At 41.7% G+C, this 144,179-nt stretch overlaps 4 protein-coding genes across 11 annotated transcripts; 1 reads left to right on the forward strand and 3 right to left on the reverse strand.

Moving 5' to 3' along the window:
• Positions 1-3,881: 3,881 nt before the first annotated feature.
• Positions 3,882-8,105, forward strand: Ef1a-f2 (elongation factor 1-alpha F2). Of its 2 annotated transcripts, none has more exons than XM_076894274.1 (5): positions 3,882-4,006; positions 5,543-5,719; positions 5,934-6,542; positions 6,737-7,012; positions 7,255-8,105. In XM_076894274.1, the coding sequence occupies exons 2-5, from the start codon at positions 5,576-5,578 to the stop codon at positions 7,612-7,614; spliced, it is 1,389 nt and encodes a 462-aa protein (XP_076750389.1). In that variant the 5' UTR covers positions 3,882-4,006; positions 5,543-5,575; the 3' UTR covers positions 7,615-8,105. The 2 variants fall into 2 exon arrangements, with proteins under 2 accessions (XP_076750389.1, XP_076750388.1); XM_076894273.1 differs by having other exon boundaries at positions 3,940-4,084.
• Positions 8,106-11,964: 3,859 nt separating this feature from the next.
• Positions 11,965-21,785, reverse strand: LOC143423026 (dnaJ homolog subfamily C member 5). 3 transcript variants are annotated; one of them, XM_076894069.1, is made up of 7 exons: positions 21,563-21,585; positions 20,545-20,683; positions 20,240-20,392; positions 19,929-20,060; positions 17,637-17,693; positions 16,051-16,216; positions 11,965-12,153 (listed from the first exon to the last, which is right to left on the reverse strand). In XM_076894069.1, exons 1-7 carry the CDS (start codon positions 21,580-21,582, stop codon positions 12,086-12,088), a joined length of 735 nt encoding a protein of 244 aa, XP_076750184.1. In that variant the 5' UTR covers positions 21,583-21,585; the 3' UTR covers positions 11,965-12,085. The 3 variants fall into 3 exon arrangements, with proteins under 3 accessions (XP_076750184.1, XP_076750183.1, XP_076750182.1); XM_076894067.1 differs by having other exon boundaries at positions 11,986-12,153; positions 16,010-16,216; positions 21,563-21,785; XM_076894068.1 differs by lacking the exon at positions 17,637-17,693 and having other exon boundaries at positions 11,973-12,153; positions 21,563-21,785.
• A 9,970-nt stretch (positions 21,786-31,755) lies between these two features.
• Positions 31,756-76,126, reverse strand: Alpha-catr (alpha-catenin related). Of its 3 annotated transcripts, none has more exons than XM_076894263.1 (12): positions 75,879-76,126; positions 55,322-55,511; positions 41,772-42,049; positions 41,190-41,432; positions 39,059-39,322; positions 38,259-38,510; positions 37,905-38,064; positions 37,707-37,825; positions 37,268-37,597; positions 34,128-34,334; positions 33,040-33,550; positions 31,991-32,079 (listed from the first exon to the last, which is right to left on the reverse strand). In XM_076894263.1, exons 1-11 carry the CDS (start codon positions 75,963-75,965, stop codon positions 33,137-33,139), a joined length of 2,544 nt encoding a protein of 847 aa, XP_076750378.1. In that variant the 5' UTR covers positions 75,966-76,126; the 3' UTR covers positions 31,991-32,079; positions 33,040-33,136. The 3 variants fall into 3 exon arrangements, with proteins under 3 accessions (XP_076750380.1, XP_076750378.1, XP_076750379.1); XM_076894264.1 differs by lacking the exon at positions 75,879-76,126 and adding an exon at positions 63,096-63,240; XM_076894265.1 differs by lacking the exon at positions 33,040-33,550 and having other exon boundaries at positions 31,756-32,079; positions 75,879-76,125.
• A 1,227-nt stretch (positions 76,127-77,353) lies between these two features.
• Positions 77,354-85,319, reverse strand: LOC143423251 (myosin-IIIb). Of its 3 annotated transcripts, XM_076894439.1 has the most exons (17): positions 85,176-85,319; positions 84,478-84,812; positions 84,017-84,298; positions 83,338-83,922; positions 82,882-83,273; positions 82,476-82,804; positions 81,853-82,359; positions 81,444-81,730; positions 81,101-81,375; positions 80,636-81,003; positions 80,455-80,556; positions 80,133-80,389; positions 79,857-80,065; positions 79,665-79,745; positions 79,162-79,329; positions 78,964-78,985; positions 77,354-78,670 (listed from the first exon to the last, which is right to left on the reverse strand). In XM_076894439.1, exons 1-17 carry the CDS (start codon positions 85,189-85,191, stop codon positions 77,690-77,692), a joined length of 5,196 nt encoding a protein of 1,731 aa, XP_076750554.1. In that variant the 5' UTR covers positions 85,192-85,319; the 3' UTR covers positions 77,354-77,689. The 3 variants fall into 3 exon arrangements, with proteins under 3 accessions (XP_076750554.1, XP_076750556.1, XP_076750555.1); XM_076894441.1 differs by lacking the exon at positions 79,665-79,745; XM_076894440.1 differs by lacking the exon at positions 78,964-78,985 and having other exon boundaries at positions 77,354-78,656.
• Between the last annotated feature and the right edge of the window lie 58,860 nt (positions 85,320-144,179).

Genomic DNA, 144,179 nt, shown 5'->3' on the forward strand with positions numbered 1-144,179 from the left:
ATGTTAGGAATTAACATAAAACAGGCTACTGGTAGTTAATCACACGACTGACCGACCACATTGAACAGTTAAGAAGAAAATCAAAATATGTACATATCCTGTTGTGGATATGTACTTTGTTTGACGTTAAGTGGCGCAAATACATATGAATTTTTTATAGAAATGTAAAACAGTGATGACAAAAAGTTGCACCACTTGGTGAAACTTGTAATGTACACGGACATAAGGAAAAAGTTGGGAAGCACTAATATAACTTATTTGCCACTAAAAAATGTTTAATACTGATACTGTTTGTCACTTGAAGATTCAAGAATAATTATTTGACTAAAAGTATGGAGCGTCTTTCTCGTAAGCCTGATTTTAAATCGATCTTTTTCTTCGTCACCATTCGATCGATACAGCTGTGTATAGAAGAGTTATTTTCTCACGTTCTAATTCGAAACGCTATTCATATCGAAATACGTTATTCATCTATTATTTCATTAATATTTTATGTAACAAACTGATCGGTGGCGGGTTAAGTAATGTAGTTATCATTAGAAGTTCATAAATAGTTTCGTAAAAATTTTGTAAGTTACGCTGTGCGCCACATTCCTTGAATGAAGTAATAGAATTATAACTAATAAAAACTGAACTCAGCGATATGTTTCAATGCGTCACTGATGTGATTTTAACCCTCAAGATATTTGATAAGTGAGATATATCACTGTTTCAGTACGTTAAATGTTATGCATTTATTCCACTTGTCTACATGTATAGGAGCTCTGACGTTTGCAGCGCTTTTTAATTTTTTTTTATATTTTCTACACTTTGACATTCTGCATATAATAATATACGGAACATTCGGCATAACAATCGTTAAGCACTTATACAAGTATTTTCGTTCGCTTTTACGCATATAATCCGGAATTACTAACGTTGCATACTGTTTGGTATTCGAATACCAAAACGATTGGTGCATTATGATTCGCCCGTTATTTTCAGTGAGTCATTCACTAGTTTCTATAATAGACAACGTGATTACATAACATCTCGCAATAAACCATAATTTATTTTTCTCTACTATATTTTTTACACTTATTACTAAAAATAAGCATACCTGATTAAGTTAAATATCTTAAATCGTAATGCACGATTGCTGTATAAATATTGATAATTCTCAAGTACACAGTGAATGATTAAAATGTTTGTATTATCTACACATATGTACATAGAATGTCAGACGTAATATCTGTATAATGTTGAATCGTGACAAATATTGTAAATGGTACAATGATTAACATTTAACTCCTAATTGAACTTGAAGGGTACGCGGAGGGTCTTTCATTGATCAAAAAAAAAAGTATGTTATTACATATGTATTACATACATATTTCATTATCGCTCTTGATAAATTATATCATGTTTACTCACATTATTGCAACGACAGTTGCAATAATAAAGTTTTCAGTATCATGAACCGAAAACAAAGATATATTTTATAATTTCATTAGTGTTGTCTCATTGACACACAGACTTTTTTCTCCTTTTCTCACGAGCCGCAAAAACGACTCGCAGAGAGGCTTACAATTAGTTCAAAACTAATGGGGTACAAATATCAGTTTCTTCAATGATCTCGGAACTTATTAAGGCATTCTAGGCGTTCAAATCTTCTAACATTTCCAAGAGATTTAAAGTATCAAGTCACATTCGAAGTGACTGAAATTGCTACAGCATTAGGAAACTTCGAATACCCTCATTGTTACTCGTGATCCAGTATTTAAATAAAAATATTCATTGGATTGGATATACAAATTTTCATACTGTGATCTCTAGTCAATTTAAATCGCGATCAAACTTAGCTAACTCTGCTCGACTGATCATCCTGCTAAGTGGTTCGAAGGAATTTCTCTGCAATTCAACGAATTCAAGGCCATAACATTGAACGTATCAGTGCAACCCTAAATGCAACGACTTAGCATTCCCTAGTTTAAGTATCCCCATCATTTGCCGATTCCGTACACACATGCACGTATCCTAGGACTATCTATACATATACAGTGCTGGACAAAAGTATTGGCACAGCATGATTGTTATGATAAAAATGCTTATAACTATGAAACAAATTGTTAAAAAGGAAAAATTTGTTTACACGTTTATTTATTTATTATTCTAGATTATTATTTAACAGAAACAGTAATATAAATAAAGTGATATGCGAAATAATAACAAAAACATATTTATTGAGCGTTTTAAGCATGGACAAAAGTATTGGCACATTATACAAAATTTAGTGTAGTTGTATCTCTCCGAAAAAAATCCGATTGTCACTTGATGGTATAGGTAGGGGATTCCCTGATAGTCATTTTTTCTAACAGTCATCCTTAAGTTCAGTCGATTAGCAACATAGGAAATATAACAAGCAACAATGTCAAGAAGAGGGAAAGAAACTACAAGTGAAGAGAGAAAAATAATATTAAATTTGCACAAAATGCGAAAATCTTATAGTGAAATAGCAAAAAGTGTTAATAGAAGTCGATTCACTATTAGAAGTGTCGTAAAACGATTTGAGAATCAATCAGATTTCAAAAGTAGGAATCGAAGTGGACGTCCCTCAAAGTTAACAGTTAGAGAAAAACGGAAAATTGTAAAGGAAGTGAAAATAAATTGTAAATTAAACTCATCACAACTTAGAGCAAAGTTAAATGAAGAAAATAAAAAAGAAGTAAGTTCGAAAACTATACGGAGAGTGTTAAAAGATGCGGGATATTCTGCGTGTGTCGCAAGAAGGAAACCATACATATCCAAGAAGAATCGGAAGATGAGAAAAGAATTTGCAAAAGAATTTATAAAAAAGGATCCCACATTCTGGAATAACGTATTATTTTCAGATGAAACTAAATTTAATATATTTAAATCAGATGGCAGAGTATTAGTTTGGAGAAAGCCAAATACGGAAATGGATCCACAACATTTACAAGCCACTGTGAAACATGGAGGAGGTGGAGTCATGGTATGGGGTTCCATTGCAGCGTCTGGGGTTGGCGAATTAGTATTCATAGATGAGATTATGGACAAATATGTATATTTAAATATATTAAAGGAAAATTTATTTAAAAGTGCTAATAAATTAAATCTCCCGCGTGATTTTTATTTTCAACAAGACCATGATCCAAAACATACTGCCTATATTGTACGACAATGGATCGTTTACAATACCGCACATACATTAAATACCCCACCCCAGAGTCCAGACATGAATCCCATCGAACATGTTTGGAATGAATTAGAAAAAAAAATTAGAAAATATAATATAACAAACAAAAACCAATTAAAAGCTATTATTTTACAAGAATGGAACAATATAGAGCCGGATTTTACAAAAAAATTGGTAACTTCAATGCCAAAACGATTGAAGGAAGTTATCATGAGGAATGGAGGGCCAACCAAATATTAATTTTTAATTTCTAAGTACTTTCAATCATTTGTGCCAATACTTTTGTCCATGCTTAAAACGCTCAATAAATATGTTTTTGTTATTATTTCGCATATCACTTTATTTATATTACTGTTTCTGTTAAATAATAATCTAGAATAATAAATAAATAAACGTGTAAACAAATTTTTCCTTTTTAACAATTTGTTTCATAGTTATAAGCATTTTTATCATAACAATCATGCTGTGCCAATACTTTTGTCCAGCACTGTATATGAGCCTCGGCACGCCTGGTGTTGCTGCGTAACCGTAGCCTCAAACCCAGCGCTTCATCCTCTAAAGACAATCAGTTCACCGGTCGTTCTAGCTAACAACCGATCACGATTTTATAAGGAAATCATCGATCGTTCTGTTCCACGTTCGACGATATTAATAACAACCAAATGGAAGTGATAAATAATGCACAAAAATTGGTTCATTGTTATACACATGATCGATATGGTGGAGGTGCTGGATTCGAGGCTATGGTCGGAAAGCCGTATGCGCATGTCACTTCATTTGGACGATCTCTTTCTGTCGTGGCATCTGGAGGTGAGTGGTTGTTCGTGGTTTGCGCACAGGAGTATAATCCGTCGATTTTCTTACCGGAAAGGTAGCATCGGACGTCAGGTACGGAATAGAATTACGAACGAAATACGGGCGAAATGTGTAGTGATAACAGTTTTGCTGAAATATTGTTATTTTTCGGTGAATTACGACGATGAAAAAACAGACGCGTGATTGATCGTTATATTTGCCGGCTGTTCCGATAGCGGACCACATGCTGATCTTTGTACATATCGTTCGTCATATTTTTGGAAAAACCCCGTTAATTCTCCCGATTAATTGTTCATCGTACTGTAAAAGCTACGTGGTAAAATGAATAATTAATTAACGTGATTTTTAAACTTACAAAATGAGAAAAACGCTAATAACCGGATGCAGTATGGCGGTCGGTTGTCAGCTATACAGTTTCTCTGGTCACGAGTTCATGCATCGCCGCAAGTAATTGTGGTGTTCAATTCTGCATTGTGCGGTTCAATTAGTAAAGAATAATAAAGAGAATAGTTTTAGAAAAATCATTGGAAAGAGGCTGTAATTGTTTGAAGCTTTGTTGTTCAAGTATCCGGATGCATGTTAAAACTATGCTGGAAATCTTGTGCAATGACGACATTGTGGAACGACTCTTCTCCAACAATGGAGCTTGCTCGCAGATTTCCAGTGTAACAAACGATCGCTCTGTTTCTTTTTTTCTTATTCGAACAGCCTTCGTCGTGCGAAAATGATAACCGGCGAATAATATATTGCATAAAGAGATAAGCGTAATACCTCGTAATTGAACGATAAACATGATTTAATTTTTCGAATAATTGTAACATATATGCAACCTTTTATGATGCTTATTGCGCATCATTTTTCAATTTGATGAATCTCTAATTATCTTCAAGCAACTTCGATTAATCCATATCTCGAGTTGCATTTAATTTGTTACTTTAAAAGCATATTAGAAGAAAAATTGTTAAATGCGTTGGTACATCATTAAGCGGAATATTATTATGTTTATTGTAGATATTAATTAGCTGTTATAGTTTGCGCGTATGCAATATATTACACCTCTTTTATTACACCTCTTAGCAATTATTATAAATGATTCGAAACGTGGCATTGTGCAATGCGAAGCATCAAGAAGTAAATCGTGGCAACGTTGCAATACATTCTCGGCATGTACAAAATGGCTGCCAGTTCCGTTCTGGAATATTCAGATACCGCCACGTGGACGATAAATCAAAGACACCTGCTGCTTTCGCGGTGGAAATTAGTGTTCTTCAAATTTGCATAATGCTGATAAAAGCTATTATTTTCAAGCAGAATTTAGTGAAATTCAGAGCAATTTCTAAGAAATATTTGACCATAAAATTTAGGTTCAAAACATGCATGTATGAGTATAGTCTGTAATTTAAGCTTGTTTTTTTGGGTTTCGTGAACATAAAATTAATTTGAAAAAAAAAAAAAAAGATGAACTTCGAAGTACTAGCATAATATGCATTCCCTATCTATGTAATTGAATATATAATATGTTTATTACAGAGTTAACCAGTAAAGTCTTGTCAACACTTCGTCATGGGTAAAGAGAAGATTCATATTAACATTGTCGTCATTGGACACGTCGACTCTGGCAAGTCCACCACCACTGGTCACTTGATCTACAAATGTGGTGGTATTGACAAACGTACCATTGAAAAATTCGAGAAGGAGGCCCAAGAAGTAAGTTTATACGTCTAATGTTTAAAATTGACCATAAAATACTTTTGATTCAAATAGGTTCTTAAATATTATGGCAATGTTGTCACTATGTCACTGTTAAGTTTTCTTTGGCACAGTGATAAATTGTTTGTTCAATCTTCATGTAGTGTACGATTGATAAAATTTTAGTTTAATAGACAGAGAAATATGAAAATAAAACGCAATTAATTTTTAGATGGGCAAAGGATCCTTCAAATATGCTTGGGTATTGGACAAGCTGAAGGCTGAACGTGAACGTGGTATCACCATTGATATTGCTCTGTGGAAATTTGAAACCGCTAAATACTACGTTACCATCATCGATGCTCCTGGACACAGAGATTTCATCAAGAACATGATTACTGGTACCTCCCAGGCTGACTGCGCTGTATTGATCGTTGCTGCTGGTACCGGAGAGTTTGAAGCTGGTATTTCAAAGAATGGACAAACCCGTGAGCATGCTCTGCTCGCGTTTACCCTTGGTGTAAAGCAGTTGATTGTTGGCGTTAATAAGATGGACTCTACTGAGCCACCTTACTCCGAAACTCGTTTCGAAGAAATCAAGAAGGAAGTGTCTTCTTACATCAAGAAGATTGGATACAACCCGACTGCAGTTGCGTTCGTGCCAATTTCTGGTTGGCATGGAGATAACATGTTGGAAGTTTCAGCAAAAATGCCCTGGTTCAAGGGATGGACTGTTGAGCGCAAAGAAGGCAAAGTCGAGGGAAAATGCCTTATCGAAGCGCTTGACGCTATCCTGCCGCCTACCAGACCTACAGACAAGGCTCTCCGTCTTCCCCTTCAGGTACACTTATAATGAAAATTATTGATTAATTTTTATTTACTCTTTATGATGATAACGATATTCGCTCATTCGCGGTTTCCACCGGAGAATTTTTATAATTTGGTGATGGTCAGAGACGTCTGATTAGCACGAATATTTTCACAAGTTTACCTGATTCAATGAACACACATGCAATAATAGTTTTGTAATTGTAGGACGTCTACAAGATTGGTGGTATTGGAACAGTACCAGTTGGTCGTGTCGAAACTGGTGTCTTGAAGCCAGGTATGGTTGTCACATTCGCACCTGCGGGTCTGACCACTGAAGTCAAGTCCGTTGAAATGCATCACGAAGCTCTGCAAGAGGCTGTGCCCGGTGACAATGTTGGTTTCAACGTCAAGAGCGTTTCCGTCAAGGAATTGCGTCGTGGTTATGTAGCTGGAGACTCGAAGAACAATCCACCCAAAGGTGCTGCTGATTTTACTGCACAGGTATGCGTTCAAAATGTTATTTTTATATAAATTACTATGAATTATTAATTAGCACAATGATGAGAACTTAAAACTTCATTCGCGGTTTCCACCAGAAGGTCCATAGGACCTGTTGATGGCCGAAGGCGTCTGAATGTTAATTATTTTTTTAGATTTTTTTTCTAGTTGCATGTGTACGTATAACGTGTACTTATTTAATTAAAAAAAATTTTAACATTTTGTATTTTTTAATCTGGCAATAGGTTATCGTGCTGAATCACCCTGGTCAAATCACCAATGGCTACACACCAGTTTTGGATTGCCACACTGCACATATCGCGTGTAAGTTCGCTGAAATCAAGGAGAAGTGCGATCGCCGTAACGGAAAGACCACTGAAGAAAATCCCAAAGCCATCAAATCCGGAGATGCTGCCATTGTCATACTTGTACCAAGCAAGCCTATGTGTGTTGAGGCTTTCCAAGAATTCCCGCCTCTGGGACGTTTTGCTGTTCGTGACATGCGTCAAACGGTAGCTGTCGGTGTCATCAAAGCTGTCACTTTCAAGGATGCTACGGGCAAGGTCACCAAGGCTGCTGAGAAGGCCCAGAAAAAGAGAAACTAGTTTCCGTACATGTGTATCGCCAGATGGATTTCGGCGTATGGTAGCTGAAGTAGTTTACCTTCTTCCTCCACATTCCTCGCACGAGAACAACGTTATGTTGTTACCATTGGAGACTGCAATATTTTCTATGAAATCGCGATCGACAATTAAGAATACTAAAATCGGTAAACAATCGCGAAGACTGGCATTTTACGTGCACAAAATTGCACAATCGCCATATTTTTTTGATATTCGTATATTCCATTTCTCAAAATGGTTACTCCGTCACTTCTCTCACCGCAAAGAATTTCGTAGGAAAGGTGTACGTAGCCAACAATGGTGGTACAAGCTCAGATGTGATTCTCATTTGCGAGTTACGTGAAAAAAGAAAGTAAATTATGAGAGCTACTGGTAACATCTGTTTCACAAGAACATCAACAAACATCATAATTTAGCTCGGCTTAATTATATTTTCTAATTATTATACGGAAATAAATCCTATATCTGCGATATTCGAGAAACATCTCATTATTATTTTTTTTTTTTGCCGTCATTATTATTAATTAATCATCGCCATCCTTATCGTAAACTATTTCATATCTTCGACGTCGTTTGTAAAGATTTAATTGGAAAAACTTGGCATATTTTTGAATTTTTTATTACGAATTGGAAAACACCAATGATGTGTAAGAAAAAGTGAACAGCGAAAGAAGGAAAGATGGTAGTTCCAGGACAAGTTTAGTTGGGCGATGGGACCTGTTTTTTTATTACTTTCTAATACCTGAGTAGGTAAGGAATTGAACTGCTAAAAATATATATACACAAAACATTTTTCTATGATATATTTCTTTACAAAGATTTTATCTTGTCTTTTTACACGTTCTATATTGAAAGAAAATACGTGCGGAAGTATCATTGCTTTGCAATGGTTCAGCACTTTTAGCCGCGATTTTCCGATTGAAATTGGTTAACAACGGTTTTCTGTACATACATATAAATAACAATAATAAGAAATAAAAGGAAATAAAGGAGCTACGGAAACATTGTCTTATTTCAATATATGTCCTAAACAAAGATTTAGATACGAAGTAAGTTCAACGAAGAGACATTAAGAGAATTCACTGTAAGCATTTCAACTTCCATTTCTTGCAATTCTCTATTTTTATAAACATAAGAATTCATTGATTAATTCTTATAAAACAGTTTAATATCTTTTATTTTAATATAAAATAATTATATATTATATAATTATAATTATAATATATAATAATTTTACTTTAAAAGATATGTTTAATAAAATACAAGGTGATTCACTACTCGTGTGACAAATTTTTACAGCTGATACTACACTTCAAAAGCAACAAAAAAGTTCATTTAAACTTAGGTCCGATTTTTGTAAATTAGTACTGCTGATTAAATGAAAAAATTCCTTAATTTTCACTGAATAGAAAGAGTAAGATAAATTATATCTCCCGCTTTAGAGGTGTGTGAGAGAGAAAGATATATAAGATCGCTATAAGAAAGAGTGAGACAGATGTTACTACCCTACTGAAGAACCCCTGGCGCCATCTCTGTAAAAAGTGCTCAAACTGGTCGCTCAGCATTATCGACAGCGAAGTGAACATCTCAAAGCTGTCGATAATTGTGTGCGACCAGTTTGAGCACTTTTTACAGAGATGGCGCCAGGGGTTCCAGAGTAGGGTCGATATTATCTGTCTCACTCTTTCTTATAGCCTTCTTATATATCTTTCTCTCTCTTACCTCTAAAGCGGGGAATATAAAATAAATTACGACGAAACTACTGAAGTATACAACAAATTGCAATAAAACTATTGAAACATACATCCCGACAACGCAACTTTGTCACAATAAGAGCACTGTGATGTCACTTGCGCCGCGTGACATTATATATTTATATTGTTTATAAATAATATACACATATTATACAACAATCGACGAGTGTGGACGTAGGTGGGTATGGATGCGATGCCACGCGGCGCAAGTAATATCACAGTGTTCTTACTGTGACAAAGTTGCGTTGTCGGGGTGCATATATGTACGTAACAGATTATATTCGCATGAAATTTATTCTACAATTCTCTCAACAACAAATTATTTTTATAATACGTATGCATGCATGTATTTATGCACGGGGTGCAGAATTTCATATTATATTTTTAACACATGTATATCAATTATTGTTACTGATATACCAAAGTGGTTTAGTAAAATGTATACAATTCATTTATATCGCAGACTTTTATCCGATCTGAGATAAATCGCTCGCTTTGTATACATATACATATGTATGTGCATACGTACAAATATTACAGATGATATATTTTATACTACACATACATAATACATACAGATACAGACATTTAGAACAAATCAACCAAACAAGACTAGGAAAGTGTTCCGCGCACAGATAGAAGTTTTTTATATGTAAATACTACACAAGTACTATACATAGTACTGCAAGTAATATATAGTAACGATATAAAAATATGACATTTCATTACAATAATAGGATGGAATTATTTGCAATATTAATAATTGATAATTATTAATTACAAATAATAAAACAATATAAATATATTGAACAACTTAGCAATCAATTGTAGGTCCCTTCTTTCAAAATTGAATTATTTTGGTGATCTGTTTTAAGTGTCTTATTTTCGTATGTATGATACAAGTTTCATATACATGTATAGTTTCCTACTTCTTAGTATATTGCATAAATATTTACAGATATAGTGTTGTCTATTAAATAGCAGAGTTAAATAATTTTTAATACCTCCATTTTTAATTACAAACAAAGTAACGCTATTGTCGTGATTCTTTGTCAATCGACATTAGGGTGTTGTAAAATTAATGCAAATTAATTTTACAGTCGTACGTTAATGGAATATAATCTTCTACCTGTTAGAGGAGCGATATCTTTCAGAAGAACAAGTACAACAATTTTTACACTTAATACGTAATAAATATTAACAATTCTTACGAAGAAAACTGATTAAAATTACAAACAACAAAAACATTTATACTACGTTCGCAAAATAAGTTAGTAAAGTAAATATATTAAATGCATAATGATTTACTCTATAAAAGCTGAGATCAGCTTTACAGGTGGTAATATTATTACTTTTATCTTGTATGGAAAATTTTATACATGACAACAAGATAGTAAAAATTACTAAAATATATACCTCCTACTTGAAATATTATTCTTTTCGTGTAATATATGTTATAACAATAACAGCACATAAAATGCATATATTTAATATACCTTAAAACGTTAATATATACCACTGTATCAATTTCAATGTACATACTGTTAAATGTTTGCATCTTTAATTTTTTTTAGTAACATGTCGATGAAGAGAAAGAAAAGAAAATTCTGTCAAATGTTATAAAAATCATTAAATAATTCTAATAAAGTGTATACATCGCTTAATAATATTGTCAATCAATTTCTTATTTCTTTTGCTATATAAAATAATTAAAATGAATTTTAAATATCACGCATTAATTCCACATCATCCTAATAAAATAAAAACTGGGAATTTCGTTTCGAAGCAAATCCATTCTTCATATATATACATGTATCGTGTTGCGCACAGTGTTGATTTATTATCATTACAAATAAACCGGAATAAAAGAAGCAAGCTGAATGATTTTATAACTATATAAATTAGTAACTTGTTTTCTCCTTCTTTACCACTGTCATATTAATTATCGTGTATAATAATACAAGTAACATGTGAAAGTTTTCTAGCAATCTTAAGCCATTCTTATTTACGAGCACACATGTAGTTTCTTATGTATTTCATGCATTAACAAAATGTAATTTTTATCATTACATATAAGTTTTGCTGTTTTAGAATAATCGAAAATTTGTGAATGAGATATTTATGTACCGAGTTCCCTTATATATTTCTTCACTCTTCGTTTTACCTAGTTGCAAACCACGGGGTGGATTTACACCTGAATGCTAATACCAGATCTGATCTTCCTTACGCGTACTGTTTAATTGCACATTATACCCGTCCAGAAGTTTCAAAAATAACAAACAATTGCTTCTAATATTTAATCTATAATATTGTATTTATTTCAATTACATCTATCTGGTGGTAATGCCTCAAAATGTTAAGAAGTATTATTGTATTAAAACATACCGCGGAACAACGCTACGAAAGATCACCGCTTTTAACTATCTTAACGTGTACAGTCTGAACCGAGGTAATACAAATATTTAAATGGTAATATAAGTATCCATTGTGCAAAAAACTGAACAATTTACATCGATTACTCTCGACTACAACGAAAAAACAAGAAAGCCGACAGAAAACATTTTCAAGAGCTTTCTGATAGCTAGCATACTACCCGACCGGCGTTAGCGTACTAGCCGAGACCAAAATCCACCCCGTGAAGAATTATGTTATAAATGTTCTAACGTTCATTTGTGTACCGTAATTGTATCCTTCGGTGACTACCACTTTGTTGGACTCGCACCGGTTGCACCAACATTTGCTCCAATGAAGGGATTTGTAGAGGCGGCTGTATCAAACAAATAAATTGTATCATTAAATGAATACAACACTTAGAAAATACGCATCACAATAATCATTGTCGCAATTATGTAAAAGCTAAGCAGAGAGTAGAGAAGTATTTTTAATGTCGTTGCGTTCTTCGTACATCGACTTTTTATATGATTAAAATATAGGAATCCTTGGAATAAGATGACGATATTAAGAGGAAAAATCTGTAACACCGGAAATATACCTTAAAAGAATATTATTCAATTCTGCATGGAAGAAGAAATGTTCTATCTTTCGATCTCGATGAATACTCCCATTTGATCATATTGTAGCATGTAGCAATCCTACGATGTAGATTTTACTGAAAAATTACTAGAAGATAATGACGATTCATTCGTGATGATAAATCATGTGATTAAAGTCGTTAATATATTATAACAATAGGAATGACGGTAAAACTATTAGAAACAACACTGGGAGACATTGTTATGCGCACCTACCTTTTCTTACGGCGACTTTGCACAAACTAACATTATCGCAGTTGAAGAATACGTAGTACTACCTTAGTTTATTAGTTTGATCAACAACCCAATAAAAATAAATTCGTCATCTTACCACAAGTTATCCTATACACTCGTTAGGGAGATTCTTAATTAGTAACCATCGAACAATCTTTGCGTCTTCTAGAATCGCTATTTCTGAAACTACTAAAATAAAGGAACGAAAAGGAATTACGTTAAATAAAACAATTCAAAAGGAAAACATTTGAATTAAAATCTAATAATAATAATGAATATTCTTAAGATAATTACATGTCATTTAAAATATGATTGCGTACCTACTGTGCAGCGTGTATAAATTATTGAAGCACTGTCTTTAATAATACAATTTAAATAAGGATTGTACCATAAGAGAAGCATAATACATCAAACTTACTTATTATTAACAGTCTTATCTGTACACAAAAAGTATCGGATTTCACTAATATATCTTTGCATTAAGATATTTTAGGATTCCAATTTAATTTTAAAGATACTCTTATTTGCACTTTCTAATTTCTCTTGTATGATTCTGAAATTTTTATTGATCTGCTTAAACGCACGCAAAGATTTACTCATGAAATCCCATCCAAATAATTCTTAACATTTTATATTAGCAATACATAAAAGGATTATCCATTACATACGTAAAATTCAACACAGAAACAAGAGACTTATTGGTCACTTAATTGAGACAGCTTAAAATTAAATAGAGAGTAAGCAGGCAAAGGCAAAAAAACAAACAAATTCAACAAAAGAAAGAACAGATGCCTTGAATACAGGGAGTACCTTAAATTGTAACACCCTCTGACATTAACATAAAAGCAAATTTACGCGAAAACGCTAAAAAGTGATTCTATTTAATGGTATCATTCTTTCATTGATCAATTACGTTTGCATTGATGCCACGTAAGGTGCCATAATACGTGAGATAGACCGTACATATGTATACGCAATTATCGTATAATAATACGAGATACATATGAGTCTGTTGCTATTTGGAACCTAAAGTATTAAATTCAAGCATTAAAAATAAAATTACCTCATAAAAATCATGGGGTAATAGGCGAAAAATAGTTGATATTGATTACGCAGGTAATTACTTTTATCACGCTACTTACGTAGTTCGTTTAGTAAAAACGGAATGTAATGCAGAAATCATTTACATTAGATTATTTTTGAAAATGCAACTATTTTCCGACACACGCAAGCATATACATATATTTAAAGTTATGCTGTGTATTTTAGCATAGGCATGTATTGTTAATTTTAATTATTCTTTGCATCGATGTGATTAGTTATAATACTATAAATAAAATAACATCATGAAATGAAAAATATTTATTAGAATAAAGAGTCACATAGTTGTACTATTTATCACTAAATAAAAGTGTATGATACATCTATGCAATACCATATGACCATTATAGCAACTGACAAATCAACTTCTCAAGAACCACGAAACTGGCACTAATAACATATTAATGAATCGTTTAAGGGAGGAAATTTATGTTCTAATACACTTCAACGTAATTTAAAAAACATGTAAAATTTAAAACAATATTTTATTCGTACTTCAGTAGAAATACCATTAATATCATTAATTGAAGCTACCAATAGATATACCAACGTTAAAGATATATAATATAATATAGAATTATATTTGTCTGCAAATAACTTCTTTTAGCTACAGTAAACGAATGGCAACGATTTTCGATCTTACAATCAATTTTATTTAAAAATAAATAGATAAAGATAGAAGAAAATGACAAGAAAAGATAAAAAATATTTATAACTTAAGGTAACAAATATATCATAAAATACCAATATACCCCATGATTTTTAGTAAAAACCTTATAAAGAATGATTGATAGATTCAAGGTCATTTAAGGACGTGTACCTAATGACAGCCTTCCTAAGTAGCAAAACCCACCACGTCAAAAATGGAACACAAAGTAGCCTGGATCGTAAATGTTAAAGATACATTCAGCCCCTAAAACACGATGAGTAACTTCTACGCGGAAGACTAGAGAGACATGGAAGAAGCAACAATCAACTGAATCGAAACCATACTATATAACAGATGCGCAGATGGAAGACATCACAAATGTAACATCTTTTAGTGGACCAAAAATTTAGAAACACATTTTACGCAATTACAGCTACGACAGGATAAGCATTCTAAGACTACAGGCTTTCTTAAACAATATCTATACATAATGCTCTACTCGAATCGTATTATATAATTAAAAAAATTAAGTAAAAAATTCATCCCGTACAAAGTAACGTAATTTTTATTCGTTTAGTATTCTTTTAACTTTGAAATACCGGAAACACTATTCTACTATAACGAAGAGAACGACTAGCCAACTATTATAGCTACGAGGTACAAAGGAACTAAACGGTACATAACTATCCGAAGGAGTGTATTCAACTCATTTTAAGAAACAAAGCTATATAAACATACGTACAAAAATTATTGTTTCTTAATATATGTACAATACTGGTTCAAAATCACATGTTTATATAATCTTAACGCGAGAAGAGTACACTCCTAAAGTCCCTTACCAGCTATTTCAGTTACGCTCCATAAAAAAATCTAACTTTTAATACTTAGTTAAAATAAGTTTTGAAACAATTGAACAATTCAAAACTGGACTTCAAATATCGATAGTACAGCCCTTTTAATTCTATTGACGCTTATCGGTTTTAACTGTCGTAAAAAGACTTCATTGTAATCGATTGTAAGATGAAAAGTTTATATTCTGAAGAAAGCTTATGCATTTAGCTTATTTTTGGTCGAGGCGAGTATAATCTGTAGACAAAATAATTCTGCATGTATAAATTATTTTATATATAAAAAGACATCATCATGTAAGCTATGTATTGTTTATCTAATAAAATTCGATCTCGACATAAAATATCAGTTTCGAAGTCTTATTAATGAAAAGTTTGGTTCAATGGTACTTCAGCAGTTGTTATATCATCATTTTGCGAACCTTGGTAATCGACTTTGGTATTTTATTAACAATTCGTGCGAAATACAATCCTACGTTCGTTTAAAATTATACATGAACTGTTTTCTTCGGTTTCAAGCTTTGGCGCGATCAAAGCTAGTAGGTTCCGATTAGTGTGAAAGTTGAAGTTTGTGCAATTTGCACATTAATTAAATTATCAATCGAAGCAATGTCGTATAGTATTAATACGTTGCTCGTGTTGTATATTTCTTTACAACACGCTTAACTGGTAGCATGGGAATAAAAAAAATATAAGGCAAAAATAAGAAATACGTAAATAGAGCTAAAGCTAAATAAGAAAAATAAAAGAAATTGTGACCTGATGGACAACGTGCATTAGTATTTATGTGCTCGAAATACCAGTTGTGTAAATAACTCTTTCACCACCGCTGTTCAAATTCGTATTTTCATCGGCAACAGTGGCTGGTGGAGGAGGCATGGCGAAAATTGGTTGCTGGCTCGATGAATTATTGTGCGGGCCACCCGGTGGTTGTGCTGTAATCGCATCATCGTCGCTTTCTTCTTCCTGTTAAATCGATATTAAATATTTAATTTTTAACACGAACTGGTAACGCTGACAATAAACGCTTAGGCAATATGCAACATGTAAGAATATTTATCATTTCTTTTAGTACAATCAGTTTAACATAACAAATACAGTGAACTCGGGAAATGTGTTAAAATTTCTTTCACACGTAAACTCTTAACAATACCAACGATATGACATTTGGAGAATAATGCGTGTTACAGATGTAACATGTACTCATTGGTAGCAGAGCTTGATTAATTTCGCTTGCATATCTAATAGATAATTAAATATGTTTTAAACAGACACTTCACTCGCTTTGTACCTAAAGCATAAACTACCAATGATCATCACATTCCGTCTATCTGTATCTTCTGATATCTTATTTTTAGTCCTCTCTATGTTTGTCCTATTACCTCCTTACGAAAATTGTAGGATCTCGAAGGGGACCACGCAAATGATCCATCATAAATATTAACTTTCTCTATAATTCAACGAACATAGCATAAGAAGAAAACATAATGGAAGAAGTAAATTACTATAGGACCATATATAAAAATGCTTTATTTTCCGCATTAGAGTTCATACATTTGAAAACGAAATTTTGAAAGCGGTTAAATACTGCATCAGAGACCACTTAATGAAGGACTTGCTGATATTATAGGAACTCTCTACGTTTATTAGCCCCTAACTTAAACTTATTTCGAACCAAAAAGCGCTCATATCAGTCGCGAACTCCGTTTTTTGAATTTTAAGCTTCGTCTTTGTCCTTAACGTATACACACCTGCAATTCTCGTTCTGCATATTCCTGCATGAAGACCAGAAACAAAATATAAAATGAAATGAGAAAAAATAAGGAAAAAACCGGTCTCAAGAAGCTAATGTGAAAATGATCGAGAGGCGGTATGTATCACATGTTTGTTTCAATGGTTCTCGATTCCTCTCCTATTAGCACATTCATATATATCTATATATCTATATATGTAGAAGGTAATTTGATTTCATTACATGGGTTTCTCTCGGTTCTACAAGAATCTACTAGGAATTAAAAGTCACTATAAAATTGTATTCTAATACTGAATAAAATATCGAGCACTGTAATTTTACAATTAAAAATTCATCATTTTATACTTCCATATATCATACACATAAATATCGAACAAAGATACAGTTTTATTGTTAAACAAATACATTCTACACAACTGAAGATACGAAAAAGGGAACAGTTAACAAACAAACTTTGACAATTGTTACAAATATCATCTGTATTACTCTTTTCTATTTATCATGAAAATAAATAGTGCTAACATTTTACAGATACAAACAAATTTTAGGACATTAATCACAGTTAAAACAAAATTTGCTCATATTTTTATAAAATTAGAGGATTAAGAACCACTGATACTAGAAAAGACTTACCTTGGATAGGCCTCTGGGTTGATTCGTCACAACATCTGCCTCTGGATTCAGGTCCCGCTACAATACAACAACAACGTAAACAAAACCGCTAATCTAACGTATTCTAAAAGAAAAAAAAGGCAGACGCGAAAAAATGCATGCTAGGCTAAATCAGAAATTGCAGACTGATGATGTATGGCGCACATGAAATGACTGATCAAGAAAATAATCAGTTATATCGAAAAAGTGCATTGATTTGTTGAGAAAGAAAAAAAAAAATATATATGTATATCTTATTTTCTCGTCTTCACAAATTTATAAAGAACGATACCAACAATAGTAAAGGATAAAGACATGTAATTCTCTGAGATTAAAGCAACCACCTGCGAAACGATGCAGAACACGACTTCTTAATTGCGTGATAAAGTGTAATTATACATCCACGGAATAACTTCCTTCCATAGTGAGATCGTACAAAAATTATTAAAACACGTGAAACAAATTCTGTCACTAAAATACTCAAAAGAATGGGTCGCGACTTTGAAGAGCGTTTTTTGAATATAACTAATTAACATACATAAATTCTGTGGACACTTGAGTATAAATACGTGTATAATCAACAATCTCTATACCATGTGCTGTGTTCTTAGAAGTAGTAACTATAAAAAGTGAACATTGTTTTCAACATTTTTAAATTCTTACCATAATTTACAAAACATTGAAATATCAACACTTTTCAAATTAATGGTGTATACAAATTTACAATTCAAAGCTTCTATCCCTTTTTTGCTTCTTTTTCTATATTTAACTTCTTTCTATGTTAATCACAACTTTTAAATAATAAGAGTAATGTCGTTTTTCTTGTTACAAAAAATAGAATATCAGCACTCTTCTAAACAACAGAGATAAAGAGCTAGATTTAAAGAATTTAAAAGCTTCAATTTTATTCAGACAACGAAAAATTATATTATTAACAGAATTCTACACAGACTCAAAGAACTCGACAAATGTTAAAATAAGGAAAATTAATTCTGTATTGACATTCCACAGAATACTATAATATATGTAATGTATTTCTAAGCTTCAAATTATTAGAAGAAAATGATTAATCTGTAACTAATACATTGCTACACATAAATAATTATTATACAATCATACATAAATATTATACAATAAGCTTGAACATAGGGAATTACAGGTAACTTCAGATCTCATGCAAAATCAAAAGTTCATGCAATAAAGGTTTCTTGTAGATTGAATATAAAGCAAGACTAATACTCTAGTTAATGAAATGAAATCAAATTATTCCAATCAGTTTCTACTGTTAATAATGTAATAGATACATGCAATTTCGCTGATAAACACTTATCAGCAAAGAACTTCTAAGATCCATAAAATTTGTTCACCTGATACCAATATACTACCATGTGTTTTTTGTACTGCAAAGTATTATATCTTATATGGTAAAAACTATACTAACAAAAACTATTTAATGACAGTTATGTAAGTTTCGTGATGCATAAATAAACGTGATTTTAAAAGAAAACTGATATATGTAACTTAAAAAGAAGTACGTTTATATCAAGAAACTTGATATGACCTTAAAAAACGACATTACTGATAGAATTACCATATTTGGGAGAAATAATTCTAGTCTCACTAACATGAACGCATAATGTGGTCACCTAATGAGACTCGAAAGATAGAGGCTCTATTTATAATGAATATTTTTTACTGATTAGCCAGAACACAAATTGAAATATTAAAACAGTGTTGCCACCGATCCACCGATCCGATATCCACCGATCTTACATAATATATATAAACAAATGTTAAATATATAACTTAAATTGCCTTGTTCGGACTAACAAACATTATCTGTAATTAGTTTGCATGCATTGTCCGTCGACAATCAAACAATACCATCGGACGGCACTGTCATATCCAAGATTAATATTTGTGTCTTCAGCCACATTATTTAGTGAGATTGCTGCCGTGATTTATGATATCGCGGATGTATATACTTTTAAATCTTTTTTCGCCAGTTCTATCGAACCACCACATACACACATTTACATAATAAACAATCAAATATTTTAACTAAAATTATATAGATAATTATATCACCGAATTTTCTATCAATTCAACATTGAATAATTATTATTGATTTTCACTCAAATGATTAGTATCGATTATAAATAGTATTTGATAATTAATAGTACGGCTGTCAATGTAAGACATTAAAAATTTTATATGTGCAATTATTTATACTGCAAAATATTTAAAAAATAGGAAAATAGACAGTAGGTTTACCTGTAAATTGTGGTACGCTCCGCTATCTTCTGGCGGTGTTGGCTTAAATTTGCCGCAGCAGAAGTTGCAGCAGCAACAACAACAGCAGCAACAATAACATGCAGTTATCAGACTACAAAATATGAAGAGTGCCTGCGAACAATAATTTGATATTATCCAGTGTTTGTAATTAAGATTAAAGTTATATTGATAAATTTACAACTGACATAGAAAAGATTTTACGATTAATTTTAGTAGATTAATTTTTAATGAAAAATTATGTATACTGTAACTGAATGTTGCTTATACAAAGGAGATTAATGGAAACTTACTTTGCACCAACCAGAAGTAACAACAAAGTACGCATTGACGTTTTCTTCACCAAACTGTTCGGCGACATACAATCCAAGAGATCCATAGTTGTCATATATATTTCTTTTAGTTAAATCTGTTAGTATAGCATGTGCTCTATTTATTTCCTTAAACTAAAACATAATAATGTTTGAATAGATTAGATAAAGCTCTTAATAAAAACATTAGATAAGATTAAGGTCTTAACAAAAATTTTTTTATGTATACGTACAACTGCAATAGACAATTATCGAAATAAAGAAAATATTCGCTTGGCCTGATTTACCTTTTCAGCTGCTTCTGGGTTATTTGGATTTTTGTCAGGATGATACTTTAACGCTAACTTCCTATAAGTCCTCTTAATTTCTTCAGGAGTGGCAGTTTTAGGAATTTCTAAAATTTGATACAGGGAATCCCCTGCTGTCCTAAAACAAAGAAAATGTTACTGAATCAATCAATTATCATCAATTATAACAAATAATTTATATTTAAGTTGATTAAAAATTACACATCCAATTTTTCAATGCATAAACTATTGTTAATTGAACGGTTAACAATATTTTACTTTGAATAATGGATAAAATTGTAACATGTTAATAAAAAAACACAAAATACTAATGTAAGTAATATTACATGTACACATATACATATTTTACATTGTAATATATAAAACATAACTACATTTAAAGATAAATGCATAACTAGAATCAGTAACATTCTGGTAGTTGATTAATTTTTATTAATCTTAAATTCCCCTATTAATGCAAATTTTTATTTTATTATATTGTCACAATAAATTCGACAAACACAGAGAAAGACATGTTTAGCAATTGTGTCAATTACTTTCTTAGTGCTTGGAGTTTATAACGGTAGAATTTACAGAAAATAATCATAAGTAATTCCGAGGAATTAGCAATAAATCGCCCCGGTGTGACAATAATCTTTAAACCTATGTGCTTTAACATTTCATAAGGGATCAACAAAACTAACCTAATATAAAAATATTTTCACTTGCACAGCGAATTATCAAAATTATCATCCGTGTGTCCAGCTTTCGTGCAGAGATAAATAATAAATTGAACTAAAAATTAAATAAACAACATAAACTGAAAAGGGCACGTATGAGTTGTAGAATAACCTAGCAGTTTTTAATTCCCCGAATCATTGCATTATCAAAGGTATATTTACTGAGTTTAGTGGAAAAAAATTGTTCACTAGTATCCAAAATAAAGCAACAAAATTTTACAACCGAACGATTGGTTTAAAGCGTAAAAATGTATGGGCAAGGGCGGTAAAGTACTCACGACATTTTTCTTTTATCCATGTTTAATGTGGGAGTAACGTGAAAATTGACTATACGATAAGAAAAAGTGGAATTAATTTCCTACTGTGATATTTCAAACTGCGTTGTCTGCTATTACAGATACATGATTTTCGGCATTAAATGCACGTATCTTTTCGGATAGATGCTGTGTCAGATGATAGCAGAGAAAAGGATTCAATATTTTAGTACCAAAAGTGGTCACAGTTGCACCAAACTGGCGCTACTGAAAACATAAACTAAAGAAACGCCAGCGAAGTGCGATACCATTGGTTTCTGTTATATTAACTAGTTCGGTACCAACTATACTATATTTCATTATCATCAGAATTATCTGTAATTCTTATTCTTCCAAACAAGATCACTGCGTCTATCTATCGATTATACAGATAAAAAATATACGAGTTTAAATTCAATAGCGAAACAAGAAGATTCCACCATTGTAAAGTGAGATATTGTTATGATAGAAAAATTTCACTCGCCCAATAAAAAGATCATATTATACAGTAATAAAAAAAATCAATACATACTTCGTAATAAATTACATTATTGGCTCAACACATGTATGTACCGCGACAACACATCTTTGTCACAGTAATTATAAATGTATTGTTCACAGTGCTGTTACTGTGACAAAGTTGTGTTGTCAGGATGTATATTTCGATAGTTTTATTGTATTTTCTTGTATATCTCACTGGATTCATACACATTTCCCGCTTTAGAGATAAGAGAGAGAAAGATATATAAGAAAGAGTGAGACAGATCTTACCTACCCTTCTCTGGCATCATCTCTGTAAAAAGTGATCAAACTGGTCGCACACAATTATCAACAGCGAAGTAAACTACTGAAGAACTACTAGCGCCATCTCTGCGGAAAGTAATGAAACTAACGACCGACTAGTTTCAGTTCTTCTCCGAGAGATGGCGTTAGTGCTTCACTAGTTCACTTCGCTGTCGATAACGCTGTGCGACCAGTTTGAGCACTTTTCACAGAGATGGCGCCAGGGGTTCCAGAGTAGGGTAGGTAACATCTGTCTCACTCTTTCTTATAGCTTTTTTATATATCTTTCTCTCTCTCTTACCTCTAAAGCGGGGAATATAAAATAAATTGCGATGAAACTACTAAAGTATAAGTTAAAGTACAATAAAACTTTTATAGAGTTAGATTACAAAAAATGCCGTGATACACTGGTGCATTTTGAAGTGTTATATGATTTGCTGTGTTGTCTGAGCATTCATATGCAATTATTTATAACTCGTGTGGTTTCTAGATCCTTATAAAATGTATTTAAAATACCATCAGGATTATGCTTTTATGCTATTTATTTCAACCGTTCGTTTGTAGTACAAATTAAAGTACGAGACGTTATGCCACTTTTTTTAGAAGAAGCACAAGCATTCATTAAAAAAGAGAAAGGAAAATGTATCAGTGGAATATTACGGCTTCACTCAGACTTAATTCAATTTCTTGGCAATATCGGGGGTGATAGGATGATGATAAGGTTGAGGGGGCATTCGACTTTGATTACAATTATTTATTTTCATTGTCCTCTTCAGTTTCAATACATGTGATACTTGATATATAATGATTCAAGAATGTTCATTAAATACGAAGTACGAAACCTATCTACGCTAAATTCGTCTACAATCGATACTTTTTGTATTATATCATCGATACAAATAAAACGTTCGGTAATAAATCATCGTAGGTAGGTAAGCGTTCATTTTTTTTTTTTTGTTTCTTTTTTAATATGTCCAACGCATACACGCACGCATACACTCTCTCAATCGTCAAATATTTTCACGCACAACTTGCTCGAAGCGTAAAACCGAACCTACCACGGGTAAAACGTACTTTCTTCTCATAAAAAGACTCGCAATAGAAATCTCGTCGTCGTGGCTGTTTCTCTGACCGCTCGTGTCCCTTATTATAAATTAATCTTTCAACGAAGAAACGTTAAGCATCGATGGGAAGACCGTATGAACTACGAAGGCGAATTCGTTTGTCAACGAACGAATTACACGAAGTGTACTCCGAACTTTCGTTATATCGACAAGTAACTGTGCTTTCTCGCCAAGCAGTCACGGCAAAGAACCTATACAAACGGATTCGACGTTTCCAAAATTTATCTCGTCACTACACTACGGCCACTTTAATTTTATTTTTATCTTTTTTTTTTTTTGTGACAATCACAGCCCCACGTTGAACAATCGAAAGCAGAAGGGGAAGAAATAACGACAGAATTGACGTGTTCTCTTAACAACGCTCGATTTCTTCCTTGCGTTGGTCGGACAGCTCAAAGACTTGCTCTATTCGGCTCGACGTCCACACGATTTTTCGAAACTGTGCTCTTCAAGTAAGTCGGATCGAAATCACGACCCTGAGTCTCAATACAGCGAAACAAGAAGGGTCCAAGATGTTTCTCGACAGTTCGTTCTAACTTTGTAGCTCATACTCTCGGAGGGAATAGAATAGAAGAAATCATTTAGCTAATTTCATGTCGCGATGGTAGACTATGGAGAAGCGAACTGGTAACAAGTATAAACGTTTGATCGAGTGTATTCAGAAAAATTGTTAAGCAAGATAGATTCACGATAACTACACTTCACTAAAATAACGATATAATATTTAATTAAATAGGGAGAATCACCATCGGCGACTTTTCGTTCAAGCATCCTAACTTTGCATTTGTTTTGCTATTCTTCGGTTACTTTGATCAATTATTCACGTAGCCAGCTTTCATTACTTGCCAGACATAGCCGAAGATAATTTAAACACGTATGCACGTCCAAATATCGAGGGAACGGTATTCTCGACTGAAAAATGATCTGAACACGAGTTTCTATTTCTTGTCGAACTAAAAGATCGATTCACACGTCCAGATGGAAACTACGTCAACCTCTGTCTTCTCCCACTCTCTATTTCCTTTTCGATATATGTGATTCATGCGAGTTGTTTGATAATGCACTTGTTTCTTTTCTACGTTCGAATGCTGCGATCGAAAGATTAGAGAAATGCCGGGCAAAGAATGAGAAATTTAGAAACACGAAGAAGAGAAAGGAAGAGCTTTCGTCGTTGTACAATTAATATCCGAAGTAACAGTTTATCACAAATTTTGCGACAGTGTGTTCTTTAAATGGGCTCGAAATCAGCGCTTAGTAAAACGATTAGGCGAACGTTGCAAAATTTACGTTATAGATAGAGTAAAGAGTATGCTATACGACTATATATGTATATATACGAGAATTCATTTTATTTTTTTTGTAAATCGCGTCGTGCAATATGTGTTCGACCTAAGAATCGCAAAAATTAGAATCCTTAGTTCTCAATCGTTATTTTTGGCATCGTCTAGTCGTAATAGTAAAATGTAGAAAAATCTATCTTTTATTTTTTCCCGTCAAGTTTGCACATTTGTTTTTTTTTTAACGACTGTGTACAGAGCTTTAGATAAAATCGACGAGAGATAAAGCCTACGATGTGCGTCGATGTACGTGTATTACTTGTCTTCTTTATTCTTCTTTTCTCCTAATTTCACATTATGAATCAAATCCGTCGGTATACAACAAGAAAAAGATAGCTCTATCTACTGAACGAACTTCATCTCACGATTTAATCCGAGTCCTTTTTTTCCCACTATATTAAATTATTATAAGCTCATAATATGCAGAGCGTAGCATTCACGTAAACGTATACACGTACATGCATATAGGGTAAGTTAATTAAATCGATTCCCACGAGTGAGTGTTGTCAGAAATATTTTATAGTATCGTCGATTGATCGTCAGATCTCGACAATATTTCCGGGGAATTGATACATATCACTTATCCTATACATACACCCGAAGAATTGCGACTGATTTTGCCAAACATTATATAAAGAGTTGTAATTAAAAAGAGACGATTGGATAATTTATTTTGCTCGCTTCTTTCCTATCTTATTTTAATGCGCGTGTTATCGTTAGTATATCTTCGTGACTGTAATATGAGATCGAAAGTTGAATGGTATTGTAGCATTTCTGTATGAGTTCAATGAGCGAGAATAAAATTTCAGAAAATCAAAGAAGTTAGTGTTAATGGCGCGATATTGCTGATAAAGTGATGCTATTATCTAGAAAGCAATCGCAACGAGAATATTAATTATATTACACGTATTTAAATCTCTTTTTCTCTCTTTTTCAACTAACACATTACTTCTTTAATATTATGTTAACTGTACGAAAGATGCAATCGCGCAAAGCTTTTCGAATTATTTTTACTACAATTTAAATAATTTTCGAATTCATCGTCTACTTGGTACAAAATAGAGATTTTTGTAAGTCTACGATTTTCACGAGACGAAATAAGTGGCAGAATTACCGTGCCAGTAACACTCGCTTCACTTTCACGTCATTCACGATCAAGCAATCATTCGTTTCGATCGGAAACCCGTCTCGATCTTCCAGAAAAATATGAAAAATTTCGCGAGATCTCTAGATCGATTATATAATCAAAATACCGTTCGGAAATTCAATTGGATCACGTTTGAATAACGTTAAAAAATATACTCGTCCCTGTCGTCGATAGTACGCTACTTTATCAGGATCAAGTGTTCGCCAACAGACGTGAAAGTAATTATCCGAAATTATTGTCATCGATATTTGTCTAGAATCGTTCAACTAACGCAGGACCGAGAGATATATCAAAACGATGGTGTACGAAGCATGGTACCTATTATTTTTCCACTAGACCACTAAAAGATGGAAAGACTACGATTGTAGAATTTATTGTTCACGTCTAGACGCGATTGCCCTGCGAATCAGTACTTTTTCTTAGATACTTGGATATTCAATTAGCTAATTAATCGTTATGCGAATAGACAGTGAAACTATGATTACTCGACTGTACATGTATATTGTAAAAAGAAGAAAAGAAAAAGAATTAGCAATATTAAATAACTCATTCGAGTAAACGTGAATAACGACAGAAAATAGGAAATAGATTTCCAGCGATTTGGAAAATAGACAATTTTAGAATATATACGGGAATAAAAATAATAAACAGAAATACCAATTGATCGTTCGATTTTCTAAACTTCGAGTCACTTTTGGTTTCATATGCCTGTCGCAAGGTTGCCATTGTTTTTCCGTCGTCAATGTTTCCTTTGAAAGTAAAATCTGGAGACAATTAAACGTTGATCACCGGTAATGTAACACCAGAGGCACGAAATAGTCCAACTAACTGCAGTCGTCGCTATTCGATAATTACGTACGTAATAGTATTATGTATATATATATATATTTATATGTATGTATTATACTAACATTGCACTTTGCACTATGTATTTTGTTCGTTATCACTAGCGCCGGGGTTCATTGTTCAGAGCACAAAACAGCCACAAAGCGTAGGCATATTTTGCGTTCACAGGAGTGAGACGCGTTGATTCCGAATGAGAGAACACGTTACATTTAGGAGAAGAGAGGAACGATCGATGGCGACGATGATCATTCGAGTCAATTGGAAACGAGTTACTTAATTACTCTACCCAACTTCCCGTACGAAGTCATTTCTTCTCTCTTTCTCGATTGCTTTGTTTCTAAACCCTAAAAAACGCCTGTTACGGCTTCGAACGTCGATTAAATTTACGTATGCCGACAAACACGATTGATCGATGCTGAAATGTAAAGGACATCTAAACATTGCTTATGGTCGCGAAGACTTGCCTCTTTTTCTGGATGGTGTTTGTTCATGTTTCTAAACTACGAATTGAGGTAGAGTTACACATAATAAATTCGAGAGTTTCTGCTCGAAACTTGTGGCGAACGAAAAGGATCGGCGTTGGTTTTTTTTTTTTTTGGAATCGACTGTCAAGCTCCTGGGGATGCCACGATAGTGGATGCTAGCGTATTCATTTCGAATCGTTATTGTTACTGTTACTGTTAATATACCTAACCGATATAATCGATACACGTTACACTTACCAACTGACTTCTATGCAACGACTAGAACTCTGATGAGCTAATATGTACTATCACCAATGGTATTAATGTTAATATGCAATGAGAACCCCATGTCGGATAGGAAACAACAAAGTCGATCCGACGCAAAACTATGCCACCAGATCTCGAACGGGTGTTTCGTCGAACATCGACGGACTTTTAAATTATCGTACAGGATCGCAGGTAGGATCCTTGAAAAATACCCAGAAGAATACTGTCGTACAGATTACGGTATAACGTTCGATCTGAACGTTTTCAGACGAGAGAATCCGAAGTACTGAGAATGAAATCAAAACATAAACCCAAACAGCGTTCTTCCTGTGGATCGAAATCTTGCTTCTCAGACAGATCTGGCAACCGAGCTTCGCCGATCGTTTCTAGCCGATTATTAACGATAGCTACGTAATGATCCATGAATTCGACGCGATCCTACAATGAGATGAAAAATTCAACGATCACGTTAAAAACTTACTCCCCCGTTGAATCACCTTACAAAATATTTGTGCCGTTTTATACAAAAAACTTAAGCTTATCCCCTTAACAACCGACAAACTCTATGCTATAGAGACTACGGTTTAAATTATGATACAGAGTTTGTACAAACGCGTCGCGTACGTGTGTTACGAATTCTTATAACAACGTCGTTTATTAGATTCCTGCGAGGTAACGCGTACGAAATACGGAATGCGGATCCGCGTAATTACACTCTAGGAACATATCTAGGAGGATCTATTCACATCCTCTTCGACCAGAGACTTGCGGTTTTGCGCCTCGTTTCTCTACGGTTGCAGTAAACATTGCCGATTCTAATGCCAGATCGATGAAGATATACGTAGATCGTTTTCATCCCGTAAAGAGGTATATTCGATATTGTTCGCGGAGTTGTTACGATTAAATGTACGTATGCTTCGAACGAAACATCGACTGAATACGACTCGTTTCTTTTTCCACTAATTTCTGTGATCGTTACGGTATATTTATATTACATTCTTTGTGCCAATTCTGTATATTTCTCTATACAGAATCGATGTGTGCGCGCGTGTACATCTATATGTATGTGCATTTATATATACATATAAGTACCTGTATATATAGACACACGCGCGCACGTACACACGCAAACAGGCATACGAACATACATACTTGTAAGTACGAGAAATGCATGACTGGTCGACGTTTAGCTCGCGTGAACTTTACGGCTCTATGTTACGTTTTCGTCGCCACTCTTCGAATATGTAACATCGATGGCATCAACGATCGCTCATCTTTGCTACTTCCGTGACAGAACGAATTTGCACACGTTCGAGAGCGTGGCTTTTATCTCAAACGTTTCCAATGCACGGAGAAATCGTACCGCGCCGCACTTCCGGCTGACTAATAAGCGATCGAAACTCCTGAAAACTCAGAGGCAACGATATTGTTGCCCCTCTCGACTTGTTACGCGGAAGAGTGACGTCTATGGTGTTCAATTGAACATTGAATTCTGCGGTGTACAAAGAACACTTCGACCGGATTGCTCGATAACGTTTACATACGGCGCGATTAGCGTAGCCACTTGCAATTCTTAAAGACACGTTACTAGATTATGCTGACTATATTATCTACGCCTGACTCGGGGCATAGGTTCGAGGGTCTTTCAATTCGCGAAATAGAAAATGCGAGTCGGTGTTCTTCGTGCACAATCGCGATCGTGATGATCTCCGTCTCGTTCGACCTGAGTCTCTGCGGATAACTCTTTAACTGTTTATAGATTAGCTCGAAACAGGTTTCGACGTTTTTATTTTCGTTCGTTTCTCTATCGAGACAGGAAATATGTTTCGTCAGCGGTTTCAAAGACGACTCTGCGCGAGTATTACAATTACAATCGCGATTCTATTGTGGCACTTGGAAGGAAGCTTCGTTTCGACAACGCCCGCCTCTGTCTTGACTAGACGAAACATTCTGTTTACCACGCGAAACTTACATTCTGAGAGCACGTAGCAGCGGGTTACGCTCGTACGAGCCAAGCGACCGATCTCTTTAACGTCTAACAGAACTTGAGCCACGAGATTTTTTTGGGTAGTGAGTAATGGTGTCTTTGCCACAAAGTACGTCCCTGACCGCCCTGCTGCCGCCGCCAGGTTACCCCCAATGACCATCTCCTGCCCCACAATGTAAGCTGTGCTCTTGCCAGTTCGATCATTCGCATAATTGCGGCATACAAGTTGCGGTTAACGGTACCTTTTCAGCTACGTTTCCGCAGTATGTGTCATAGAAACCGGAATCAATTCTTTCGTAGCGTAGTCCTTCCTTTCGGTGGTCCACGACGAATCTGATTGCGGTAAAACTTTCAATAGTTTCATGGAAAAGTTACCTTAGATAAGATAATTCTACTTGCTTAGACTTACAATTATAATTGCTTCAATTTATAATTCACTAATAAAAGAAAAAGAACAAATTCTCGTCTTTCCCAGAACGGTGATATCGAAATTTTTGAATAGTTCAAAGCTCAGATTCCACGTTCCACCGTACCTAGTGCGTGTGTAACATTTCGTCGTTTATACTAATTTGCGAGATGCCTGATAGTTGCTGGACGCTGGAAAGTCAATTTCGAGAAGCGTTACGTCTCGTAGCACGTTGCGTTAACGACACTTGATTCGAAGTAACAAGGAGAAATCGATGAAAAAAGACATTGTTAGAATATCCGTTTTTAGGTGATTCCTACTAGATTGAAATTGGCGAGACGCGTGAGTGGGAAGTCGGCCTTTAAAAGTTTCAAAGGTGTATCGATCGAGTTATTGTCGTTGCACCAACTTTTCTACACGGAAGAACAATTTTTTTCTTTTCATGCAGTGTCATCCGGAAAATTGTTAAACAAACGAATAACGAAGGAATAAAGTTAGTGCAAAGAGTGTGAAGACTCGTTAACGACGAAACGTGCCTTAAGTTAAATATCGCTTTGATGCTACTCGGATTACGTTTCGGTTTATGAAATTGCACGGATTCGAACGGTGCAGCGGAAGGGATTATTGAATACGCTGATTATTGATTTGGCAAGGAAGGCTTCAGAAATTCAAGCAGCACAAAGCGATTTTTGCTACGGACTTTGATCGTTCCGTGCAGTCCTTGTTCGTAATTAGACGTCAACTTGCTTGATATGGCTGCATTATTGCCATTGTGAGCGTGGTGTAATTTATCTTGCAACTTAAATCGTTTCATAGACATTTGGTAGACACATGGAAGATTATTCAAGACTTACTGCCACGATGAAATTCGTTCGTTTCGAGTGACGTTAATTTGTGTCTCCTTCGGTCATAGGTATGAGTTAAACGTACATGCCGATTTCGTTTACAATTCCGAAAAATTCAGGTAACATCGATCTCTCGAAGAAACAATTGATTATAGTCTTTCTATAACTTTTGCACGCGCAATGCAAATTTTCAAATAAATACCACTCGAATATAGAGATTTGCCATCAGAGAGCACGATCGACGCGTGCCTCTTGGTTTCCGTCACGTTTAATGGCAGTCAAACAAAGGGGATTAAAATCGCTTCTCGAGTGCGGTTTAATTCGAGCCGCAACACTTTCTATATTGAGCAACGCAGAAACGTGTACTGTGGCTAATCGCTGGTATAATAGCTTGTGCTCGTAGCAGTTACGATTGAGAAACGTACACGTCGATGACATCTAACGATCCCTTTGAAAATCGCACGTTTTCAAAGACAATCCCGTCATGGATACAGTGTGCTTGCAAGAAATTACGCGGTCCGCTTACTATCTAAATACTTCTTATACGACCAGGAAACCAGTAAATTGGCCCTGTAGCACCGGTAGATTATTTTTATTAAACAAACTTGTAAAATGAAGGTTCCTTAGCCTGGACTCACCTCGTCTTACGATCGGAAAAGGACGATCCAAGTTGGATCGTCCACTGTTCGTTCATCGATGGTCTTTAAGTATTTGTTCTCTGCTAGAGATTCTAGTTCAGAGCAAATAGTGTGCCTCGAGACAAGTCAGTCTCGGAAAATTTCATTTTTCCCGAAGGGATTCCTTAACATTATAATTCCTTTCTTTATGACTGAAAACGCGGAAGTAACTTTGACTACAAATAAAGGAAACTTGGTACTCGTACCGTCCCTATATAATGGTACCTCTACTATACTCGGAAAGTTCCTCTAGACTTGGTGCTTAACCGCTATACGCGCGACTTTACTGATCCCCTCGGAAATTGTCGAAATTACGCTCAACGAGAACCGAGAAATCTGCTGGGGAGTCCACAGGAGCCCGACGTGTACGTTTCGTTGGGGCAGGCGAGGGTTCTTCCTAGAAAAGTAGAAAGGAAACCCGAGTGCGGCGAGCGTCCCCCTTGGCCCGTCGGGCCATTCCAAACTGTCAGACGGACGGGTCGCTGCCGGGGGCGGAGCCCGTCTTGCTACCGTCGACACCAACACCGCCGCCGTCGCCGTCGGCACCTGCACCCTCTCCGCCCCTGTACGGCGAGCCGCCGGTCCCGCGCGCCGACAGACCTCGGAAATCCAGGTTGTACTGAAAAAAAGGTTCAACGTTTCGTTATGGAGTCTGCTGCCCTTTATCCTCCTTCGATTCCTCCCGATCAAAGATGGGGATGAACTTGAGGTATTCCTGGTTGATACATTGGACGAGAAATATTTTCAGGATTCGAAAGTATCTTGAATGCAAAGGTAATGTAATTGTAGTTCTCGTAATTGGTTGTTCGAATATTTTCGTCCCATGTATCGATCGGTTCTACTGTTGTTAATAGTTATTCTAATTGGTTTAGTTGCAGATGAGTTCCTTCGAAAGCATCGAAATGTTAATAATCGAAAACGATAAGCATTATCCCTTGGGGTCCTTGAACGTGTCAGATGTAACTTTAATTGATAAAAATGGAAGTAAAAAAATTCTATTACGAAACACTGTATTGCGGTCACTCCTGTAAAGATGGCTGAAAACAGTAAACTAGATTAGTTAGCAGTTCCTCTCCGTGCTATGAATTATGTTGGATATAGTCTCGATGTACCTTGTTAATCGATGCGAAGGTACGCGTGTTTAGCTGTAAAAATCTCACGACTGAAAAAGTGTAACGAAAGAAAACTCAAGCGAAATTATAGTAAAACAAAGCCTACGCGTAAAACGCACCACGAGGAAGCGATGACGAGTAAGGCAAACGCGGTTTTATCGTGCGAAGATCATCGAAAACGATCGATCGACAAATCTCCATTACAAGTGCCTTGCTTTATCAAAATTTATACCACAAACAAGATGATACCGTAATCGAAGCAATCGTCAACTGTAAGCAAACGTACCTCGAGGATATCTAAGTAGTACAGTATCCGCATAAGTCGGGCATCGTCCGACGATGAAACAGAGGAGCCGTCTGATCGATCGTAATACGATTATTGATCGAACGCGCGAGAAAACGCGAAACGAAGCAACGGCGAGCAGCGGCGAAAAATAAAAAATGATAATTGGAAACGAAAATCGAACCTGTGCAACAGAAAGTACAGCGTTTCGGCGTGTGCGCGTAGCGGCATGGCTGCGCACGCGAACATGTGCGACCTTCGCGGTGCAACGAAAGTCTGTGTTATCTTGGCAGTGTGGCGTGTCTTAGGTGCTGTAGCTGTGCCTGTTGCAGCTGCAGCTGCAGCATCTGTAGATTCTGTAGGCAGTGGGGTGCCTGCGGCCCGCAACCGGAAGTAGTGCCGGTCGCGGAGAACGGGATAACCGAGGGATGAACGAAGGAGGTGGTGTTGCGTGAACCGGTGTTAGTAGAAGTGGTGCTCGGTAGGGTGTTGTAGTTGTGGTTGAACAATGGGAAATTTAGGCTTGGACCTCTTAGAATGCTGTGTAATTGGGCAGAGGTCAACGGATGGGGAAGAACGTAGGAACCGCTAGATGGCAACAACTGTGGACTAATTGGATACAAACAGTCCTCTTCACCTAGGCCAGGCATTGTCGTTGGACTTAGCTCCACGTACTGCGGCATCGTGACATTGTGCTATTCGATGGTTACATGGAAGGATATGTAGAACACTTTAGGCGTAATGTGATTGCATCGCGATCTGTATTACTAATCTGTGCGAATAGTTGCAAATAGAGGAACTTTAAGGAATGTTTGATCGTTTTGGCAAATTTCATATTGATTTAAAGGGTAATAATACTTAATTGAATGAATATCAAACCAGTTGTAATGTGATATCATGTATTAACAAATATTCGCGCAGAACTAATTGCAGCTATTTGCGATTCTAGAGTATTGCGTACAACTATACGTTTAGGTAAAAATTGAAACACTTTTTGCTAACACGCAGAAAGGTAGCTACGACAAAAAATACCGTTCAATCTTTCCTCCTTTATTCGATCGACTGCTTCTACATTTTCAGTTAAACGGTATACGTTTTTTTTTTATAATTGAATATCAATGATCATCCCGAGGCTACTTTCTGAAAATGTAGGAAAACAGCAAAGACTGAACATCTCTCATTTTCGAGCGAAAAAGGACAGGTGAAAAATACTAAAAAAATGTGTGACCACGTGTGCGGTAGGGGGTGAAATAACGCGTGTGCATATCCTACCTTTGTGGCGCAGACGAAGCATGTTGTGACCACTTTTGAAATGACGTTCATTAAATTTTTTGTCTCCTGTATCACGTTATCGACTTTCGTGAAAGTGGCTGCCTTTCCAACGGTGGGGTTCTTCACGGTGAATTGAAGCTGCTGCACGTATGTCGGCACACGATCGAGATTTTCCAGAAGTTCTTTCTTGTGTGGACCCCCTGGTACCTGCACCCATGCAACATCGTATACAAACTCACGTCTTCATTCGTGTCGCAATGCAAACGTGCTTGTAAATTATTTCCAACGATTTTAATAAAGAGGATTTTATAACTTTAGAAATCAAACTGTCTAATTGAAAGATATAATTTCATTTTTGTCCGCACTTTGGATTGTCAATATTTCTAAAAATGGTTCTTTCTATCTATTGTAACGCAATGTTTGAATAGGTATATTTTATCAATTAATTTTTTTCTTTTTCCTTATTCATGAAATTTTAATTGAATTAAAAAATTACATATATACCTGTGAATAAATTATGTATCTGCAAAATGTTTCTTTTATTATATACAAATATATTTGATATTTGTTAAAGAATCGTTGGAATCAGCTAATCACATTTGCCTTGCGAATTATCATTATATATATATGTAGCGTATTCGAATAATTCCTTAAAGCAATGCCTGATTCTATTTTTTCTTGATTTACTAGTAATAAATACTTTAAAATATGTATATATATAATATCTCTCTGGTATTTATAGAAATTGCATCTAGGAAGTTAACAAAAAAATATCTTCTAGTCGTCCTAATAGAACACAATGCAAAAGTTTGAACGGAAAGTGTAAGTTGTTTGAGAAAAACATTAGAGAGTGACTGTGTGAGTGACAGTGAAACAGTACAGACCTTGTTGTTTTTGCAAGCTTCTTTAACGTTGATTAACTTAATTCATTAAGTTATTAATTAATACTTTTTTCTTGAAGTAACCGCAGCTAAGATGAACACCGAATGTACGTAGTAACCGCAACGGTGTAAATTCTAATTTTACATTATGTCTATTTGAAATTTCATTTTAGCTGCCTTTCAACAATAAAGTGTGAAAAATTGATACCAGAAGCTCGCAAAAACTGAGACATAATAGTCATGCCCCAGATAGTGGAAGGAGAGGGACCACAATGCACATAGACGTCGTCCACAGACGGAAGCATTCCTGTAGCATCTAAAACACACCTTACTAATCGGACACAAAAAAGTCATAAGTGTATGTATGTACACAAAATAGATTTACGAACAAAACAATGATCGTAATTAAGTTGATGGTGTGAAACATGAGAGAATCGTTTGTTCCATTTTTAAAATGAGAGCCACATCGCTGTAAAACCTGTGTGACTAATTACCAGTGTATTAAAAAATTCTTTATACTTAATAAGTTATGCTGTATTAGTTACATATCCTTCGTTATCTTATGTCAAAATTAAAATTCAAATATTCTTCATCATTCCAAATTTCTATCGCATGGAACTTGATGTATGAAGAATACTTCAAATGTCGATCATCAATTATCTTAATAAGCATATAAATTATTAATTGATTATTTATATTGTGCTGGACAGCAGTAATGGCATTTTCAGTAATTATAAATATACTTTTCGTCAAATGAAGGTAGTAAAAAAAATTATTTCTTACTGTTTCTCGATTTGAAAGCTACGGTGGATAAGAAATGCTTTGCAAATGAATCATAAATTTCAATCGCCCGGTTTCTTGGTGAGAATTACTTTACCATGTAAGTCGCCATGAGAATGAAACATTGTTCTTTACAACGTGCTTTCTTCTTCGGAGGAAAGAAAAAAGAGGTACAATTGCACTACGTCATACAAAAGAGACCACTGTTTCAGGATAAATCATACCAGGTATCACGATCTTGCATAGCACAATATGTTGCGTATAGTAAACATGTAATAATAAAAAGTTGCGTAGTGGTGTAAAGAGAAACTGCAGCAAACTGGTACAATGAGTTCGCAAAAAACGAGCGATATTATGCACGGCAATGAAAACGATCTGTACAAGGCGAACGTGATCTCTATTAGCCCAACAAGGGTCTAAAGAACAGTGTAATAGGAAGGTATTGCGAGCGAGCACCCCTATCTAGAACACTTTTTGCTAGTGGATCTAGTGGTCTCCGATAGCGGTGTAATAATCGTAAAGGTATGTACAGTTTACGAGATTGTAATACAGCCATTTTTTGGTACCGGCTAACGTGGTGTACAATTAAGTTTTAACGTGTCGTGTATGTACATGTACGTGTCTGTGTGTACGTAGTTTTTCTATACTCACACCTCCAGGGATTACCACGTGTATTATCAACATGGAAAATCACAAATAATCAAGGGTCGTGTGTAATCACCTTCCTATTACACCGTGGTCTAAAGTAAAGAGAGAAAGAGTTACCTGGATGGAGGCATTCAAAGAGCGAGGGTCAAAAAAGGATTTCATAATACAAGAATATATTACAAGGTTAGCGTTTTTGTTGATTTTTTTTTCAAGAAGAATATAGAGAGATCAAAATGGTTTCAGATAACTATATATATATTCGGCCTAACTAGGAGGGTCGAAAGGGCAGCAAACGTGTTAATTCGAACATGTCTAATGCTAATAATTCGCACCCGAGCCACTTCGAATTTAGTCTACTGCTAGAAAAGTATTTGCTTTTAACAATAGAGAGTCAGATTTTTAGGTAGCTTCAGTTCGATTCGACGTAGCTCCGGCGTGGCGATTACATAAAAACGAAACTCAATAGCGAAATTGAAGTAAAAATGTTTCCAATATAGCAAGGATCAAGAAACTCGGAAACAAGTCCAGTATAGAATCCGTAATAATAATGGTAACAATAATGACAATATTAATCATAATAATGGTAATAATAATAATGATAGTAATAATAATAATAGTAATAATAATAATAATAATAATAGTAACCATAATAATAATAATTAATAATGGTAAGAGTATGATCATAAAGTAAGGGCGATGCACGTGTATACGTCTATGTATAGGCGTCCCCTATACACGTATATACATAGCATCTCAGTATCAGCCCAATTAAAAAATGTGTATCACTTTGTATCACTCTCAAACTACCCTGCCTTAGTAACTGATACATACCTGATAGCTGAATTGTCTCACAACTTTGTACAATCTGTTCGCCTCCTCAGCGAAGTACTCAGCTTGGGTGAACAGATCTTGGGTAGTCTTTAGCGCGCCCTCGCCCCTGGTGAACTGGTACATGGAGAACGCCATCGAGGACATGTTCTTCGCGCGTTTCACGATGTCGTTGTTCTCCTCCAGGGCACTTCCGCTCTCTTGCCACTTCTCCGTTTCCGCGTCCATCTCCGAGGTGATCAGCTTCATTTCAAGGCCAGCTTTCGCGATCTTTGCCTGCTCCTCGCTGTCCAATTTGACTGGCTTCAACGGTTTGCTTGTCGTACCGTGTTTCTGGAATATTTACGAAAAAAATATTAAAGATTTCGGAAAGAGGAAGTACAGTATTGTACTTTTGTCACAGAAAAAATGGCAAGCAAGAAGAGACTAAATATTAACTTACTCCTGGCCGTGGCAAGGACATGTAAACTTGCTTCTCCGATCGGTTTTGGTTCAATTCGAGCACATCCTTCGCCACAGTAGTCACATCAGTCATGAGCCACTGCCACATGTCAGCGAACACTAAAAAATGTATCAGTATATAATTTACATTTTTAAATGTGAATCGCAAAGTGAATTTAATCAATTGGAAGTAATTTACCTTCTAGATTTTCCTTAGCGATTTTACTAGTGGGATGTCTCGCTAAAGTGTACGCCGCAGTTACCACTTGGGGACCGTATATTCTCAAATTAATTTCAGTAAACTTTGCTGAAACTTGCAACGACTCCGAGAGCGCAACGTGTCTCAGCATTTTGCATACCTAGCAATTGATACGTTTGAAAACACGAATTAATTTGCCACCACGAATTAACTATTAACGATATTAGATAACTTTCACCGGAAGTTTCAAAGAATTATTAACATTTGGAAGGAATAAAATTAATTTTACAATACTTTTAATCTTGTTATTATAGAGGAAAAGAATAGAGTAGAAGACACAGAACAGATACTCACTTCAAGAATATGTTCAATGTACTCGCGAAACTTTTCGTTGCTCTCTTGAAGAAGATATCTGTCGTTGGCCAAAGCAACGTTTCTGATTGTTGATACTAGTTCCTGGCCTGCTTTGGTCACCTGTCCAAGATCAGCTGCTTGTTCCATTGTCGTCGTGCATAATTGCTGGCGAAGATCTCTGGTGGTACGTAATACTCCCAGAACAGCTTGCTCCATTTCGGAGCTTGGCGAGCCACCGCCACCTTCGTAATTCTGTTACGAAATAACAATTATCGTTTCACGGTATCATTACTCCTCTATTTATTGCAACGCAAAGTTTCAGAAAAAGTAAATTTATCATTTTAAACGTGTAATCCGAACAATGACAATCAATTTTATGACCGTATGTGACACATGTTTTTTTTCGCAAAGGGAACGTTTCCTCTCTTTTCATTTTACAGCGTGAAAATTGTCCACCAGCCTCCACCTGTCTATTCACTAGCAGTAGGCTCCCTTAACTGATTCACTTTAGCACGGTCATTCATTCAGATTTACGATGGAATGTCAGGTCTTTCAAACGAGAATCAAGCTAACTGGGATTACCCTTCCAGCAGGAGCCTTTAATCCGGGATTATATGAATTTTTTTACGTCGAATCTTTTTCTCTCAGAGACAAATTGTTCTCTTTGATGCTAGATATTACAGACGGTAGGATTTATTTTTTTTTTCTTTAATTTTTCAACAAATATTTACACCGCTAATGTTTCGCAGTATACATAGATTAATGGAAAATTAAATCGCTGAGATAAAAATTCCTCTTACCATACTGTTCCCAATTCGCAGCAGCGTGTTCAGTTCGAGTTGCGCCCGATCACAAAGCAGAAGAATGTTCTCTCTGTGCTCGTGGCTGGTGTACGCGCTGTCAGTGAAATCCTGCGTCCTCTCGATGACCGTGTCTAACGCGGCTGTGAGTGTCTCTCGACAACCAGGTCCTAGGAGAGTCATTCTTGTGGTTTCCACGTGTCTTTCGAAATGCTTCAGCGCGGAGAAAGCTGTGCTGCTATCCCAGTCCTCTTGTTGGGGACTCTGAAATTGATGAATAGTTTAGCGGAAGTTCCTCGACCAGTAAATTGTTTCGAAATTTACGCAATTTCCCTTGTTCCATCGTTTAACTATTCTCGATAAAGAAGAACAATTAAAAGTAGTTCGATCGAAAATTTTAATTAAATTTTGGCGCAAGTGACGAGGCAATCCTTCTCCTCTCCTGCAAAAGGGTCCTGATGCCACTAGCTATCACCTTATGGTTGATATAATTTTTATGTTTACTCATTCTATTATTACGCCACTTGTGTTTATTTTGTTAGCACACGTTCGCGTTTAGAAAAAAGAATGGCTTCAGCTTAATTATGCATGCGATAAACAGTAGCTATGTTTACACAGGAGCATCATCCTGTACCAAGATACCCGTACGAAGCTTTAATGGCAAGCCTCAACTAAATATACTTTTATTCTAAGGTCGGCGTAAATGATTGTACATAGTTGAACCCATTGCAGTAAATCAGGGATAGTGCGCGTTCAACTATGCGATGCGTCGTCGTTGTCGACCAACTATGTATTCTCTTAGGCAGGAATTACATGCACGACATCTTTAAAAATAGCCAGAACAGTTTCATGAATCACATTTTTCTGCCAAGCATCCAAGCTGTTATTGTGTATTCAGTTGATTAATCGCGTAAGGCACAGTGGATTCACTATTCTTTTAAAGCAAGTCAGTTTTTATTTGCCCAACTCGTAAGTTCCGCGGCGTGAATATTTGGCCAGCTTCCCGTTCAGATCTGACAAGAAAATGAAAGGATACGTTAATGCGTTGACTGCAATTTGGCAGGTGCCGAAGCATGCAGCGCAACGTTTATGACATCCATTTCGGCGTTTGCTATGCGGATGCTCTTGTCCCTGATGCGATACCAATTTGCATTGCTGTCAATACAGTGCATTCATTCCGTGCTGTAGACGTTCGTTAAATTTCAAAAATGCCGTGGCTTCTTGTGCAACGGGATCCACGTTATGTCAGTCGTAATGGAACATCGTGCCCTACATGGAATAATGTTGACGTATCTCTTGTAGAAGCTTTGCAACCAGCAGATATAACCAATTTCTCCGTATATTTCCAAGTCGAAATTATGGAAATATCGTTTTTAATAACATCTTTAACGTCGAATGGAAGAAGTCATCAATGGTACTTTTTTTCTTACTTAATGTGTATTTTCCATATTTTTTATAAAAAATTGTAACGTAAAACGTTGGTAATTTGTGGGAGAAAGCTTCTTCATCACTCAATTGTTAAATAGGATCAGTATGAAAATCGTGCGCGGTATAATAATTTAATTCGCGAGGAAACTTGTTCGGTCTGACCATACGCGGATCTCTTTCACTTACGGAGTAAATTGCAGTTCGTTCATACAAGTGGCAGGATTTAATTATCTATGCAATTATAAACTATGATTGTATTTAATTTATCTTTAGCTTTTTTAGAAATTTTATTTCTCTGCGTTCATCAGAATTTCATTCTATCATTGATTATTACGAGCTAACAGTGAGTCAGAATTTGGCGAACGAAAACTGTTTGGATTCATTCCAGGTTTTTGAATGTATTTCATCGTAAGTGTTTCTCTCTGTGTCATCGTACATGTTTTTCTGGCGTACATTCATACGTGATATATAAAATAACGTTCGTACGTGGTATCGTGGCGTCAGTATTCCATGAATGCATAATTCAGATGCAAGACATTTCTGTTTAAGGAATCAAGAACACGCGTACTTCTAGAATTATTGCAATTATCAGCATGTCTCATCTTTATTTTTCTATCATGTTTCGCAACTATTTTGCACTTTTATTGGCCGCCGTTTTTATATTTCTTTCGAATATTTGATTGTTGAAGTTTTTGTTACTCACCTGAGAATTTGAGTAGGATTGAGACTCGCTGCAATCTAATACTCCATCCTTGACCACATAATGGATTAAATCCATGGCTCTTCTCATCTGGCAGAAAACGGTGTCTCTGTTTTCTCTGGCAGATGGACATTCCGGATGCCTCAGGCAGGTTTTACTAGACGTGAGCAGCATCATGGTGCTTCTCTCCAGAACCTGGCGAGCAGCGGCCATTTGCGCCCTTCGTCTCTCGTCTTTTAAATCATTCTGAAACATCGCGACAGCCGCAACGATAATTAATAAACGAACGATATCGACGAAATAGCGTGTCTCATTTTAAATGTAGCGCGAAGCAATGTTTCTTTGGCACGTATCCGTTCTTAATTCAACAAGGGTACGGAATCGATCGTTTCTGTTTTTATTGTCCCATCGATTCTTCCATTGTGTAACGTTCGAATGGAAGTGAAACGTTGAAAGGTATATACAGAGTTTTAATTACGAAGCTGTCAGAAACATGATCCACGACATATCGAAGTAAAACAGGGCTTGGTTTCTACAGATGTTAAAGAAATATATTTAATGCGTATCGAGTAGTTAAACACTCACTTGGCGATCGCCGGTTAAGTGCGCCAATTCCACCATTTCCGCTCCAAACTGACTAAACGCCTTCACGAATTCGGTGAAATTCGAAACACTTTCAAGGCGGCCAAGGCTGCGGGCCACCTTCTTCTTCGCGAGAAGAAGTTGTTTGACCACGACGATATCAGCCAGGAGGAGCACCTTCGTCACAGAACCAAGAAGGCATCTCGCAGCCCTCACGACGGAGCCTCGGTCAGCTAGGCTGTCTTCCGTCGCGCATTCGCACAATTTCTCGATAGCAGAACCTGAAACACACGAAGAAGAAAGTCAATTTTATTATTCAATGTATCCTATTGTAAAAAGACGAAGTCAAACTTTATTTTCCATGGTAACTTCGTCTGCAGGCTAAAACTCGAATCTCGATGAAACTCAATTAATTTCCGTTTTATACAGAATGTACTAGGAGTAATTTCCCTGAGCAAATGAAACTGAGATTTAAAGTTTGCGACGTTATATCTCTAATGCAAACGCATTAAATGCAGAATTATATAGAAGGATTAAACGCGCATGTCTTTAATATTATATGCTGCCATGCAGCTCACCCCCAATATCATCATCCCTTGGAAATCGAATTCCCTTTCATCTCATGCAATGAATATTTATCATCTTATGAAACGCGTTCAACGTGTCACGAAGAATATCGATTGCACTTGCTGCACTCGTTTTTCATCTGAAAGACAAGCCGAACGTTAATTTATACATTTCGATGTCAATTATCCTCGCTTTGTTCGAAAGTTTTCAAAGATCTGAACATTTTTTGTAAGCATTTTTATACAAAAGAGAAAACTACATATACACTTGGCACGGAATTTTATGACAGATACATCATTTTTATGTCGAAGAGTTTTCAAGTAATGGAGTTCATCCTTTACTATGTTATATTTAATTCTATCAAGCTTCGATATTTTTTATCATTATGTTGCTTGTTATAAAGTTTCACGTGTGGACACTATCAACGAACTTTGGTTGCTCACATATTCCCATGGCCAGTCAATACTGGGAAATAAAATTCGAAGATGTCTTGGTTCTATTGAAAGAATCTGGAAGCCATCTACCATCATAAAACTTTTATAGGGCATAACATTTCTAATAGAATTCGCCCTGCACTATACTTTTGTACCATATCCTGCTCTGATACTTATTGGATTCATTTATATATATACTTCTGTTAATAATTTGCGTGTATTTTTTTTCAAGAATACGTAATATAAAATTGTGCCAAAGCGTTTTAATTAAAAAAGGCAGATTCGTACATCTGAATTTGTACACGATTGAATGGATTATTGATTAGTAGTCGCGTAAGAGGATTCCTCGGACTAATAATGTCGAGAGTGTTTAACGAAGCGTTAGCAGATAGCGTTTTTGTATTACTGCATATTTTACCAAACATCGTGGGCAAGAAGTAACGATGTAGAAAACCACAGATACAATGTTGGATCTGGTTGAATCATATTTTTGTCTATAGGAACTTTTTATACACGTTATGAAATAAATTGTTTCGTATTTATTTTGTATAATGTAAGAGCTACCTACGAAAAGTCCAAAATCTGATTTCTCACGCGAAAGTGCTCCTATTTGGAGCCTGATATCAGCTTAGAAAGGGCGATTTCGCGTAACGTAATCAGTTCAGCTGCCCCGATACGAAACCTTACGATGCTTTATGCAGATCGTGTATCAAGTATGCCACGCAATTCCCCTTGACCCAATTTAACAATTGCACAAGTACATTGCTTTGTCCTGATTCGATATCATCTGTACAATTTTTCTATCGAGTCCCATGAATAAGCATATTGTTCGACCAACGCGGCAACTCGTATGTCGCAATGAATGTTTTGATTAAAACTGTCCAGAGCTACTCTGTAGCGTTCAATTGCAATTCTGCCATTTCTACTGAAATCAATTTCAGGTGTTGTTTTCGTTGTTTTTATTAAGTGAAAGTAGGGAGAAATTCTGATGGACGATCGAAATGGTTATTTATATACCGTGTGCGATGATCAAGGGTGCATTAAATGCCACACCTCAAACGTTGTTATACCCTTTTCGAAACATTAACGAAAGTCTCTAGTATCGTTCGTATAAATTCAGTTCCGCTGGAGCAATGGAATTGTTTTCTTCCAGTGTTATCCTCTTAACACGAAGTTTGTAATGTTGCACACGGAAAAGTTCTCTCGTGGAATCGTAATATTTCAAGTGGGTCTCGTCCAAGTTTACCTCTTAAGCGAACTACTTTTCTCGATATCGGCACTCGTATTTCGATGCGATGCGTCGCTCGCAATTCGCCAGATTAACCAGGGAGAATAAAAGTCCACGCGAACGGTTCTCCCATGGGCAATTACTGTGCAATCGAAGGTAAGAAACTGAGCAGCGACAATTCGAGAGCAGTCCAAATGTTTACCTCGCGCTGTCTCTCCTTCGTCCACGAAAAAAAAAAAGAATGAGGACAGGTGCAAAGTAATTTCCAATATACATTTTTTTGAAAAGATATTTCTACGCAAATTTGATGAATCTGATTTTTTCAAGGTGTGTAGATATTTAGAAGACAATGACGGAAATGTATATTTACGACTGTATATAATTCTATATAATTCATCGTCATATCAGCATTAATCCATAAATAGTAAGGGGTTGAAGCGTCCATCGGTTTCTCATGTACGTTGGAGATCATGGAATTACAGATATCGTTGGTCCGCAATACAGACGCATTGCGTATAACCCAGTTCACCGATTGGTAGCTTCGTACCATTGATCCTTCATGGCAATCGGCATGTATAAATCATCGAAAATGTACGGTCAATTTCTACAGATCAATAAGTAATAACTTTATTATCCAGTGAAAACTAATCTGTAAGCTGCATTATGCAACTATCGAGAATTGAAATAAAATCGAAATAGTGATCCCAACTAAGAGTCCCAGGTCATCGATAAATCTTCACGATTGCTTTGTTCCTCTTGCGAATTATCATCGCGTACGTGGATAATTGGAACTTGGTACACGCAAAATGAACCTTTCGTGGAATATTAGTTCGGTGGCACATCGACATTTCCGACCGATAGAAATGCGCTAACGTCCCTTCCGGCTACCTGATTAATCCTTTGAGAACGCGTCGCATGTGTTGCGGTATGAAATGCGCTGCCAATCGAGTCCCTGGCAGATACGTGACACCAATATCAGATGATTCAAATCTGCGAGTACCCATCTCGCATACGAAATGAATTTTATTTCCTCTCCACTTAGAAATGAGGGCTGCTGTAAAATTGATCGAATCTCCACTGGGAGACGAATTTCATTATGATACTCGGCGCTGCATTGTAACGAATAATAACTTTTTAACTACCCACTCGGTGAAACTTTAACGTGGGACAGAAATTGATCCTCCACATTCAGAGGTACAAATTGAAACTTAATGTAATTTAACTTTTAGTTAGTTAGCGAGGGACGGAGAAAGAATGTTTAAGTGCAAAGTTATCTTCAAGAAATATAGGTACACGTTTGACTTGCTGCGCTCGGTGCGATTCCCCTGGGTAAGCGAAACTTATTTCATCCCAAACTGTTCCATTAAATAAATGCGTACGAGATAAACATTTTATCCATTAGTTGGCGATATGAGAAATATCCCCAGGGAATCCTTCACGGATATGTGCAGGTACCGATGCCTACCAAAACAATGCACTCGGCCTGGTTCTCCGTTGGAAAACGCTCAGGGGTTAATAAATGTTTTGCACGTTGACTTGACCCGATCTTAAAAGGTAGTTGGGATAAAAATAGCAGAGTGCTGTCTATCGTAAGGGTACACAGACTGTGGAAGAAGTTACCGTTCGACGTTGATCGATGCAGTTATTAGTGGACGTCGATACAGCGGCGGTTTCCTACCAGACGAACACAAAAATTGGAATTTCTGAAATATCTATTTTTTTCTAACAATCTATAATATTTTTTATTAATACTTAATTCTGTTTCTTTCAGATGTGTAATAAAACGAACAAGTTTGTTAATTAAAATATCCAGCACTTCACATTTGATGTCTCATGGCATAAAATGTAAACGGTATATTTGAAATTGTGGTATATTAAAAATATAAAATATAAAAGTAGAAAGCATTGATAGAAAACGAGAGGAAGGATGAAGAAAGACCATTGGTTACTTAATAAACATTACTAAATCCATCATTTTAACAGAATGGTACTTTAAGGAATTGAGAACTGAGGAAAGGATCCCAATTTGGGATGTGACCTTCGCAGGATCCTTCGATACGAGAAGAAGATATTAAAAACGATTAGTCAAAGAGTTCGAAGCCAAACGAGACCGCCAGTTCCTTTTAATGCGCAGGCAAGGATTATAAGATTGCTTTATATTCCGGAACTTATGCAGACTCTGTTCGCAACGATAGATCGCTTGGCAGTTCGCCACTTTCTCGAGCCGTGTTGCTTGCTCTACCTTACTTGCTTTCCACTTTTCCTGGCTCGTCTTTGTCCGCGGACCACTCAAAGTCCACGAAACATTCGGAACGGCTCTGTTTCGTGGCAATAACTACAATTGCCGGTTAAACTGTCTTGACGCGCGTTTGTGCGTCCCATTCACCGAACACAGACGCTTGTTATACAATTTCAGAAGGATTTTAAGAGCAATTTGTGTTATTCGCACCTCGTCAGCGTACAAGAATTCAATTTATAATGAAAAATTTCAAAGCAGCCATGGAAATTGATAGCTGTCTCTAGACAATTCGATTTAGGGTGCAGTCTCAGAAAGTACACATCCTTAATTTCTTCGGGTCTTTCCATCTTTCTCAACGTGATTACGAATTAAGTGAAAATAAAGTACATTGTACCACTCCCTTGTCCCCTCGCGGTTCCTCCTCTAAACCACCTACTCTTGACCTCGTACTACATTTTCTCATGTTATTCGTTTCTTGATATTATCTGTTCATTGTTCCTCGCTAGATCTAAACTTAAGGAGTGGCTAGAGGAGTTTAACAGTTAACAAGCGCCGGCGTCACGCGAATATTTGTCACGCTGACATTTCGAAGGGAGATGTAGCGTATAAAATAATCCATGTGACTTGGAAAATTTCGATTCATCGAAATGTCATTCGAATATACGTTAATACGATACCCTTGCGTCATTCTTAAACGTGGAATCGATAGCGTTCGTTTCGGAAAATGGCACAGAGTACTCTGATTTTATATTGCGTAATGTTCAGTGAAACCGACCGAATAAAATTGCTGGAGTATGGGATTATGTAAGAGTGTGAAATTTGCATTCGATCGAGTTCACCACGATCGAACCAAGGGTGTATTATTCCCGAATTTATGGACGATTATTTCGTTTCGCTTCCAATTTAGGGTATCTGGGACACGGGGGGTTTAGTTGGCTCCGTATAAAAGTTATATCGCTCGATGTGTGGTGTCGCTCGTAAATATAAGCACTTTGTATCTGTAGAAGCTGGATAGTATAGCCAGCTGGATTCAACGTGAATTTTCGAGACCGCGTGTCATAAATTATCGTCTGCTGTGGATGCAATCGTACTTGCGGACGGGATCGCCGCAATTTCCGGTGGATCCGCCGATGCTCGTATTAGAACACACAATTAGCAATTAGTCGCGGTCTAATTGCCGTTGAAGCCGTTTATTAAACGTGCACTCTTTGATTGGTCGATTTCAATCCGTTTTTCGTGAATTAAATTTTAATAATTCTACTTCGCTGCTAAGTTTAGAGAGGGTAGATATCGGTTGTTACAGACGCAGCCTAGGCTCTCGATGAGGTCGGTGACCTGCAACCACGCAAATCTCTTTATCTGGAAAGGCTTGAGCGGGTTATCGCACGGCAGGTGCGCTCCAGCACCGTTGCATTTCATACGAAATCTCCTTGCATGGAATAAACTATTAGGTATTGTAAGAGAACACGAAACTCTCGGCTGGCTCGAAACGATCGTTTGGATTTCGATGAAAAACGAGGAACGTTGCACGATATCATTCTTAAAGACCGGTTCAAGCTGGGGTGTAATAGTTGAAACACCATATCTTGACAGAAGACAGACTGTGCGCAGATACGAGCGATCGTTTGGAGATACTATTATTGCCTATCTGATGGTCAGTATACAAGTGAACGATAAAATATTACCAACGATTATTTCTCTGTTTGTACGGTTCGTAAGACTTGGATTATCTGCAATCTGTCCGTTCAATGTGAACGTCTCCTTCGAGTAAATCGAACGTTTTATGTTTCATAAATTAAATAAATTAATCGTACTATTATTTGATTAATTTATCGACGTATAAGATTCGATGAGTTACCTAAATTTGATTATCTAGAAGTTCTAATTTCGAAAGGGAATTATGTACTGCAGAAAACTGCAAGTAGAAATATCAGAGTAAATCTCGACTAGCTGTGACATAAGAGAGACCTACGTTAAATACGACCGAGTTATTCCCACTACAGGGGTAGCTCGCCCTTACACCAAGTCAAGCGTGTAATGTTACACATTAGTGGCTTTTTAGCACGAGGCGAAAGAGATCAAATATTTGCCTATCGGCGTGAAACAACTCTGATACAATGGTAAACCTTTTACGGTTTTACAAAAACCGAGTGTAACGAAGATTGAATGAAACTTGTCATTTTTTCGTTCACTCGTCTTTTTTAAGAACTTTTCTTTTGCGATTAAATACGGCGGAAGAAGAAAAAACGATTAACCAGAAAAAGGGACGCTCTCAGCAATTTTTAGTTGGTTGTTTTCCACCCATTTTCCATGAGTAAAATATTTCTCAAGGTTTCTAAAGTCTTGTAGTCGAGATAGCGAAAACTCTTTTAAGAATCATGGAATATGGGTCATCGCATACCCACTCTTCTTATTCGAGATATTTTTTGGCATTCGCTCTGGAAATGCGACCTCGCGTCGTAAAAATACGTTTCTCGACTTACTCAGGAGTTATGTACATGGCGGTGTTAAACACGATTATTCAAGGTCCAACGAAGAATACGACAGTTTCAGTTTATGAGCCCTGCTCCAATTTTACATAGACAAGTCGTCTCGTCATCAATTTCTGTGTCATATTCTTTGTACGCAGTATAACATTCATTTTCAATGGACGAATATTATAATCCATAGTGAACAGACAGATACGAGGTACATATTTTTTGGAAGGGTGTTCCACCCTTAGAGAAAATACTCGATAATAGTGGAAATTAGGTAATTGGGTAATATTAGATAATTGTGGGTGGAAATTAGGTAATATTAGATAATTGTGGTAGTAAGGTAATTGGAAATTACCTTATTACCTTAGTACAAAAGTAGGTCTAATTAGTAAAAAATATATAAAAAATGATGTATACTACTGTAATAAGTAGCAAAGAGCATAAATTTATAATAAAAATATAAAAATTAATAAATTACGTGCTACTATAATAGGAAAATTGATTTTGGTAATTCGCAACCTTCAGGAGAGTGGGAGGTTGATGGTAGTGGGAAGGGATGTATAAAAGCACTGCGAGCCAGACAAGAGTCTTTTGGCCGTTTGGACGCCGAGGCGAGAAGGTCATGGTGAGGATGAGGGATGGTCACTGCTGATGGCAAAATGTGGACGAGCCAAGGATAATGGACACTGGTGGATGATTGTGGATGACAGTTGACGACGGTGGACGGCGGTGGAGGAACCAAAGATAGTGGATAATGATGGACGGCAGTGGACACTGATGGACACTGGTGGACACTGGTGGACACTGGTGGACACTGATGGACACTGGTGGCCACTGATGGCCACTGATGGACACTGATGGCTACTGATGGCCACTGATGGACACTGATGGATACTGGTGGCCACTGATGGACACTGATGGACACTGATGGACACTGATGGACACTGGTGGACACTGGTGGATGGTAGTGGACACTGGTAGACACTGGTAGACACTGGTAGACACTGGTAGACACTGGTAGACACTGGTGGACGGTAGTGGACGGAAGTGGACGGCTGTAGACGATGATGACAGCAACTTTTGCCTACCGATTGGTAAGTGAACAAGGGATGGGTCCCTGCGTAGTCACCTCCACGGGGTGGGCCTGGGTCCTTGGTAACGTTTTCGAGAGATTGCCCTCTCGAAAACGATATCATGCTAAGGGCTACGCACGTAGATTTAAGTACTGATGTAAATTCAACGTTACAACTATCAAAGCATTTGAACTGATTGTTTTATATAGAGCTTATACATTAATTTTAATAATTTTCTATAATATTACATCAACTTAAATTTTATTCCCACTTTTTATTTTCTATTCTTTACTTTCCCTTTCGAGTATTTTTACTTTCTCGCATATCTATCATTTTACTTTGTTCGCATGAGATTAAAATACTTTTATTGCGGGTAGTTCTAACGTTGAGTTAATTGTAAATTTTGTACTGGATTGTAAACTGTATAGTTACTTAAGCTAGAGTTTAAGTTAAGTTAAGTTTAGGTTTTCGCCGTTGGATCGCCGATGGAGCGCCGATGGATCGCCGTTGGATCGCCGCTGGATCGCCGAGGGATTTTATTTATTGATTTTTTTACTTGTTTTACTTGTTGTACATGTATGTAATTCCCCTATTCCTTTCTTCACCTTTCCAATAAAATTGTAAAGGAATACATTATCTTATCCAAAGTGAGAAACAGCCACTTTTACCACCCATTACCGTCCGTTCATTAATACAGAACATAATTGTTCTCTTATAAATCGGTTCGCGTTTAGTCTATATCAATGAAAATGCGTTGCCTACTCCCTTGAGCATTCTTATTTTCTGCTGCGTGAGATCGCCTCACGTAGTTTTCTTTTTTCTTTCTTCGTTCGAGGTTCCGTCTTCCATCGCCACGCAGTGAAACAGACGAGACTCAATCAAACTGATGTGGTTTTCGGAGCCCATTGAGTTTTCGCAGCCCTTGTCGATTGGTACGCCCGTTGGGTACTCGACTTGGGTATAGGCTTAGCACATTGGACGCGCTCATCGCGGTTCGTTCCGAGTAGCTCCTACCCCGTGTCGCTGGGGTCTTCGGACCTGCTGTAAGACGACTTGGGGCGGTCTGCGAAGTTCGTTCTCGTCGATGGGCAATGCGTCCTACTGCTAAGCCTCGCTGAATTCTTGATGGTACCCGCATTCACCATTGGGGAGAGCGTGGTTTCGATTGTTTCAACGTAAGACGTGGCAGAACTTGTTCGCGATTCGCGTCGGGTACGGTTCGCCTAGTGACTAGTGTCGAACCATCGGGTAGAATGCTCTCGTGGATATGTGACGCAGGTTTATTGGTACTTGTTCGTTTCGGTCGCGCCGCGAATTTTGTTCAGTTACTTTCTTTGATTAACTTTAGTTTAACTTAATTTTGTTTCCATTTTTACTAAGATTCATATCAATTTTTCTTGTAATAAAATTAGAGAATTTAGTGTATCGTATCGTAGACCCTTTTGCGAGACACTTGAATTTTTCCAAAACGTGAGTAGAGTCATTTTAGAGTTTTCACTTTGGGTAAGACAGTGGCATTTCTAGTCATCCCTTTCGCAAAAGTCCATACTGCAATCTCTAAAATCTATGTGAAGAGAATGTATTATGGATTTCGGTTCGTTTAAATGATTAAAGTAGAGTCAGTCCTTGGTACCTTCTGTACCAAGAACACACAGATGTAATGGAAGGGTGGATGGGATTAGGGAAATAGGGATGGGTCCCTGCGTAGTCACCTCCACGGGGTGGACCTGGGCCCTTGGTAACGTTTTCGAGAGATTGCGCTCACGAAAACGATATCAAGCTAAGGACTACGCGCGTAGACTTAAGTACTGATGTAAATTCAATATTAGAACCACCAAAGCATTTAAACTGATTGTCTTATATAGACCTTACACATTAATTTTTACAATTTTCTATAATATTCCATTAACTTAAATTTTCTTCTCACTTTTTATTTTCTATTCTTTGCTTTCCCTTTCGAGTATTTTTACTTTTTCGCGTAATTATCATTTTACTTTGTTCGCATGAAATTAAAATACTTTTTTGCGGGTAGTTCTAACGTTGAGTTAGTGCGTAAACTTTGTACTGAATTGTAACTTGTATAATTAGTTGAGCTAGAGTCTAAGTTAAGTTAGGTTTAGGTTTTCGCCGTTGGATCGCCGATGGAGCGCCGATGGATCGCCGTTGGATCGCCGCTGGAGCGCCGAGGGATGTTAATTATTAATATTTTTATATATTTTTATGTATTTTTATGTATAATATTGTATATTTTTGTAATTTCCTAATATCCTTTCCTTAATATCCCTATCGTAAAGTCCATACTGCAATCTCTAAAATCTATGTAAAGAGAATGTATTATGGATCCCGGTTGTTTGAAATTCAGAAGTAGAGTCAGTCCTCGGTACCTTCTGTACCGAGAACACCTGAATGTAATGGAGGGTGGATGGGACTAGGGAAATAGGGATGGGTCCCTGCGTAGTCACCTCCACGGGGTGGACCTGGACCCTTGGTAACGTCTTCGAAAGACCGGTCTCTCGAAAACGATATCAAGCTAAGGACTACGCACGTAGATATAAGTATAATTGTAGATTTAACGCTAGAATCACCAAATCGATCAAAATCACTTTTATTCTGTAGATTTGACCATCATTTTGTGCATTTACTATTAAGAATTTTCTCCAATTCATACTTTTATCGCGGGTGGTTCTAGCGTTGAGTCATTAGCAATGCATTTGACACTTTCCAAGTCCTTTTCAGGACTTTGAAACTTTCAATCGGATTGCAAATTGTATTATTAGTTAAGTTATAGTATAAGTTAAGTTAAGTTTAGGTTCTCGCCGTTGGATCGCCGCTGGAACGCCGATGGATCGCCGTTGGATCGCCGCTGGATCGCCGAGGGATTTTAATTATTGATTTTTTCTTTGTTTTACTTGTTGTACATGTATGTAATTCCCCTATTCCTTTCTTCACCTTCCTAATAAAATTGTAAAGGAATACATTTTCTTATCCGAAGTGAAAAACAGCCACTTCCCCAATCCGTTACCGCTCGTCTATCAAAGTAGAACAAATTGTTCTCTTATAAATCGGTTCGCGTTTAGTCAGTACCGATGAAAATGCGTTACACACTCCCTTGAGCATTCTTATTTTCTGCTGCGTGAAACCGCTTCACGTATTTCTTCTTTTTTCTATCCGCTCGAGATTTCGTCTTCTGTCGTCACGCAGCGAAATAGTCGATACTCAATCAAACTGATGTGGTTTTCGGAGCCCATTGAGTTTTCGCAGCCCTTGTCGATTGGTACGCCCGTTGGGTACTCGACTTGGGTATAGGCTTAGCACATTGGACGCGCTCATCGCGGTTCGTTCCGAGTAGCTCCTACCCCGTGTCGCTGGGGTCTTCGGACCTGCTGTAAGACGACTTGGGGCGGTCTACGAAGTTCGTTCTCGTCGGTGGGCAATGCGTCCTACTGCTAAGCCTCGCTGAATTCTTGATGGTACCCGCATTCACCATTGGGGAGAGCGTGGTATCAATTGTTTCGACGTAAGACGTGACACGTAACTTGTTCGCGATTCGCGTCGGGTATGGTTCGCCTAATGGCTAGTGCTGAACCATCGGGTAGAATGCTCTCGCGAGAATGTGACGCAGGTTTATTGGTACTTGTTCGTTTCGGTCGCGTCGCGAATTCTGTCTATTTCATCTTCAACTTAGTTTCATTTCTCAATTTGAGTTTAATTTTCTTAGTATTCATTTATAATTCAATAAAGAAGTAGAATTTAGCTTATCGTATCGTATTCCCTTTTGCGAAACACTTGAATTATTCTAAAGTGTTAGTAGAGTCACTTTACAAGTTTCACTTCTGATAAGATAGTGGCATTCCTCGTCATCCCTTTCGTAAAATCCATACTGCAATCTCTAGAATCTATGTTAGATTTTGGAGAATGTATTGTGGATTCCGGTTTGAAATTTGCAAGTAGAGTCAGTCCTCGGTACCTTCTGTACCGAGAACACATAGATGTAATGGAGGGTGGATGGGATTAGGGAAATAGGGATGGGTCCCTGCGTAGTCACCTCCACGGGGTGGACCTGGGCCCTTGGTAACGTTTTCCAGAGATTAATTAATTTCTCGAAAACGATATCATGCTAAGGACTACGTGCGTAGTTTTAAGGCGTTTGCAATTCAGTCGAAATTTTCCAAGTCCTTTTCAGGACTTTGAAATTTTCAATTGGATTGTAAATCGTATACTTAGCTAAGATATAGTTTAAGTTAAGCTAAGTTTGGGAATATCACATTCGTTCTAATTAGTTTCAAGTGCTGCGCATTATTCATGTACACGTATATTCGATAATTTTAATAATTGTGAATACGAGATATTGCATTAAAGATTGTATATGTTTAATAATGTTCAAAATCCTGTTAAATTTGTAGTAAGTGTTTGCTTTTGAATTATAATTTTCTTCGTGTATGCTCGTTCTGGCTTTTAATTTCACGCAAGCTTCAATTTTAATTACTTTTCTCTCATTACTGCTATCCAGTCATATATTTCCAGTCAGATTTAACTATGTTTGTGCCGTAAATTGGTTTCGCGTCATTTGTTGGATAAAAATTATACTTTTTTTTATATAATTACATATACCTCACAGGAATCGGGAACTTGATTTTAACGAAATGGAGGAGAGATACTGTTTCAATCGTTGACGAAGGCAATAACACGAACGCAATAAAGTTATAAGGCCATAAGTGTTGCGACCACGTCGTAAAAGTAATTCAGAGGTAAATGGCTCGTTGGAACGAGAAATTTTGTCGACAAGCAAGGTTTTATCAGAGATTTTATTTCCGACCAGAACTGCTGCGCGTATTGATACCAACTCCTAACTGTCAAGAGAGCAAAGCGAAGTCAAGCTACAGTAAAACTTGTTGGAAGTACAATGACTACATCTCTCTGAACGTCAGGACGAGCATGAATGCCTGCTGAGAGATACCCTTTCAGCTTTCAGAAGCGACAACTCGTGACAAACGTCTTTATATCTTCGAGCGGCTTTAAAACCTTCGCACGGCTTTTTAGAAACTCCTCTATTTCCCTAACAAGTTTTGATGACGATCCCTGAGTGACCGACTACTAAGTGTACAGTCGCGAAAATATTTTATGCCAGGCGTATTCCTTCGCAAAGTAAAACCTTCGTTTATGAAACCTCCACTCGGGACTGACGCGAACATTTTTTCGAAATTTTCCTCGTCCAGGACAGTAGCTAAAACATTGTTTCTTCTTTATGCTTCTCATTGCATCAGGCAGGGAAAAACAATAGCAGTGAAAAAGAGAGAATCTAGAATTATTTGAGAAGTGATTACCACTGTTAGGGATTTCTAATAGCGGTTTTTGTTAGAATCCATTTACGAGTCCATTTATGCGTCATCAGGAGAAATAACGCATAATATAGTTTGATACGTTTGACGGTGTAATCTGACAATAAGATAGTGTAATGGCTGACGATTAGATAATGGATTTGTCAATCTATCGAGCTACCTTAGCAATCACTCGCAGTATGAAACAATGACTTACCAGCATCTCTTGCCCTCTTGCATGCCTGGTACATGTCCTCCCTGATTTCCGGATTGCCATCCGCGATGGTCTCGCCAACAGTGACGAACCTCTCGACCGCCAGATTCACGGCTTGCCCGACCCTGGCAACGGCACGGATACTTCTGTCCGAACATAGCGGACGTTCTCTGTGCGATACTAACGTGGAGATCTGAAACAGAAGGGAGTATTAATTGCAAAATGGCGAGAAGTGAATATTTTTCCAAGGAAACTAAATCAAGTGGTACGTCGGGAAAGTTATTAAAGTCGGATTCAACGCTTTACGAGAAGCAGTGGTGGTACGTGGCGAATTGTAGGTCAACGTTCTATAGTAACTGTAAATGAAACGGCCGTTTAAAATGCAGCTAGTCATGCGAATTAACTTCGGTAAATTGGTTGAATTTCTACGAGTAGAATGTATAGAATCATATATCACACACGAAGGCCGATATATTTCAAGGGAAACGAACGAGATTTGCAATTAATTTCGTATCAAGAAGGATTTATCGATCATTTCGTGGTGCTTCATATGGAACTTCATCAAGTACGAACGAGGGTGTACGATAAAAAAAACCTGCACGATATTTCATCGTATTTTATTTTTTAATAAACCGATATCATTAAAATCTTTATACGAGAAGACATGAAATCTCCTAAGGTAACGATTCCTAATTTTTAAGTATCAACAGCGTAGACACGTATGCTTCAACTGTTGCGTACAATTCACGAAGTCATCGAACATCATCGATCAATGAGAAAATTCAGAAAACAGAACAGCACGGAACGCAGCGAGACTGAAAAGCGAGGCTTATTGCTAACCGAGGGATTCTAATTAATGTTGCATCTCAGCCTCCGTTAATCTGGAAAACAAGCGCGGGTAGAGTGCGCGCGTAAAGCTCTGCTTCCCACGTAATGGAAAGCATCCACGCTCGGATTGTTTTGTCTGCTGGCTAACGACCAGACAGATCTCCTTTCTTCGCAGCATCTCCGTATCCTACACGTAAATGGCGAGCGCGCATTCAAGAAACCACCGCGACGGTAACCCCGTTAGCTGGCCCGTAGCTGCAGGCACTACGGAGGGAGACCAACCCCCGCGCGGTTCATATTCTATACATTTATACAATACATTTAGTCGCAGCGTCCCCTTTAAACGACGAACGCAAGGACAGATGGAGAAACGACGGGAAAAACCGGCGGAAAGAAGCGGAGGCGGTTGCCAGGTTGAGGAAAGATCAAGTCGTCGCGAGCAGATCCGTGGGGGCAAGAAACGAAATGGCGCGATGGCGAAACGCACGAGGGCGGAAAATGGAGGAAATTATGCGGAGAAAAAAAGCTAACGGAACGAAATAGGCACGATGATGGGAACCGTGAAAGAAGAAACGAGAACTGGGACGGGTTAACGAATGCTCGGGGATGTGTGGATAGATGGTGCTCGCGTACGCATGGTTCTAGGGGTGGGTGTAGGTATAGGTAATGAAATGAGACGAAGGATCGGAGAGATGAGGGTGGTCAAAAGAAAGGAAAAGCGAACGGAATAGAGGAAAGACTGTGTGCAATTTGCATGCGAGGTAGAAGTTCGGGGGTGGCAGTGGCAGGGGAAGAAAGGGGGTGGAAGAAACGCATCGACAGGGAGAAAAAAAAAATGGCAAGGGGAAGAAATATCGGGAAAGAGGCGGGGCCAGAGGTATTGTTTCACAACGTGAATGCGTACAATCGAATAAACACACGAGCGCTGTCGCAGGGTGCACACGTGGGCGGTTATACGAACACGACTACCGATACGATCTTTACAGGTACGTTTCGGTTTACGGGGTGTGCGTTTCAGCTATTGTCGAATGTCGCGTGTCGAGACAAGTGCAACCGAGTTACGCGACGGTGTGTGCGACGAGTATCGCAGCAGCCGCGTTTCTTTTCTCTTTTTTTCTTTCCACTTCCACTCGGTACTTGTCTCTCTATCTGTCGAGCATGTGGAAAATTTTAATATCGCCGCGGGTGGAAAGGGGGGAAAAAATTGTGCAGCTGGCCAAACAATGACGACTGTTGACTGAGATTTTTCAGCCGGGAATCAGAGGCAGCTCGTTTCCATCTAGCGTCGCGTTTAACTTCGACGTAAACAACCCACCGCGACAGATGCTCCCCTGCAATTGCTGCCGAGCGGAATCAGGAAAGGACAAAGGACATCTCTGGCGCAGCGACGAGTTTTGGATTCCTCTTATCTCGATCGTTGCCCCTTTTTCTGCGCGCGATAGGTGTCCCCGATGCAATCGTGAAGATGTCTACTGGGAAATGTTTTCCAAACGGAGTATTAAAAGGTATGATAAACGCGGGACGTCTTCCGGAGGATGGTCGTGGGACTTTTTCATCCCCGTCGAAATTACTCTACTCTGTATTTCAACGGTGAAATTCACGTTTTTCGCTCTTGGAAATATCGATAGGAAATTACTCGTGTAATAAAATTCCTTTCGTTTAATCATAGCGTGGCAGTACGTGATATGCGGAATGCATGAAAAAGTGGTTTTGTGATAGTCGAAGCTCAAACAGAGATATTGGTAGCGCACACCGTAGCAGTATTCAAATATTTAATAAATTCTAAATATTAAATTCGAAGCCACCATGCGACGACAATTAAAAAATCCTAGAATTTTCGGATCTTAATCGTTTTTAATATTAGAAGAATATGTTGGTACATTTTCGTTTATCCTTGCATGTTTACCACGATGTATTATACACCTCGATCACTGTCAACCCTGATGGAAAGATCGTAAAAGGAAAATGTGAAGAATCGATGTACGGATAGGAAAATAATGTCCCCCCAGACGAGAATTTTCTAGAATTTCATACATCATACTTCCGGACGCATATAGATGTCAGAGTAAATGCTGCCAATAAACTTTTGCCCCGGAAACATCAGGCCATCGATAAGTTTTAATCTTGCACGGCGTCTGACACCGCGATGAGAAGTTCGCCCCGTAAGCTCGCGCCCTCGGAGAGGAGCTCGTAAATTCATTAGTTCAATATGCGAGGGCTACACGTTCTACGACACTAGACAGAACAAATTCCTCGCATAAGTTCACCCGTCTTGCGGCGTGAAAGTTATTACGCGCGGCATTACGCAGACTGCGCGTAGTTTATTTCGTTGGTCATAAATTTCAGGTGGCTCTTCGATAAATAACTGCGCTATTGATGGAACGCGATGTAATGTATCAAAGCACGAAACAGTCTGAATTTTCATTCAAAAAGTGTGTCGTGTCGTGTGGTATTTTTTATGAAAATTTAGGGAACTTGTATTCGTTTTATTTAGATATACCACGATACTACACGGTATTTTCCTCAATTTCTACCATCACGTTTTATATCATGATATCGCGACACACGCGAACCGGTGAAATTTATTAGTGCGACCTCTTTGTGTATCAGCGACCACGCTGACACCATTAATAATAGGTTCCCCGCGTGTTAATCCGAATTTAAGCCGAACAACAGTAAAACATCCCCCGTGATAGGAGAAATTAGACCCGAACGCTGAACGGTGGAAGTGGAAAGGCACAAATTATGCAAAACGTGACATCAAAACTCGAACTCCTCTCGGTTCACTTCCCTATCTGACGAGGCAATTTCTCGAATTAACCGAGTTTTCTTAGCTCGAGAATTCCTTTTGCGAGCGCAGGTTTTCAAGGCTCCTCCGTGCCAATTAATTTTCCTCTTGCTTTTGACGCGTTATTCGCGCCCGGCCCTTCTCGCGAGTTTTACCATTTTCGTCGACGTGGTCGGCCACGTTTTTCTCCGCCCACGACCTTTTAGTTTCACCCTCTTCTTGGCGAAATATCTTGCCGCTCGTAGAGTCGTACCGAAATTAGTACACGCGGTACGTGTTAATTAATGCCTATTGCGTGGTACACAGACGTTTATCGAAATCCAGTAATTCTGTATAATAAGCGAATATAAACGCAGACAATAATGGCTAATTAATGTTCGCAGATGTGTATCGATTTAATTTATAAGTAACGAGGTTGAAGTGGATCGTTTTGGAAATTCGAATGAAAGTACTTCGGGCGGTTCTCGAGAATTTTGTGGCAACAAGTGAAATTGCGATGCGAATCGATATTTTACAGTGAAATTTATATACCTCAACGTTTTTATAACACCTTCATCGATTCTGAATTTTCGCAATTTATCAGGTCACACATCGACGTAGGAGAAGCGATACGATGAGAAAGAAAGAAGAACGTAAGCGTAGGAAATTTCAAGTATGCGCGTGCACGATTAATCAAATAGCTGGCAACAGTTGTTGAGGAGGCGGAAGTTAGGGAGGATATGGCACGCTGTTTGAAACGATACCACCAACAGTGGCTATGTGGAACCGCTTTCATTTATCGTGGAACGACGGATCTTGTCCTGACGGTTAGTTGGAAAAAGTCGTGAATATTCAATTCGGTGCTAATTACGGGCGCACTCTCTCAAAGTGAGAGGCCACATGTAAGCAAACACTCTGAAGCATGTGTTCCTTATTTTTTTAAGTACGGTTCTTCGTCCGTTGAACAGGTTCTATGAATTTTATTAACGACGAATTATGATCGGTAATATCGTACAATATTCATGCATGCTTTTATTTCCTATTCTTTTTACGCTGTAAAAATTACTGCCAGCGTATTACAAGAGCTGAAATGGTAGACCAATAAATGTTCAATGTAGAGACAACAGTGTACGTTCAAGATTTAATTCGTTTCATCGCATCTGTTAATTGAATTGACAATAATTCAATCGGTTTTCTGCTTTCGGATAACGAATAGCTTACTTTCAGGCTATCTAAATGATGCGACGGATCTATTTGCCTTTGCAAATAGATCAACGTCCAATCTTAGATTTTATTTAGTAATTTGCTTAACAAGGAATTCGACGCGAATATCATTCATTTTTCTTTTCTTCTCAAACAAATTAAATAATTTCATTTACTTAATCGAACAATGATTATCATACTTCGATGTGAAATTTAACGCCTCAGTTAACCGAACAGTAATCGAACATCGATAAACCGAATCAAGGTGGACAACCAGAATTGCACGCGGTAATTTCCACTTTACGTAGAAACGTTTGTAGGTAAGAGGTAAACTGCACTAAAGTGTAACTAATTAATGACAACAATGTCTGCGTTTACACTGAATCTTGATAAAATCGTTTAACGTATTAGAGTGAACATTGGCTAGCTAGCACGCTACGCTTGTTAAACCAGAACAATTTATACGTAACGTTTACACCATGTACACATCTATCTACAACATATAGCAATAATTCAATATCAAACATGAATTCTGTCTACCGAGATGTAATCGTCTCACAAAAACTTCATGCATATTGTACGAAGGGATACTTCAGCTAACACCACCTACATAAAATCGTTCCGCTGGACTTTTCGATCGCACGGACGATTTAACTACATATTCTGTATCTTTTATTCAATACGCGGTACTCCTTTCTTCCGAAAAAGTGTAACACGTAAATATTACTATCGCACCCATATTTTTCACTCGAGGGGATTAATTTAAGGAGGCATTATTCACGTTCGAGTTAATACCCCGAAAATCTCCGGGGCGGAAGATTATCTGTTAATTAAAATTCCCTCGAAATTCAGGCTGGCCTAATTTCGCGTCCGCGAACGCCGCGATGATGGATTCTTTGGCCGTGTAAAACTGGACACAGCCGTACCCTACAAGGATGACGATTTCCCATCATGCTCCCGTTTACGATACTGCTATGTAAACAAAGATACACCGTGTGCAGGGTTAGCGAAATCCGTTTATCCATGATTGGATTCAGGTGATTCCGTAGATATGCCACGGAAGACGATTCGCCGCTATAATGACTGAAATCGATGCCGCCGATGAAATCGTATCGCGTACGATGTGATCGTTAACTCGTGACAGTTCATCCGAAAAGGTGTGACTACCAAAATCGCGGGGTGTTAATGTTGCAGCGCCCGCTAGGAATTTATCGATCGACAACCGAAGGCTTTCCCCGCCGTATCACGCGTGAACAATCGTGGCAATGACGTTATTATTTGCGCGTGCGATCGAATTACTTTATAATAGAGCCTGATGCACGGATGGCACGAGGCTGTCCGCTTACGTCTGACATTTTAATTGAACATTTTTGGGGTTCTCAGACGGGGGCTCCAGTTATTCGAATAGTTCATTCGATCGTGATTTGTCGCGTGTTTGATATCGGCTAACGAACTAATAAGCGGGGCTTTAACGGAGGTTTCGCACGAAATTCGCTTGCCAACAGAGGCCTCTTCTTAAGGAGAAAAGACACAGAATGGCGGAGAAAGGGCGGTTACCTCCGCTGGGAATTCTCCCTAAAAGCGAGGGGATTTCAGGGTTGAATCAAGAGGGCGGTTTACTAATCTACGACCTCGAGACGGTTTTCAGAATTCACAGAATATTTTTCATAGCGTTGTTGAATAAATATTAATTAAATACGCTGTAGATAGCGATGTTAACGAATAATATTTCCTACTGAGATTGTGTCGATGATATTCTGGGAAAGGAGAAGAAATATTTCAGCAAGTAAGATGCGACAATTCGACAGGTACGATTTTAAACGAGGGGAAAGCGACGCGGCTGGATATTAAGTACGAAAATTGAGCGGAAATTACGATGAAGTGGAAGTCAGATTTCCATTTTAGACGGAATATTTCGTCGAGGCGAAGTAGAAAACGAGCAAAGGTTTACTGGGTTAAGATTTTCAGATTTTAGTTCAAGATTTTCAGAAACGATGCCTCTGTTTTGGATTTGCATCTCGAGCTGAATCTCATCCACTTTTTTTCTTATATTTTATGTATAATAAATATCGTTTAACAGACAAAACATCTTCGTGTGAATAGTCTAGTGTTTTAGTATTGGTTCTAGTTTTCATGCTGTGGCAGGTAACGATGAAAAACAACGTTTGCAAAAGAGAACATTCATTTTTCTATTATACCTTACAACAATCGTTGTATTTAGGTGTAACAATCCACTTTACTCGTGGCCTATATCAGGGATTTAGCGAGAATTTATCGAGGAAATGTTTTCACCTATCCGATAGTTTCAAAGCCGTTCTACAATTTCAATTTGCTTTCTCGTTTTTTGTGTAAACGTAACCACGATCATATTTTCACATTTATCATAGTTCGTTGCATTTGTTGGTGATTTCAGCTTAATATTATCTCAACTATGTTAGAAAAGAAAGAGTATCATAGATACACACACGAGCGGTTAACGAAGAATTTTCTTAGTTAGAATTTTCTTTCTATTTTGAAATAAAATAACTTGGAAAAACACAAAGGAATATATTTATCGTCACTACGAGGGCGGTTATTTTAAAATGTTGGTTAACTTTCTTTGTAATTGTCTTCCCATTACACAATAGAGTTAAAAATTGTAAGAGTGTTGCTGCCCAGTTGAGTAACGCAATTTCGAACTTTTAGAGGCTTATTGGATTGTATGCTTGTCTACTCTGTGGCAGACATTGATCAAACTTAATAGAAAAAACAAAGTTAAACGGCAATTGTGTTCGTAAAAGGGATAACAAATTTTTGTTTCCAGTCCTAAAATAAAGTTGTTAGAGGAAGTATGATACTTCATGATGACTGTTTCACTCGAGAAAAATCATTCTCAAAACGTTACTGATTTAATCTTTATCTCTCTCGACGAGGAAGAAAGTAACGTGCGCGTCGATGTGAAATGTTCGAATTAAAATACGATAGTGTCATTAAACTTACCTGACGATCGGGGATCATGTCACAGTCGTACATGCTTCTGTCACGTCGATAGAATGCGGCAGGCATGTAGATAATTATAAGTGATAAATAGACTTAAACGGTGACCGCGGCCTCCCCTTCGTTTCTCTTACTATTAGGCGTTTAATATCTACGTTTATCTCCCTTTTCCTCTCTCTCTCACCTTCTTTCTCTCTCTCTCTCTATATATAGATCTCTTTATCTGTCTATATATCTTTCTCTATATATATCTATATGAACTTGGTTTATTATTGTGCCTGTCGATTTGTCTGGGTTGCTCTACCCTTAATCCCTCCTTTCTTCTATTGTTCTCTAATTCTCGCACTCCCTCCTTCACTTGTTCGGTATGATCAAAATATACTATGAATCGTCAACATCGTTAAGTTTTATGTGCTTTTCATATACAGGTGTGTGTGTACGGATATACGTATGTATGTATGTATGTACGTGCGTATGGATACATATACATATACGTATATGTATAAAGAAATATTTAATCTCTCTCGGTGCAGGTGATGTCGTTCGTTAACAAGTGTGCTCTCTCTCTGTTCTGGTCTTATTAATTACTATCATTAATCTCTCGTTCGTTCTCTCCCTCTAACAATAGGCCCGATTCCGAATCGAAACGGGAGCAAAAATAGATGTTTGCGAATATATGTATGTACATTTGCAGGAAGATCACTGTTTTAGGCTGCTGCCACAGGCTCAGGTCTTGTTACTCCGTTGAATAGTGGTGAAAATGAACTCGATCTCGTTCTTTTTTTACGTTCTTAATGTTCGTCGTCGCCTTTCGAACAGGGTGTATGACCCGCGCACAGATCAGGCTAACAATCCCACCGCTAATTTTCTTCGCTCTCTGCACTCTGCTCACCGTGACTTAGTCGATTCTGGCAAACAACGGAAAGGTACCGTTCCGTGCAACACTGTAATGAAGATGGGACGATGAAGTTGACGATATCACCAGACGTCATCAGCTCCTGCCGATCCCAATACGATGTTCCGAGTAATCTCGAAGCGCTGTCCGTTGAATCGTGAACGAGCCAGCATAAAATATCGTATCGTCCTCGGACGATCGGTATTCGATGAAACCAGCGGATTCGTTCCGCGGCAAGGGGACAGGCACTGGAGGTTGTCTTCCTTCTTAACGATAATCCTCGTCTCTCTGTCACGCACAGTTCCGCGATGCCAACTGGGTAAATGCGTTCGGTTTACGACGTAAAGTCCGGCCTTGCTCGTTTCCTTCTGTGATTGCGCCGCGTGGTAGAAGCGCACGGGGCGGCGATGGAAGATGCGGACGACGCGCAAGAAGGTGGGAACAGAGTTGGCGACGAAGATGATAAGAATGATGACCACTCGTTGCGTGTGTGCGGCTCGTTCTCTCCCGTATTCATGTACACAGTGTGAGTAGACATGTGGGTGCCTGTGCGCGGGGGGTGATGATGGAGGGGCTGTGTTTTGTACGTGTGCGCTCCCGTACGTATATCTTCTTCTCTGTATCTTTCTCTACCGTGTAAGTTCGCCTTTTTTTATACGTCATACATACAGATACACCGATGTACGGCGAGCTGGACGCTGGCGTGCCTGTGTCGATTCATACGTGCAGAGAACGCGACTACGGATATGTCGCGTGCACGCATGTGGCTGGTGTGTCTCTGTGCGCGTGCACGTCTGTGTCTGTATATGTGTGGTATCTGTGAGTGTATTGCGAGGACGACAGAGCGCGTGTCGCTTCGAGAAACAGGTACCGGCCTGTCGGGTGCCTAGGGGAAGACTGAACTCGAAACCGACACGGTGGCAGCAGGACCACGGGACCGAGGGTGTCTCTCCCTCCTTTCGTTCCCTCTCACCCTCACTCGATCTTTCTCCACCCTCCCGTACGCCCCCGCCTCTCCTCTCTCTCCCTTTCTACCGTGGTCTCTGCGTGAAACGTCGGAGCACAGGCGCGCTGACTCTCTCCACCAACCGACAATCAATACGCCGGCAGGCCCGTACTTTCGCCCGCGAAATCGTAATTTTCACTGTTCCTTCGGTTCCTCCGTTCTCCGCCGCTCTAACCCTCTCCTACGTCACTTCCTAACGGTCCCGCTCTTCCGTTTTCCAATCCTCGCGCTACCGCCACCCTCGGCCCTCCACGGCAGACGTACGCTTTTCAGCATTTCCATGGTGGCTCTCGCTTGTTCTAGGGAATTCTTGGGTTCTTTTTTTTCTCTGCTGACTCGGGCGAAAAAGCGCGGGAGTTTCTTGGACGTGGACTGCCGGCGAGGAGAGGACAGGAGAGCTGCACCGCTGGTCTCGTGATTCGTGATTCTTCTGCCGACAATAGCCGTTTTCGTTGCCGTTATTCTCGCCCCCTTGTTTCGATCTGATCGAAATTTCACCGCCGATTCGACCTACTTTTAATTCTTTCTGTCGAGGCGGATTTATAGTTGTGCGTGTTTCATGAACGTACAACGAAATCGCACAAGAGGACACTGTTAATTATTTAAAAGTATCATCGTCATATGCTTATAGCTTGTGGTTGTACGTATGAGGTGGAATTTCTACAGGTTCTATAAAAAAACTGTCGAAAATGTTCAATTATCGATTTATCGAAGGCATTTTACGTGAATGTCTCATCTGTAAAATCGCGGAAATACTTTTGGCTCGCGTCTACGTGCATATTTCACTATGCGAAAACATCCAGGAGTGCTGTGAATGCTGATATAAAAATTGATGCAAGATTGAAATATGTGTTTAATATCTGGAATTGTTAGCAAGTATCCAATGGTTTGAAATCCTTGGTGCATCAGAATTTTAGAAGCTGTGAGATTGGAATTACTTTGATATCAATAAATCATATTTGCATTAAGACTAGTTATCGTAAAGCGAACGGCAAATACAACACAGAAGAGATAACATTTCACGAGTGAGGAATGGAAATAGCTGAGAAAATTACGCAAATAAATGATGTGAAATCCACCGAGGGAATTGTGCAGTCATTGCTTGATTAAATAACTTGTACTTCAAATAATGTTTCTACTTGGATTCTGACTACGAAATTTTATCGGAATAAAATACCAAGAAAATAAACGAAACGAAAGTTAAATATAACAGTCTAAATCTTATATATAGTCTTCTTTCGTTGAGTAGTAAAAATGCATATATGCATTGGTTAGATTATTCTTTATATGCGTACGATTCATAATTATTTTAACTATCAATATTTCTAAAAGAAAAAAGATACAAAACCTCGTTACTGACGATAAAATCTCAATAAAAAAGTAATGGGTGAAAAACTTTCTCTAGTAAATGCATTTGAAAATTCTATTCAACCAGTTCAGTAGAAATGGATGATACATGGCCAGACACGGGTCCAGTAGTCAGCAACAGAGGATCGTCCACAGTTTTTGCAACCCTCCGATATTCTCTGTTCGCATACAGACATTTTCTATCGTTTCTACGATATTCCTTCGACCATATTGATAAAAGAAAGAATAGGTTCCATACAGGCGAACCAGTAAAGGGAGGAAAAGCGGAGAAGAACGAACGCGAGCGAAGAAATTGTTAAAAGTAAAGAAAAGCTCAACACTAAAACGAACAAAAGGTGCACCATTTGTGAAAAGACAACGTGGAGCAGAAAACGTGACTTTTGTACATATCCGGCGTAGCCTTATAGTTCGAACGACTTTTCCTTACGCGATGCACGTGAAAAGTAAGAAAACACTCCCATGGGAACGTTTTACTGTCAGCATGTGGATGTACGATATATTTTCTCTGTCGTTAAGAGAGAAATTAATTTCATTTCACACACGAAAGACTAGTTTTAAAACGATCAGAAACAACGTTTTATCAATATTTAAGATTATTGGCGAATAACGTATATCTTAACCCATGTACTTCTTTAACTCGTTTGTTCGTGAAACATTTGTTCACGCGAAAGTACTTAATTTAATTCTTTCCGAAACATTGATTGTTTACCATCCGTGTTTTAACCCGGTGCAGTTCGTTTACTAATTTCTACGGAAGTCGTGATAAAAAGAAGCTTCGTTGAAAAGAGCCTTTCTTGCTCCAGAAGAGGGTCAATTTTTATAATGAAATTCTCCCACGACAAGAAAATAGACGCTGGAGATCGTACGATAATCCGTGACGATGATGTTCGAGTACCGCGTAGCCTTAGTGGAATTCTACTTCTTCTTTGATCTGATCTTACGATTTCGATGAAACGACACGACAGCGAAACGGAAATAAGGGAAAGATTGAAGTGGTTACGGAAATAATACTAACGTAATCTGAATGATAGCAATCGACGGGACGACGTTCTTCTAATGTCAGTTTTCACTGTTATAGTTTCCTTCGAAAACTGTACTCGCGGTGACGCAAGCGGTTCATCACCGAGGAAAAATTGAGAAACTATAATAGGAAAGTAAATTGAAAACTTTTTAATACAATCCCACTATTATTTCTAAATATTTTTCCACCATTTCCAAGTGTCACCGACACGTTTTCAATTACGTTCCGTCCGATCCCAATTTTGGGGAGGACAAAAGGAAGGTGGCAATGTTTAAAAGTTTCTTCGTTCCACAAAGGAGCGCCGATGAAATTTGTTCTCGAGAGAAGCGGGGCGCAGCTCTTTCGACGGATGTAACGACCGGAGATGTAAAACTTCTCTATCTCTAATGTAAAACAACGTACCAGCACAGTGAGCCGAACTGCATAGTGAAATCATGCTTCGTTCGTAAAAGGAAAGGAAGAAAATAGCAATTTCAACAAACAAAAACGAAATGAAAAATAAAAGAAAGAAAAATATCTCGGCAAATATAGTGCATGAAACAAACGAGGCGATACGTACTCCCTTCTCTCCTCTCGTGTGTCTTCTAAATCACAAACAACAATCGACAGACAACATTATCTAATGATCTATGTCAGCGTAACAAATTGTACTTGGTCCTTAGTCGCCTCTAATTACATCGATCTATGGTAACGCAACAGTATCTGCGAAAGCGTGGAAAGAAATATTCAGTTAGGCTGTCTATTCCTTCCTCTTAGACACACGCACGCGTACACCTACATTCTCTCGTTCTAGTCATACAATAACAACACCATTCGAATACCGCTAATCATCTAGGTAATTCTAATAGTGTTACACCACATGTAAAGGTAGCGATTACGTATCGTCGGAGCATTGTCCACTAAAGACTTACCATAGAAGAACCCATTATACCTACGAACTCAATTGTTTCTTCTGTCGAAGATGAGAGCCTAGAACATATATCGTACAATCCGTTGAGTGATAAATTATGATCTGGCGTGTAGTCGGTCTGATTTCTTGTTCGTTCTAGTTTCTAGCGTTAAAAAGCGGTAACTACATCCCTCGACTCGTCGTCTCCACCCTCGGCAGTTGGGCTCTGATTTTATTCTCGCGACGGGGATTTCGAGAACGTCGAGAAACAATGACGCGCACCCTTCTGGAGGCTGTCGTAATGCGAAACGATATCACCCCGATGTGTGCCTTCTCAGTTATCGTCGAATAACATTTGCATTATTATTGTTACATCGTGGAACGTTACGAGATACGTCAAATATTTTACTCGACGTAATAGCTAATGGAGAACTCCCCAGTGGAAATAGAATAGGGGATAAAATCCGTGAGAGAGCCGGGGCGCGGATATTTCATTAGAAAAATATTACTCCTCATCGCGCGCATTCTAAAAGGAATTCTTACCGCCCGCACGGCCCACACTGCGAATCGTAAATGTTCTTTTACGTTCTCCTTTATTTTCTTTTTGCAATTCCCGTCCGCTCTGTCTACCGTGACACAGAGTGCTATTAAAATATTCCGCTGCCAAGTATAATTGAGGAACCAGAACGAGGAAGAATTTTGTTCCCACGACCGAGCTGCGGTCCAAAGGACGAGGGTCAAGGCTTCGAAGAATCAAGGGAAATGCAAAATTCAATGCGACGTTCGAGAAATTTGCCTCCCATATTTATGATCCCTTGGAAGCGATGACTCGTGAATACCGTCGGACGAACCTCGAATATCGAGCATCACTCGGAGCTTATGCCGTCCTAGTGGTGCTCACCTAAGAGTTATCAAACAGAAGAAACGCGAACGGTTTTCCTTTTTGCGCTGCCCAATGTTGAACGGTCGATTAACGAGAGGAACCGTGCGACTGCTTCGTTACGAGCCCTATCTCTGGATCAATTTTCTCTTACGTAATTATAAAGACCAACAATGTATGTGCTCGTTTCAGTTGGCACTGGAAGACGAGATGTTTTTCACATTTCTGGCTGCGCATGTACGTCTGTTTTTCTATTTGCATTTCGAGATCATACATAAACATCTCAATGCGCCAGTCGTTTGAAATGGTAGAAAATGCAGCCAACAATTTATTCCAGAAGAACGGCCATCGATACGAGCGATTTATCGTGTCAGGCGAACGGTAAAAATGAAATGGACGCTTTGCGGTGGTACGGATGTGGGATTGAAATTTTCGATGTTATTAATGGATTACTGTGCTCGGCGAACAGCGGTGCACGGCTTTTAAATTAATTGTTAAACGGTCACGAATCGTCAAGAGTCTTTTATCGCGACAGAGAGCTGGAGGAGATTTTAATGTCGCGAGTCCGGATTCGTCTCTGTTTAGACGAAACTTTTCAAAGTAAAAACGAGACGCGAATGCTTTCTTTCGCTTCAGTTTTTATAAGAGAACAGAGGCACAGTTGAAAATGGAAGTAGAAGATAAGACGAGAATCTGATTCTCTTGAAGTAAGGTTATCTTAAAAAACTTCAGTGGATCGATAAACACATCGCAAACACAGATCCCGAGAGGCTGCGACAAATTTTCTAGACAGAATACTTAAAACATCGAGTCTTACGGAGATACAACAATTTTTTAACGAAATCAGATGCAAAAGTTTTGCATGGGAATATAGTATCGACCAAAATTTCATCATTTTAATGGAAGACTTAGGAGCTTCTAACCTTAGTCTAGTCATAATGTCCAGTGATGCGAACACATCTTAACCCGACGTAGGAGACCGTTGATCGAACGGAAGTTTCACTATCACCGGATAGACCGTCGGTCAATATTAGTTTGTTCGATGGCTTCTGGCATGTTTGCTCTGCATGCGAACGAAAAATATCTTCGTTGCATACATCGCGTATATTGCTTTCGAACTATTTGCTGACAGCTGTTTGCACGAAAGTTCGAAGAAACGAATTGATTCTACGTTGTGAAACACCATTTTTCCGATGCTTTCAGAGAAAAGAAGATTTGCATTAAGATTTCTGTTCCCAGTAAAAAAGAAGAGATGGAAGTTTCGTTTCGAAAGTTTTGGGGTCCATTTCAATTTACGGGACAACGATCTGATAAGCAATCAACGAATTTATATGTTCCTGAATTGTCGTGTCGATGCTCGGTAGCTACATTCGAATCTCTATTCATTTCGAAGATAGATATAACTTATAACTTATCTTGTATGCACAGTTCAATTCACAATAAAACGGTATTGTACACGACGACAATGGAGGATCTATCCTGTGAATTATCATCCTCTTGGTTATAAGTGGAACGCATTACGAGTTTAATTCGAGGAAACTGAGATGGATGGATTAATTACAAGGACATAAAGTACTTGATGAGCTAGTAATTGAATGACACGCGCGGAAGTCAACATTTGTTGATTACTTTATCTAACAAACTTGATTGATTGCCCTATATGCATATATTCTCATAAGAGATGATTGTTCATAGATTATTCTCACATGTGCAAGTATTTAATCGTTTGTAAATTAGGTTAAACTCACCCATTCGATCGAGAATTCAGCAATTCCTTCAAGATCTGTCGCTAAATGGCCGCACCAACCCTTACTGCTGATAAGCAACGTAGTTCGCGCACAATTGATTGCAACAATGATAAACAACCACCGAAAAATGTTCACTATACTACGTATATTGCCACTATATCAATCTGAACTTCGTGACGGTGAAAACGAGTAGTAAAATATTTATAATAAAGTATTCATTCAATATAAATTACAGCGTAAACGCGCACGATCACGTCGCTTTCCCGCAGCACGTTCGACTAAGTTAAACTGTCGATCTACGCATCGATACAATCGACATTAAGGGTGGTAAGACGCAGCGCCATCTGTTGTGTCAATGAACTCCTAATATCGATTGTCCGATACATAGATTGTTAGTATAACCTGGACGGTGAGTCGAACGCGTATTGTTATGGCTGTTTATAAACCGTCTTGTCCTACGCGTATAATTTCGTGTGTCGTATTTAGTACGTTGTTATTCTATCTTTCGTTTTCACCTTCGCGAAGTTCAGTTCGGTGTTAGCGACCGTGCAGTGCGGTGAATTACTTAAATATATCCCTCGTCGTTCGGTGGTGCGACTTCTAACCTGCCATCAGCGGTTCGCAGTTCGATTCTACGCACTTTTCGGATTAAAATCGAGCGTTCCATCGAGTGGGTGAGTTTAATTTTTACCTCTTAATGCGTTGCTTTGTAATTTAACATTCTATTGATTCCTTTATGCTTGTTTCGACGTGTTATTGCGTTGTATCCGTTTGTTTATTTGAACTTGGTGACTCGTTGGCGGAACATTCGTAACGAAACCATCGAAGCATGGTAGCTCTGCGTGCTCTTGTACAATGTTAAAACGGTAAATTATATATTTCGAAGCAGGGTTCGCGAATCATTAAAATTTCGAATAAAAATGTAGAAAAAGTGGAGCGTTAACGGGAAGAATTTTAATGGAAGATAAAACTCGTTAGGCACATAATCCCAAGCTGAGTTCCGGAAAGTTTCACGTGCATTTTGGCTTCATTAGTAACGCGTGGAACGTTTTCCAGAAATTGGAGACTTCAAGGAGGAACAAAATGCGATACTTGATGTAGATAAATAATAAGTTTTATTTGATACAAGTTTAGGAAAAGATATATGCGTGGGTAAAGTTAATTGGTGATTCCAAGGGTTGATTTTTCATCTACGTAATTAAGATGAATTTAGAGGGTGGTTGGAATTGGTATACCCCTAACGAGAATATCGATTGTTCACAGCAAGAGAAGAAGGAGTACTCTTAAATTGGAAAGATACCTCGTTGATTAAGACCCTAAATTGTATCCAGTTCTGACCACGAAGACATTTCTTTTCAAGGACCCTTCGATCCTTTTATCACAAAATATATTACACTTATTACCAATGTTATACGTCTAAGGGTATATTCTTCATGAATATTTATATAAATATTTCTTTAAAATATATCCGCAATTACATATAATATTGTTAACAAGGGTAACTAATACATTTTGGTACAAAATTATATATTATACGATACCAATGAACATGTATATGCGTATCTTTGAACTCGTAACAAATGAAATTTAATTTCACCGAGACGAAGTCAAACATTTCGGAGTCGAGGGTGCATGAGAGTTGTGAAAACCAGAGGAATTTCATTAAAATCGTTTAATTAAGCTTGTGAATCGTCTTGAAGTTTTCAAGGTGTTTGAGGTTTACAATGACTTTGGAGAGAGCGTTAAGGCCGACTGGCTTTTAGGGTCGTAAATTACAGTTCACCGCGCGTACTTGTAGGGAGAAGTTCTGTCTTTGGTAGGCCCCGATCTAAACGATGAAAAATACTGCACCACGAACCGGTTCGAACTCTGTACCTGTACGAGAAAATTGTGAGAGAAAATTGAAATGCGAACAACTTTAATAACGATCCAACATTTAATGCCTCCATTCGTCTGTCACAATTTTCTCGTGCATAACCAAAGTCAGACATCGCGGAAGTCTGTGGTCATAGTCACTGATAGTAACGTGTCAGTAATGGGTCAGCTTGGGGTTAGGTCGAAGATCGAGGTTAATTGAAGTGTTCGAGTGTGCCACTCGAGGAATTGTCAGTATATATTGTTGGCTTACGTGTGTCGTGGTCGTCGATCAGACTTCACCACTAAAAATCCTCTTTTCCCCGTTATGAACATAAAGACTTACAAATCTGCTTGACATGTTAGACGAATATCGAAAATGAAAAATTGTATGATAATCGCAAGACCAGGAGGCAAGAACAATTAATGATCGAAGTTTAAAAACCGTTTATACGCAATAAATTGAAAAAACAAAAAGTTGTGTATATAATTGCTTGACGGCGAGCTCTGAGAAAACTTATGTAAACGTTACGAGGCAAAAATTTGCAACATTAATATGCGTCAACTAATTGTTCCTTAGTCAGCGCTTAATTTGAATTCACAATTGACTAGGATGATGAACGACCTGCAGCCATTAATCTTAACGCGCAGATGATATCAGAGCGCAAGTTTAAGCGCCGTTCTAGGGTTAATTGAAGTGTTCTAAGAAACTCCTTGAAATTGCTTTGGCTAACAACAACGACGCAAAAAACGTGACGTAAAACAATTGTGCTTGAAAGGACGGTAGTAATATTTGAACGAAGTCAATTAAGATTGATAGAAGACGATCGCAGAAACAAGAAATGATCGTGGCTTCACCGAGAGATTGACTAAAAGATGGCGAAGGAAACATTGACAACGGCTCGACCGGCGTTCTAACACCCCAGGAGGAAGGAGCAGTCTGCGCGAAAAGTGTAGGTCGAAGGTCTCTGTCAAGGGGTAAAGGGACGGTTAGGGAAAAGGAAGAGGTGAAAAAGTGGAAGAAGGGAAAAGAGAAGCAGAGGGTGGCTAGACGGAGCTCTAACAAGTGGCTGTAGCCCGTAACGATCGCCTTCTGTGTCATGCACCAGACACTCTCACACATTCTCTACTTACATAAGAGGTTTAATCAGTACACACCAACTTTGGATTTCTTTCCGAACGTATTTCTGTATTAATATCGTGGAACAGTCGTCTACGACTGACTTCTATTTCCATTCCTCCTCGACTCGATATAATTCCCATCGCGAAGGATAGTTGTTTTATTATATCTTGTAAAGGGATCCTGCGATGAAGGGTAAATATTCGAATCTCCTCGCTCGTTCTCTCCTGCCTTTTATGTACCGAGCGCTTCATATTTGACGACTATCTCGTACGTAAAGAACAGAAGAGTTCAAACGGTAGCGAAACGAAACGACCGCTAATTCAAGATCTCTTCAAAGACACGTTTTCTTTGAAGTCTACTCAAAGAGTATTACAGGTTACTGTTTATTAATTCAATAAAAAAGGCAGAAACCTTCGAATGCGACTCTCGTTTCGCAATACTTATTTTAAGAAACAATATGAGAAGATAATAAATTTCATAGTTTGTCGCATCGAGGGAATTTTATTTGATTATGAAGAAAAGTTAGCGTGTAGGTGTGTTAGTGTATCTGAAATGAATTCATAAATTCTAAAATTTACAATTATCTTCGTATCAGTTAAAGGGCAATCAATATAGATATAATCTTAATTTTAGTTGATTAAATTTTACACCTAAACGGAGAAGTAGCTTCCTGAGGTTAATGCAGATAGTAATATTGGGGAATCAATCCCATAGTTAGGAAGCATGACTATTATAGATGATTAAAAGTCTTCGTGACCCTTTTTCACTTCCAAAATTAGCTACAAATCTAAAGGGGAAGTTAGAAATTGTGATACCCGATGATCCACTTTCTTTAATTAGACGACGGACATTTTTCGTAATGTTCACAGCTAAACATGCAATACAGTCAAGCATACGTGTATCGCGTGTAACATTTTTATAAAATATTGTATTCAGTTTTAATAAACGACTCGTAAGGTTCTCCAAACGAACTAATTACCATCGTGGCAATGCCAGTTCTTTCGAACTCCGTACGCTAGCCCAGCTAAATTCGCGAGTGTTCAATTAAAACTTGTTACAAGTTCGTCCAACGCCCTTTGACTTTTGCGGCGCGCTTTCGTGTCCGCGTTTTCCATCGTGCGTTCAGAACTGCGCGGTCACTGTGGTCACAAACGAAAAAATTCGCGACGATTTTACGAAACCCCGAGATCGACGACATGGCGCAAGGAAAACTAGTCACGTGAATCCCGATGAATGTACGCGTTGATATAGATACACATACAAACACGATTAGAGAAGAGAGAGAATGTGAGAGAAAGATAGGGAAGAGAGAACGAAGGTGTACCAAAATATCTGTTACTTCGAGACGCGTGGCAGCTCGGTCGCTCTGTGATACAAAACACATGCCCGGCGTGTGAACTGTCAAAATACCTCGATGCGTGTGTTTTCTCTCATTCTTTTCTCCCGGACAAAGATCACGGAAGCCTAGAAGAAGGCACCTTCGTTAAGATTAAATCGATATCGAGGAAATAGTTAATGCCGCACGTTCTTTGGCCTTAAATAACACTTAATCCCCCGCGTACGAGGTCTACCACTGGTGTACATCCGTCCCGCTTCGAAACGCGACCGGCACATTTCGTCGTCCTTATCCCACGTTAACCGCTTTCTTTCTCCCTCGCCCTCGCGTTTTCTCTTTCTCTTGCTCGTGTACGCGGTTCTCCTGCCTTTCTACTTATACATGCACTGGCTCCGTATGTACACCCTTGTGTACATACGTGCACTGGTTACACACTGGCGTACGTAGAGTCACGTATAAAACGGACACGTATACAAACACGGTCGCTCTGTGTAGGTGATACCGAATGCTGTATAACAGAGCGTAACGCATCGATGTAAAATCGGGGTAAGAAGAACTTAACCTATCCCGGTTGAAGATTGGAAATGTAAAAGCTTTAGAAATTGGAGTGAAACGGCCAGAGCTAACAAACGTTACTTCCCCCCGATTTCCGTAAAATTGTCTTACCTGTTTTATTAGTGGGTGCAGTGTCTGTTCTATGCTACGGGTCTTTATCTCTAGGGTGGCTGGGTCTACGGGGTCGGGTGTCGCCATGATTCGAACACAACTCCGAGCTCCGTAGACTCGAACCGAGCCTAGAGGGTTCGTTGCACCCCTCTTGCTTCTCGAGCGTCCTCGCCACCCTCTCGCAACACTCGTGCGTTTTCACTTATTTCCCTAGACGCCCCTCTATTCGAATCGCTGGCCAATCCTCGCGTTGATAACAGCCGATCCAAGCGACGCCTCGTCGCGGCGGCAACGTACCAGCAACTCCTCGCTCCGTAACTGCGCACCATAGTGTAGAGGATGCCGCATCACCGCCATCTTATGTGTTGCAGCCGAGTTATCGCGTTCGCGATGGAAATAGTCATTCACCGTATTTCGTTCCATTTTTAATTCTGACTCTTCTAGAGAACGGTGGACAATCGCGGGAATGGACGCGCTTAGAGCGGCCCGCGAGCGTAAATCGTCGAACGAACCGCCATTTTTACGCTAGCGAACTTCGATATGGAGGTTGTAACGCGATACTTTCGATTCGCCCGCCATTACAGCGTCACCGTTCATGCTCGGAGGAAACGAATTCAATTTGAAACTAGTTCAATCGAGGATCGCCACGGTGTACATTTGTGGATGGATAAATATTAAAAATCGAGGATGCTGAGTAATCAAGATCGAGAAATGATTATTCAGTCGGGTTTCGGAATCACACGGAACGAATACATGTGTGTTTAATCGATTATTATTTGCTTCTATAGGAATTTTATTTACAAGCTGCACTTTTTCGTGATACGTGCTAGAATTTAATAAATATTTGACAATAGCGACTAATTGAAACGCATTCGCAAACGCTTAGCGAGATGGGATGCTAATAAACAACTTCGTCCATTAATTATAGTCGTAGTCATAGACTTGAGAGAGTTACATACGTTTAAAATATAAGTGTCACGACAAAACAACGTCAGAACTTTACGAAAGTCTCGTTTTCTTTTTTTTTTTAACGTCATCGAACACATCTAATTCTGGTAAAGCTACATTTGACTAGTTCTAAATAAAGTATATAGTTGAAATGTATTTTATTAAGGAACAGCAGTCGTCTACGCTAATTTAATAAATATCGTTTCCAACTGTAACAAAATATCGAACGTATTAGATAAATAGAGGACAAGAAACAGAATTGAAAGGACATTCGAAAGGCAAGGGAAGCAATCGTCATCCTGAGTCGAAGAAGAAATGAAATTTCACGAAACATTAACAAATATTCAAGATACTTGCCATGAATCTGTGAAATATTCAATTTACTGTCCTTTGAACTCGGATAAACGTTGCTACCACTTTTAGAACGTTTAAGACAGAATTTGAGAGACTTTAAAGATAAGTGATATTCACAAAAATTGACCGTGAACCTTCGCAAATTATCGCTTCTAATGTGTAGTTCCTTAAACAATATGATTTACAATGTTTAACATTGCATGGTAATAATACTGGAATGGAAACGAAGATCAAAGTTCCTACTAGCGTAATCAGTGATAATTTGCCTTGCAATAATAACTTGGTTCTACTACTTGGTATCAGATTAATCATTTTTTGTGTATGATAGTGCTTCAAATTCAGTATCCTTTTTTAAACGTCTCTCGTAATTCCTGTGCTTATGTATCCTGAAAAATGTCCACTTTCGTGGGATTCTGCGTCTTACTGTACCGTTTGTCTAATCGCTCGTGCGATAACCGTGAAACCGTCTCTAACAGAGTTTCACGACCAGTTCAGAAATCTCGTTAGCGTTATTTCTTTGAGTGAACGAGTTTATTCTGATTTGGTGCCAACGGCGCTCTCCTCTTCACGTGTTTCTCAGGAACTTTGTCCTTCGACACGGAAACCCCGTTGCAGGCCAGGCCGCCTTTCCTTTTCCTCAACGACTCGGTCGGCAGGTATTCAGCCGGTCTCAATAGCTGCCTGAAATTATACGGTCCGTTGATATCCTCCGGGTCGTAATTCACCTTGATGATTTCTTGTCGTTTCTGAACCACGCTAGGTCTCAGAACTTGTCTGAGGTCGTCTGGGATGCCCAACGCATCCTTCGTCAGCTCTTTCTTCGCCCCTAATCGACCATTGATGGCATTCTGACAGCTGACCAGTCGATCGACTCCGTTCTTCCTCTCCAGACCGTTCTGTCGATGCTTCTCTAAATTCTCGTTCTCTTTAGCAGGCTGCAACTCTTTTATACGCTCGCGTAGGTTAATCTTCAGGTCGTTGCACAGCCTCGACGGTTTGACCAAGTTGTCTTTCATCACCATTTTATTAACGAACAGACCGTCCTGACAGGCGCTCATGATGTTTCGGTACCCGTTATTACCGGATAGACACCCGTTCGTCTTGGCCACGTTGTTCGACGACGAGTGTTCGCGAACAGAAATCGATTGGCGGTTAATTGCCGTTTCGTGTCCATTCGTGGGACCGTGATGATTATCTACAAGCGTGTGCCCGTTTACGAACGGGGAATGTCCGTTTAGAAAATTCGGAGGTTTATTAAACGCGTTCTGATGGCCGTTCACAGGGTGTCCGTTCACGATATGCTGTTGGCCAGCGAAAGGCTGTTGACGTTCGTTCACACCGTTGTATTTAGCGACGTATCTGGATCGTAGGCCATTTGAATGGTTGATATTCGAAGAGTCGACTGCAAGTTGCTTACGGTGCGGATGGCCCTCAGGGGACCGCAGGTTGTTGTTAGGTACGTGATTAGTCCTTGTACTGCAAAGAAACGACTGTTTCAATTAACGAGTGCTCGACGCGCGTTGGTTTGGTCGTTAAGTTCAGAGCTACCGGTTTTGGTAAGTGAATCAGTTTTAGGTGAACAGAAATAGTAATCTATGATGTTAGCGAAATAATTTGTCTCTTTTTATCGTTGTCCTCTCTATTTGGTAGTCAACAATTTCTCTTAGCAATCTCGAGGAAGAGATGTTGATTTCTCAAAATCGCGTGAAAAGTTTCTAAATGAAATTAAACTCGAACGATGGGTGTGATGCGGTCTACAGGTGGCGTAAGTTTATAATTTTACCTGGAAGTTTGCCATGATACCTCTGGCAATGTACAGAAACACAACGAAAGATTAGTAGAACTCGATTACTATCATACAGTGATTAATTCAACGATACTGCCTATCGTGGGATAATACAATCGCGAGACTGATAAATAAAGAAACGAGAGGGAATTTTAGATTCAGGCAATAACTCAGTTAAGTTAAGTTTAACTTTACCCGACTTTGCCCGAGGTTTCCTTTTGTTGCTGATCCACGTTCGGATTTCTCAAAGCTTTGTGCCATATATCCGAGAGTTGTTGCTCCGTGGCTATCGCAAAGTCGCCCTGCGCTTCCAAACGCTCCTTCCTTTCCGCATTCACTTCCAGAACCTGACCCATTCGACTCCTAAATATCGGAAACAATATCGATACTTTTCGTACGAAACGCTCGTGGCCACCTTCTACGCGCTACATTTTGTACGCGAAGAAATGAATAATTGCAAACCTCTACCAGAATTTCTACACGTCGAACTACTTGTAACTCTGATACCTTGTGGTCTCTCTCGCGCGGTAGCAACTTAAACAACGCAATCGTTAAAGATATCTACTCTACTTATATGCTACGGTTCCAAGATACGTTCGATCAGAGTAAAATTTTCTGTGAAACTTAAAAAACAAGGTAAAAACAGAAGCATTCGTATGTAGTTAACATCGTTGCTTCTCAGATGTCTACGAGTGTACCTCGACAATGGGTGAAGGTCATTTTCTAGCTGTATCAACGGTAAGTCCCAACCAACTTCGTCTTCTTCGAAGTCCGAACCACTTCCGATGCGAGTGCCAAAAGCATTCGAAAATTGAGCATTCGAATTTTCCATTCGTCCAGAGAAAATGATAACGAGTTATCGATCGCGATAGAGCGTTACGTTTATTCACCTGCTCATCTCGTCCTTCAAGTCGCGATAGTACTTGATCGTCTCCTCTCCGTCCACTTGATTGCCACTTCGATATTGCATGATTGGCTGCACCATGTTGAAGCCTTCCGGTCGAACGTAATCCGAGGGTGGTTCCTCTACGTCGTTCAATCGTACTCCGGGCTTGTTGCGACGGAGATTCTTGTGTACTTCCTGATTCTTCATGTGAACCTTCGCAGCATCATCGTAGATAATTGTCAGTCGCAGGAACGAAAACAATGTTCTCTTGAATACTTACATTTTGAGAAAATTGTATGAGATCGGCTTGTCTCAGCTTGTAGTGCACGTGGTCTTTCATTACTGGCTTCCTCTTCTTAACCTTTTCTTCTTTCTTGTACCACCGTTGAATGATCAACGCTGCGTCCTCGTTCTTCAAACCTTCGCGTAGCAGCGCTTTGTGCGCCTCCAGTTTGTCGTCGTAGTGGTTCAAGATCCTCTTGAACCGTTCTTCCAGCTCAGGTCCAAATCGTTTTCGTATGGTGTACCCTCTGAAATCTGTAAATCGTTTCCTCTTACAATTAATATTTCTACATGATGGAGGCATAATTGAAGCAACATACGGCTCTGGATAATGACTGCAGCGTTGTCTTCGTCCATCACTTCCTTATCCGCGTTCTCGTCCTTTGCCGCTTGTCTCTCAATCTCAATTTGCTTTAGCCGTTCTTTTAAAAAAATATCAGGAGAATATTGAACAGCCTAATTGTATTAGATCGTAGGGAGAAAGTATCGATTCCCCTTTACCTTGCTCTCTTTGTAGAACAGATGCTTCCTCCTCTTCTTGTTTCTTCTTCATCATCTCTAAGAAATGTTTCCGTGACAACCATCCGCGAATGTGGCGCTGCAATGTTACGACGGACACAGCGAATTGCCATTTCTGTTTCTTGTACCGGATCCTCGCCAACCATCGGCGAACGCACGACTGAACCATAATGATCTTCTTAAGTTGCTCCTCGTACAGTTTCGAGAGGAACTCGACGTGATAGTACTTAAGGAAAACTTTCGACCTTCCCAACGCCCATCCGTCCATTTTCAAACGTACAAGCAAAAGACGGCAATTGTCACGGTTAGCGATCACGCGTTCATCGTAGGAAAACGCTAGGAAGCAATATCTGTAACGCCACAGTTGAAGAGATATTAAAAATAGATATAAAAATGATTAAAAACAGAAATTGAATTTTGTCCACTTGTAGATTCTCTAATATATACCTTTTTAAGAACTCGTTGAATGGTATTCTATGTGAGAATCCATTTTGTCTAATCCTAATTGTCTCCAAGACACCTGTGTATCTCAGTTGTTTCACCACTTTCTCTTTGTCGAAGTACCGCGGGCTCTTCGAGTCGTTTGGTTTTATACACCGTACAAATTGTGGCGATCCTGATACCATCTTCTGAAGTAGGTCCATAAGGGAGTACCGGAAGTAGGTTGCTACCGTTTGCTGGGCTCTCGACTGTGACGCCAGTCCTCGACTGGAGTAACGCTCCTGGAGCAATAATTCAATGGGAATAATTTCATTCGTCGCCTCTAGTCTACAAGACAGTCGAGTGATACCTTTGTGTTCTGATTGGACTGCGACAATTTCTTCGAATCGGTCTCACGAACAGCCGAGTACAAATTTCCGGTCTTCGTGATAGGACATTGAAACAGGAATCGAACCATGTCGTATTGAGATTGCCTGACCAGTTGGATCACTTCAGGAGGCAGGAAGTTTCTGTTCTTTTCTAAGAACCCTTCCGCTTGGTAAACCACGCGCCCTGCAAAATGGTGGACCGCGAAACAAACCGCGTCCGATTTCGGTCGAACGTAGAACTTCGACTTGATGTTGTTGTGGAATTTCTCTGTAACACACACGCCGATAGTTCCTCAAAACTATTTCACAGGCATTTCCATTACAAAACACTGTACTCGAGAGGACGATATTTAAGGGTGGTCGTTAAAAGAACAGAATGAAAGTTCATACCGATCAGAGATTTGTTCGTGGCTCTTGGAAATCGACTTTCCTCGTCTAACAAAGCCAAGAGTCCCATAGGTTTACTTAATAACATATCGAGGACAGGTCTGTTGTCCGAGAACTCGACTAAATCGACGGGTATTCCTTCCGCCATGTATTCCTGTTGCTCCCAAGTGAATATATGCTGATTGAAGTAATACTGTATCTGCTCGTTAGCGATGTTGATGCAGAGTTGTTCGAAAGAATTCCTGGGGAAATTTTCGAACCCGAATATGTCGAGTAGCCCGATAGCCAGCGGTTCGTAGCTCGGGGAACGATTGAAGCAGAGCAAACAATTGATTTGATTGACCATCCAGTCGAACAATCGGCCGTAAAGCCCTTTTGCCATCGCGTCTCTCGCTGCGCACGCCTCGGTTACCGTATTGTTTCGCGTGATCGTTTCTCCTCTGGTCATAACCGAGTTCGATGTTAACGCCTCTAGAAGATCGTTTTGCTCCACGCCAAGCAACTGCGAGACTGAAGCAAGAATTTCAGAGTTTACACAATAATCGTACGATTTTTTTACGATCGTGGTATGCCTTCCTCGATTGGAGTGAATCTTTTTTTTAATAATAGAACAAACGAACGATTACCTCTGTGCAAAGGTGCTGTATCGATTACATCGCTTTTGTTATCGGTGTTATCCTCACTGGCCACTTCGCCAAACTCGATGTCACCAAGATGGAGTATCGCTGCTAGGATACGATACACTATGTCCACTTCGCTGTCTTGAAAGCCAAGCAATTTGAACGCAGCTTTTAATTGTTGGAATTTATCGATATGCGTCTGAGAGGATTGGCAATGGTCTGTTAAGTATCGATGGTTCTTGCGCAGGTTCAGGTCCAGATAGAATTCTGAGAGGCGGTTGTCTGCCTCGAGACCGTCGTACATGTAGTAAAATATGTGGAAATTACGTTCGCATCTGGGGATTGTTACGGATCAGAGATCGTTATTTATTATATATCCTCGACGAGCGTAAAATTTAATTCATGTACTTACTCAGCTTGAGCCACAACTCGGGATTGTTCTAATAAATACACGTATATCCTGGCGCCTGTGACTTTTCCGCCCTTTGTCATCGTTAAATCGAGGTATTTCCCGAATCTCGAGGAATTTGCATTAATTCCGGTAGTCGCGTTGCCGAAAGCTTCCATTATTGGATTTATCTGGAGGATCCTCTCCTCCAAGTTACGATTGGGGGCTTTGCTGAGGTAAACCAATTGCTTGAGCAGCAAATTCGCGCTTTCCGTTTTCCCTGCGCCAGATTCGCCGCTAATTACGATCGCCTGATTTTGCCGCTGATGCAGCAACGCCTGGTACGCGGCATCGGCGACGGCGAAGATGTGAGGTGGATTATCCGACCTCGCTTGCCCTTTGTACCTCTTCTGCTCCTGTACAAACAATTCACGCGTACAATCGATCAGATGTTCGATCGTTAAATCTAATGATGCTTACTATTCCCGTGTACAGTCCCAAATTAGTGAATGGGTTAACAGCGACAAGTATATCTCCAATATAAGTATATATTTGAGCTTGTTCGTATCTGTGTTGTAACTGATCGACGATCGCATCCTCCGACAGCATGTCCAGAGCAGCCAGATCGTCCATGTACATTTTCTCGGGCCTGGCCTTTCGGTCGGTCTTCAACTTTCCATGCTTGGTCGTCACCTCGGGTTGTCTGTGAACTCGGCCATCGGCTCGTTGGCGAAGGATCTCTTCTCGAAGTTGCTCTCTGACCTTGTCCACGACCGATTCCACGTTCGACAGCAATGGGTGCTCCTTCAATTCGCTCGCGAACGGTCTGTGCTCGAGGTCTTTAACCAAACACTCAGTAATGAAGTCGAGCAATTCTGGAGAGTGTATGTCCGGGTTCTTCAGGGATGGCGGTGGGTTTCTAGGGATTTGAAAGAGAGCTCTCATGGGATGCAATTCGGACAGTGGCGGATCGCCCTCTGCCAGCTCGATCGCCGTGATTCCAACCGACCAGACGTCGCATCGGGAATCGTAAGAGGAATCGAGTTGCTGTTCACATGCGATCACCTGTACGCAAATATGGAGCATTATAATACGTTGATCATCGTGTTAATTAGTTCAGTTGATTCTAAATTCATCGTTAGAGATTAGTGAGATTTACCTCGGGTGCCATCCAGTATGGAGTACCAACCGAGGTGTTCTTTCTCGCGAGCGTCGCGGCGAGATGCGAGGAAACGCCGAAATCGACCAGTTTCACGTGCGCGTCTTCAGTAAGCAAAACGTTGTGTCCTTTAACGTCACGGTGCATGCAGTGATTGTCGTGTAAATAAATTAACGCCTCGACCGTTTCTCTGAGGATGTAAGCTATTTGATCGTCGGTCAGACGTTTCCCACGTTTCTTCAGGCCTTGGACGAGATCGGTTACAGAGCCTCCAGTGCACAGCTGTAATTTAAACGACACAAATTTTTCTCTCACCTTCTCGTTGGTTCTTCTGTTACCATCAGTTTTTCGTTTCGATCGGACACGGCGATGGTAATTGTTCGGTTAAGACGAACCGTCCAATTGTATGGCCGTTACGCTTTCCTGTTTGTGTTATGGTACGAAAATTAGAGTGACAATACCTCCATGACGAACCATAATTGGTCCTCTTCCTGAGCAGGCTTCGCTCTTTTCAAGAACAGCCCGTGGAACAACGGAATGTTCGGATGGTGGCTCAGGTCCCGCAACACCAGATACTCCTCCTCGATCTCCTCGATGTTGTCCGCGACGTTCTCCAGGATCTTCACCGCGACTTTGTTCCCGGTTTCGTTGCAATGCGCGCTGTAAACCTCCCCGTAGGTGCCCTCACCGATTAACTCCTCCAAGACGAAACGTTCGCCAGGGTCAGGTATCACGTCGAAGTTGACGTGCTGGCTGAGACCGTGGTACGCCATGTTGGTCCCACCACCGGTCATTTCTGAAATTGAAAATCGCCTCGAATAGAATATATCGCCGATGTGTAAAATCCTTCGAGTCGCTGTTGTTTATTTATTAGTGCGTGTAGTGTGAAAAGGTAATGTACGTTAATTAAATAGCATTCTGCACGCTGCGTGTATCGACAATTCTATTAGGAATAAACAAGAGAGTCCGGGCAGCGAACTAATTCCTAGATCAAGTGTTATAGAAAGTTGCGGTGAACCACAAGAAGAAAAGTTGCCACTGCTAATACCGTACATGCGTAGAACAACAAAAAAACTCTACTAATTTCATTTACATCACTTTTCCCCTCTTGCTAAATGGTTGGCTAAAATTTCTAGCCTTTTTTTCTTTGCTTACTGACCAATGATGTCAACCATTTCGATATACGTTGCTCGTGTTTGGAAATTTTATAAGTCTCGATTCCTCATTTAAAACCTTCGGGGCTTCGACGATCACTGTTCACTTGACCAGGTGCGAAACACGACTGGGTCGTCCCTTTTCGAATTAGATACCTGTTAACCCCTTAATAACATTAGGCTCGGTAAGACCGGCGCACATCGGCTCAGTTTCAGAAGTAGGTCTCATAACAAGACTATGCCACGCGTTCCTCTGTCATTTTCATTCTTGATAATAATAACTTGAACCGGCTTACGTATACGTTCTACTATATTTCATATAATTTGTCTCGGTTTGATACAGTCCACGACTATGATAATACATACGAGCACAGATACTAATACGATTGCTCTAAATATTAGCTGCCCACATGAACACGCAACTATATTCTATCTGTAGGAAAATGTAGCCTTGTTTCGTACACTGTTCTAGTATTTTTTCACAGTATCATTTTAGTGGGTACCATCTGAAGCACGTACGTGTACAGAACGGGCCATTATATATAAGTTACGCGTTTAATTGACTAGAATTAAGGGGTGTCACTCTTTTCTTCGCTTGTGGTAGAGGCATTAAAGTGATAATACGCCATTGGATGAAGCCGCTTAAGGTTCAAAGCCGCTCGTCGTTTCGAATGACGTTCCGTACCATCAAATTGGACGGGACATTCAGAAGTTACGGTGTCGTTTAAAGAAGTCAGAGTGACTTCTCGACCAAAGCAAATTGTTCTCGAATTTTTCAATATACGCTAGATCTGTAGTCGATCGAACGACTGGAATTAACATTTGAAAAATGATGGTCGATAGTATTCGCTAAAATTAGTAGTAACCGATGAGTGTCTTCGGCCCAGAATACGAGAATCCTGTCAATTTCGCAGATCGATGCTCCCTCCTCGACGAGTACCCTTCACTCGTTCATTTCGAAAGTATTGTCAAGTCCATCGCTCGCGAGTCGATGGAAACCATAACACTCGATTATGGCTCCGTTTCTCCATCGAAACGAAGAGATATTGTCGTCGAATTTTTACGACCGGACACCATCGATCTGGCAATATCAATCGTAAACAGAGTAACCAATCGTTGCGCGAGTAGTCACGTGTTGCGATCGGGGTATTAGAGCGAAGAAACCCGACGTGAAATTGGCTTAAAGGCACAAACTGTAAAGTAATGTCTCCTCGAGCTACGTCACGATGTCCAGCTGCCTTGGACAATACTTGATTACACCTAATATGGTGCATAAGCCGGTCAAGTCACGAACATCAAGGCTTCTCGGTCGCAATCGTGCCATTGGCTACGAAAATTTCGTTATTAACCATCGTCGACCTCTATTCTGGCCTTCTACCGAGGAATTACACGACATATTATAATTATGGTAATTACGGTGCAGTATATTGTATACTATACGGATGTATATCATTGTAACGTGTTACAGTGGTTATCGAAAGCGAGGATCCAATTCGACTCTACATTTGCATAGAAAATATCGTCATTAGAGAGATAGGCGTGGCACAGCGCGTTAATTCACAGAGGAATGTAGGCTCGCATCGAGATTCCAAGTTTGCATCGCGGCTTTGCATTTCTGTATCGAATCCTGGGTGAATGTGTTACAATTAAAGAAATATGAGAACGTGATCAAGCTGATTCCCAATTTGCACGTCTCGTAGTTCGTAATTGATTTATTAGGGTATCGCTGATCCTATGAATAAACTATACGTAGACGAAGTGAAAGGTCAGAGGCTTTTTCCAATCACACATACACTCGGTTCCGCTGTTTTTAATCTTTACACCGTGACGATGTAACGGCACAGTGCGTGCCATCAATGGCTCTACTATTGCTGCGTAATGTTTCGACCGTGCACCGTTCTGAACAATGCATATCTGACCGAATTGGACATCTATGTTAATTGTTTCGATTCTAATCTCCGCCAAGAAAGTTAACGATCCCTTCTAAATTCATAAGGAATATAGCACTCGGCAGATTTCCATCGCTGCTTTTTCCGAGGCTCACCGATCTTGCTTAAGGAGACTGTAAAGGACGAAGCAGGGCGTGCAGCTTTCTTTAATTATCAGGGATTTGTTACGCGAGTCATAATCATCTTCTTGCGCGGAAACTTTCCGCGGCGACTGCTATTCGAGGCAACGGTGGAAATGAACCGTAATAAAAATTTGTTCGCGGCGGTTTCGGTGCCGATTCCGCGAACCGATCCGTGACCAACTTCGCTTTCCGCGCCCGTTCTTTCTGCGGCTCCGATTGTTTTCTCTTATTCGCCGCGATGCAAAATTGGATCGCGCTTCCTCGAAATCGATATCTCGTGCTCGCCAATGCGAAACGGAGCCGCGATATTAATTCCGGTAGCCGCGAACCAGGACGGTTCTACGTGGCCCTGGACACCGTAATCATCGGTCTTCTCCGCGATCGTTTCACCATGACAATCGCCATCGAACGGCGCGGTTCGTTTTTCTTTTTTTTTTATCTTCCTCCCTGATGATTCGTCTCTTTCTTTTTCTCTGTTTTTTCCATCTTACTTTTGCGCGCGAAAATTTGCATACATCGACCGTAGCATGATAAGAAGTGGTGTGGACGCTTAAAAAATTGCGTAGCCGTGATTCGACACAACGGGCAACGCGAACTTCTTCTATTTTGCCTCTCGCACTTCCGCATTTCATCTCGCGAGTCGCGCGTGTCATGCCACTGGGAAGTAAAATCAAAGTTATCGCGTCTTAAGGCCGAATGTAGTGTAATAGAAATTGTACGGCCGCAGGAAAGGATTTCTGTCATTATTGTTAGCAGCAGTTTTTGCGCGAATTCCTCGGATAAAATTGCACGTTTCTTTGATCACTTTTTTGGTTTCCGGTCGGGGAAGCTTTTTATAATGTTAGAAAGTAATCGTTCGAATGGGTTCTCCTCTCTGCAAATTATTTCCCGTGCGTTTCGCGTATGCTACATTTTTTCTGTTTTCGTAAAACGAAAATAATTATGTCTTAATTTCTTGCGCATGATAAATAAACTTCAGGCATGCAAACTCTGTAGAAAGTAAGAAAAACTAAAGTTGCTGAGTGTATACTTAAAACAGAAATTTCATCCAATTTCTCCTATGTATACAGAAATAATTGGACCTGTAATTGACTACTACTTTTAATCTGAAATCGATGCTCTTCAAGATACATCGTTTTCTATATGCTAGTTTCTTTGCGCGTGTTACAATGAATTTACTAAAACGAGAATCGTAGCTCATCGATAAATTTGATGCGTCGTATAGAGAAATAGCTGATTACTTCATTTAAATCGTTAGTAGCTGTAAGAAAAAAGCTGCCTCGTGTCGGTGCCACCTGTGACTCCGTAAAAGTGTGCTAATTCCACAATAATGCGAAGCCCTACTTTCCAACCTTTGACCACTGTTTGCTTTCATACTCGCTGCGTTCCAACGTAGCCGTTGTATTATTCCTTTCAACCCTACGATGCAGACCTGACGCGAAGCGAACCAAGTTTATCGTTACCCAAGATACAGCGCAACGTGCGTGCACTTGAAATCTGTTTGCGGAAGGAATTCGCTCTACGCGTCATCCAATTCGGTCTAATTAATATCGTCGAAAACGAGAGATCTTCTAATTATCATCCAGGAAGCCCGCTGCCTCTTTCTCGTGGTAATCTTCCGGTCGGAAATCGTGCTTGACGTATTCGCATGACGCGCTTCCTGGCGCACGCAGACTTGTACGCCCGATGAACTGTTTGCCCGTAGTAAGACGCGAGAATTCCCACGAAACGATCGAGGGAATACTAGCCGCTGAATATTTACAAGATCACTGGAACGCAGAAGTAACATTTCAATTTTAAATGCCGCGCGTATCACACTATTTCCATTAAACGCGTATACAAGATGCGATCTACTGACACGATTCACGCGGCTAATTGAAACGAGACAATGGCAACGGTGAATGTTAAATTTCAATTTCAATGCGAACGATCGTTGGTTCTGGAATTCAGTTGAAGGGATCCGGATGGTGTATCGTCTACTCGCGTTTCTCGATCGGCAAAAATCCGTTCCGGTGCGTATACCTTGTACATTCTTCGGGCGACAGCCGATCCGGACGTGATCGGATACACGATTCACGGTGTACCAGGTTTTAAATGTTATCAGAGACGAAACACGGCATCGATACGCGATACACTTCATCGAATTACCTACCTTGTTCCCAGTGACGTCCTAGTTTTAGACGAGTCCGACAGGCAAAACGCGAGCACGCGTTTAGAACGGCACAAGGAGGCTTTTTGTGAACGGAGGAGCGGTCGTACAGTAGATTTCAAGCCACTTTGCACTTCTCTAGCCGATTCCACTTGGAGTCACTACCGTATTATAATTCCGTTGCCACGAACCCCTTCAAATCTGGCGCTCCCACTCTCTCTATGCTTATAACGCACTCGAGCAACATTGAACAACAAAATTAACGCGATGACTACGATATTTCAAGTCGATCGATTATATATTCGAGAAAGTCAGGGTTCACGAAGGGGTCGATTTACTAATTTCGCATTTTATCTGGAATCGCGTATACGCTCCACAACTAATGTTCCACAACTGTTACTGCTGGAAGCCGACCTTTCACCCGTTCCGTTAATTCAGAAGAACGCTCCGCGCGTACGAGCGATGATCAACGACGGAGTGTTGTGGGAATATCCACGGTGCTCTTTCAGCGATAGTCCTCTACCGTAACGATAATCAGGCCGGTCGAAATGTTCGCCTGAGAACAAGCGACTCAACGAGCCATTGCACGCGCCGCGAGACTCCTTTAAGGAGGTGAACGCGAGCCAGAGCCGCAGCGGCAGTTTCTTTTAACGATCGAAATTTCCAACTGAACCACGAAGCATCGCTCTATTACGCGCGTCCAGCGTGCCAGGGGAAACTCGATAATCGCGATGGTCGCGAATTGATCTACGGGCCGCTCGAGGACCAGCCCGCGATGGAATAGGTTCGCCCTGTCGCGAAGCTAAATTGCGCAACGCGTTCGCTTCCTACACGACCAGTCGCGATGGTAAGTACGGCTTTTTAATAACCGACCAGACGATGAATGCGATCGGGTTCGCTTTGTATGGAAATGAAACGCTCACGCTTGTTCAAGCGTGTAGGCAGAACAGTACTCGCGAGGAAACGCTAGTGGACGGTGTAAACTGTACGCCCAGGACGTTCTTCTCGCGTCTCATGATCCGAATCAGGTTTACATCGATCAGATTTATTATCGTTTCGCTAATTAAGGTGTAGACTTCGTTTTTAACGGTACAGTTGAACCCTGGTTGCACCTCTTACTTGTAGGCTAGAACGCGAAGACTGAATGTCCTCTCGCGCGAAATCATTTCTCTGACGTCTCTAGTTTTCTCCACACGCGTTATTTAATTCGCGACCGTGTTCGATCGGCTGTGGAATATTTAATTGACTGGAATCCGATAACCGGTTGACTTGTTCCTCGAGTATGCGGAATGGAGCGAGATATGTGTCAGGTTGCGATGGCTGGGGCGAAAAGAATGGCAGTGGTGACAAAATGCGAAGGCAACAGGTGTTTTGAATGTTAATACAATCTGTTTGCACGCGATGACGTTCTTGTCTCGTGTGTTTCACGGGAAACGGTCACGGACGATATTACGGCGAGCAATATCGCCACGTTCCGTTAGTAAAAAAGAATACGTTCCATTGCTTGCCGCGTTGACGTTGAATGTGCAACGCGCAAGTTGTCGGACGACCAACTTCTTTTCATCAAATTCATTACGAACTGATGTAAACACGGCTATTATGATTCGCGTGTTATTATCGTCAGCTAGCGGCGTAAACGCCGACGACGCAATTGCGGGAAGATGCAATTAAGACGAAATTAATAACAAAACAGTAATTCCAGATTGCGGTTTTCACGATAAATCAACGCGTAACGATCCACCTTATTTCACCTCGCGATTTCCACGGAGGATATTTAGAAATAAATTCATCTCGCGCAGTTCGACGTAAGCGGATTCAATTACCAAATTAGGATTTTTATGCGGCCATTAGAGAATGCAGTGAAGCGCGATTTTATGAAGTCGTTCGTCCTCTTTGAAATAGCAGAAGCGTAGCACGCGGCACGCGGAGAGGAACGAGATGTAATTACGTGATGGACAACAATTGCATTAAGAAACCAGGAGAGTGGCGCGAAGGGGTGGCGACCCCTAGCAGGAAGATTCAGAGCCGAACCGTCGCGCCGTTTCACAGATCATTGATCTCATTGTCAGTACCTTTCCTTTCAAATTCTCTCTTTCTTCTTTCACCGGACTTTCAATCAGATATCGGCAAATAAATCGTCGCGTTACACGACTCTCGAGCTATCTTCGCGAAGCGACTCTGCTGAGACACCAAACGCTCTTGTCCTCCCCTGGATCCACGAAAATTGACGAGTTGCGAAGGTGAACGAAATAAGTTTACTTATGCGCGAGATATTCTATTGGATGCACGTATAAATTTGGTAGATACACGACGTTGTCGTGTTGTGAATTGCATTCCAAGTGGTTACGTTGACGTTGGTCGAGAGAAACAAAGTGAATCGGCTCGATACTAATAACGAATTCTGACCGCGGCACACGATCCTTTTTTGCTGGCAAGATTCTACGGTCGGTGTTCATGCAAATTGCCCGGTAAAGGTAGAACGATCGGCTCTAAGTATCATGGCTGAATTTCACTTTTCCACTATAAATTTTTGTGAAGGGAAAGCAGGTTCAACTATAGATTACTTTTCCAAGACACTGTTCGCTTTCTATTTTATCAGATCTGCACCTACGGTCAGATATTGGTGCAGGTTTTGTTCGACCGGCTTGATAAATGAATTTAGGGGCTGAACGGCGTAAAGCGCGCGGATACCTCGCTAGTTATTTTCGCAGTCCGTGTTCCACGGAATATCGCACGATGTTATCAGAATAATTCGCGTTAGAGCTGTTGGTCGACCGTGAAAGATCGCTTTATTTCACGACAGAAATTTTACACTTCAGTACACCCTATGAGTAAAAGTCGGGTGCTTTTACTTTAAGAAATCGACGCTGGCATTGATTTCGCGATTTTGTGCGTGCCTCGTTGTTCAACGATCGTTCGATGCTGTCGTTTCTTTTTCATCTGTATAGAGATAAAACGATGAACGAACTGAAAATTTGATTTATCGAGCGACGTAAACATTTCTGACACGAACGGATACGCGAACGCGTGACAATAGTTGTGCCAGTTTCTTCTGTAGTTACCAGTCGTGTGTGTGTATATCACCTCAGCGATTACGCATTGCGTTTCCGTCGAAAACGATAATAACTTCAAAGGACGGAAGTTGTACTGTTATACATGTTCCGCAACCGCGAAAAGGCGGATAGAAAAACGGGAGTGCAATCACCAGAATCAGTGAAAGTGTCCTTATTCGAACATTCGTCACGATCGTGCGAACTGGAACCGCCCAGCTAATCGAAACACTGGCCAATTTACTTTCTTCTATTTAATCTGTTCGATGTAGCGGAAAGCATGGTTAGCGATAACAGATAACTCGAGAAATTTCTCGATTCGATCTCGATAAAAATTGTACAAATTAACTTCTCGATTACCCGCACGGTTGTGTCTCGCGATCGGTTCGGCTCGAAACGTTCGCGGAATAATTGTACATTGCCAAGAGCGAAGTCAATTCTAATTGCACGGGGGGAAAAAAAAAAAATTATGGCTGTCGCTAATGCGGAGGCGTTAATTACGTTGACGGATCTTTCAGTACAATTTCCAGTCGAGTGTACAGGCTTTCCTTAAGCTCTGGAAATTAAACGAAATTCCAAGGAAACATGCTTTCTTCCTTGTTAGTTGCTTCTTCAAATAGGACCGTAATTAACAACAATTAGATGGGAAGGAGATCTCACCGAGAAAGCAGTTCTGCGAAAGTGACTTTTCAGTTACGAAATAGTACGAATATTCCGTCTTAATTATAAAATCAACGGGTAAACAGAAATAGAGGAGGCGGAGGAGGTACTCTGGCGGAACTCTCGGATTCGAGTATGATTTCATCCGCCCGCACTGCTGACCGACATACCGCGTCTTACACGCCGTTTCGGTATCACAATTCGTGAATCACGCGAAAATCTAACCTCGGTATTGTTCGCGCGGGAAATGGAAATGAGTTTCCTGAAAAAAGAGATATATAAATTAAGGTAATTCCACGCGGTGTGCGTTGCGCCGAATTAATCGTCTTTTTCTCATCGTTCGCTCGTCGTCGCGGAAAGTTACGAGGGCCTTTGCGTGAATACAATAACGAAACGCGATTCCCCTCTGACCGTAATAAACTGAACGTAAAACGCTAAATATTCCACCAACATTTCGTACAGCAATTTTGAAGCGAAAGTACAAATAGGAAAATACACATTTAACGTATACGCATATGTATGACGACGCGTACCACTTAAGTGGATATCATTTGTTAATCGTCTGATACATCGAGTAACGCGACTCTATACTTTCTCTTGCATAATAAGTCCCTCGCAGCTAATAAATATGCTTAGTGCGTTCTCTTCTTGCAATAATTTCCGCGTAATCGGCGATGAACGGTCACACTCTCGCGTAAAGAAGAGATCCAACGTTGGTCTATGTAAATGACCGTTCACTTCTCTGGTATACCGTGTACGCGACGAAGAACCACGCGTCCCCAAACTAGCCTCTCCATGAATGTACGAACCCAGGCCTTTCCTTGTACGTATAACTCACGTGTAACCTCGTTCATGTGAAAATCTCCACGATTTATCACGCGAAAATGAGGTGTATTTACGCATCTGATTCCTTTCAAATGTTTACTGCTTCCGCTAAATAGTATACACGGGCATTAAAAGTAACTGGCAGTGATTTTTTTAACCAAGATCCATATTTATCGGTGAAACTTGTGTCTCCTCGCGATATTTACCATTCAAATCCTATTTAACTTGACAATCTTATCTCGTTTCGATAATCTTATCCCTTCTCGATTGTCCCACCGTTTGAATATCCCTCAAAATTGTTCTATTACCATTTCGTACGGTTGGCATGCCGTGTAACTGTTTTGTTGCTCGCAATAAAGCAATAATCCAGTATCCAGCAATTAAAACGTTTCATACGCAACGAAACTCTCATCTGTGTTTCATTACATCATGCTTATTGGTTATTAACATATCTTTTATGTTAGCGAATCGTAATAAGGTTTTGATTAGTTTTGTAGTTCGTTGGGTGTGCGCATACTTAATGGCACCGTGAATCATTTGTCTGCGTATATATACCTTTAAATGTTAATGTTAACGTGGTACCGCGTGCGTTCTGTTAACGCGAACGTGAGAAAGAGAATGAATGAGATAATTAAAAATAAAACCCAACTGTTTCTCTACACGTACATTCAGAAGATGCAGGAATGTAAAATTTGTTTAAAAAATGATTTTCTTCTGGTTACGATGAAAGTCAGGATAGCTTTTGCTTCGCGATTTGTTTCGCAATGTTTAGCGTTAACGTTGCGATTTCTAACTGGTTCCATCGGTCGCCACTGTTTCTGGTACCGCGCGTAGATATCGGGAGCACCCTGTATAACAACTCGCCCAACCTTTTTACCTTTCTCTAAATATCCGCGATATTTGCTCCGAACACAACTGGCGAACAAGACGGGGCAACGTCCTTGAACTTTCGGTCGCGATCGCGTTCAAGGCGCTGTCTCTTTCTCGACTGCGCGCGTATCAGAAACCTGAAAGTTTATTCGTTTCAATGGATCGACACCAACGATAACGCCATACACGCTTTTATCTGTCTTCGATCGTTTCACTCTTATGTCGTTGGAACTATGACGTAACGGATCGATTACGTTATGCAGAGATCCGCGAGTAACATGCGAAAATGATCGAAGAATTCGATCGTATTTGGACTTCGTTTCTCTTTAGTCGCGTTCGGAAAAATTACGAATTTCTATGTTAATCACTGCGAAATTCGCAGACACGTCGTAATTAAATATTGTACTATCGTTTCAAATGAGACTAATCCATTCCATTAACACGTGATTTATTATTTCTAGTTATCGGATGTGTCAAGGTGGTCAGATTTGACGGCGGGTATCGCTGAAGACTTCCAAGAACATCGCATTTCTACTCACGTAAGTGTTTTAATAGTTTATCGTAGTTGAAATTCTCAAACTACATTAGACTACCAGTGAATACGTTTAATCAGAGATTCATTGTTGTCGACGCTTGTCAGAGGAGGAGATTAATCTCGTAAACATAACAAATCGTTCTAATAACAGTCGAATCGTCGGGCGAAGTGTGGTTTCTCACCACTCCGTTTTGTTAATGTATTCATATTTCACGCTCGATGGTACCAAGAAGCGCGAAAAATTGTTTCAGCTTGTGGTTCGCTTTTTAATTGACAGCGTTCGCGAACGAATACGATTTTTAATGCGGCGTGCAACGCGTTCTCCCGTTTCCTTCCGACGTAATCACCGCGCTGAAATAACACGCGGGGTAATAACGCAATCGAACGATCAGATCGATGAATGAATCTCGAGTTACGGATTTAATCGTTATTTAATCGTTAAGTGCAAATGCACGCAGACGCGCGTGCATCGGACATGCTAGCTGAATCCGAGACTCCTGCAGAATGGTTCGGTAGGAATCCAGTGTACATCTACCGTGTGTATATTTATACTTAAACTCGATCACGCGTCTTCTGTCATAAGAAAGAATCACGCGAACTGTTTTTCATACCATCCGATCGATCGATAGTTGATATCTAGTTTTGTTTACACGATCGGTTCGACGATGCCTCTGATAATCTTGAGAATCTCGAAATATCGATAATATACATTGATCGTTCGAACCCATCGAGTATCACCTGAAAATGTAACAACTAAACGTGTGCCGCTAATGTCTCGACATCAAACCCCAATAAAACTTGGATAAAACGAACTCCCTCTCGATGGCCATCAAACTGCAGACGGTCGTTAAACTCCAATTGACCGAACGAAATATTTTGATTAAACGCGAGGAGAAGCGGAGCCGTTCGATCGTTGGTATTATAAACTGTGACCGTGGTGCGGTCGTAAAGTAGCCGTAAATGAATTATGACGTCCGAGGACGTCGCTTACCCGGCTCATTAGTCGAGGATCGATTGGTATTAAGACGAGGGCCTCCGTAGTCCGCGGAGGAAGACTCACGCGAGCATTGCCGGCGCAGCGATGCGAGAGGGCTACGTTACACGAGCGGTTTAAAGTCCTCTTCTGGGTCGGTTCACAACACTTGGCCACTGCGTGGCTGTCTAACCGGTACTGGGTACACACTCGGTCGAGACGATGCAGAAAGGATCGGCGAGCGAGAAGAGCCAGGGCACGCGAGTGCTGCCGCCCCTGTCTTAGCCTGATGCCCGCCGGAACACACGGGAACCACTTGGGTGCCCCTCTCTCGCGACTCTACACCTTCCTTTCCTCGCTTTGCCTCTCTCGATGCTCCGTTACTCCTTCCGCTTACGTCCGAGGCCTTATCGGATGCTCGCTTCGATCGATACGCGATTCCGTCCGATCGATGCCTGCTATCGTCGGCCACGACGGAAGTTCGTTCTCCGTTCGCGTCATTTTTAGCATTTTTGCTCGACCGCGGAAATCGCTCGACGTTTAACGCGATTCGAAGACCTCGATGTCGCGCTGATGCTTGGTATTCAGTCTGTTTCCGTATCGATGCTGCGTGTCTTTGGCTTTCGTTCGCAGGTTTTACGTTTTTTGTCTCCAATTATTTATGGTGTACTTGTTAAGATATAGGTGTCATAAGTAAAAAATTGAGTCGTCATGAATTGAACGTGCGAGACTGAAATAATGGTTCGAATGTTTACACGAATACGTAATTCGCTAGCATTCTCTATGCGTCGATCGGAAAGTACATAACTCCAGTCTACTACCGGCTGACGCGACCAGCTTAACACCGAGCAATTACCTGGCTGAAAGTTAATTAATCGACTTGAAACGCAGGGTATTTTGAAAAATTCTGAAACTCGGCAAATTAAGACGATCGTAGCATATATTAAGAGAGAGAGATAGAGAGATGCTGCGCGCTGTACAGAGCCTCAGTATTTCATAGGATATTTCATCGAGCCGATTAAATTTGCATAATTAGCTCGGGATTAGAGTAACGAATGTACGTATTACGTGTTTCACAGTTCTATCTACCGTTACTATTCCCGCTGCTACATTTTCCACTACTTCTCCGCACTTTTTCCACGGCGCAAACCTGCAGCTGAACCGGGAGGCGCGATAGGCGTAGCCGGTTAATTAATTGCACCAGCGTCAATTGGTCCACAGGATTACGTACGAACGGTTCGCGTTTCTAGTTATGATCGAAGGAAGGGGGGCGTCTGTTCGAACCTTTGACAAATCTAATCGTTCATTTATCGAAGCTCATCGTTCGCCGTTCGCGTTACCATGTATTCGTGCAGCTTCTCATCGTATTTATTACCGCAGAGGTGATTAAACTTTCTAGCGGGATGATTTATCGGCGAAACTCAATAAGAAGCGGACATTCGTTCGAATGTTCCTTGGCGGTGAATTATTAGGCTATGACTTGTAACACGTTTTATCGTCACTTTTTCATTTTTAAATCCCGTGTACCGAGTAATGGCGCATTAGTGGTCGCGAACGAACAAAACTGATGGTAACGCTGTCTGGAAAGATTGTTTCACGGTCTGACGCGTCGATGTAACATTAAATTTAATTAAATTCATAAAATTGGTATATTTGCATTCGACATTGGTCGCCAACATTTAATCCATATTAAAATGTTGTTCCTTTTCTGTAAATTATCTATATAAATGGGACGCACGCTGTGGTCAAGGGTTAGAAACAGCGATATTTCTCGGTACAGAATTATCATTCGTATTAAACGTGCAGCAGATTGTCGGTAATGTACTAAGTTGCGAAAGTCTCTGCAAAACTCGCGCTCGTGCCATATAATTAAGCAAACACAATAAGTAGCCGTTAATTAAATGAATTTCACCGAGGAGAGATGAATGTACGTGCAGTGTCAGTTACACAAGACCCGAAAGTAACAAATTATAACGAATTAATTCCCGATCAGTGCAAAGAGACCTGTTACTCGGAGCTTGCCAAGTATTTCCAATGTATTTTCAACGAAGTAAATCACGGGAAACAGGATGCTTGAATTATTTTCAATGATTCATGTACGCACGTATGTATATACTTTGCTTGAAGTGTTTCAAGTACTATTCAGCCTTCTGTTTCAAGAAAACGGTGCTTAACATACTGGTGAAACGACGTTCACATTTTTATTAAGTACTCGTACTTCAGCCTCTATTTCAGAAGTAGATTCTGTTAGAGAAATGAGAAACATGCTTGCTGCTAGTCGTATGCAGTAAATTCCAACCGTGATTCCTATCGAAAGTACATTTAAGCGATGCTTGTTAAAGACGCTACGTAAGGGTGGTTCAAGTTCATTAAGTCGTTCTGTATGGAACTTTGGTGTTTCCAGTTTTATATCGCCATGAGAAGGTCGGATATACCACGACTTTTTATACTATAACTTCAAATTATGTTAAATTCTGAGTACATTTTAGTTGGCGTGCATGGTCGATAATATAGGTCACGACGCTAAAATGGTACAGAGGTCCTATAAGTCTCGAGATTCTCTTAAGTTCTAGACAAGAATATCAATGAAACGAGAGGACTCTGCATACTCTAAACTTGTCTGTTCTGTTGGTAATATTAAATGCATTAGAAAAATTTAATTTTTTTTTTTATAAATTATATCTGCCGCTTTAGAAGTAAGGGAAAAAGACATATAAAAAAGCTATAGAAAAGACTGAGACAGATGATACCGACTCTAGTCTGAAACCCCTGTCGCCATCTCTGTAAAAAGTGTTCAAAATGGTCGTTTTTGAGTAGTCCACTTCGCTGTCGATAATTGTGTGCGACCAGTTTGAGCACTTTTTACAGAGATGGTACCACGGGCCCCGGAGTAGAGTCTGCAGCATCTGTCTCACTCTTTCTTATAGCTTTCTTATATATCTTTCTCTCTCTTACCTCTAAAGCGGGAGATATAATTTATCTCACTCTTCCTATTCGATGAAAATTAAGGAATTTCTTTATTTAATCAGCACTACTTTAAAATTCTGTAATTGAGATGAGAGAGAGAGCAGCAGAGAGAAGAATAGAGACGCGGAAACGAAGTCAGGAAGGACTAGACTTATATAAACTTTTTTATTGCTTTTGGGGTACAGTATCAGCTGTAATTTGTCACGCGAGTAGTGAATCACCCTGTATATTGCACAGTCGTAATAAACGATTTGAAAAAATTGACGTTTAGTAAAGTATGTTCTATTATAATTGTTTTCCAATGTTATACGCAATTTACTACATAATTTGAAGGTTCTTTACGTATTAAGTCCATTTTCCATCGATTTCCTTGGCCTCGCGTTTAATATATTTGCTTTCTATTAGATGGAGCGACGTGTTTTACAAATCTTTTCTCGTCTCTGCAGGAATCTCTTTTATCAATATCTGAAATAATAACAAAATATTTATAACATTTTGCGGTCGAAATGGACGTTCAATTTGTTATACGACGCTTCGTATGACTAAACAGTTCGATATCGAGTTCCATAAAAATTTGAATTTCAAATCTATTTTCATGGTGTCACGAATAATCACGGTACAATAAAATCGATGAATATTGTCAGCAATAATATTAGTAGATGATGAATAAAAAAATGGCATTACACGACGACGTTGTACGTGAACGAACGAATAGCTGAACGAATGAAAATAGATCGCGAATGTTTGTTTTGCGGATAAACCGGACTCGTTTATATGATAATAAATGAAATTATTAAAAACAATACAACAAATTGTTCGGAGTACGTAAATCCCTTCTGTCAGCGTGAACGGAATAGGAAAGCAGTTCTCGCCGAGGGATTAATAAAAATCCATTATTTCGCTTACCCGTGGAATGTCGTCGAATGGTAATTCATGCAAATTCGTGAATGAGGAATGAATATTCTTCGCGTCAGATTTTACAATGTAAAGGTTTAAAACGGTATTTACATTTATCGATTCACACTGTATTCGGTGACAAACATCTGCCTCTGTTTAACTTGCGTCAGAGTGTATAGATAAGCATGGAAAAGTACCATATGTTGTCTAGATTAATCTTTTTCCAGCCGTGTACGGATTAAATAGCGAAATATATTAAGAGTCATATTAATAGTGTCGTTAAAATGTACACAACGCTAAACATCACACATTTCCATTCATCTTTATCATCTCTGCGAACCCACATGAGAAATTTTCCCAATAAACTCTAAGGATATTTATCGATTCGCTCATGAACTCAACTATACAACAGCTACGTTCTTTAATTAATTGACACAAACAATTACCAATCAAATTGTTGTTTTTTAACAATGAATACTACCCCAGCTAAATTGCACGGAAAGTTTTTCATTGGACGCACTGCATGCTTGGCATATCGACGTTATCGAGATAGTCAAGAGTCTCGACGTGCGTATTGTTTTTATAGTTTAATAACAGTAGCCGTTACATAGTTGTACGGTGGCCATTGGATCGTCAGCGTTCGCATTTGCCAGCCGGAGAACTTGGAAAATCCGACTGCGAAAAAATGGCCACGCAATCGGGACGGATCGATCGAGGAATAAAACACTGATCCCGTCTGTCCCCTATTCCCGCATGTATCGCTCGTCATTATTCGGCTTAGAAATTTATCGAGCAAGAAGAGGTCCCGCGACGCTCGAGTCATCAGCTGTTCGGTCTGACACGCCCCTTGCATAAATTGAGGAATCCTCTTTCTCTTTTTTCCCGTACAGTCCGGGTAGGGTCCCACGGAATCGTTTGATCCCGTGGAAACGATAAATTCCGCTTAGCGAGCGGCGACCAACTCCTAATTTCTCTGCAGGACACCGCCAGACCGTGCGTCACTCTTCGCCTTACGAATTCACGGTGCCAAGCCAATAACTTGCCCACCCGTGGCTCAGCAATCGATCTCCGCGATGCTGGATGCGATCTTCCGGGTCTGGCGGTAATAATTGTCGCGTTCGCCAGGTTTATTAAAGCGTCACCACTTTTCAAGCGACTGGTTCTCCGTGACGAGGACATCGCGTACGACGGTCGCAGAGAGTGGTTTCTCGGAACTAGAAATTGCGACAACCCGCGAATCGAGATTAGAGACGGGGAGGATGTAGAATTCGAATCGCTTGCCACCGGGTAGGATTTAGGTTACGTTGCGTTACGTTCAACAGTGAATTATGAAAATCCGTTCCCTCTATATGTACTCGCGATTATGCGACAGGCTTTCGATATGTATCATCGCGCTGGCTGGGGAATTAGTTACGATTTCTGTATTTGGCAACGAATACAGAACAGCCCTAACAAACGGGTTTTGTCTTTGTGCAGCGGCAAACCGGATTATTAATAATTGGTCGACATCTATAGAGGGTTGTATCCCTTGTATGTCGTTAGGTGGATTATCGTTTAAATAATTCGGAATCGTCGAGATGGTAATGAATCTTTCGATCTGCCTTTATTCGTTTTTTAATATATTAAACCACGTAGATGTAATTAACTCCTTTTAATGGCGAACAGCGATCATCAGAATAGAAAATGAATAAGAATTTAAAGAAAGATACGAGCGATTGCATTAAAATCGAGCAAATTCAGGGCGCACAGCAGTCGATGCGCAGTCAACTGACTCATCGCGAGCGCCTTAACGACTATTGATGATGCTTCTGTCGAGAATTTTCCACTTTTCTCATTTATCACGTTTCGGAGTTTAGAGCTCGTTCGTCCTCGATCAATTCCATAGCAATTCCTTATTACCCCCAGTCGTGCTAGTTAAGAAACACATGAGACACGTAACTGACTTCTAACAGAACGTTTTAAGGGCTTCGATCAACTAATATCTCCGAGTGACGCGCCGCTATCCTCTCGGGGGGTAAATGAAACCGGGCTCTTAATTGAAACGTCATTGTACATGTCATCGCGATTAAATTTGTACATCGTCGTCTCCTTGAAAAACCCTCGATGTTTTTACAGCTCCTTGCGTCAACGAAATTGCTCTGATCGAGATTTCAATCTTCTCTTCTCGATTCCACTTTGAAACGTTACGAACCACGTTCTCGTGCAAATTTTTTCTGAAATGAATTTCGAACGAAATTCGTTCGCAGGGAATGTTGGTCTACGCGTTGATGGCGGACGTCGCGAGGGACGTCCCGAATGGGGCGCAGGATCGTAGGGTAACCGATGGTCAATTCACGTCCGCAGCGGGCGTGTAAGGAAAAAATAATTGGACACAAATCCATCTGTGGCGATTCGACGTGGTGGTCATTACGCGAGGAGAAGCGTGCCTCGGGTGAAGTGGAACGCAAATACCCGGCCGCGTACGGAACCGCACCTACTAAATATTACCTGGCCTCCGCCTGAAATATTCCAGTGATGATAAATAGGACACGATAAGTGGCGAGTAACCCGTAGGCGGTAGTGGACATATCCGTTAGGGAGGTCACGGAAATTCGAGCACTCAATACGCCTCGAGTAGACACACGCGGGGATCAAAATAATGATGTGTTCTTTTTCTTCGGGGGGGGGCTATTGATATATCCGGTTCGAGGGTGCTTCCCGTTTCCCGTGGATTACGATTTAATACCCAGCCGTTCGTCCTGCAAAATTATGGTCCAAGACAATTCTCCACGTAATTAGTCGCTATTTTTGATTTTCTCGCCACTCTAAACGAAGGATATTTATTCTTCTGAATACAATAATAGCTGTCCACGCGCATAGAAGAACGTGTGAGATTCGTGGAAAATTTCCATCTGCCAGGTAACGAATCACCGGTTTATTTTAGGAAACGCGAATTCCCGCGTAGAGGATCGAAAAAGTCGTTAATGATCGTAAGTAGCTTAACTAGTAACGGTAATGCTGGTCACGTGGAACTGTGTCATCGATCACGTGGGGAATTCTAGAAAAAGATCGCTCCCGCGGTGTACCAATTCCCGAAACTTCAAAAAGATGTATTTCCCCCGTTTTACGTTGAAAAGACAGCTCCGCGAGGAGGAAGATCGATGAAGTTGATCTCTTTGCGGGCAGCTGAAAGCCACAGGTTCTCCATTCTTCGCGGCGACTTTTCTACGTCCACGTACCACGCGGACGTGCTTCCAAAATTAGTTTCTAATCAACGATCGGTAATCAAAGCCTCGTCCAGGGTCTTCAGAAAATTCTGCTTTACATTTCGCGCGACGCGACGATATTTCTACGTGAATCGTCGCGTTCGTTTGCACGGCTTGATCGATGAAAAGGGTAGCTACGAGTCGCTCGCGTCGACATCCGCCACGGTTATGAATGTACAGGTTCTCTCTCTCTCTCTCTCTCTCTCTCTGTATTCATTATCGTTGTTACGAGGAACGGGTATCGAAGCGTCCCGCGGTTGTCGTTAAAAACGGTTATTTTCGTCCTTTGATCTCGATTGGGCATCGAATAATATTCTCATTTTCTCGCATCATCGAATATAGAGTCGGCGCTTGATCCTGCGATTCGTGGGGAACCGGCAATCGTCCCAATGAATGGTTAAAAACCACAAAGCACCCCAGCCGGGGCCACCTTATCTTCTTCATCGGATCCTGGCGAGCTTTTCAGAGAGAGGCTCGTTTCCACGATTCGTCCCCCCTGCCCCTCCGCCACGCGCCAAAGAGAGAGAACAAACTTTACGTTCCGTTCCCTTTCATCCCTCGTGAAAGGAGAAATATGTCTCCGCGCGCGTTGATACGCGCGTTAGACGTCCTCGTATAATTGATGTCCACGCGAGATGCAACTTTTTCCCTAACTAAATAATAATAACAATAATTGTTCGTAACGTCGTCCGTTCCTTTTACTTCTTATCGTGCATCATTTTCTTTTTTTCCTCCGTTTCTACCCTCCTTACACCATCCTCTAGCCACCCTTCGTGACGCATTATCGAAATGTGTTTATCGTCCATTGAACATCTGCATTATCGTGGACAACATCTACCTCGTGGAGTCCGTCTGTTCGTTAAATCTGAACACATTGTACCGATAAGACGAGGCCCTGATACAAGGGAATTGTTTCACGATAACGTCTAGCTTTCGCACCCTCCTCTTTTTTTCTGTTCTCTCACTTTACGTCGTTCGTCTTCGTGTCAACGTTTCCCACCGAACGATCACATGCATTATCATTTATTTACACCGCACGCTACTGGCCCCTCGTTCGCTCAACGTTTCCTCAATTAAAGGCAACTCTGTTTTTCAACAGAACGGACATTTCTAGAGATAGATCAAGCGTTCGATAGTTTTTAATTAGTATCGTTTACCCCCTGCTCTCCTCGTCGTTTTATCGTTCCTCTTAAGGACTATCGCGGATGAAATTCCACTTAACTCTAAGCGCGAGCGATCGACTTTTCCGATCACCCCTCGCGTTATTCGCACGACGATCGACGCGTGTTCGATTTTCGCACGATTTCCTGTTACGTATCGGATTAGAAATTGTTCGCGTCTCGCGAGAGTATTTCAGCTCTAACATTATATTTTCCATCGTTAAGTAACTTATCCACCAGTTCACCCTATCCCCACAGTTAGTTAGATGCGCAAAAATATCTGCGAGGCGGACGGTTTCAATCGAGTAAGAACAATGTAATTTCCACTGGTGCAGTTCTGTCCAGGGATTTCGCCGCTGTTGAACGTTACATTTAACAGGATTAGTACGTAATAACGTGTACCGTGGCGTGTAACACGGGAATAAATAAATACGGGTTGACTTACGAGGGGGTTGAACGCACGTGCGACTCGCCGGTGTCAGAGTTCTATCGTTATGCAAACGAGAGCCTCCTGTTTTCGTTAACGCGCGAGTTTCTTTCCGTCGATGTGCACACGCGGGTGTACAGAGTGTCGAAAATTATAATAGAAGGGTGGAACCCTTCGCGATGTTAGAATCGATCGGTAACGAACGCCTCGCCTCGATCGATCGAGACGTCGTTCGAAAAATCGGGTCTTCTTGGTCGATTCCATGGGTTCGCTCATTGCAGAGTTCTGTGATTCACCACTGTATACGCTCGTCGATTTAATGACCGCTCGAATTTTCCGCAACTTGTGCAGCAATATTTTTCTACTCTTTTTTTTCAATTAAAATTTCGCCCAACTAATCTCTAACGTAACGCGATATTTTCGCTAAATGATCCCGTTGCGTTGAAAAGAATTATTATCGTTCCCGGGAATACCGCCCGTGACGGCCACCTATTAAAACGCAATCGAATGAACGGCGAACTGTAAAATTTCAACGACGTTACGGTCGAATTTTGAAAACGCAGCTTCATAAAAAATCGTGGAGTTCACTGAAACCTGTTTCGTTCGCGTTTCGAGGCTCTATTTTATTTTCTTAGACAATTTATTTCTCTCTTCGCGCTTGGCGAGAAGTAGACTTTCAGCGCGTTAACGATTCCCGCGTGCTTTTATTTTTTTTTTTAACGCGGACAGGGTGGATTCCGGCTGGGTCGATATGGAAATGAAAATGTCTTCGAGCATAGCTGCAACGCAGATGGATAACATTATGTAACGAACTGTAACGGTAAAGTATCGTTTGTCGAGCCATTAAACAGACGCGTATCGCCACTATTTTTCTGGTTTAATTTACTGTGCAACTTTTACAGTGTGCTCATTTTACACCTCCCTCGCCTCGTTTTTTTTTTCCCCCCCTCTCGCAGCCGCGCCATTATTTAGAATTCGCGGCTGATCGTTTTTACGAGCAGCGTAATTTCGACAGCGACCGTTTCGAATCACGGGATTATTAATCGTGCTTGCAACTACCTGTACCCTTCAATTGAATTCAAATCAACGGATTTCGGTTCCCAATTTCTGTGGATTATATTTTTTTCACAGCAGCGTTGCATCGACGGCTTCGAGGTATCATAAGTCGCATTTTATTTCCTCTGGGCGCGATGATTTTCGATATCGAACGATAATTGATACAGTTATTAATTTCGACGGATTGGAAATTACGAATGTTACACAAAAAAATTCGTGGAAAAACAGACGTCTGCTTCGGGATAACGATACGTTACATTCCCTACTTCGAGTGCGTTTAAAAATAATTCCAGCTCCGATCGATTTGTTATTTCTTGATTACTACTCGCCGTACATAATAAATTAAATTACTTCGATAATTAGCGAAATTCACGGCAGGAAATATCTGTCAGTTATTTATTCACGGAAGCCCGTTATTTCGCATTATCGTTGCACATCGGTATATAAGTTATTTATTAAAAGGACCCGTCCACGGTTCATGCATATTATCCGTCATTTAATATGCGTGAAAAATGTTGAAGAGTCACCTAGCGACAGGTTATTAACAGGCGACGCAACATTATTAAACGGTGCGCGATTTTTCTCGACGAAAGGAAACGTATCGATACCGATCGACGCTGCGTACATAGTAGACACGATGCTTTGTCTCTCCTATTTTATACAAATCGCATCGATACATATTAAGAATACAAGAAAGAAAATCTGTAAAAGACCAATACATCTAAGAGCAGAAAATAAATAAATAAATATGTAAACGCCCAAAAAAGATAGACATCTCGAGCGAATAGTTGGCGATGGTTCGCACACTCTGTAGAGGAGGGCAAGCCTCGTCGTAGAATTTGCATAATTTCGAAATCTGCCCGGCGCAACGACCGGGGAGACGATGAAAAGTACGCGAACTGACGTTGGTACACGCGGCTGATCGCACGCGCGAGGAGGTAGTCGAGGGTGCCGATCGCGCAGAAGACTCTCAACCCCTTCCGCGCGAACGAGAGAAGAAGGCGTTAAACGTTGGTAACCAGGGAAGATATTGCGGTTTAAACGGCTGGAAAATTGTCCAAACTGCCGTGCCGCATAATTTTGACGTGACTTAACGGCACTCGACTTGACGCCTCGGCCCCGTTTAACGCGACAGACGTGTTTTAACCGTGCGCGCTCCAGCCGAGAGGGAAAGTGGGGTGGTTCGCGCGGGTGGAGGATTCTGATATTCCACGGTGGGAATTTTATCTCCAATGACAGCGTCAGCTCCTGTTATAAACGTTTCGTTGCGATATTAATGAATTAATTCACTTCCATGGGCAACGTAATCGACCGTTAATTATTCGTACAAAGTGCTCGTGTTTTCCACGGAAGTCGCCTTCTTTTACTTGAGACTTCAGGGCAGAGAACGACCGTCGATTCGTTACCCGTTGTTTTTTGACGTATCGGCTGTAAACGAAGGAGTTGCAGGGGATGGTCATCTGTTTCAACGCGAAAGATTTTTACGTTCGTTCAATTTCAGTCATTTAAAATTCTGCACTGCCAAGAATTGATTAATTTTCGTGCGCACGTTTGCTCGATTACAAGACTTTTCGATGCTCGTTCATCCGCGTTCGGTTCGCGTCTGTTTTTGCGGTACGATCCGCGTTGATTACTTTTATAGCAGATACGAGTGTAACGAGTTTTCACGATACGTGCACAAAAAAATTACCGCTCTAATGAAAAACGCAACCATATTTAGGTGATATCGTTTTATGTCAGTGGTGCGGTTCTTCGTTTTTCGCCGTTACTTTTCCCGCCGCTTATTTTCGTTTCGACATCGACAAATAATTAAAAGTCGGGAAACCCTGTATCTCTTTCATTAATCAACAGAACTCAATCTGTATCACTTTAGAAGCTTCTTTGTATACAGCGAACAGACGGTTTGATTAGGCTGGCTATTTGCATCCCTTCCAATTACTATCCACGTTCTTTCGCAATTCAAGAGTTACGTTCTCCTATACGTTATTTCGAAACGCAGCTACAAATGGCTAGGCAATTGGCAAAATGGAATAATTAAAAAACCTGGCAAATTATATACCCACGAATCGGGAACTGATTGGAGTTTGTCCACGATATAAACTTGTCCCGCGTACACGTCTCGACGTTGATATTCAATTTTTATTCTTTCCCCCGGTCGATCGTAAAGCGCGATATATTAAATTCTTGGTCAACTTCCTCTTTTTTTTTTGCTCGCAGACATCGGGCGGGAAACTCGACGGGACTCTTTGTACGATGTTTGATCTCGTGATTATCTCGTGATCTCCGCGTACCGATCCTATAATTTTATTGGACACCGATTTTACGATCACGTGTAACGGTGTGACACTGGCCAGAGATTGTTACCACGGATACGAGATTGACACGTTTTACTGTCTCGCGTGTAAATATAAGCGACGCGTACGTTTAAATCGCGCCAGGCGTAATCCACTTTTCGATTTCGTTCCACGTACACTTTCGTTTGTTCACCCCACCATCTACTATTATTTTTCTTCTCTTCTCTTCGTCGATTCGACGATTTATTTCCGCAGTGAGTGGTTACAAATTTCCAAATGTCTCAAGAAGTAGCGTACTCGCGATTCTATCGCGTTGTCTCATCTTTTCTCGAGGAGTTTTCGTCGACAGGCGACAACAACGGTTCCGTCGGTGGATGGATTCGAAAACGTTGAAATGGACACGCGAATCAGCCCCCTTTCGCAGCCGTGGGGGCGCTTAGATTTCATCGAGGCTGGCCAGCGGCAGCCGCGGGCTGGGCGGCTCTAAATCCTTGATTCTAACGAAAATTAGCGATAATTGGCCAGAAAATGAACGTTTGTGGCGGGTTAAATGGGGACACACCGCAAAACAAGCGCACGGCTTTGGCCACGTATGCCTCGCGTTCCTGCGGTATCATAAAACCAGTCCACGGTCTGTAATTTGTAATGAATACGGCTCTAACTAGCCCCTCACCCCCTTTCATTGGCTGACAAATCACGCTTCCTGCGGCTGAGAGACGCGCGCGTGTATACCTGGCCACGCGTCGCTGTGTGCGAGAATTTGTACGCCGAACAACCCCCAGCCACCCACTCCCGCCGCCTTCTGTAAAGCGCCTAAATCATGCGACAGGATCGTACGTGATATCTCTGTTCATTGAATGTTCGAGTGGTGTACGATCGATGCGCGATTCCCGATACGATAATTCGATTATCGACGCCTGAATATCTCGATCGAACACGCTTCGTTCTCTATCCGAGCGTTCTTTTTCATGCGATCGCGACGCTCGTGGCACTGCCATTTTTCAGTGCCACGATTTTCGTATGCACGATCGCCCTGGTCCATTGAAATTCCGACGCCCAGTGAAAGTTCGAAGGCGCAAAAAGCCAGAGTCTCGAATAAACGCCAGCAGTGTCATTTTGTGTAATTAGTCCCGATCATCGATCTCGAAAGAAACGGTGTCTAATTTCTCGAACGGATACTCTCGCAAATTGCCGTATAGTTTCTCCGGCCTGACGAACCTATTATTATATTTTCGCGTTTAAATCATCCGACAAACACACGTGCACCAGGGCGGATCCATTCATCGAGTACTCGACCACACGAGCCACGATCCTAATCTGGGCTTGCATTATTATTATCCCCTGAAAATACGATGTCACTCGATAGTCACGATATCGTGTAACATATCACTCCTTCTATATTCGTCGCGATAGGGGACAAAGTTTTATCCATCCCGTTGGACAGTTAATAGAGGAACCAGAAACTTATCGAATCACACGATATTATCGTTTCTCGCGAAAGAAATTCGACATTCTTTCATAATTAATCGAGAAGCTCTAACGATCAATAATCATACGAGTGTAACATTTGCATAATTGAACGCAGCCGATCCTCAGCACCGTTAATCCATCTCGAACGAGTTCCATCAACAACGGCGGACACTTTGTGTCGCAGGATACTCCCACCTTGGGTGGGTTTCGAGGAAAATTTCTCCGTTCGAGAAATCGTCCTTCGCCTAGTGCCCGCCGCGGCGCGGCGTCAGCCGAAAGGGTGCAAGAAAGAGCAACGAATTCCTTTATCTTTTTCCCCATCGATATACGATCGTAGAAAAGGGTGGGCTTGAAAACGCGCGCGCGCCTCACCTCTTCCTTCGTGTCGCCCCTCTCTGGGTCCGATATCGCCTATCCATCTACTACCCCCGTCTGGCGCAATCAAAGATTTACAGGAATAAATAGTAAATAGAGCCTGGAGAGAAGCACTAGAACCAATTATTACTCTCATCCTTTCTCTCTCTCTTTCTCTTCCTGTTTCTCTCCTTCTCGTTTCTATCGACAAGCATTTTAACATTATATCGATGAGGCTGTGAAATTTTTTATGACACCAGTTCTCCGTTTCAACGAAGTACTGGGTACCCCTCTCGATACGTTCGACGATAGAAACGGTACTCTCGCGAGCAGAGAATTATTTTACCGTTGTCCATTGTTCAACAAAAACGGAATACGTTTCGTCCTAAAAGTATTCGAGTTCGTCGGCTATCTTCTCGACAGATCGCGCGATAATTATTTACACAACTCGAGTAGTTGTGTATCGCAGGAAGAGTTTTACTTTTATACTTGTACAAGGAACACGATCGGTTTTCCAGCAGACTCTCCGGTTAATAATCACTGGTTATCGGAAAGCGAAGGACGTATGCTCGACGGGAACGAAAATTCTAGCGGGGTTCTAACCGAGGAAGTAGACTCTCTCGACCATTCTTCCGACGACGTTACGCGAGAGAGAGGTAAGGAATAGGAGGGGTTGAAAACTCGCGCGCGCGCGCCCTTCCCTCTGCCCTCTCGACGTTTCCCTTCCTTCTTCCCTCTGGATGGAGCCGATATACCGAACATATAGGTGTCTCGTCACCGTATCACCTATCCACCCTATCCTTTAGTCGGAGGGCGCTTTTGAATAGTGTTGGTGGCTCCAGGAGGGAGATGAAGGAAGGTGGAAAACGCCTGAGCCGTTAGTGGGGTCTTTTCGTTGAAAAAGGGGGCGCGCATGCGCCCAATGGAACCAAGCCAGAGCCACTCCCGATCGCCAATGACCGTCCAACACGATCCTCGAAGTGATCCTACCACCGCTTCAGTCTAACGTCCGCATCCGCACAGTCAACAACCCCTTATCTCGAGCTCCTCTCGTATGCAGTACGACGTTGCGCGTGTCAGAGAGTACTCGTCCACTCGGTGGGACCTTGCATATCGCCCAGTACTCGCCTACACCTCTCTTCTCCGTCGTCCTGCCTGGCGATAAGCTGTGTTTTCCTCGTCCGTACGAGATACGAGAGGAATCCATACCGTACACGTCTCATTCGAACCGTGTTTCCTCAACGGCTCGTACACCACTCGTACACCATCCGACACGGTTCAATCGTAAGTCAGATTCTCGCAGTGAGAATCAGTGCTCTTCTTCTCGTCAGTGATTTTTATCGTACGTGGTGTTGTCCAGTATCAGAGGCTTGGGTAAATCGTTATCGCGATACGTTCGTTGGATATCGTTCATCCCTCGCGACGGGTAGTTACGTATCAAGATGTTCTCTATCCACGTTCTTTTCACTTCCGTCGCGGAACGTTCTTCTTCGCTGTGATCGCTTCTTACCGATCTCCACGTCTCGACTCTCTGAAGTAGAAAATTCGCCGAGTTTCGTTGGAAACTTGCTACCCCTTTCTTGAAGGTAATATCATTTTTCGATTGTTTAATTGCTGCGCTGTCGAGAGGAAGGAATCCTGTACGCGTAGGTACGAACGAGATAGATTCAGTTGATCTCAGATGGTTGTTCCCGTAAATTCCTCATCGTCGACAGCGCGCATTACGATAACCGCGTTAAAACTCGTCGAACGCTCTCGGCACAGCGGTAGTCTCCACGTTTTCACTCGGCTCGGCACGGACTCGATTCCATTGTCTGATTCGTTTTTTTAATTGGACGCTCGCCAACAATGGCACCTGCTCCTGTTTCATGCGGGTACGCACATGACACGTCACGTGGGGGACCGCCCAGAGTTGTCGACTCGTGCCACGGTGTTGCACGTGACACCTAAACTTTCGGACGAACGCGGCACAGACAAAAGTGGGGTCATCGTGCTATAAATTGTGAAACGAACAGCCCGCTGTGACCCGTTTCGTAATCAGCGGCAACGCGATCGACCAGCCGTGCGGGTAATCGCGACGATCCTCCTCGATCCAAGGCCTTCGCACGATGCCGTCTGACCATTACGGTAAGTTTCTACTCGATTCTATATCCGCGCATAAACGCTATTCTCTCTCTCTCTCTCCTTATCTTTTCCTAAGCTTTTTCTATCTTGTTATTCGAGGCGAGGAAAACATATCGATCGATCCTCAAATGCAACGATCGTAAATTAAATCGCAATTGGAAAGTAGAAAAAAATTCAGTTCTCTAATTAAATATGCTTATTACGAACCGAAGTTTCGCGCTGAAGTAACTAGTTTCGAGGCAGTTGAAAGACACCGTGTGAAAGCATGAAGCATGAATACCACTATTGTCGTTAGACAGTTTTAAAACTTATTATTAATACCGGTCCGATTGTTGGGAAACTCGAGCAGTCTGACTATCACGGGGCGCAACTACTGAACTCAGCTGGACGATTAAACGGCGCGCAGTTTCGCCAAGTTATTATCTTACTTGCCAGCTATCATATTAAATCATTCTCCGTGCAATTGAAGATTTAATTGTTGCCGGTTGTTGCCAAGTGGCGTTCGTGACTCCCGATTGTTTATTCACGTCCTCGCGTCGCCCGCCGATCCTCGAAACCGTCCCAGGGCGGATTTGTAAATCAATACACGAATTTTCATTTAAACTCCCACCGAAACTCCCTTTGCAATTAAGAGCAGCCTCTTTGGTAACTTCGTAATCGCTCCCCCACCACCCTCTCCTAGAATGAAACGTTGTTTGTGATTCGGAAGTTCAATTAGAAGTTCCCTGATACTTTCATGAAATTTTAAGAGTTTGATTGATTCTTCTCCCCGGATTAGTCGCGTTTCGAGAGCGGTCGGCATTTCGTGACGTAAAACGACTAAAGAACCCTCACGAACGTTTACTTCGTTGCCATAAATATCTGTTTTCCTGTAGGATAAACAATTTCGAGTCAAGTTTCGCCAGACACTGGCTTCGTACGCGAAGAGCCAAAGGATTTGTCGGCGAGAGAATATCGCCGGAAGTGCCGCGCGAGACCGTCCAAATTCGATACAACGATATCGTTTCGTCGGTCGTTCGCCAAAAAGTCCGCCGCCTCGTTTCGTCGCGGAAGCCTTCCTCCACCCCAGCTCCGGTTCATTCAGTCGCGTCCTCGCTCCTCCACCGCATCCCCACGTCCCTCGAATCATATTTGCGCGAGCGTTTTCAATCGCGTTTGCACGGTAATTTCACATCGGCGGAAACGAGCACGCCGACGCCGAGGAGCCAGGAGTCGCAAGGTCAAGAAGTCGTCTCGGAACCCCCAACGGAATGCCACCGTCGTCATTTGCCGACGATTTTCAACTACACCGCGCCATTCACAAATAGGGGAGTAAACTTCTTCCTTACCCGTTTAATGATCTACCGACGTATCCGACCGGAAACTTATCGAAGTGTGCCGCTTCGAACGTTATACACGCCTCAGACGCGTTTCTCAAACTTTCCTCCCCCTTCAGCCTCGAACGGGGTCGGTATTTCTTTTCTTACAGGCCCACTCACAGTCGATCTGCGATTCGACTCTCCGTCGACGGCGAATTTCATTCACCTCGACGACATTTCGATTCTATCTTCGTCGAGCATCGACGGTAGGTGATTGCCTCGCGATACACCCGGAGAAATTAGACAGGTTCCATTTGCGGTTTCCATTAGTGGCGGCCGTCCTTAAAAAGTTGCTACGGCGCGGCCGTATGCGTGATGCCTTCTGAAATAAGAACCCCTTTATAAGAGACATTTTATTTTGTCGCGTGTCATTCGATGCTGGGGGCCATTAGCCGGTGCTGGCTGGTTTTAACTTGTAGGACGGAAGTAGGTTTACCTTTCCTCTCAACGTGCCTGATTGTAAACTTAACTTTCTTGAGTGCTTCGCTTCCTGAATAGCTTGGATATCTTCCTTCTTCCACCTTCATTAACGTACCGCGATATATCCTTGCCGCCTGGTCCCCTTCAACTAAAATAAGATCTCTCGCGGTAAAACGTGCGCTCGCGGTAATTAGCGGTTTTCTGCGATTCGAAATATCAACAACTGGCCGCGATTTACGGCGTCGCGTAACGAGAATCGGTGCAGAGACGATCAGATTTACCCTGTTCGAAGAAAATCGTCGATATCCATAGTAGGTTTTCGATTGTGAAAGATTAATGAAAATCGATAGATATCAGCGGGAAAGGGTGGGAAAGTTGCAGGTGTCGTGGCTAGCGAGGTAAGTCTCGATATAATATCAGGCAGCACGGATAATCGAGAGAGGGGTGAGACAAAGCAAAGAAAGGGAGGTCACTGAAAATTCATCGCGTCTGCAAATAGGATCTACTAATTAATCGATTATTAACCGAACGATGCTGTCGCCAGTAATAACTCGAAAAAATCGCATAGCCAGGAAACTCGAACCCTTTAAATTAATTAGTCCTTCAAATACATGCCACGTCGTTGACCACGAAAATCGAACGGCGCGGAAACGACGTCGACGCGTTCCCACGGTCGCACGTCGTAATTTATTTGGGGCAGGTTGATAAAAGTGTACGAAGGCAGCGCGACTGCAGTTTCGTCGGTGGCGCGGTGCGATGAAAAATATGAAAAATCGTACGAACGGATCGGGGGCTGGCGTGAAGCAATTCCATAGCAAAGAGCAGAAAGCAGCTTTGGCAACAAAGGCCCGTTCGCTGAAAAGTGCAATATTATTTAACGCTCGGTCAGTCGTGCAGAGGCGTCTGTGGGTGCGTTACAAGGGTGGCTCGCAGAGGCGGGCGCGGGCGCGTGAAAATTTTGCTGCCACTAAAACCGAGAGTGTACTCCATCATTGAGAACGGTGATACGATCCACGCGATTTTTATGAAACATCTTCCGCCGATAGACTTCGTTGCCATTAATGAAAGTTCGCCCTCGTAACCGTTCGAATCGATTGGACGGGCCCTGGCGCACGTGAACCGATCGTTACGGCCGATAATCCGTACACGGGCAAGTATCTCGCGTATATTTAGGGTGGTTACCCGTGCGCGGGGTGACAGATTGAACGAAGAAATCGAGTGGAATGAAAAATGGTAAACTAATCTCTGATCGCTGATCGTTGTTAGAGAATTATTTATTGTTACGATCGAATAATGGAAGGGCTCGGGTATCAATGATGGAATATATATACAACGCGTATAATAAAATGAAATTGCACGTGAGAGTATCGAGCGCTATTACCCCGAGTTATTTTCAGCGGTGATTGTTTTTTTCTTTTTTCTCTCTCTCTCTCTCTCTCTCTCTCTCTCTCTCGACGAGGCTAAAAAAAAAAAGGATTATTCATCGCAGTTGTCATACGTGGCGCACGCGGGAAGTTAGCCCCGTGTTTTCGATTGGAACAGCGAATTCCATGGTACGTTTACTACTATCGGTATGTTCCGCGATACAGCCTGTGTATGAAAGCTGGATAAAGTGTACGCGGGAACGTTGAATAAACACTTTCGCGAATTAACAACGGGGATTGCGTTGGAATTTACCTGGTTCGTTAAAAAATTAATTGTCGGCGCACAGCAGAGCGAGAAACGCGACAATGAAAACAGGCTTCGCGCGTAATACGGTTGTTGTGATCGATGAAAAGCATTTATACCGATAGGCCCTCGAGCGAAGAAGATGAAATTACGTCGGATGTAATTAAATTCTTCTTTCGTCCTACCGCCGCGCCTCGCAAGGACTCGTTCGTCAAATTGTACGCTCGTCGATTAGCCTGATATCGAAACGGAAGCTGATTTTTTCTCTCTACATTTTCGCGCAGATCGAGTCTCCTCCCGATCTCGAATCATCCCTTTCCTTCTTTCACCCTCGTTCGATAGGCGATATAGTAATCGCTGTTCCAGCTAGGGGGTGAAAATTGTCTCTTCCGGCGGAACTAAACACGCACACGACAAATAGACGTGTCCTCATCGACGCGTGTACTATTTTCCATTTCAATTTACGCGTAATCTAGCAAAGAAGGTACAGACTGTCGTCGAGAGCAACGAAATATGTGCAGTTTCTGTAAAAGTAACGATACGTCATCGCGATCGCATCGCATACCTCAACTACTCGCATTATCTTTGCGACAGAAGAAGGTCACGATTATTCCCTTTTCGAATCTTTTCCCGTCTCTTTTATCGTGGCTGCATTCCCGCCTCCTCGTCTTCGTAAACTCATCCCTCGGTCCCATCCCCCGTGTTACATGTGTTCACGTTGCGAGTAAGAACAACACGTGCCACTCAGAGGAGCTCTTGTAACATCGTGTTTGCTATACAGTTGGGTACCTACGCAGGTACTACCCCGTATACACGGGGTATATTGATCCTGGGGGAATATACTGTGTGCGCATATGTATTTATCACTTTAACAATTAGTTTAATTGTTTGTACAACTGGGTAACGCTCGTTCGCGGAGAATAACCGTACGAGCTCGCCCGGCGATATAATGTGACGAAATGAGGATGAAAATTCTGTTAATACACGTACGGAGTTCATTAATCCGCTCAAAGTGTTACATCCGCCGCGTGTAAATGTTTCCTTTCGCGAGTAATCGCCTGATCCTCCGTAGCTTCGCGATTTTTTACCTTCTTCGCTCTCCACGCCACGTCTACGCTGACATCGTTCATAATTTATTGATTTAAGGTACGCAAATTTAGAGATTCAATTGTTTTGCAAAAAATATATCGTGTCGAATGAACATGGAATGGAGTATCGAGATGATCGTCGAAGGATCTTGCGAGAATACGAACCTTCGAAAAAGTAAGGGGCGCTCGACGCTGGAGCGCGCGAGGCCAGTCTTCTTAATGCAAAACGTACTCGACGGAACACTCGATCGATTTAACAGGTAGTTTGACACGGTTAACTGGATTTTTCGCGGCGATTACATTCCCGATTATTTCCCCCTGGCCCGGGTTCAAAGAGTGGTCGAATGTTTTCACGCACACCGGCTAACAAAGTTATATCGCGACTAAGTTGAGCTTCTTTAACGAGTTCATTCTGGGAGCGAATTAATAGGTGTTATCCCCTTGATAGAATTTAAGTAACGAGATTAAAACTAAAGGGCCCTTTCGCAGGCAAGAAATTTTGTCTCTTGCCAGGTCGGCGACGTATTAAAATACGACGCCGTCACCGTCGGGGAAGGTAAGATAATTCTTATTATTATCCACGGCGATTATCCGAAAACGCGGACACGCTCGTCCACCCCGAGATGGGAAACGAATAATAATATTTACATTAATTTAGAAGATGAAACATTTCCAATTAGCCGCCCGTCGGATACGTCCGTTGTTGTTTCATTCGATTGAGAAAATGCGTAACACCCCGGGTGCTCGACCGGCGGACAGAAAATTGAAACGTATCAATTTGTTTGCGCAACTTGCGACGACCAGGACGAAGAACTGATGGTAACATTTTGCACTGGTGAATCGTGGCAATCTTCCACGTATCTTAAACGACCGATCGAACAATCGAAATGCCCGGGTGCAGCCTAAAAGAGTCGACGAGGGTACAAATGACAGTCGATCCGACTGATCGTGATTCGTGGTCGTGATAGAGAAAGAAAAAAGAGGCTGAAGAAGGGGTTAGTCGTATCGCGTCTCGATGGGGGCTGTTTCCCGAGTAACTTGGGATTAGGATTAAAGGTGGCCAAAAATGAAATCCTTATCTCGGCGGTGCCGACAAGCGGGGCGGGATGAAAGGGGTGCGAGCGGTTAAAGGGAGCGAGAGAAAGAGAGAGAGAGAGAGAGAGAGGAGGAGTTCTTGGGGAGGTTGTTCTCGCTGTCTCTGCAGGGTTGGTCCTTGAGAGGGCGACTCTTAATCTGACGCCAGCGCTGCAATTTCTTCCCATTAGCGGGTCTCCTTCGCGATTAAACATTTGCATAATCTCGGGACGCTTGTTATAATTCGGAGACATAATGTATATTTAAGAGCGCCGCCACACCGGATCAGCAATACGCGGCCGTTTCGCCAGATTTCGACACTTTTTCTCTTGTACGCGAGGCTGGAAATATCTCTTCGAACCACCCTCTCTCACCCTTTCACTCTGAACTCGTACATACCCCGTGGTGTCGTTCAGATTTCTTTCAGAAGATCGTTCGAAATCGCGAATTAAACCGATCGTTTCATTTTTAGAGATCGTTACGCCTTTTTCATAAGATTAATATACTCGCGCTGGTACAGACTGGTTTAAAAATACGTTGGGACTAGTTCGAAACTGTTTCACCCCGGTGGCGAAGCACGTCGTTACACGTGCTATAAGGTCATTTGCGACTATAATTGGAATTGAATAGAGTCGTATGCGATTGCGTACCGGTTTCTCTTCGCTTGATATCCCCTCTGACATATCGGGCTAATTTACCGTGGCCAACTTAAACGTCGCAGTCTTTCATCGCCAAGTAAGAACGTACACGTGACGCTGTGCTCGTGCATAATGAAATTATTACGCGACGAACGGTCGGAAACTAAATCTGATTTAGCAATCACGCGAACGGTGGTCGGTTAAGTTTTTCGTCATCGGCCGGCCGAGCTCGTTTAATGCAGATTACAGACGAATGTTAATGAAGGCTAATGAGATTTATGGGGGCTGTACGCAAATAATGCCGTTGCGTAATGTACGCGAGCAATGCAACGGTTACGTAACCTCTCCATTACGACGGGCATCGATAATTTCTAGCGATATCTAGCCTCGCGCGCACACAAGCGTTTCAATGGGCGCCCGCTACAATTTCCACCGGATCCTTCGTTACGGAAAAATTACAGATTAACCCCTTTGCATAATTACACCCGCGCAATTTTCCTCGCCCGTTATCACCAAAGCAGGAGGCTCTCGTCCTTCGAAAATTACCGAAACGCCGTGCTTAATTAGAGCGCCGCTCGAATCCGATAAAAATGAATTGATAACCGCCGCGCGACGCTGAACGCTTCGGAGGGTGCGATGCGAGAGCGCGCTCGATACTTCCGGTACCCACTCGCGTCGAAAGGTATCTCGAAACGGAAGAATGGCTTCGAGAGCCACTGGTTGCTCGACTTCGTATGAAATTGCCGGGTACCACTTTGACGCGACGATGAGTTTCTATACCTTGTAGTGCTCTCAAAACTTCTCTTACCCTCCCCCGCGCGGTTTCCCGTGGTTGGCTACGGCACGCGTTCCGCGCCTCGCGCACGCACATGGATCCGCGTTTCCTCGTTGAATATACCATAAGAATTCGGACGATTTATCGCGCGAGTTCGCGCAACAACGAGTTGTTAAACCGAAACGACGCTTTTCACGTATTTATCTAACACCGCTAGGCACTATCTTCACGGCTCGTTTCGATCGTGGCTCGCCTCGCAACGATAAGATTTGGTACACGGGGCGAACAAATTTTTTTCCACCCCCCGAGGAAGGTATCCAATCGTCGTCGAAAGGATGCCAGGACGTCTCTTGTGTTGTAAGAGGAAGGAAAATATTTTCTTCGCGGCACGCGGGTGCTTAAGATAATCTGGCATTTAATATTCCAACTGCAGAGTTCGCCAGCGGATCCTGGATACCAATTTCACGGAATTTAATTTGATGTACAACGGTCCTTACGCTACGCAGCGCATGTACAGAGGGATGGCAAGTTCTTTAATCATAGAAACAGTTACCTATTCGGTATTATCCCGAGGTGTACACCGTTGTTTGCTATTCATTAGCGGGGATTATATTGGAGTGACCGATGGGATGCTCAGAATTCTGGCTTCATGCAATTATTTCAATTTCGTTGATAGATCCTGTGATCCCGGCCACTCCTTCCTCTCTATCGGCGAGAGATTCGCTCCGACACCATCAATATTACCGTAGGCCATCCCTGGGAATTAATTCGGTTCGATCGAAATTCGAACAGCATCGATTGCCTTCGTCCCCTTTCCGTACTCTTCCATCCCCTCTCGAAACATTCGGATACGTTAGCGAGAAGTTTATAAAGTCTTAGAAAATCTCTTCGAACGATTAAGTTACTTTAATCTCTCTCTCTCTCTCTCTCTCTTTCTCTCTCTTTCTCTCTCTCTAGAACAAAGTATCCCCAGTTTCTCAGCAATAGTTGAACGAAAAATTGTTCGCAATTAGTATCGTTATCCTTTGAAATTTGAAGCCCGCTCGCGAGGAAACTCTCTCCCGAGTTACCAAAGTTCCGTTCCCGCAGTTTCGGCTTAGTATTCGTCCGCCATAAATCGTCTTTGAACGATAGTCTGAAAGGACTTTTAGGCGATAAGGAACCCCGGGCAGGACACGAGGCAAAGGACTATCCCGCGTATGTTGGTTGGCATAGCAAGAAGGAAATCTGTGCTCCGGCGAGACCCAGACGTATCGGAGCGATGGTTAAGAAGCGTGAAATCCGAAAATCCGCGAGATCCCTGCGATTTCACACCCTACCATCGCCCCTCTCTTTCTCTCTTTCTCTCTCTCCCACTTGCTACACTTTTCTATCTCCTCCTTTGTACGCTTTTATTTCCGTGCCAGTTTCTTTTTCACCCCACGCGGTCCGTGTACGTACGGGGGTTGCCTCCGTGATCCAAGCCGCGTTCAACACGGTCCTGGCTTCCCGAACATTCGTGCGAGATCTCCGTTAAGCCAGGGAGCAAGCTGGACTTTACCGTCGAACGTGCATCCGCGCGGTCTGTTCCAGACAGGCTAAACAACCGGCTGATTGTCCACTTCTCTCGTCTAATTTCCTGGCGAACGAAGAAACTCGCCCCGGTAAGGCGTACAGGCCGAGTGCTGCTGGTGGCGGTGGTGGTTGTGGCCTGGTTCATTACGATGATTGAATCGAAACGCGCGCTCATTACTTCGACGAACGTTCGTTCGTTCTGCGACGTCGTAAAGTCCACTTTGTTTTATGTTTGTCTGTAGGTAGGACATTTTCTGATCCGTACACACTGCCTCGGAAAAGTGCTACGTATTCGAGAACGTATACTAGTCATTTCTAACGAAATCAGTCCGCGTGTTAAATCGAGGTATTCGAATATCATAGAAATCTTGTTGTTTGTTCAAAGAATTAATTTTTTTTCGTGCTAGAATAGCGAATCTACGACTAGGAATCTACGAATTGATCGTATAAATGATCAGAAAGGCCTGAGCCTATAAGCGACAGCCAATTTCGGATCGAAAAACATCCAATTATTGGCGAATTCGGTGTACTACAACTAAATAAGCACGGATGCCCTCGCGACTGTAATCGAGGACCGAGGAACTCACGAAAGAAGCAACCCTCTTTTCCAACGCCCCTCCTTCCGTTCCAGTCCGTGTTCATTCCCCGCGAGCAGACACACACAGCTCCTGACGTCGATCCGTGACGTCGGTTAAGGAACTGGAAAGGCCGAAAGTCAACTAAATCTGTTCCATTTCCCCTAGTTTCATGGGTTGAAGGTTCCGTGGCCACGTTCACGGTCTTCCTATAGCGCAGAGCCTCCCTAGGCATCGACACCTACCTCGTCGTTCTTTAACAGCGTTCGTTAAGCCTCCTCGTCAATGTGGAACGTTGAACGTACAAAAAATTATTTGAAGCTTTCGCACCATCGTTGCGAGTCGATCGTTCTCTCCATTAAAATCGATCTAGAACGCGATAGAAGTCTTTGCTAGTTCGTTTTCATCGAAACCAACGACGAGTCTCGCGCGTCGCTCCTCAACTCACCCTCGCGTTACCCTCTTTCGAGCGCAACCCTTAAAACCTTTGAACCCAGCCAAGACAATTGTGAAATGTTGTTTCAAGTTTAGGAGTGCAAGTGTCCCGCCCATCCTTCTAACGTGTTAACGTGGTTCAAACTGCGATAATACAGAAGTTAGGGGGCAACTAGCGGAACCAACCCCGATCTAGTCTTCTAACGGCGTAATACTATCTTACGCGGCTCATTCGTTTCACTTTTCAAGGCTAGTTACAGCCGAATTTATCTAAGCGTATTTACGAACGCGTAAACCAACCCTTAAGTTAGTCCAGTTTGCTACGGGATTATTATGACGGGATCGCGACGCGGCGCAAGTTTTATACGGTTAAAGTTCACCGGAGAATACGTGGGGGATACGTTCGCGGTGGTAGGGTGTAAACTGACTGCATAAAACGATTAATGCGGCAAGTTTGCGGTAACCTTGATACAGCGCGAATATTAGAGCAGATAACAGTTGAAAGTATATTTTAACCGTACTTGGAACGTTATAGTGAATAGAAGTAGTTTCAACGTTTCCTGCCTTTTTTTCGTTGTCTCCTACTCCGCGCAATTTGTCCCTGTGATTAAGGAGTAAACTCTTCGAGAGAGTAACCGTTTAATTTTGCAGCAATTTACGATTCTAACTCGGCTTCTTCGCGAACAGACCCCGTTTTCTATCTGTTTTACCGCCGTCCGTTCGGCTCGCGTGAGATTATCAGTAATTATTAAAGTTCCCGAACCGAGAAAAATCTCGAAGCGTCCTTCCAGCGACTATTTAATCGTCCTCGAATTCCGAGAAATTATACCTTTGTTTCTTCGCGTTAATAACTTGGAAAAAAACAGTGCATCTCGAACGGTTCTATAATTTAATTTCAAATCTGAACGCTCTATCGCCTTGGAGCCGAGCTGACAATTATTTTACGATTACAGCGCGTAACGTAATTAAAGAAAGCAATGGAAGGATAGAGAACGAAAGTCGAGAGGCTGTGGTGGAAAGTTCGGGTAAATTCGTGGTCACGCGACGAGCAGAGTCGCAGTATCGTCGCCAGCGTTGCTCTCCCCTTATTGTCAATCTCCTTAATGCACGGTTCGTCGCGGAACAGGCATAAGATAATTCCCTGTGTTACTGGAGCACCAATACCAGCCATAGAGGGACATCTGTGCGGCGAGCACCGCCCACGTGGATAGGTATGTGTTTATTAAATTCAGAATTAGACGAGCCGGCTGACATCTCGAATTCCAGGCTTCCCTGGAAACGGCGAATCAGCATTGTCCGCTGTTGGTCCCCAGTCCTGGTCCCGTGATCCCGTTCGAGACGCATATTGCGCGTATACGCGGGGCTCGTACGTTCGATGAGCGCATAAAGATTCACCCCCTCGCGTGTATATCGGTGTACGTGCGCCAGCGGCCACTCTTGTCGGAGCTACGCAAGTCCTTTTCATCCCTCTCTAATTTCCTTCTTCCTTTTGTAATCTCAAACGCTTTCGCGTCACCCGTGGTTCACCGTCAGCAACGTGAACGCTTGATTACTAATATTATTGGCGCACCGTTCAGCCCCGGCATTTATATTATTCCCATAGCGTAGGCGCCAGTTTTTGCTATCAAATTTCGTTCATTTTTATTCCTCGTTTCACCGTCCGTTGGAATTTCGCTCTTTTACATACGTTTCTTTTAATAACGTCAGCAGCGAAAATTTGGTGGGATGTAGTAATTAACGCGAGTGCGTTCTACTTTCTCGAACTCTGTACTTTGTCCGCTGGCCCGCTTTGTTCGGGGCGAGCGTCAATGTTTTTCGTTCTTTCCGCCGACGCGCAACGGGAAAACAGAGCGGATAGGTAAAGTGCCGGAAAAACCTTTGTCGGGGCGTTACCAGAATGCGTGTCAATGCGTGTACCTTGGTACGACGTGTTTTTTCTTCTCGTTAAAAATTGCAATCCTCGAACGTCTTCGAGAGGAACCACAATTAGGGGTTGAAACCTGTTTCTCAAACGCAGCGAGAGCGACGAGAGAGAAGCGATAGTACAACGGACTCTTCCGGCAGGAATAATTCGAATTACGGTCTAATTAAAGAAAACGAAAACGTGTTACGTGGCAGACCTTTTGCGAGTTCACTGGACGACAAGATTAACTTAACCCTTATCCTTCTCGGCCCCTGGGTTCAATCTATTTTTTTGTCTCTATCCCTCCTCGCGTGGCCCGGACGAGGGGGGGAACGAGAGCCTCCTTTCATCTCCGGCCCTCGAGCATCGTCTTCCGCTTTCTTTGCCTTTTGACGCTGCCGGGGATGAAGTTCTGCTGTTGCTTATTTTCCTGCAGCTCCTCAAATTATATGTCCAACTTATTTTCCCGCTCGACTCGCCCCGGGGATTTCTACGAATCTCTCCGGCCGAACATTCCGTGACGTATCCGAAGAAACCTGGCTGGCAACCCGCAGGACAAGACGCAGGGGTGGCGGCCGGGGATGGCGGCTGATGTCTTCAAAAGGATGAGGACTTTATTAAACCCCAAAAGAACCGTCGTCGTACGATTCGATTCTCGAAGACGGCGATTTCTGTTTGATCTGCGAACAGGCTCCCTTTGCGATCGCTACGTTTCACGGTTAAAAATGTGTCCGACGCGGGCGCCGTACGGTTTCTTGCGTTACCGCGCGCGCTCGCTTCTTCTTTTTTTCCGCCCCGTGTCCCACGCTGCGAGAAGTGGTAATTGCCTCGCAACCAGGCCACTCTCGGCGTCTCGTGCTGAAACGCAGGGACGTTATTGGGAATCAAATCGAATTACTCCGTTCTTTTGGGACTTGATAAAAAGTCTTCGCCTTCCTTTGACGCGACCTCATCGAACTCTACTCCTCATTTTTTCCACCCCCCTCCGTTCGTCCTGATAAATAAATGCAATTACTCCCGTGTTATCTCGAAGCCTCCGACGTTATTACGAATTATTTCTTCCTCGCGAGTCAAATCGCAACGTTGCGCAGCTCGGGTGAAATATCTTAGTCTTAGCGAAACGAGCAACCCCTAACGGCACACTTTCCACAGATTTCGATACACCCCGTGCACGGGCACCAGGGTAGGGGAGCAAGTCAGATCAGATTCTTCCGTGGAATACATTGTCTCCGATTTGTCGCTTAACGTCAACACACCACGATTGATATTTCAAAGGCGAGCTGGTTGGGGGGACGGGGGCGAAAGGGGGAGATGACTGATGAGTCCGACGGCCGCTTTGGCTCCCTCGATGATGGGATTAAATCGATAACCGCGGACGCTCTAACGTGTGCATACATCGTCCATAGCGATAGGAAAATCGAAACCGTATCATCCTGTTTCTCCTTACCGTTTCATCGCCGGCGATAAACCGCACCGGCGCATTTAATTCGCCCCGCTTCGCGGTGTGTCATTCCGCTTGGCGACTATACCGCTGCCGCGCCCTTCCGTTTCTTCGCTCTTACTTTAACGGCCACTTTTCACGGAGCTCGTATAACATTAGAACCCTGTACGACGCGGCGAAGGCGCGAGCTGTCGCTTTAATGCCGGCACCACTCGTCGAGCCAACCTTGTCCCTGCGATAGACGTTGCGCGGTGTTTAATGAAAGGAACGCTCGGGGTTGATTAAAACTTGTGGCGACTCGCGTAATAGATTTCGAGCCTTTTTAACGCGCCACCCGTGCGATGGAAACCGTGCGCGACGCGTAACCTTATTGCGTTACGAAAAATCCATGTCGGCAGTAACCTCGAGATCCGACGGAGGTCTTCCGTTACTTGGTTATCAAGTTAACCAAAGATTCACGAGCCTGGTCGCGATTAGAATCACGCGACAAAGTCGCGAGGCTTTACGTGCAACCGGCGGGTGTGTTCATCCTGTAATACAACGGGAGAGAAATTTAAGCGCACCTGCTCGTCGTCGTCCACTGGGCTCACCTGGCGCGTTGGGCGACGCCACGAGGAAGCGGTTCGCTCTCCTACTCGATAGTTTCCAGCAAGGGGGGCGGGACGGTGATTTACGAGGCTGTTCGCGAGTTTCGGAATTTAGAAAATGCATTTAATCTAAGTGTAAGCGACGACGATGGCACGCGTCACCTTTTCACCGGGGCGGGGCGCGGAGGCCGGGACATTCCGAAGAGGAATTGAAATTGCAAACCGGCCAAAGAGAGGGCCGCCATTTCAGGTTAATTCCATTAATTAAATCTCCTTTGTGCCGGCCAGGTATATAGGCGACTGCCAATTCCCGTCACAGCCGGCATGATAACTCGAAGGATATTCGTTGAGCAGAGAATTCGAGAGGCGAGCCAATTGTTTTGCGATCGGCTAAACCACGCCACGGCTGAACATCGACTAGCGCGGAGCTTCGCGTCTCGTTTCGAAGAATCCCTAGAGAAACGTTCCTTCGTCTCCAGGAATTTCTCGTCGAGACATTTACAATTTCATTCGCCTTAATTGTATACGCGCTACAAGTATATCCATGATGGATCGGAGAACGAATCCAATAGGGGGGAGGATGGCCCGATCGCCGTCGATTATTTATGAGATCCGCGCGAAGAATCCAGATTCTCGAGATTCCGTTGGTAACGGTATCCGAAGGGAATAAAATTGGAGGCGAGTGGGTGCAGCTTGACGGCGTCGCGGAGGGCGCAGGCCACCGTCTTAAAGACCGCGAGAATGCGTCGTATAACCTGCCCGCTGTGAGCTTTACTGGGGAAGCATTATAAAATATAAAATATCCGTCGGTCTGGCTTGTACGCAGCCGTAAACGTTAAGCGTAACGCAACGCCAACGTTAAAGAGGCCACCGAGCCATATGCCCGGTAGCTAGTGCCGCGCTTTTACTGGCCACCGTTAGAGAAGCCAGACTTCGACACTTGCATCGACCCTTCCTCTCGTTTCTTCTCGCCCTGGCCATCCGATTCGATGGACGAACGTTTCCCTCGAGCGGAACAACCGTCGGCGGAAAAACCGCCAGAATTTTCTGGACAACGCGCGCACCCTTTTAACCGATGCGCCCTCCCCTAAAGCGGGCATCCGCCGGTTCGACGTGTCGCGCTGGTGCGGCGGGTATCGAACCGACGTTCATTTTTTTTTCTCCTTTTCTCTTCGTTTTTTTTTTCTTTTCTCTCCTCCTTTATCAGTTTATTTCCGGAAGAAACGGTACAACCTATTCAATTTCGACCGTGTTTACTCTTCGAGCCCGTCCCACGCTCCTCCGTCGAGCAGAAATGAGCCGTGACAAAATCGCTAAATTGAACGGAGCAGCACGCGCTCGCGCTCGCTGCTCGCACACCCGTGTACGTATGTCAATAAATAAAGGGTGGCCGTGCCGTGGCGTCGGGGGAGGCAGATGTGCGTGCACCTCGTCTCACAATATGGTTTCCAATACTGTCCAATATGCATGATTCACCTCGCCGTTTGCGCGAATCGTTCGCCGAGTACATTTACAAGCGAGCGCCGTTTCACCTGTGTGCGCCACCCTGTTGTTGCATGCCCCTGAAAGATAGGTTATTGCGACCCCGGGAAACCCGTAGCTAGATTTCGTCGAGCCTAGCTCGTTGCGTTTCCCTCGATGCACCGGCAACGTACTTCTTCTCGTACACGAGAAGATCCGCAGAGCAAGATCCAACGAGCCGCCGTACTCTATAATCGCTCTGATCAGACGAAACCGATCCACTACCCCAACTATCTCTCAATCCTTGTTAATTGTTACGAGAACCAGTAGAATACGACAAACATCCCGAACGAAGCCCACACTGTTTCCTCACCGTCTACCAAGATCGAACAGCTGAACCAGCCTTTCTCGCGGGTCGCGTTTAATATCGTGCTTCCGCAACGAGTCTCGAATGAAAGAGAAACAAAGGTAATAACCCGTCAGTCGGCTACGACGAAGGATATTACGAGTCCGCCAACGAATCTAGCGTCAGAAGACAGACGAAAGGGGTGCGCATCGGTAATAGCGACTAAAGAGAAACGATTAATAAGTCTTGGACTGTTGCTCTCGCCCCCCCAGAGCAGCGAAAGTGGTGCTCGATTGAATCTTTGTACGCGTGGGTGTAAAAGTGCCTTTATTTTCAATTTTCATAATAGCCGTATCGACCGCCGGCACGACGGTGGCGGCGGCGGCGGACTGGCTCTAACACGGGGGCGCGTATCCGTGTGGCCTGGAGGAGGGACGATATAATCGAAAAGGGGATATGCAGCTAGGTAGTTTACTCGAAAGGAGGGCGGTTGTACAGGGAGGCGCAGAAGAGGAGGAGATAGATATCAATCATAAGGGTTCAGGCCTGTCAAGGTACAGCCGCACTGACTCGGGTTCCCCGACGATAAAGACACAGGGAATCGAATGGAACAACCACGCCGGGAGGCTGTCCGCCTTCTTTAACGGGGTATAATCCCGCGATCTTCTACTTATTTCAGTAATTTATGGGCGAAAAGCTTGCTGGCGTTTTGAAATTGATCGCCGCCGCGCCGGTCGGCGATTAACCTGCCCGTTCGAGGAGGAAGCTTCGCTGCGGGTGTTTATGAAACTTCTATTCGAAGGAACGCGTTGGAAAATTACTTTTCCATCGGGTGCATTAGTGGGTAATTTAGCTGGGTTATCGATAACATCGCGGACCAGTTTTCGAAATTTGCTTCACGGCTGAACGAATTCGCGATCGTTCGCGCCAACGCGTTCTTAAGCCTCCATCTTCGAATCGTAAATTCGACGTTCCCGCGGGGGAACTGTAATCGTAAAAAATATTTTTAATCGCGCGCTGGACTAATTGGATCGCGCAATTTCGCGAGCCCCGTTTTCATAAAAGGAACCGTCTCTCTACGCCGGTCGTTGTCATGATTATAATACAAGGTATAACTGCTCTGAAAATACCCGAGGTTACCGGTTGTATTACGTATCCCCGACGGCGGAGGAGCGTTCCCTGCGAGGCGGAGAGTCTGCCGCGGAGGTTTTCGTCTGTCTCACGGTTAAGAACTTCGGACAGGCCGCCGCGGTGGGTACTAGAAGGGAGGCAGAATGGAAAACAATAACTTTTTCATTTACCGGGCAAGGATATTACCGCGATATAAGCAGGGGGGGGCGCACGATAAAACTAAGGCAGCGGCCGTACGACGACGTCTACGAGCGCCTCCTCGCCTCCCGTGTTTTACTTCCTCCCTTTGCGTGGCAGAGGAAACCCACGATCGAGTATATTATTGCGCGGTTATATATCGTTCTCGTATCAAGATTTCTGTTCTCTTCCTGTTACAGAAAACCGTTCGCGGTGGCGCACCGCGAAGAGTAAGATGGACGACAGCCACGACGACGATACGCGTGGCTCTTGGCGAGGGCGCGTTTCCATCGCCCACGGCGGCGGTGGTGGCAGCGGAGGCGGCAGTGGCAGTGGCGTCTCGTGTGTCGGTGAGTCCTTTGGAACTGTCTACATAAAATATTTCTTGATCGTGGTAATGGATGGAGAATAACCTATCGCGTATTGCCAGTCCGCCAAGTATTTATTACTCGCCGCCTGATTCTGTTTTACTGCCGGCGCTCACCTGTTTTTATTAGCCAATAAATAACCGAGATTACGCGGTGATTGCCTTTCTTTTTTTTCTTCTTTCTTCTTTGATCCGTCGGATGTTGGCATAAGATTCGCCGATTATTCCGATCGAAATTATTCGATTTACGTTCGTTACTTTATCGAGAGGAAGGCGTCGACGCGATAATTATGGCAGCAATTTGAAGAGCCATCGCGGAAGAGGGACTAACAACACAGTCGGACCTTTAATCCACGTTAATCTTGCTGTTAGGGCAATTATCCTGCTATCGAACGCGGGCATTGCTATAGCTACCGATGCACCCTAGATCCTGCGGCCATTAATGGCTGATTAAAAAATAACTCGGGGCAGAAAATTTATTATCGCGTTTACGCCCGTTCGAAAGAGTGGTAATCAAGATCCTGCACAAGTGGAGCAACGATTCGTCATTGGACGTGAATTATTTCGATCGAGATATCCACCGCCAGAAAGCACCGATGGAAACATCCGGCCCACGGTATCACCTCGTTTTTGACCCCTACGTGGACGTCGTCGGTGTGTAAACCGCGCAATATCCACGGCCGGCTGTCCGCTATCAATGTCTTTGCACGATTTATCGCGACTTTACACGCGAGCTGTTCGCGAGACGCTCGCTGGCATTCCACCGGAAAACTTTCTCGATTCGTGTCAGTTTCACTTATCAGCCACCGCGAATTTGCTCAGCTCTTAATCCTACTTCGGACCTCGCCACATTTCTTCACATCCGCCGGAAGATCGAACGACGTGCGCCTCTCGCCGATTTGCAAACCTAAACATACGCTGTGTAATTGCCATTGCGACTCTGGCCATCGCGTTGATCTTCTTTCGAACTTACATTATTATCGTGACCACGCGAAAAAAACTTGATCAGTCGCGATTACCCGTCGGTTGATCCTCCGATTGAGAAGTGATACCTGGGTGCTTTTGAACGGACGTAGCCTGCATTCACGTATCCATGCGCGTAAGTTTTCGATGCATAAAGGGCGTGGAAGAGACGCCTGGGTGGAGGGGAGAAATATTAATGCCAGGGATTAATGCTCTAAACATTCCGTTAATCGTCATTAGCCATTCGCTGGTCGAATAATAGGGGGATCAACATAGCCGATAGTGTGCACATTGGCTGATGTCGGTAAAATACGTGCCCCGATAGTACATAGTCAGGGACCTACGGTATAATACAATTCCCGTTCGAACGAAATTCCCCTGCAGATATACCAGAAGAAGTTTGAAGGTTTACAAGCTTTAAATAACACTTTGCTTTCTATTCTATTCGTTGCGTTAATTGATCCGTGCTTAGCTACAGCAAATAATTGCTAATATCCAAGTAGACGTATTATCCGTGCGTACACAGTAACGTAATGAATTGGAGTGGAAATCAGAAGGGCTCCCGATTGACCTACCCGGAAACTTGTAAATCTTTCGAAGCACCCTTTATGGATCTATCGCGTGATAGCTCACGAGCATTGATGAACAATTTCGCGGAATGATTTCGAGATCATTACCTTTTAGCACGTATGCTCACGGTAGGTTGAGGTGGATGCCAGCTCGAGGTGAACAGGTCATGCGTTGGAGAACGCGCAATATAGCTGGTGACGAAGGGTAGCCGCATATTACGTGCGTTTACGTGCATTTATACGCGCATCGACGCGAACTATGGCTTGGTAGTACTTTCTGTATTTTCTGAAAGCAGGAAACTGTCTGGATTCGAGTTTCTTTCGTTGGAAATTGTTCGAGAGATATTGGACCGCAAAAAATTTCGACTAAATGGTGGAAACGGTCGGGGAAAACTGGAAAATGCCGGTCAGCTTCGCTCGGAACGAACGGGGCGACGCAAAAATAAGAAAAATGCGACTGATCGTAGTTTCTTTGCGTTACCGTACGCATCAAAGAGTGACGTTCGAGCATCTGCGGTCTCTTTCGCACGAGCTGGCTTTAGCATCCCTCTGCGTGCAACCCTGCCCGGGGGTGGCGAGCGAAGAGTGCCGTTTCATCGATGCGCCACACGTCCATCAAACCCATTTCCACCGTACTATTACACCAATCAGCATCCTTTCTGTCACGCTCCACAGGCGAGGAATTCGACCGTCGATTCCTATTCGTCGAGCTGAAAAATTCTTCGCCGCTTGTCGCCGGCTCGACCATCGAACGCTGTTGCGAGAGCGAAACGCGTGAGACTTTGGACAAATTTTACGTTCAATCTTGGTCGATCGTTGTTTCCTGGCATCACGATGTAATTTTGCAATTTCCAGTACAATAACTATTAGTTATCGTGAGTTTTCTTCTCATTATAGATAGGCAAATTCTTTGACCGAAGTGTTGCGCGATTTTTTAACACTGTTAGGTTTCGAACGACATAATTCTTGATCGTATCGCGATCGAGTGCTGATTAAACTCTCCTAAAGTTCTTTAGCGATCTTAGAAAAATGGGGAAGAAACGCAGAGTTTTATAGCTCGACGATAGCTAGTGGTATAAACCGTTATTGGTCAGACGCGTTTGACCGTCGTTAACGTGGAACACCCGTTCGCCTTCCTCGCGCGATTTATTTCACCCGATCCGCTTTTAATCGAATCTCTTTAACCAATTTATCGTTAAACTGTTCGCACGAGAACGCGGCGCGTTGCCTTGACGGGAAAGGCTGGATTATGGGCGCGAGAAGGTGGCTCCTACACGCGCCACCTTCGACATTTATGAGCCGATGTACACGGCAAGCGGCTTCTACGTGGCGCAAGAATTCGTTCCAAGTATTATCCAGATTCGAAAATCGTTAGCCACGCCGCGGGTGAAGTCGCTCCTTAATATTTTAGAAGCGACAAAAGGCTGATATCGCGTGATCCTTTATACTCGACGATGAGGATCGTATCTCAGCCGTGCAATGGCTTCTGACGCGTTCCAGATTCCTGTTTCATCTCGACGAATTCTAGATGCGTCCTCGCCATCGCGCGTACGGTGACAGATGCTCGAGAGAGGAGAACCAGGGAGAATTTAGTCGCGCGAGATTGAATCGTCGATAGCCAGTTGGTTAATAAACGCGAGCGACGCGTTCGAGGGGCTGTTGTGTGGCAATTTATCACGAAAAAATCGCCGAGATTGATACCTTTTGAGGAAAGTTAAGGAGAGCGCAGGCTAGAAATGACAGCGGGACGGTGGTGAGGTACGAACACTCTCGAACAGTTTAAGTCGGTGCCTCCGCACAGCTGATCCGTTCGGCAATCAATTTCAAGAGCGGCCAATTTCTCGCGCCGAAGTCTTCATCCGCCATCGGTTCCTCAATTACGCAAAATGGCAGGCAGTTCCGCGATGATAAATTATAGCGAACGCGACGTACCCTGGAATCCGATCGATTTTTACCGGTTCGCACCGGGGACTCCGCTAGAGCTAAGAATATATAGAACTTCCTAACAGCTTCATTATTTTCCTCGCCTCTCTCCAGCGAATATCCCTGATATCCCTCTCTGTTTAACCGTCAGCCATTCGATCGTAAGTTCTGCTGGCCAGAATTCGAACAGATTAAACCAGAAGCGGATCGACCCGCTCGCGTCGCACGCGCGTAACGTATATTCGATTTAATTTATATATCAAGGGACGAGGGGCTCAGCATGCGATGTTCCGAGTGTGTCTCTAAACTTCGCCCCGAATTCTCGTCCCCTCTGAACGACGCGTGAAACTAAACCGGGTCCAACGGAGGGGGGTGCGTTAAAAGAGAGTCGAAGGGAAGAAAAAGTGCCGAGAAGTAATCCATCTGCTCATCTTCCAGTAATTAAAACTTATAATTCGCGGCAACCCTCGGCTGGTCGTTCGCCGCGGCGCGCAGCGCCGACCCTTGTCTCACCTTTCTTCCGCCGCCTTCCACTTGCTCTTCGTCAGCGTCTTCATTTTCATCTTCCCTCTACACCCAGGGCCGTCGCTCGCCCCCTCGCGCCGTATGCCCTCTTGCATATTTCATACTTTGTACCGCAATTACTTTATCGCGCTTCCATGGATTTCGGTTGCCGCCGGATGAAGCCCGTTAGAACAGGGCCGAGGGAATACTTAGCTTCCTGTCGACAACGCGGTTCTGATACATTCGAGATATCCTCCTCTCGCTCGACCCTGCATCCGCGGATCGATTTATTAATTTCAATCCCAGCTGATATACTGGTCGGCTTGTACTTCTTATACGCACGTAAGTACGTGCGTCGTTCGAGAATTTGGCGGTGCACGGAATTCGAAACTCGTGCGCGGAACGAATATTCTTATTACGACGCGGTGAATTCTCGTTCACCCTAGTCATGGCGAGATTATTGTAAATGCTGGGGATATTTCACTTCGGTGAGAGTAGCGAGGTGCATAAGTTGCCGGTGATTTAACTCGAAAAAAGATTGGAAACGGCGGAAGGAATACTTATCATCCTGTCGACAGTGCTACCGGGGAGCATTCAAAATCCTCCCAGCCGCGTTTATTTTCATTTTACCCGATGTCGAAGCGGTGGGAATGAATTCAGAGGTGGGAAGAAGATCGAATCGAAACGTTCGTCTGTCTCGCAAGCTCGTGGCAAATGACGGAACAATTTTAAGCAAACACACGTTCCTTAGAATAGAAATTTATCTCTCTTCGCAAATCTATTGAATGTGTTTTATAGATGCGTTACTTTTTTTCTTCGTATCATTTTCGTCCCATATTCCGAGAATCCTAATTCATTCTCACGGAAGAACACCGTGTACTCGAGCCAATGAAATTTCACCTTCAAAGCAGAGTGGCGGTTTTTCTTGCGAACGAAGGGGGTGAACGCGCCCGCGAAACGTTTCGTTCCTTGAATTCCCGCACGTTATCGGCGCTGTTTTCATAAAAAGAGCACGAGGAAGCTCTGAATTTTTGCTGCCCGGGTTCGCGTACATATCTGGTTGGTCGAGGGGAAAGAAAAATAAAAAAAAAAAAAAAAAAGAAAGAAAAGAAAAAGAGGAGAAAAAGAAAGAAAGGAAGGGAGACCGTGAAGTTTCCACCGCGTGTGGAGGGATGAAAGAAGTCGGAATAAGGAAGAAATATACAAAGTCTTGACGTAGCACGGTGAGAAAAGAGAAGAAAAGAGGCGAACAAGGTCGAAGGGAAATGTGAGAAGGGGCGAGGGGTGCTTTAGAGGGAACAGAGAGTGGAAAGCTAGAATATATCTTCCAGCTTTCTTGGCGAGTCAACGATATTAGAAAACGACGAAACCCTGGGAAACTAGGCGACACGTTTCGAATCCTATCTGTCGCTGGTTCGTTGTTTCGTTATATTCGTTAACGTATACTGCAACTGCCAACGATTTACTCACGGAGGGATGAAAAATTTCGTAAGATCGGTAGCGATTTCGACCAATTTGTTGTTCGACGGAGAAGTATGGTACCAGCAAATAAGTATTCGTTGCATCCGCGCGCAGGATCTATCCGGTAAGTGGAAACAGTGGTGCAGATGGCTGATCCACTCAATTTCAGATTCATGGATGCTAGACTGAAAAATGATGTCTACCCCTTAGCCTTACTCCCTCTTCAACGGATTCCTCCTTTCCCACTTTGTCTCTTCTCTCTCTTTCTCTCTCCTTCCATCGCGTATCCTCTGCGAAAGGCCCGCCCCGGCTCACTCGCTACTTTCGTTTGAATAATTACATCCCCCAATCTTTCCTCCGCGTTATTAAGTTACCATATCGCAGATGCAAATTTTAATCAATGGGATACCGAGTTAACGTTCTAATTTCCATCCTCCCCATCATCCCCGTGTCCTCGCGTCTCCTTCGAATCCCAGTTACTTAACAATGTTTGCGTAACTGCCAGACACCGCCGTGTTACTCGTTCGTGTATATAAATATCCGATGGTATCGGGATGATACCTTCGTAAGAAGAATTCTTTCATTATTCCAAGTTCGAGCGAACCGAAATGTCTCTCCGTTCCGTTCTCCCCCGCTCCTCGATCGGATGCCATTACAACATTCTTTACCGAGCGCAACGCGATAGAAACACGAAGCGACGTCGCGAAATGAAAAGAAGAGGAGGGGGGAATAATAAGAAAAGGAATTAAAATGAGAGATTGCCGGGAGAGACGGACGAGAGCGGTTAAAATAGAAGATTGCTTTCAAAACTGGATTTTTCTTGGTTCGATCAACAATGCTCGCCCCTCTGCATTCGATTCGATTTGTCTCTTCTCTCTCCGTCGACCGCCCCCGCGGAGGACTCTCTCGCCTCCCGTGGGGTGAGCAGAAAGAGGCACGTCTGAAATATAATAAACCTCGACAACGTTACGACATACGGGCTCAGCCGCCCCTGTAAATACCCGGGTATGGATTTTGAATATTTTACGACTCGCATAGGTCGGCGGACACGTGCGTCGGCACGTCCACCCCTTCGAGATTTCGCGTACGTGTCTCGAGGTCCTGCGTCGAGGGGTGCTCTCGACGAACTTTCGACCGCCGCGGTTGTTGCAACGAAAAGTGGAATGAACGAAGCGAATTAATCGCTCACGCATCGCGATCGAGGTCGAGCAAAATTGACGAGAGGAACGAGAATAAAATCTCGCGCGACATCAACGTTTCGACTCAAAGGCCGCGTTTTGATTGCCCCCAAAGCTCAAGTTTCGAGCAGACACACCCTGTAGCGAGGCTGTCTGGATATAGGTCGGTCCAGTCTGAATATTTTTCCGGTGGCGAAGAGGTCGGCGGTGGCAGAGGGGTCCTGATGCAATTTTCGTCGCGCTCGATGCTTCCTCGCCTTTCGGAATCTCGTCCCGCGTCCCCGTGTCCTATTGGGCGTGGGTCGTCGCAGATAATTTCGTAGAACCCCCCAGAGCTTGCATTGCCCGAAAACTCTCGAGGAAATAATCAGTCACGGTTAAGATTGATACTCGTTATCGTCCAAACCAGCCAAACACGTCGATTTTCCTCTCTCGATCGCGACGGATCGATGATCGATGTGTGTCAATCCAACGGACATTTGTATCTTCTATATTTATCTAACGTTCTAGTCGATGTTCGAAACGGGTGAAGCTCAACAGCAAAGACTGTCGACCCTTAAACGAGTCTCTGTAAAGAGCAATCTACATGTCTGGCTTTTGCACCCACTGTCGTTTTTGAAATTTAGATTTCGCGGGAGAAAAATCAGCTGCAATTTCGCATAGAACGAGACCACGCTACGTGGGAAGTTTGATAACGTTAGATCGCGTAGGGAATAAAATATTGTCCAAGTGTAATATGTTGTAAAGATAGTTCTTCGATCGAGTCGCGGTATCGGAAACAACGCGAGCGAGCGTGTCTCGCAGCGGCGAGACTAGCGTCGAAGATTATCGTGCAAGGTAATAACCGGTGCAAGGTAAATTGTTACGAAAGTTCCCTGTGACGCGGTACGTCAACGGCTAACCAGCTTATCCCGGGCAATTAAAATAATGAGAAAGTTCGAAAACACGAACAAGTTTCGCCAGTGAAGAGCTTACATTCGCGCGAGTTCCGCTCGCGCGGCAGTCGAAATCGAGGCGATTTTTCCGCGGCGTCCCATCGGCTGCGCGGACATTACATCTTGCGTCTCGCAGTGTGTACGCAGCGAAGAAGTTTGCTTCTCAATTTAAACTTTGGAATTACATTCAGCCGGCGTTCTACACTCTCCGGGAAGGAATTATAATTCTTGGTCCACGTATGACGCAGGGAAAAACAAATTTTTCCCCGCGATTAAATCCTCGCCAGCTCCAGTTCGCGATTCGCCAGTTTCTCTCGCGAGCAAACGCGCCGTCTCCTCTCGTACGCTTCGTAAATTGAAACAACGTGGGAATAAAAAGTATCTCCGTATATTTTTCGATAGACAGTTAAAAGCACGAGATTTCTAGCTGCTCGCGACATTAATCGCGCGCTGTATTACACGTTCGATCGAGAGATCAGATCGCATCGTGTTTTTTCGAGAATCTCTCGACCAGTGACAAATCACGGAGCGGAAACAGTCTCGTCTCCGCTTAATCTCGGCCCGTCGGGCGTCGCAATCTGGAGAATCGGGGAAAAATAACGAACAGGAGATCGGAAATGTTAAACGAAACCGACAGCCGTGGCCGCGCACACGTGCCGTGACGGCGGACCCCGACGTCGTCTTCCTCCTCGTCGCTGCCCAGCAGCTCCTTCGCGTCTAAATTATAAATTACTCGCGTGTAATTCGGAGCCGGATGAACTCGAGAGAAACCGAAGACGACTAACGGGGACTGGAACGGGACACGCCAGAGTAGAAGTGACGTGGACCTCGTTGCTGCTCGAACCACAGCGTGGATCCGCGAAGAACAAGTTCAGAAACATTTGCTGAACAGTTATCTAAGTTGTCACTAATTCTAAATGTTTCTAAGAAACGCGAGGAAAACTCGAACGAGTCATTGTCGAAGCTCTCGCGTCTCGTTCTCGAATTTCCACCCTTAATTCCTAAAATCACGACCCATCGCGCGTAGATGCAAGAGAAAATCGTGACGAGAAGGGAAACGAACGAGTCTGGAGTCCGAGTTTGCGGTGGAAATGATAAAAAGCGTGTCCTTAGCGTAGATCGGTTAATTAACAGGAAAAGTCAGGCATAATTCCGGCGGTACGCGGAAAATCAAGACGCGAAACTCTATTCCGCCGCCCTGTACGAGCCCCGTCGACAAACCTTCAGCCTCACCCGAACCAACAACTCTCTTCAGGAGTGAATTCACCTCGACCGAGCACAAAAGCCGCGTAGGTTGCCCGGAACCTTAATTATCCCCGGTGCTCTCGTATATACTCGCCGAGGTCGTCCTCGTGTTGTATTATAGGCCGTGGAAGCGTAACCGAAACAACACCCTCGGTTTGCCTCGGTAAGCTCGTTTTGCATCGGGCCAAAGGGTGCAGAGTTGAAGCGTCGTCAAAGGAAAAAGCATCGATCACGGGGAACGAACGGTCGAAAAGTAATTCTTGCGGTGGTGGCTCGTGTCACGCGTTCGGAGATATAATATCTCTCGTTGGAGAACGGATCTCTGAAAGCGATCTCTTTTAGTTTTAAACGGAACGCTGAGGGAGTGATTAGTGTGCGAAACAGCAATAATAACGATCGTCGTTTCGTTAGCGTCGCGTAATCAATGCCGCAAAGTGGATTTCACGCGAAAACACAGGAATCTCGAACGGTTTGCGTTTAATAAGAATTCAATTTAAAACCGTGGCACCTGAATCCCGGTTAAATCAAAAGGTGTGGTATCTTTGCGGAATTTCTCTAAACGCTCCGAGCGGCTGTTATACGCGGCGCGTGTTTTTTTTCCCTCTCGCCCGTTCGAGTGTAATTATTTCGACAGGGAGGCGGGTAATACACGGGAACGGACACGGTGTTTGCAACACGGAGTGTTAAATTGAATTTAATTAAGCCGTACGTCTGAATAAAATTTCTGGAATTAATACGGAGGGACAGAGAGCACGGGTCGTAATTAAATTCCGGCGATATCCATATGAAATAAAGCAACTATGGGAAAATAAAACATTTGAGGCCTGTTTAAAATTTCTTTTAATTACGTGACCGCACCCGCCCATCGAACAGGGTTTCCCTTCCGAGCTGCATCACAAATATGCACAGCGTACGCGCGATTAAGCGGCAGAATTTTCTTTCAATTTCGCTCGATATTTCGCTCTCCTTGAAAGTGTAAAATTAACGAGCACGTAATAGGGGATAGCGGCCCGCTTTTGATTCACGTTCAAGTTGATTTACCAAATTTAATTCACCGATTCTCGTGACAGACGTGTTCCTCCCCCTGCGATGCCCTTTCACGTTCAATCTTCCTCCCGTTTCTTTCGAGCGGGGTCGCCTGCCAGACCATGCCGGCGTCGCTCGAGGAGAACTTCATAAGTCCCACTTTCCCCGTTTCATTCCGGTAGAAATCAAGCTTCGCACTCGTATTGCCCACGGTGGCGGACGTTCCAGTCTGCGGGTGACCCGAAATTATTTGCAGGAATGTCCCGAATTGCTGGCCCAAGGGTGGCTTTCGTATATTCCGTGCGGTACCGCGGCCGTACACACGCTCCTAATTTCGCCGGTGAGAACACGAGCCACCGGCAAATTGGATTTTATTGAATGCGTCTGCTATGGGGGATTGTTTCGGTAGCGTTTGCGCCCGGCCGGACAATTCATCGCGGATCGAACGTTACCAGAAATTATTAACATCCGGAAGCAACGATCTTCCTCCACCGTCGCACTTTCTTATCCGCGTGCCTCGCTGCTGAAAATGAAACGGTACGATCGCTATTCGAGCGCAGAGTTCAGAGGTCGAGAAGTTCCGGAAGAAGCATGAGGAATCAAGAAGAAGCCACGAAACGGAAGAAAGAATCGGCACTCTCGATGAAGGTCAGCGTTGCTCGACGAGTGTTTAAGCCAGTCGAGGTTAGGCCTTCCATCCCCATCAGGAAGTCGTTAGATAAGCCTTAGAACAGCCTGGCTACCTTGCAAGTAATGACCGTACCGTGAACACTGCGGAACGATCATCGTTACTGTTACTCGACGTTTACAACGTTACAACTAGAAACGCTCTGGACGAAATGTATCTATATACGGGCGCGCCTAACGGGGAGATGGACGTTATTAAGAGGAAGGTAAGCCGCATGGTCGAATGTACTAACATAAAAGCTAATGCAGCAAAGTGCGGTTATGTCTGCAATGGAACCAGCCCTCTTCGCGCACATTCGACTCCTACCCGTGGACGCCGACGGTCCCCTAATATCCGACTACCGCGTGCCACCCCTTCTGTCCTCTCTTCTTCTCGGCCGAGCGATCCTCCTTAGGATAAAGGGATTCCTTTCATTTTTAAGCACCTCTCGGACTTCGCTTTCCTCCCCTCGACCTCTTAATTCGGAGATAAATAACCGCGATTCGAATATCGTTTCTCTTTCTCTCTCTCTCTCTCTCTCCGTCTATCTATCTCTCTAGCTTTCGTTCGTTTTAACTAATTTAAAAGCAACATTTTCGGGTTCCCCATAGTTTCCGCTTCAATCTCATCCAAGTAATTTCACTTGTAATCTGTTTCCACCGCGCGTTTCAAAATGTAAATTGAGTTTTCTTCCATTTCGATACGATAACACCACCTCGACGCGCGATTTGGGGACACAGATACGCAAGGATTACAAAATTCTGTTCGACTTACGTTTTGTAAATGTCTAGTAATGCGAGAGAACACGGTGTACTTTTGCACGAGCAATTGATAAAAACGATTGCGCGGACGGGAGATCGTTTAAATCTGCCGATGGAGATTGAATAGAAATTGATTTATCGGTAATGACCATTTACTTCTTCGGCAGTCCTAATCCTTGGACGAGGTTAGAGAGAATGGGTGTCGGGCTTGATGTTAATGAGAGTGTCAAAACCGAGCGAGAGGAGTTGTAATTAGCTATCGGGTAAATGGAAATTGAAGACAATGAAAGAGAGGGATATAATGAAGTTAATGTCTGCCAGCCGGCCGATACGACGAGCACGCAATTAATATTTCAATTGATGCGCGAATAATAATTAAAATCGGCGCAGTTTTCGCGCGATGCCCGCCATTTAAAATATAACAGGATCATATCGTTATCCGTGGATTTTAGACCGCGGCTAGTTTGTCGGCGCGTTTTATCGCGGTACACGTTCGAGCCGAGAAGCGCGAACGAACGATTTTCAACAGCTAATTAGCTAAAGTAACCAGTTGGCCTGAAACGACCAAAAAGAAACGGAGGAACGTCGAGGTAGGGAAACGTGCATATAATTAACTTAATGGAGCCGATCAAGATGAATAAATAACAGTGGAGGAAAATTGAAAGTAGAAATTACGATGCGATGATATCTCGTTCGGATCAAACCTTGCTCGAACGAGAAGAGACGCGTCACAATTGATCACCATTTTTGCATCCTTTGATCCTGAATGCGAATAACCGACGATTGCTGATACGAAAGCGTTTGAAAAAAAGCTAGCGCGATTGATCGCGAATTATCAAGCCTGCAATGACACGTAGAATACAAGTTCGAGCTTCCTCGTCGCGGAACGAAGACGCGAAATATAGGGGCGGTGGTGTGGGTGTTTCGATCTAAGAGGGTGAACAGAGGCGGACAGGGTGGTAGACGACGGGAAGGCAGCTTCCATTAATATTCTCGAGAAGCGAGGATCGAACTTCAATTATTCAGAGGAACGCCGTTATACGCTCGTCACCCTCTGTAATGGTGCCGAGTGTCTTTTTGGCGTTTCGTCTGTCGTTTCTGCACTCTATCACTCACACGCCTAGGTACACCGGGCACGTATGCGTGTATATACGAACGTGGACAGTCTGTCTGCGAGTTCTTCCTCCGCTTCTTCTCCTTTTCTTTTGCTTCTTCCCTCTTTGGCCCCCCGTCGAGGAGAGAAACCGAGAAAAAAATAAAAGACGACCAGAGAACGGATCCCCATGGGACACGAGGGGTTGCACAGGCTGACGGTACTGATTATACCCGCGCCAGGAGCACCGTGTGTTTCTAATACGAATTAAAACGTATCGAGCGTACGTGCACGTGCCGAATCATTCGCGTATCGAAGTTCCACGCCTTCTGATCTGTCTCCTGGCCGCTGCTGCGAAACGTGTCGCGAATAATTGAGAAAAATTACCACGTTAATCTGGTATAATACGAGTTATTTTACACGATTATTTTCCTCCAATTCTTTCTGTTTATCTTCGTGGCTTCGTATCTCTTTTTCTTGCTACGGGACATTTGACGGCTACGCTTTTTTTTCTATTTTCTTGCCATATTCCTCCGTTCGCCCGGTACTTTTCACTTAAAATGAGGTTTTCCGTAGCTAAAAGCGTGTTTATGCGGCTTGACATTTTAATGATGTCGACAGGAATGAGAACGTGTTGGTCGTTCGTACGTACGCGTGGCGAAAAGTGTTTCGAAATGGGAACGCCTCTCGCGCGTCTTGCGTGAATTAATGGAATTTTAATACTAATTTCAACCCCCAAAGACGACACGCGCACCGCGAAATGTGTAATGGTTTAAATGCGAGCATTAGTCGGAGTTTTTTATTCCCCGTCCACGTTATAACCGCACGAAAATTCTGCTTGAGCGATCAACGATTTTTTCTAGAACGCAAATACATTTTTACAAGTTACAAAACACAATAACTTTACGTGCACGCGTCCGCGTACTGGTTTTATGGCGATTATTCCGTCGCCATTGCTGCCGCGGCGGCGACGAACTGCGCCGTATAAACAACGAGGAAACCAATTCGAAAAAGGGAAACAAAAACTTGGAAAAATTGGAGAAAAATCTCTCTTGATCCCTGCCGGTTTTCATTGAAACAGGAAACAATTGTACACGGAATATAATGACCAGTCCGTTATCAGAGTTTCACAGTTTTATTCGGGACATTGAAAAGCGTCGTTCGCACGATACTAGTTCCTTTTTTGCACATTCCCTTTTTTAACTAACTTTTTTAGCATATGCTCGTCGGGCGCGTATACACGTCTCCCTGTGGAAATAACAAAAAAAAAAAGTGAAAAAAAAAAGAAAAACCGTCGATGGAGTAGCTTTTTTTCGCGTCGCAAAATCATTTCGTGCGCGCGACTGCGCGATCCTTATGTCAATTCCGATGTTTCCAAATATCGTGACGAGAGGAGAGACATTTTGTAACTGACTGTTTAAAGACCACGAGTTGAAGAAACGAGTCGACAATCGTATCATAATCGCCATAAAAAAAAAGATAGTTCGAGAACAGTACAAGAAAATAATCCGAAAAGAAACTTGTATCGCGATGGGTTAACGGATTGAAAATTGCCAGCTGGTAGAGGCATCCAATTACCGGAAAATTATCACCACGTTATTCGTTAATGGATTTCCGGTTTCTGCGCCAGGATGACACTGTTCAGCCCTACGAACGCAACACCTGTACGTGTAGCAATTTTTAGCAGAATCAGCTTTAAAATTGAAACAGAAATTACTCGTATCACGCATACTGCAATGTTTAAAAAATGTCGGGAACAAAGTCGAAACGCGTCAGCCATAAACGTTCGATGGCAAAGAATCGCGACGCCTCGGCGTGCGGAGGCAGAGAGTTCAGAGCGGCGAGGGATAAGGGAAGCAAAGAGGAGTATCGCAAAGAGGAATCGATCAGGTAGGGAAAACAGCTTGTGACAACGCTCGTGCAGAATCCGTGGAATTTCCAGTATCGGCAGGCAAAGGATTTAGGTACGGGAGCTGCGCGTCTTCTTTGAGAGAAAGCGCCTTGAGCTTTTCGGTTCTTAGCGGGACTCGCCGGGAATATGCCCAAGTATTTTAATATCAAGCCTACCGACTGTGCGGGACTCGCGAGCTTTAGCATTGTCCAGAGGACTTTCCCGCATGTGTGAATGGATAGGAATGCCGTTGGGCTTTGTACGAAAGCCTTTATTGTTTGCCTGTCCGGCGATCAGTGGTTATCACGTACCGTCTGCGCGACGATGGACTCTGCTTCCTCTCCCATTTGTTAGTCTCCCCGCCTCACCCTGACCCATCCTCGTATCATCCCTCTACGTGAAATAATTCACGCTGCGATACCAACAGCTTCGCGATCATTCTTTTCCCACCTTTTCTTCGACTCTCGTTCCCTCCTTTCGTCGCGACAAGAAACGATTTTCGCGAAAACTACCCCGTTACTTCGACGAGACTTGCGCTTACAATTGACACTGTTTCGCGTAACGTTAATTATTCGAATTTACATCGATAGTTGAAAAGAGAGTTTAGCAAAGTATGCGAAATTAGAGGAACGTCGTTGGCGGTGTTTTTACAGCCGCGCGAAGGAACG

This window comes from Xylocopa sonorina, chromosome 4, assembly GCF_050948175.1.
Source record: "Xylocopa sonorina isolate GNS202 chromosome 4, iyXylSono1_principal, whole genome shotgun sequence".
Taxonomy (NCBI): domain Eukaryota; kingdom Metazoa; phylum Arthropoda; class Insecta; order Hymenoptera; family Apidae; genus Xylocopa; species Xylocopa sonorina.

Bases quoted from the DNA above. Each gene is read 5' to 3' on its own strand.
- Alpha-catr (XM_076894263.1), bottom strand. From the start codon at position 75,965: ATGGCGACACCCGACCCCGTAGACCCAGCCACCCTAGAGATAAAGACC. The intron at 42,050-55,321 runs GTAAGTCATTGT...CGTGTGTTTCAG, and splicing joins CAAGAGGGCAAGAGATGCTG to GTTCTGCTATCGAGAAATTG. The intron at 39,323-41,189 runs GTGAGTAACAAA...CATCAATTTCAG, and splicing joins AATCCTACTCAAATTCTCAG to AGTCCCCAACAAGAGGACTG.
- Ef1a-f2 (XM_076894274.1), top strand. From the start codon at position 5,576: ATGGGTAAAGAGAAGATTCATATTAACATTGTCGTCATTGGACACGTC. The intron at 5,720-5,933 runs GTAAGTTTATAC...ATTAATTTTTAG, and splicing joins TCGAGAAGGAGGCCCAAGAA to ATGGGCAAAGGATCCTTCAA. The intron at 6,543-6,736 runs GTACACTTATAA...TTGTAATTGTAG, and splicing joins CTCTCCGTCTTCCCCTTCAG to GACGTCTACAAGATTGGTGG.
- LOC143423026 (XM_076894069.1), bottom strand. From the start codon at position 21,582: ATGGATAAAAGAAAAATGTC. The intron at 20,061-20,239 runs GTAAGTTTCCAT...TATTGTTCGCAG, and splicing joins TTACTTCTGGTTGGTGCAAA to GCACTCTTCATATTTTGTAG. The intron at 17,694-19,928 runs GTAAACCTACTG...GTTGTATTGTAG, and splicing joins GAGCGTACCACAATTTACAG to CGGGACCTGAATCCAGAGGC.
- LOC143423251 (XM_076894439.1), bottom strand. The intron at 83,274-83,337 runs GTAAGCATCATT...TTGTTTGTACAG, and splicing joins TGGGACTGTACACGGGAATA to GAGCAGAAGAGGTACAAAGG. The intron at 81,731-81,852 runs GTATGAACTTTC...TGTGTGTTACAG, and splicing joins CACGAACAAATCTCTGATCG to AGAAATTCCACAACAACATC.